Genomic DNA, 119,308 nt, shown 5'->3' with positions numbered 1-119,308 from the left:
TAGGCGAACTATTAAAATATTTGACCACAAGAAGTGAATCATAATTCAGTGTTATTTCAATAGATATATCAATACATGATACAGATAACCTGGTAATCTCGTTCAATGTTAAAAAACACAGACACAGACACGAGCACGGCGAAAGAGAGACTAGTCCATACGAAATCAACACTCACAAACACGAGAGCTGACGAGACACCACATAAAAAATGACCATTTTCCTGAACAAGTACAACAGCAACCACGGATGCAATGCTACAAATATGGATAGCTATCGAAGAGGCAACTGTCAACGTATTTCAAAATACTATGTTCATTTGACAAAAGACAATAACGACGTCAGTTTCACGATCGGCGTAAACACTAAAACAATTAACTATACGGTAAAGTCATCAATTAAAAAATGTGCAACACTGATCAGACGTTCAAAAGCACTTTACATGAATCACGTTTACAGGGATAAATCTTTACTGTTACATACGTATACCGGAGTGAGGTAACAACATTCGTCAGGTGTGATTGAACCAGGAACTCCTTGGACACTAGATCTGGCTTAATGTCTGTTAATTTCATCTTTATTTTAGCTCGTGCTCAACTAAAAGACACATATATGATACTATACTAACGACTGTTTATGTTTTGGTTATGTTCAAAAAGGGTAGAAATGCTCAAAGGTCATGCAAGACTGAATACTACACTACACAGACGGAAGCCATGAATAATAGACTGAAAATATTTCCCCTACCATACCTTACTGAAGCAAAGACGGACCATCTGATAACTCGGACCTTAAGGACCTCCGTACGTACTACCAATCCTTGAGAACCATATAACCACCAAAAGGATACGTTAATCCATTGGACATTTTCAACCCTACATGGACACGCTTCATACCTTTTGAAGTATCAAAGTTCTCACTACTAACACCGTGTAAAAATCCATACAGATATGATACATCAGGTACATTTGATTTAAGTTTGATGTACGAGGACATGGGACAAATAGAATGCTATAAGCACGTAACACAATAGCTCTACACAATCTCCATAAATCAAACAGCTGATGGTCTAGCAATTAATATTTTCTCTTCCTGACAATGGTTTCCAATTTGGTACAAGTTTTGCATTACAGTTGTTTCCCTCTGGGATGGATTTGTTAAAACCAGTGCGATATTTCTCTCTCCTGTTATCAAACTCAGTGATATCATCAAAGAAGGTCCGTTTATTTTCCAATAAGGCGCATTTGTTCAAACATTAATCAAATCCAAATTCAGATATTATTTAAGAAAACCAGTTGCCGCCCTAGGTTTTAAAGCCTATTCAATTATCATACGGCGTTATGGCTCGTTTCTATCTACTTAGCATCAAACTCGTGTTATATTCAATCCTTGACTTAGACATTGATTAGCATGTCACACACAAGCTTAACGGTCCAATAGTTTTAAGGATAAATGTGACGTAAGTCTCACGTAAATTGATTTACCTTTCTATCTACCTCCCATGCTTTTGACGTTTTCATATCACAGTTGGTATCAACCGCATGATCATGTTACACCATTCTCCAATGATGATAGTTGTTTGACAAACTGTAGCCATAATATTTGTTTTTGTTTTCATAGAATGTGAAACGTGAAATTTGCTCAATGTATTCATATTTTAATGAATATGTTTATGGTAATTTCTGGTGGGTATCTATTTATAGGTTAATGGTGATACCCTGATGGATATTTATTTATAGGTTAATGGTGAAATCCTGATGGGTATCTATTTATAGGTTAATGGTGATATCCTGATGGGTATCTATTTATAGGTTAATGGTGATATCCTGATGGGTATCTATTTATAGGTTAATGGTGATATCCTGATGGATATCTATTTATAGGTTAATGGTGATATCCTGATGGATATTTATTTATAGGTTAATGGTGATATCCTGATGGATATCTATTTTAAGGACAGTGGTATCTTTGCAACAGTGATACTTTGAGGAATCTATTAATAGAAAAGTGGTGACTTCTTGAAATTATCTATGGTAAGTTGATGAAGAAATCTATTTGATGGCAAAGTGGTAGTTTCTTGAAAGTATCGATATATAAAATATTTATGAATTTGCAAGGACACTTTTAGTTGATCCTTTTCACGTACAAATCCAAAACGGGAAAACTGAAAGCAATATATTTACATTAATTCAAAACCCTGTTAAGATGTTTCTGCCTAAAGTTTATGTGTCCGCTTGCTTCTTTATCTACTGACAAAACGCTACTTACAGAAAATTTCATAATGAAAGTGTTAAAATATTTTCTTATCTCACAAATTTTTATTTTGACAAAATTGCACATTCATCTTATTAAGTCTTAAAATAAGACTTGATTTTGAAGCTTAATATACCTCTATAAATTAACTAAAATTAACATATCTCGATCAATTTAATAAAAATTAGCATAACTCTGAAAACTATGCAAGAATGATTTCCCCGGTACATGTGTATCTAGCATACGTCAGTTATTTATATAAATCGATTAATATACAGGTTAAAAACAACTGGCAAAGTAGCATGTTTTGGAAAATCATTTCAGTCCAGTAGACTTTGATATTTCTCTTCATTAACCTTTCTGGTCAGCTTTATAAGTTTATTTAAGTTTTTGCTAGATATAATGTGCCTAGGCTTGACTTTTTAACGAGGAAAGAGGAAATAAAACTGAAGGGAAAATTTGATTTAAATATATTAATATAATAATGTATCTTCGTATTATTGGGAATGTTTTTCCAATAGTAAAGCGTTATTTTCATGATTATAAGAAGGGATAGACAAATTACTTACCTTTAGCTCACTCTCTACTGTGTCTCACTCTCTACTGTGTCTCACTCTCTACAGTATCTCACTCTCTACAATATCTCACTCTCTACTGTATCTCACTCTCTACTGTATCTCACTTTCTACTGTATCTGACTCTATACTGTATCTCACTCTCTGCTGTGTCTCCCTCTCTACTTTATCTCACTCTGACCTGTATCTCACTCTGAACTGTATCTCACTCTGAATTGTATATCACTCTCTGCTTGTAATGAAAGGTGCCTCTAAAGAGAGAGAGAGAGAGTAGACATTGAGATACAGTAGAGAGTGAGATACAGTAGAGAGTGAGATAATGTAGAGAGTGAGACACTTGAGAGTGAGATACAGTAGAGAGTGAGATACAGTAGAGAATGAGATACAGTAGAGAGTGAGACACAGCAGAGAGTGAGATACAGTAGAGAGTGAGACACAGTAGAGAGTGAGATACAGTAGAGAGTGAGATACAGTAGAGAGTTAGACAAAGCAAACAGTGAGATATACAGTAGAGAGTGAGATACAGTAGAGAGTGAGAAACAGTAGAGAGTTAGACAAAGCAAAGACTGAGAAATAGTAGAGAGAGACACACACAGCAGAGAGTGAGATAAAGTATAGAGTGAGATACAATAGAGAGTAAAAAACAGCAAAGAGTGAGAAACAGTAGAGAGTGAGAAACACTCTCTACTGTATCACACTCTCTACTTGTACTCAGTATTTGCTTCGTCTCACTCTCTACGGTATCCCACTCTCGACTGTATCTCTCTTTACTTTATCTTATTCTCGACTGTATCCCACTCTCTGCTGTGTCTAACTCTCTACTGTATCCCATTCTCTACTGTATCTCACTCTCTACTGTATCTCACTCTCTGCTGTGTCTAACTCTCTACTGTATCTCACTCTCTACTGTGTCTCATTCTCTACTGTATCTCACTCTCTACTGTATCTCACTCTCTACTGTGTCTCATTCTCTACTGTGTCTCATTCTCTACTGTATCTCACTCTCTACTGTATCTCACTCTCTACTGTGTCTCACTCTCTACTGTATCTCACTCTCTACTGTATCTCACTCTCTACTGTTTCTCACTCTCTACTGTATCTCACTCTGACCTGTATCTCACTCTCTACTGTGTCTCACTTTCTACTGTATCTCACTCTCTACTTTATCTGACTCCCTAGAATATCTCACTCTCTACTGTATCTCACTCTCTACTGTATCTAACTCTCTACTGTATCTCACTCTCTACTGTATCTCACTCTCTACTGTATCTCACTCTCTACTGTGTCTCACTCTCTACTGTATCTCACTCTCTACTGTTTCTCACTGTTTGCTGTGTCTCACTCTACTGTATCTCACTCTCTACTGTTTCTCACTGTTTGCTGTGTCTCACTCTACTGTATCTCACTCTCTACTGTATCCCACTCTCTACAGTATCTCACTCTCTACTATATCTCACTCTGACCTGTATCTCTCTCTGAACTGTATCTCACTCTCTACTGTATCTCACTCTCTACTGTTTCTCACTCTCTACTGTGTCTCCCTCTCTACTGTATCTCACTCTCTACTGTATCTCACTCTGACCTGTATCTCACTCTGAACTGTACCTCACTTTCTACTGTATCTCACTCTCTACTGTGTCTCCCTCTCTACTTTATCTCACTCTGACCTGTATCTCACTCTGACCTGTATCTCACTCTGAACTGTATCTCACTCTCTGCTTGTAATGAAAGGTGCCTATAGTTTGTGTTTCTTTTGTACAATCTATCATAGTTGTGAACTATGCGTAGCACATTTCGTTCATATACTGAATATGAAATTGGGAGAGTTAAATCTGATCGACAACACCTTTGTTGAGCTTGGTGATCAGACCTTTTAACAGACTATTGGCATACCCATGGTAACATACAGTACCCTGCTGTTGGCTGACTTTTTTTTTATTTTCCATTACTTATTGTCCATGCAATGCTGATTATATTAAAGGACTAATCAGAAAAGGTAACAGAGACCTTCAATTTCACTTATATTATCATCTTTCAATAACAAAACTGTATGCCGATAGGATATACCTTGTAGAACTTAAAATCGGGGACAGAACAAACTCAAAATCAGCCGCTTACCTCGATCTTTATTTACAACACTACTGGCAGGGAAGTTAACAACTAAGCTGTATTATCTGATAATGCCAATTCCAAAAAGTGAATTTTGTGTTTCTTGATAGTAACATCCCTGCTTTCAATACCTACTATGCCCTCGTTGATTCCATACGTGCTCATTATCAGGATTTCCGTGACATACATCGACCACTGACGCAAGAATTAACAACTGAAGGTTTCGAGAGAAACATGTTGATGAAGACCACAAGGAAGGTTTATGATCTCATCTGAAAATATTATATTTCCTTATGAGATATAAAGTCAAACATGTTCGATGCTTATTGATATACCTAATAGCTGCAATCACTTAAGCTCTCTTAAGATTGGTATGATGGGTGTCATCAATGCAGAAGAGGACGCTTAGCCTTCCGGAACATATAGTTAAACTCCTGGTTCTTCATGCAAATCTATATTTTTTTCCGTTTTCATTTTGTCGTTTTATTAAAGTACGGTTTCGTGATAATGCCGGTATTCTCTTTTTTTATATTCAAATTGAAGTTAACCTTTTCGTTCATATTTGTTTGTCCTCTCTGGTTTTATCGATTTAAAGTTAGTATCAAGTATTCCCTTGTTATGGTCGCAAACTTGATCAGATTTCGTTATAAATCCGCATTATGACTCATTGAAAAAGCAGGTAGATACGTTGTAAAACCAACCACTTAATTTACCAGAATCAACTATTTTAGTAAATACTTCGTACAATTTGACCTCGCACGTTGCTATTTTTTTCACAATTTTGTGGGAATTTGTTTATTTTTGAACTGTTAAATTAGGATGAAAATAACACTACTGTGACGATAATTACAACATAAAATTAATAGCATTGTAAACGTCAATCAAGGTCATCGGAAAAGAATGTCAGGACCACATAAATCACTAAGTCAACAAACTGTGAGTAATTTGTTGAAAGGCGTGTGTAGTTTTACCAGTCGGGATAGCCTCTTCACTGCAGTCTCGTCACGGAGAAAAGCGTTAGAATCGGCCATAAAATCAGAAACATTAAATGATATCAAAAGATTGACTTTACTCCAAACTAGAATTATCCCGGAGTAATTGCCAAAGCTTTATGCCTATTGTGATAGAGTTTATGTTATGTTCTTCCAAAATAATGTCTTTATGTCGCTTCGAATTAGAGGGAGGGCGTTGGATTGATTGCACCGCCTGTAAATGTACTTGAATTAGAAGGGAGGTAACTAGATTGATTGCACAGTCCAAAGTATACCGGGATTTGAAGGTAATTAAGCGGTAAATAAGAAAGTTGAAAGAGATGGCTCTGCGATGCGTAGCAATTCTGAATCGTGCATAAGAATACTGTATAGTATGTGCTTCTGTTAAGTGTCAAAGGGTCGCCATTTTTATCCGCGAAATGCCAATGATATAAAAGACTGTATCTATACCTCATATATTGTACAAACGCTTTGATTTCTTTAAGGAGGCTTAATCTACGCGGAATCAGAACCGTCTGGCGAGATCAAACGTGCATCATTGAACAGCATCGTCTGCTTCAGGCAGGGCGGACATTTTTTCTGTATTTACGTCTGTGCTAATCTGTAGATTAATACTCCGTTATAAGTTTTTTTTTCTGTATAAAATTGAAAAAATGTAAAACAAAAATAGCAAAAAAATATCGAAATTGGAATGGAAATACTAAAATCGAAATGTCTCCACTAGAAATGACTCATTTTGTAATGACAAACTAAAATAGAAAAAACAGTCTGAAGTTATTAATGATTTCTCGTCAATCGATGAAAATCAAACCACTATGATAATATGGAAAGTACAAGATTTTTGTGGTGATACGATGTTTATGTACATAAATTTATGTATCAATTATGATTTATATAATGTGTCATATCATTAGGGAAAAGTCGCGCCTAGACACATTATGTTTTTTCAGTAATTGTCAGACAGGTACGTATTACATCAACAAATATAATTGATCGAAACTTTGAATGAAAAAAGAAAGATATATTATCAAAAAATATTATCAGCGGTGATTTGTTAACAAAATATCCTTGACGATCCCGGATAAGTACCAACGTCAAGCTCAAGGAACGTTTATTATTATTGAACTGTAATATAAAAATGATGACAAATCACCTATCGAAATATTTATATTCGCATGTGAAATTGATAAATCGCCGAGCAGACGACAACTGATTTGGGCGGTAAAAATATCTGTGGTTAATTAATAATGCTACCGATTATAGTAGATCACGTCCCGAGAAATCGAACGTTGTCACGTGTTTAGACCACTGCACAGTGTCTAGGTGGTGAAATCCGTCATACTTATCATAAACGGCGATTCGAGGACACCATTCACCATAGCCAAGAGACAAACAGTTGATCTTTTTATTGGCAGACATATTAATTTACTGCAGTATAACGGCGTGATAATGTTAAGGTATTTCTCCCGGCGTTTGTATATATGTACATTTATATGTACGTTGCCACGTGTCTGTATCACCAGCTAGAGGGTCATATATACCTTACCGATCTCTAATCACACTTACACGCTATAAACATGTCTACTTGTTTGTTTTTTCTTACAAGATTTAAGATTTTTATTTCCACTCATTCAACACGTATGCGCCTGTAACAAGAGGCCGAGTGTTATTACAAGTACAAAGTACTTGTCTTTGAATCTTCTGAATTCTACCACTTCATTTTCCTGATAATAAAATCAAGTTCATATTAATGAAAACTACAGTAACAGCATACACAGATAAACATTAAAATACAAATATATACCACTAGGAAGCGAGTTCTCATACGGTAAAAATCGTAGATAAAACGACGTACTCTTGTGCAATTATGAAAGAGATACGTTTTTAAAGAAATGATAATACCGTGCGTTGTGAAACAGTTAAACATCATATATGATTTACATTTTACAAATTGGAAACATTCCTTTTGTTTACAGGTATAACTTAATATAAATACACAGTGATCTTAAATCAACAGTTGATCACCATTTTAAAATAAATAATGATAATCATTATTCACAAAGACAATCATTATATTCATGTCGGAATCAGTAATACATTTCAAATATATCTCTAAAGAAGTGGCATCATAGAATATGTACTGACAAACATTCTCCATATTACGTGAACGATAAACATACATACTGTAAACCTTTCTCCGTAGTGCTATTACCATGGTTATGTATCACAACAGCGATCACTGGAATGGTTAACACGAGGACGCTTTCCCCTGGGAACACCTGGTCCTATTCTCGTTTGTCTGTGGTCTATGTGTATATATTTTGTTCGAGTTTTACACTCTTCTTACTGATTCTGAATACGAATTATAAAATAATTTCGTTTGAATGTCAGCATATTTTTGTATTCGAGAAATGTCGGATCGCGGAGACTGATTTTTAAGATGCTATATGGTTCATCATTATGGTTTCATTGGATAAGATATGAATATCTACATATCTGTGACGCTTCCTATTGTGTTCTGTAGTTCGAGTTTCCGGGTTTTTTTCGTTTGCTTTTGTTTGTTTGTTTGTTTGTTTTTCTCTTAACTTATCAACGTCATCCGCCGTACGACCCATTTACAAAGATTTCGATAACAATAATATATACTACAGCATGTTCATTCGTTTGAATGTGAATAACAATGTTCCGAATTTATTTTAATTCGCGTGTGATTAGCAAATGCCACGAAAAAACGGCCTCAAAAACAGACACAAGAATTACAACAGAAATGTATAAGGAACAATAACAGCTATTAGCTTCATTGTCGTAAGTAGGTCGAGAGAGACATCCACTAGGTCTGTATATCATCAATAACTGGTATGTATATCAGACCGCTTCATTCAACCTTGACACCAATTAGCATTAATGTGACATATTAATTAGCTTACCTGAGAGGTAAGTCAGCCGTAATGTCACATGTCGTCAGACCCTTTCTGACACGGACAAGTAGGCAGGCTAAGAAAAGCAATACTTATAATTACGATTTGATTTATGTCCGCATCAAATTTGATCTTTTTATCGCCATCGCAAACGTTTTCCAAATTTCAATAAGTCAAGCACAATGGTAACCCTCTATTGACTTTAAACCGATATAAATACCTACATATATCACGAATCTAGTGATGTCTGCTGTCAAACTTGAAACTCGTTTAACCAATTATGTGGCTCATTTTCATTTCTGAAATCTGAAAATGCTTCTGGAAGTCAAAAATAAAATCATTCTAATTTAATCAAACTCACATGTGATGACCTTTCATAGGGCAATATTTATCAGGTTGCCCCCAGATATCGACCGCTATTTAGAATCTGTGTTAGATATTTTCAATTTGTCAAAGACAATAAAGAGTTTGAAGGATTATTAACCGGTAATATATCGCTATGAGTAGTATCAATTATCTAAATAATTCATATCCTACAGATAAGTTAAGTAATACGTGTATTGTTAACTATCAACACTTTATTTGTAATTCCTTCATTTGAAAATCATTTAAAAGAACCATGTTGCACTACACATCATAACTATCTTTATCTGTGATTGGATAAAGAGTTATCTCCCTTCATCTATTGTTCGTTAACACTATCTTATAATTCAGAATAACACGATTGTCATCTAGCAGGCATTATTTTATCGTTGATGAAAAAAAAACCCATATATTTTGACCATTCTTGATACATCTTACAGGTTAGCAAGTGAGAAACTCTTTCGTGAAGAATATACAGACACTATAAAATAACATAAAAAAAATCGTACGGGTGACGTAATCCAGATTGGGAGAGTCAAGGTTTTCACTGGTTATATTCTCGCTGCCCTAAATTTTTGTTGCGTTTACAGGAAAAAGTATACAGAATTTTATCAATAAATTAGCTTCTGACATGCTTGTTTAAAAGGATGTCGGACTACGAATTTAAAATAACTTAGACACTTTAACTCTCATTCACGGGGCGTAGAGGTATAACTGTGTGTATTCATAGGAAAATGAGAAGCTAGTTTTGACATTTAACAGATGAAATTTAGATGTTAAAATTTAATGAGGTATATCGGGGATGTTATCAACCGAAGCCCGTCGTGGTACGAGATCTGATCTCTTCGTTAAGTGTTACTGGCCTTTTACACTCGTTCTTGCCAAAAAAAAGCTATGATGCATTCAAAATTATCAGAGCAAGGTGGAGAGTGAAAAATTCATTGATAATTTAGACCGAGGTATGTTGTTAGTATCAGAATATATATACATACATCAGTCAGGGTTATACAACTTCATTTCAACACACTGTCACGCCTTGTGTCTCTAGTATATGCATTCACCGTTACAAACAATGAGATTAGATTTTGCGGGGGAAAATACGCTACATTACGTTTTAAATTACCACTCATACACAGCCTCCTCCATTGTAAATGGTGCACATCCAATATTGTAAATTTTGGAATTTATTGAATTGTGGTCTATTGACCATCCCGTCCAGATTTTGGCATTTCTTTTGACATGTTTTACGGTGTTGATCGCCTCCCTTAATATCACCGACGAGTCCAAGAAGGACAAAACAAATGTACGGTATAGTTTGATTTATTTTGGCCCATTTGTGTCTAACTCTCAATTTTTAAGAAAGTTGCTAATACCTAATGTGTCTTTGTGCAATCCTTCAAGAAGATTACATGGCTCGCTGTTATAATGACTGTGATTGTTATCAGTTCATTTGATGACAATATGCAATTGTACAAACAGCACATATAACTAACACCATATCATCATGTTAATATGCATCCTACACCTGTTTCGTCCTTCTTCGACTCTAAGAAGACATTACATACATACATACAGGCAGGCAGACAGGCAGGCAGGCAGGCAGGCAATTTATAACAATAATTCAAAAGATGTCACTGATAATTTTGTTGATAACAATATGTTAGAAGATGTCCCCGGCAATTGTATTTGTAACAATACTTATGAGAGATTGCCCAGCATTTGTGCTTCTAACAATACTTATGAGATGTGCCCGGCAATTGTGTTTGTATCAATACTTTAGAAGATGTGCCGGGCAATTGTGTTTCTAACAATACTTAGATGTGCCCATTAATTGTGTTTGTAACAATAATTTAGAAGATACTCTTGTAATTGTGCCCGGTTTTATTGGGTATATGCCTAAAAAACCATCGCAAGTATACGATCCTAACTAAAGTATATTAAAACAATAGACATGGTTCAGTGATTGACATCTAGGCTAATACAAAAGATGAAGGAAACAAATAGAGATTCTAACTACTGCTACACACAAATTAAACGAATAAAAAATAGTGCAAATACAAATGTTTTACATTTCTGAAACCATCATTGATGGATGAGAAGACGGATCATTTGTTTTTAAATATGTGTCTGATCTCATTTCAATAAATGTATTTGCAAATGAACTATGTTAAAATCAAACCATAATCATGCTGGGATTTAATCTGTTAACTAATGCTAGATTAATACTCACGTTGTAGGAAGGGAGGAAACTCGAAGTGTAATTCTACACTATGGTAGCATTTAAACGTAAGGGAGATAACTATCGTCAGAAAAGCTGGACTCATTACCTCATTAGATCCTTTACAAAATTTATACTACAATGTATATGGCATTCAAAAAAATATAAATCAGATCCTTTACGAAATTTACGACATTGATATATAAAGCAAATCACATTAAGCGTTAATATAAAGACAAAAATCTTAATATTGTACATGTTGTATTATGAAAAGTTGCACAAGTTAATTATATTCAAAGGAAAATATGTACTGGATAACTACTAATAACTCGTCAGTTTTTTGATAAACTTGCGACATTGTCCGTTTCTCTAAAACGATTTTATGAGTACGAATCCAAAAGAATCACGCTGTTGTTAACTGCGCAGATATACAGTTTTACTGAACAGCACCAGCACTATATCACAATCTATTTATGAATAAGATTGAAGTATTACAGTATTCGAAATCTAGGTTAAAAGATCATGCCGTTTTCAGAGAATTATGAAAATGAAGTTTCCTTCGGACGTTTATGTTTGGAAAACAATAAGATTTAGACAGCTTTACAGCTTAAAGAGTTTTGTAAATGCCTCTATTTTTATACCTTTATGGAAAATTGTATGGCTGGGCAAAAAAAAAAGTATTGAAAAAAATAGGTTAATCTTTTTACAGAAGTTTACAGAAGTATCCTAAATCATGAGCAACACAAGAATTACATGTATTTGTGTGTGTACATAGAATCAACATGTATATGTCCACACCCAGGAGGTGTGATATCATGATTGCGAAATAATTATTGGAAATACAAATTAATCAAGTCGCAACCGGTATGTTACCATGCATGGAAATGTTAACATTACTCATTAAAGAAATGACGATAAAGTGTCATCAATAAGTTTAAACCAAGCTCTCAACGACACCAAGACTGTGATTCTGTGATGAGGATTTTAGTCATTCCTCTTTGAACGTAACTTTTACAGTAGGGGCAAATTGATTCGATTGTAAAGACACAGCAACATTAAAAATCGACACAACTAAAAGATTAAAGTAAAGTAGGTGCAAGCAAATATCAAATAGATATATGATTGAGTATAATACTAAAAGAATATTTTTATTGAAGTAAGAAAATTAAGATATTTCAAAAAAACTAAAATATATATCGAAGGTATATCAAATAAACTAACATCGGTACCTTATATTATTATGAATGATAAGACCTAAATATCTACTATTTTTTTGTGTAACATAAGATTGGGATGGGAATGTACTAAATAATCAAATCGAGATACGTGTACAAATAAACAGATTCCGTGCCATAAAAAGCAAGCTCTATTGAGGGGACATAACTGCAACATAAGAAAAAATTCATGATACATTGTTGAATCGAGATCATCAACGCAGAAAGCTACAACACAAAAAAAATGACGAATAATAAAAGAATTGACGAACAACACTAAAAAATGAGGAATAACACAAAGGAATTGACAAATATCACAAAGGATATGACAAATATCACAAAGGAATTGACGAATATCACAAAGGAAATGACGAATAACACAAAAGAATTGACGAATAACACAAAAGAAATGACGAATATCACAAAGGAAATGACAAATAACACAAACGAAATGACAAATAACACAGAAGAAAAAAATAGCACCCAGCAGAAATGTGGGCTGTCATCGTTGATAGTCTGTTGTGTTAATTAAATCAAATCCATCAAAATTCTGTATCGTAATACTTAACATTCAGTCTATGTTTTAGTCCGTATATCTTTAATTTATAAAACTGGTAGACTATACACTGAAAAGGATGTGATTATGTCAATAAGTCTTCTCCATTCAATGATTTAATTTAAGATTGGAAATATGGAGAAAAACGACAAAGAATATGGACATAATAACGAAAGCACAATTTAAACTAAAGATCAACTAAACGGAGGCAAAATATGAACAAAAATTTAGATTTACATGGATACTCATAAAAAAGTATAAGGATAATAAGACTTGGTGTTCTGGAAGGGTAAACGTCTTCTGCTTCATTGACGACACACGCCATAGTCCAGGTCAAATCCGAGTTGTCATTATCTCAAACAGTTAAGGTTGTGACAATGGAACCGCCAGGCATATCAACAAGTCTCGAACACGTATGACGTCATATCGCATAAGGAAACAGAATATTTCCAGATGAGATCATTTTATTGACCATAACATTTTCCCCATGATCTTCATCAACCTGTATCTCTCGAAACTTTGTGTTGTTAATTTCTCCGTCAGTAGTCGACATCTGAATTTCTAACCGAAAAGCTCAAAATACCTCATTCTGGATATAAATCTAGCTTTCCAATTTGAAACATCATGTGCATTACTCTTTCTAAATGAGTTAGATAAAGCCTTGTTCTGGAATGTTGAGTTTTTCTATGGTGTTCAGAAGTAGCTATAATTCAGATGTAAAAAAGGGAATGTTCTTTACCGAGAAATTATTACTATAAGCTTTCGGCCCTATGGAATACAAATAGCTACTTCTGGAAACCAGTCAATGGTAAAGAACATTCGTTTTTTACATCTGAATTATTAGAATAGCAATAAAACATTTAAGGAATAAACAAAATAACACAAATATTGATACATGGCAAAAATTATCTGTTTTACTTATCAGTGTAAGGTCAATACACAATAGTTCATTGTACCTATGATCTGTTTTACTTATCAATGTAAGGACAATGCAAAACTGTCTAGTTCACTGTACTTATAATTATGTTGTGTGTTTTGTTTTCAATTAAAGGTAAACACGTCGCTTTTAAATCTTGCTTGATGTAAGTAGCTCCATTTTTGTAGTTACATGGACCTCCACACTAGTGATTAATCTATTTCAATCTATTGCACATTCTGAACTCAATAATCAATAATTTAAAAACGTATATGTGAAAGATTATTTCTATAACCCATAATTATTGCATCATTACCGTCGAATGACATTTTGAAAGTGCTATCCGTATACCGGCATGTTTACACATTATGTGCATTGTATTTAATCAAGGAATACATGTCTTGACATTTTTGTGAAGAGTTTGTTTATTCAATCCCACATGATCAAGGTGTTAGCAAAATGAAATATTTGAAAAACTACGTATGAAAAAATAGATAAATAAATAAACAAATAAAATAAAAGTATCAACTCACATACTTAAATCTCTTTTTCATTCTCTGTTATTCATGTAACCCTTGTAAATACTAACCGAAATATACCTCTCGGCTAGACAGAACTTGAGTATAAAACTAGTATTCAAGAGGTGCCGGATTTGATACCAACTTTGCCCGTCCTATCTTTCTAATGTCTTATTTATGTAATGGTAGATCTGGTCAAAATACTTACTACATAACAGTAATGGTTCACAGTTAAGAAATACTAAAACAAACAGGACACAATAAAAAAAATAATCGAATGGTGTAACATACGGCAGTTATGGAGAGAGCCGAATACCTTACGACAAGTTGTATACCTTCCATGCTTATTTTGTGATAATATGTACTTAACTTAAAATACACATTAAACAAAATTACCATTAAACACTATTAGGTTACTAACAAGCTGAAAAATAGACTTGTCACAGCATATCCATAACTATCTAGTGTGTTGTACTGATATGTTCCTATTGAGGTGCAATTAGCCGTGTATTTATCTTAGCAGAAACACCGCTTCCACATTTTCTAGGTTTGCAGAGTAATCAATATAAGGCCATTGTTTTCTTCGAACGTGTGTATTTGATCACGCATGATACCACTATTAATAAAAAATTAAAATCTGGTAAAACTCTAATGACTGTAATTGCTTTATATCAATTGAAGTCGACGACTCCTTGAACGTAAAATGAATAGTCTTCTGAACAAATGCCAAAAAATCACAAATATGTGTTTGACGAAACATAGTCTAGTTAGAAATAAAAACCCCACATAGATACTAAGGAATTATTGGACAATTGGCATAAAAGGATGATATGAAGCAAGACATATAGAGGGTATTTAACATTGTCTTCAGTAATACCAAATATATTTTACGAGTGGGGTTAATATTTTGATATTTTTCGAATGAAAAATATCAAAATATTAGCCCCACTCTGGGAATGTATTTGGTATAACTGTAGACACTGTTAGATATTCTGTTTAATACATTTTATAGCAAAATATACCGGGCCTTCTTTTAATTTCCCCATTGTCGTTTGTAAGCAATGTTTTGATTGGTCAAATCAGAATAAAAGTGATGTTTTTTACTAATGAAAAATATAAAACAGGGATATTTTTCACTCGTGAAAAATATTTAAAAAAGTGATATTTTTCACTTGTGAAAATATCACTTTTATAGAATGAACACATTTCGATATTTCACCCATAGAAATGTAATAAAGAACGGTATTGTGCAGCTTACGTGAATATGCTCATAAACAACTAATATCAATTTTCATGTGTATTGTGATATGTTTATGATTCTGTTCATTAATACCTCCTGAAATTATCGGGTCTTTATTATATATATATATACTTTTATTCCAAGTTATATTGATAAATATTTTCATTGATTTACATATTATTAATCTTTCATTTTTTTAACTTCCAATTGTTAATTGTTTGAATTTTAGATTGTGTTCATTGTTTATTGTTTTTCATTTAATAAAATTGTTGATTGTTAAAGAATGTTTCGAATAATCAAGAAGTTACATTTAGTAGCAATCATTAATTACTTTGAATCAAAATGTGATATTATTAACTCTGTTATATGTAGTTAGATAGTTTGTGTCCAGTAAGAGATAGTTAAATACCTAATGTTAGGTTATTAATAGTCTTTCTTTAAATAGATATAGTGACATCTCTTGTTAGAAATAGTTAAAAAGTTAATTGCTTAACCTATAGATTTTTTAAAAATTGATGAATAGCTTGTCTCTGGTTAGAAATAGTTAAATAGCTTGTCTCTGGTTAGAAATAGTTAAATAGCTTGTCTCTGGTTAGAAATAGTTAAATAGCTTGTCTCTGGTTAGAAATAGTTAAATAGCTTGTCTCTGGTTAGAAATAGTTAAATAGCTTGTCTCTGGTTAGAAATAGTTAAATAGCTTGTCTCTGGTTAGAAATATTTATATAGCTTGCCTCTGGTTAGAAATAGTTAAATAGCTTGTCTCTGGTTAGAAATAGTTCATTAATTCATCGCTAGTTAAAAATTATTGAATGGTTCATCCGTAGGTAGAAAAGGATAAACAGTTTGACTGTGGTAAAAAAAACGTTTTTACCTCTTGTTATAGATAGTTTATATCTGTTAGAAATAATTTGATTGTTTATCTGTAGGTAGAAATAGATAAATATCTTGTCTCTTGTTAGAAATAATTAAAGAGTTTAAATCTAGTTGTAAATAATCAAGTAGTTTATCTCTTGTTAGAAATAGTTTATCTTTTGTTAGAAATAGTTTATCTCTTGTTAGAAATAGTTTATCTCTAGTTAACACATTGTTAATTATTTCACCTTTAATTACCTATTGTTCATTAGTCATCATAATGATTAACTCTAGTTTTAACATATAACTTATTATTCCCGTGACGACAATCAGCAGATTATTACCTTATATGGTTATGCGTCATAATTTCCCAATTGGTTTTGTGAATCATAATCAGTGTGGTATGCATTACAAACCTTTAGAGGGTCTACCTATTAATCCATGCTAATCTCGCGTTGTAACTCGCTCTTATAACACCAGGCGTAATAAACAAAGCGTATGAAGTGGGAGTATTACATACCAATCATATCATTATTCTAAATTTACATTAGGGAAGTAAGCAGTTTAAACAGATATGCATTTAGGTATGATTGATGCAGTATTTGATAATGCTTCTAAATTATTTCTGAGTAATTACAAAAGCGATGCATGTTGTTTCGAGTAAGTTTCATGTCTAAGGCCTATTTGACATGAAATTAATTTATCTTTCGAACAAAATTATTATCATTCATTATACGAGAAACAAGTACTGATATAAATAATATTAAAGCAACAATCATGAATAGCTCGTAGATGTCATCGAACTATCGTAAAACTGTGATATCAAATATTTATCACAAACTGTGTCTGATCCTGCCAAGCACTGGTAAAAGGCGAGAACGCCGGGATGATATTTGAGAAGGAGGAAACCTAGGAGGCATTAATGGCTAAATCTGCATGCCTTCAAACCTAAAATAGCACGGAATTATGTTCGTACAAACAAAATTGGCAGAATTCTTTGATGCATGTCCATCATCTGGTGTCTCAAATGGAAATCTGAGGCGGAAATGTTAAGGGAAAACTCTAAGCAGTTTACGCTTGAGTGAGCACCACTGGCGTGTCTCCGACGTGCTATAAAAGAGGCGGGTGTGAAGTTATGATGAAACTGTAACACCATTCTCTTATTGGCCTGTAAAAACATCTATCTCGAGACATGTCCAGAGCATGAAAACAGGGCAGGTTCTTTATAGAAGTATGGGATATCGCGGAGAAGGCCAAGGCAGTCTCGTTCTGGCTCACCCACAGGTAAGCTATCATTGATACTGTTTAGCATCTTTATCTCGTAAGTGTGAACATGCTTTGATTACATAATTAGATTTATATAAACTACTGGAAACGTTTTTTTTGCTTAATGTAACCAATCAGTTGTATACCTTTCACTTGTAAATTATCTAAAAGATATTTAAGTATGTTCCAAGTTATTCGATTATCGCACAAAAATAAAATACAGAAAGTATATCGTTATCGATTAATTTCTTTGAAAACAACTAATTTATATGAAAAGTGAAATGATATTTTTTTCATTTTGTATGCATGTGTCAATGCTATCTATTGAAACATTATCCAAACCTATATAGACTGTTATATAACATCGTATTTTATGAAGAGATGTCAATCACAGTCCTTCGCACTGAAGAGTTTAAGCTGAATTTTAATTTTTAAAGCAGGATTGAGATGATAGTATTAACCCATTGAAATGATAGGAGCATTACACATTAAAGAAGCCATGATAATCATACATAAAGCAAAATGGTGTAATTCAGAATACCCATACGTGATAAGAAGACAAAATAACACAGTGAAGTGGTAAATTGGAGATAAGATTCCAACTGAGGGTACAGCTAATTTTCGGTCAATACTTACATACACACGAATTATATCAGATATAACAGATACCTGTAGATATAAATTCAGACATACTTGATATCTATTATCATATATGAAATGAAATATGATATGAAATCAGACAGGCTCGTTTACTTCATGTTGACATGAATTCAGACATACTTGATATCTGTTGATATGAAATCAGACAGGCTCGTTTACTTCATGTTGATAAGAATTCAGACATACTTGATATATGTTGATATGAAATCAGACATACTTGATATCTGTTGATATAAAATCAGACATACTTGATATCTGTTGATATAAAATCAGACATACTTGATATCTGTTGATATAAAATCAGACATACTTGATATCTGTTGATATAAAACCAGACATACTTGATATCTGTTGATATGAAATCAGACATGCTCGTTTACTTCATGTTGACATGAATTCAGACATGCTCGATACCTGTAGATATGAATTCAAATATGCTCGATATCTGTAGATATGAATTCAGACACGCTCGATACCTGTAGATATGAATTCATATATGCTCGATATCTGTAGATATGAATTCAGACATGCTCGATACCTGTAGATATGAATTCAGACATGCTCGATAACTTGATATGAATTCAGACATGTTCGATAACTGATGACATGAATTAAGACATGCTCGACAACTGTAGATATGAATTAAGACATGCTCGATACCTGTTGATATGAATTCAGACATGCTCGATACCTGTAAATATGAATTCAAATATGCTCGATACCTGTTGATATGAATTCATATATGCTCGATACCTGATGATATGAATTCAGACATGTTCGATATCTGTAGATATGAATTCAGACATGCTCGATAACTTGATATGAATTCAAATATGTTCGATACCTGATGATATGAATTCAGACATGTTCGATACCTGATGATATGAATTCAGACATGTTCGATACCTGATGATATGAATTCAGACATGTTCGATACCTGATGATATGAATTCAGACATGTTCGATACCTGATGATATGAATTCAGACATGTTCGATACCTGATGATATGAATTCAGACATGCTCGATACCTGTTGATATGAATTCAGACATGTTCGATACCTGATGATATGAATTCAGACATGTTCGATACCTGATGATATGAATTCAGACATGTTCGATACCTAGATATGAATTCAGACATGTTCGACACCTAGATATGAATTCAGACATGTTCGATAATTGATGACATGAATTCAGACATGCTCGATAATTGATGAATATTGCTAGTGGTTTCGTTGCCGACACCCTAGTTCTCATTCTGAGGATATGACCTAGTCCCATTGTATATATGTAATGCTGGATGCCGTCGATGAAGCAGAAGACGTTTCCCCTTCCGGAACGTCTAGTCGTAATCTCCCCTTCCTTTCGTTTTTTCATGTTGGTAGCAAATGTTGTTATTTTTGAAAGTTGTCAATATCCCAATTTAACATCCTTATCAAATTTGCAGGTCATTGTAGACCCCTCCTTTATTCTTAACAACTATTTCTTTTAAATTTTGACTATTGCATCCGTTACAAGTCCGAGAAGGACGAAACAGGTGTATAATGCAGTTGTATATCACCATTCAGGTTTACAATATCTTAATCAATAGTTTAAAGTTTGTTTAACTCCTTTTCACAACTCTAGCCTAACAAGGGCAAAAAGTAAGTACAGCTGAATGATATCTCGACCTTTTCAACGATGGAGAGGGAAAACAAAATAACAAAAACAAAAGTTAATATTTTAAGATAACGGATACCAAGACGTATGTATCTCTTATGTCATCCGATCAGACTGTCCATAAATGTTTTATAAAGTTATTACTGGGCCGATATTCACTTTTTCACAATCCCTTAGACTATTCATCGTCCATTGTAGGAATCAATCGCCTCGAATAATCATGTAGTGGGAGTAGCATGTTATCCCTTACGAAAAGATGTTTTACCTTTAAATATGAAGCAAATATGAGTAACTAAACTCAGCAAAATGTCAAATAATGAGCATGTACTTTTTTACAGACACGTTGTAATACCAGTAAATAAAATGAAAAAAAAAATGAAAAAAATGTCTGGTTTCCCTATAGTACTGGCTGTTGCGAGGACGTAAAAATCCAACGTTTTATTGCCTGCTCGAATAGTTGTTCAACTAAACCTTTATATTAACTTCTTACTATCATTCTTAATACACTGTTCACTCCAGAAGCGGAATTAATTGATTGTAGATTTTGAAAAACGTCAAAGATCTTTTGACTAATCCTGAACGGCAATTCAGAAAGAATTTTCCTACGATCAAAAACGTTTGATATTTTCTACTTTTCACAACACCTTTCCCCTTTCCAAACTGAAAGATCGCCTTAGTTCTCATGTAACGAAAGCCTTGTTTTACAAGAAATGCGCATGGCGTAACCCTTTAATGAAATACTGTGCGCAACCGGAAAAGTCAGTCGCGAAGTATTGAAAAAACGATAAATGCATCTCAATAAGCTTTCAACGATGCCAATTCAGCGATACGGCGATTCAGTTACAAAGTACATTACAAAGGAACACCTTTCATAGGGCTTGTAGAAAACACCACCGTGGACAAAATCGTGAGAATGATTGTCGATCGACAACATCTGTTGAGTTTGGTGACCATATCTTGTAGCCTACTGCTGGCATACTCATGGGAACAAACTGTGTCCCTCTAGCGGCGGACTTGTTTTTGTTTACATACGAAACGGATTATATTAAGGGGTTTATCAGAACAGGTAACAAAGACCTTGCAAAGTCGACGATGTATTATCTTAAAAAAAAAAGTATTGACCATTTCGATCGGGTATACCCTGTAGAACTTGAAATCAATGGCCATGAAAATATTTCAACATCAGACGCTTATCTCCATTTTTACTTACAACATAACCAACAGGGTCAGCTTACAATGAGGCTGTATGGTAAACGTACCTGCATTGTTTACATGTCGCAGGTGTTCGATATTCATGGGGTTGTTCTCCTTATTTCCGTTAGAGGTGTCCACTACTAACAACACCTGGTTTCGAGCGATGTATGTTGCTGGAGACCATGAGACAGTTCAATAGTCGACATTATAAACTCATTTGGAAAGTTTTTTTCCTGATTTGATACGTGTTTGGTATTTTTTTTCAAATATGGGTTAGATCATGGGGCTTTGAAATATGACGTTTATTCTGGCCATTTTGATTGTCGTGACTTCCCCTCTGGATTTCTACGCTTCACCTCCTTGCGTCACGGACGAGTCCTAGAATGACTTTACTGTTGTATGACAACATTTCCATTGTTAATTCAGTATTTACGATCTTTTACCAAACTCATATTTGATGGTGTCATGATAGTCATCCACTGGTGTGGCTTTGACGATCTTTTGAGCAAATTGTGTTTGTTTTTCGGAGTTTGGTGTACTCGCAACATCCAGGGGTCATACTCGGTGGAACAAAAACACATTTGTCTATTATGCTTTCTTTATTCTAGTATTGCAAATGTATTATTTTAAATGGTCTTATCCGTGATGTGTAGAATAAAATGGGAATGGCATATGCTCTCAAGGTCTTAAATTGAGATCCATAGTATTAAACTTCGACAATACGTACATAAAACAGTTAACTAAAAGTGTCAAAAACGTAATTCTTAAATCCGTTCATCTGCGCATGATCTAACAATTGAATGCGGGTGATACAGAGATGTACACATTTACTCAAAGCTCAAAATTTGAAAAAAACCCTTAACACTTTAGGAAAGTATTTAACATAAGCAACTAAACGTACAAAGGACGTGTTATCACACCTTCATTAGAAAACAGTATATATATACAAATATATATGGTAACAATTTATTTTTCTTCTTTGCCTAGTTAATTGTATCAAATGCAAGGGAGCAAGTGTTTGTATCGAAGGGTGTTTAAATTTGAGTATTATTACATTGTATTGTGGTCATTATAACGTGTTAATTGCTATCAATATGTAAGTTTATGTCTCCTTTTGTTATGTATACCAGAAATCTATTCTAAAAAAATACTTATACAGGTGTAGTAAAACCTCGCTATATCGCCACCTTCTGTTCTTCGCTATTTTGGTGATATAACGAGTTTGGCGGTATATCGGGTTTGCGCTCAAACCCAACTATGCTGTCAAAACACTATATGTGTATACATTCTATAATCATCAAATTGAATTTAATCCATATCCGATTCAGTCATGTTTTGCACTGTACATGTTCTGCTTCTTACAGGTTTTTGATATACCGTATACACCGATTTGGTAAAATAAGTTAAAAACGTGTAAATATATATGACACCTGTTCATAAATAGTTTCCATTCGATATTTGAAGATCGAATTCTTTGAGAACAATTTCTCTTTAATTCAAATGAGGTTTTATAAACCGTGAATATTTTTTACAACAATAGTATTAGAAGTGAATTGACAAAATATATTGTCTGAATATACATATCTATACAGTAGACATGAAACCCACGACAATCCTTGATATATGGTCACCAGTTGGAGAGAATGATATCCGAAGCGGAAACGCTAGCCGGAAATGTGTATAGGGAGAGATAGAGCCTAGGAACAGTTGCTATAGGTATTTTATTCGTAGTAACAATGCCATATATTGATGCAAGCTGATCACATTAGTACATCTAGCCCAAGTGACGGTGATAGAGTTTATGCTGATTTTCGTAGATAAATACAGTACATTTTACAATAGATATCAACTTAAGGACATATCCGGCACTTGTGACGATTGAACTCATCACATCATATCCGGATGCATCTGCCCCTGTGGTGATTGGAGAGCTCTCAGCACACATATCCGGAGTAAGTTGTATAACTTTTGTCCAATCTATTTGCTTTTATCTGCAATGAAATTCATTCAAACTAATGAGCGACCATGATAAAAGAATGACTCAAATGGATAGTCTGCATTCCGGATCCACCGCCATTTCGGATCGTGTACATTAAAAGTGGCTGCCTGATTCGTCTTTGAAGAAGGCATGATATATATGGGGAACCACGACGACTGACTGGACGTCGCTGAAGGGCTCAAAGACATTCACCCAGAATGTATAAATATTTGTGATGATATTTGACCAGATACAAGAACTATAGAAACAGCCCTTTGTGATATGATGAGATACCTTCCCTATCGAGGGGAAGGAAATGCAAGCCTCGTTCTCGCAAGCATAAAGGTATGTGTATCAAATTATAAAAAGAAAATATGCAAGTGTGTGATTTAGATTTAAAAAGTTGTAGTTTTGGAGGAGTGTTTTCAGTAAGTACGGATATGTTATCATGAAAGTAACAGGATACGTAAAGCGATATAGAGGACGGGATATGGTGAAACGGAACATGGCATTATAAGTGACAGGATATTAGGAGTCCATTCCTCCCCGGAATAAAATCTGCGCATTCCATTGGATAATTGACGTCACGTATATATATTTACATTCCACGGGATATGTAGCTAGCTACTGGTATTCGTAGCCGCAATGAAAATTTAAAAAATCTATTCAATCCATATATGTTGACCTTGGTATTGACGGCAATATGGTCGCCAACGTTATCATTGTGGCCTAAGGCCATTCGCTTCGACACTTTGAACGTCTGAAAAAGACGTGCTTCGCTGCAATTATGCTATTATTGACATGTGTAACATTTGTTGGATATTTACCATGCGTTTAATTAACGACAGTGTTTTTTTTTTATGTTACCCATCATCAAACATGATGAATAGTTTCCCTCGGGTTTGTTTGTTTGCTGTAAGGCCGGGAATTCCTTGTTGAACTCATTTTGAGAATATGACTTCATCCAGATTTTGACGTAGAATTTTATGGCGGGTGTCGTCGATGACACAGAAGACACTTACTCTTCCGGAATACCTGGTCTTATTCCCCTTGTCCTTTTTATTTTTAGATGTCTCCATACATACCTTTATTTTTGTTCCCCTCGTTTTATCGATATTTTTGAGTGAAAGTTACGGTGTCGTTATTATGTCGGTATTCTCTGTTGTTTTCGTCCATTGTGGAGTGTCGTTTTAATATATATCCATTCCCATTTATTGGTGTCAATCACCTGTGATATTACCTTACAGTGTCTGAATTGGTGATGTCACTTATTGAATATTTGATATCATTAACAGAACAAGAAAAACAGTAAACCGTCGCCTCGTAGTTTTTACATCAACAGAAGTATGGCGTACTTCATGATTTCGTTACATGTGATTATCAGAGAAAACCGTAAATCTATGCCGCGTTGAATACTTGGATAACCGGTTTGAACTTTCAAGAGGGTAAATAAAAAAATAAAAAAACTCATCTATGGGATCAAAGGTCAACGCATACAAAGGGGTTATCCGAACCCATACAGGGGATATATCGTGGCCATGACCCGAAACACCAAAAGACGTTCCGAAAGTAACCTGGTACTTTCTTTTTTATTGCCCATCCATTAATTATCTCTCTCTCCCTCTCCCCCTATCTCTTCCCCTCACTCTCTCTCTCTCTCTCCATCTTTCTATAAAAATATATATCTATTATTCAATACTAAATATGTATTTTATAGCATTTTGTAATTATTTATATGTCATTGTGTTAGGAGAGGGCGTTTATAAATTGTAATAACTTGTGCCCAATCCTGTTGTAAATTTGTTACAGTACAATAAAATACGTTTAAACTCAAAAGAAACACAACAAGGATAAGAATGCGCGGTTTTAACGTGAATAGAGAAATAAACACCGTATAACATGAAACGGCACTGGTATCTGTTGTCGACAAATTAGCAGCATAAAGGGTTTGCTTTAGATACACATCAGATTTGAAAAGTTAAAAACCTGTCAATTATTAAGGAAAAATAATAAGTTTTCAAGTGAATACCTATTCTAGGTAAATTTTCCCTTTTTCTTCGGAGGAAAATTTTTTTATAGCCTTAAAAATGGAAAAAAAATTCGGCTCGCGCCTATGGCGCTCGCATTATCATTAAATTACTGCATGGACCCCCCCCCCCCCCCCCCCCCCCCCTCTTTCGAAAATCCTGGATCCGCGCCTGGTGATTCATGTTTTACTTTAAATAATATATCTTAATTTGCGTAAGCTAACTTTGCGGAGATGGCATACGATTTGTATAGTGCGTAAAATTTAAGGTTAAAAAAAATATTGCATTGTTTGTTTCATGTCGTCTTTTGTCCGTCATCGTCCGTCGTGCGTCCGTAAACAATTTACATTTTCGACTTCTCTGAGTAGAAACCCAAATTTAAAGCTTCTATGGCGAAATGTCAACTAAAATTGTGAATTATATGGTCCCCGTCCACCTGAGGTCTGAGGGGCAGGGCAAATATGGGTCCAATTGACTAATTGACTACCTTCTCAATACCCAGATATGGTAGAATCAAATACTCATATACTGTAGATAGAAGAATGGAAAGGTGCCTCATCGAAACTAAGAATTCCATGGCCTTCGGATACCATATGTTTCCCCGGGGAGGGGTAAAATTGACTTAATTTTATATAGGGAAATCATAATTTTAACAGTATGTCTTTAATTGTCATTGGGAATAATTCACACTTGATTAGAACAGAGACGTCTCTGATTAGAATTATGTAAGTCTGATGTAGTTCATGTATGTAGTTTGATGGTATGCACATATTGGCCTTCTGACAGACAACCAGGGGTTGATTGGAGGGCCCAAAATGTGCACACACATTTGATTTATGAGGGAATATTAAAAAAACAACAACAATTGTAATCTTAATTTAATTTCTCATATACATTTCCATATGCATCTGTTGAAAGCCGATCATCATCTCATTCACTACAACTAGACAATTGTTGGAATGAATAATTTGAAAGTTTGAAGTTAAAAGTAGGGGTCAGAGATATTTCATTAATAAAAACAGTAGCACGCTTTATTTCCACATGTTACACGCTTACTAAATATAACTTTAAATGAGTACGTTGGGACCTTCCCAGTTTGCGTTTTCCTTCCGCTCTGAAAATTTCGCGGGTTCCCCCATCGACACCCTCTCTCATACTCACTATTTCCACACACTGACCTCATATTCGAACTCTTCAACAGGGAGGTAAATAAATCAGTATTACATCAAACCATGGCCTCGGAAGAAGAAAATGTTTTGTATCGAGGAGAGGGCATTAGGAACCTTGTTCTGTCAAATATCAAGGTATACAGTAACATTTTACATCTACAAACAGGGGGCAGTCGATCTGATATACAAATACTGTTGATCATTGATTATGTGTATGAGGAGTATCATTTTACCACCCACACAGTGACACTCGATTTGGTGTCAAAACACGTGTGTATATTGTTAGTGGTAGTTGTGTATGTAATATATTAGGTATATACACATATATTAGGCCTACTTCCTAGATATGTAGCTATGACTATAGCCTATTTAGAAAGCGTTAGGAATCTGTTGATTGTACATGCTACATATATATACTATTGTAGCGGAAAAGTACAAAAATGTCATGGTAGTAGTATAGCAGTATTGTAGCCTAATATGTCACTTTGTCATTACAGATCGGTCTTTCACATAGTTGCTATATAGCTAGTGACCACGAAAGAACATATGATATTGATCAAATTAAAAGTAAATGTCACAGATTCTTATCCTCACAGTAACAGTGCTTGTAGTGTGGTGTCAGGATTTGAGCGACTCTTGGGTTTGAAGAGACATATACATTTCAAACCTGTAGATTTCTCGAATTGATTTGGCTTTAGAAATTGTTTTAATTTGAAGACAAAAAAGCCTCGTCTCATGTGATATTTTTGTCTGTAGTTATATGTGTTCACTAATTTATGATTTCAAAATCAAAATATTTATCCATAATGCTATAAATAATTACACTAACATGTACACTGATGATTAAAAATCAGTTACAATTACAAGTAGAAATTTAACTTCTTGGAAAAATCATTTCAACAAAATATGAAATAACAAAATGTTGCAAAAACTAATGATAAATCACTTATTTTTGCAATAAGTAATTCTTTCAATGTTGATGGGATTGTAATATAACTTATAAATTGATTTCTGATTGTTTGAACACCAAGCTAATAGTTATTGCTTTCAAAATGACCCAAACCATTTGTTTCCTGTTCCCCTTGTGGTGTTATTGACTAACCTGGCCAAGATTTTGTGCCTACCCTAAATTGTGTCAGTTTCATTCCAAGGAAGTAATTAAGTGTAGAAATGATATACAACAATGGTGTTACTTATTCATATCTTTTCGTTTGTCTAATTTATATGTTTGACCTATAGCTAGCTAGGTAATTACCTTATTGAATGCCAAATCAATTAGTTCAACTAGCTCTTTCTTATGAATTACAGAATGATTTAGTTTTAATGTGTCTTTGAGCTGTTTTAAAGCCTGCATATATGGGATTTATTGAAAAGGTGCACATATCTACTGTGGGTATAAAGAAAATGTATATAGCGTGAACATTCTCTTAAAAAATTAGTCCCACAGAAGAGATGTACCGCATCTCGTATGGCAGATTTCATATCCAATAAAAATAATGCTGTTTACTATTTAGTATCATGATGATTTATTTTTCAGGATAAACAAGTGTACAGATTGCAGAAAATTGTCCAGAGGTACAAAACTGATGAAATCCTTGATGGGAACCAAAGTGAAACAGAAGAGGTGATATGATTATTTACATTATACTTTTACTTAAAATTAATTCTGTTATTTACAATCTAGGATTTGAATTTTAAAATATTATCATCGCTAGCAAGGTGGAGTAGAAATTCCATCTTTAAAGACATATTTAAACAATTCGTGACGTCTGAATATAGAGAGGGCTCCTAAGATTTGTACAGTGATTGTATTTACGATCCTGAACCATCCCTTAACGCTACTGGATAGGACATACACATAGTATTTCATAATTTGGACTATAGGTTTGCACTCTTCCAAGAGCATATATACACCTAAGATATATCCCTATTCTTGGACTTGCCATTGTTGCTTATCAAATCTTGCTCAATAGATACAGAGTTATGGCCCCTTACTTTTATATATCATTTTTTTTGGACTAGGGAATTGGTTGCAGAGTGTTCTCCATCCATAACTTACAAGTAAATTGTAATAACTTGTATGATTTTTAATATACACATATTTACTGCTGTAAAAATCTTAACACCTCAATGACATTCAATTAAACTAAGATTTGAATTTTCCTGAAATAGAAAACTCAATTAATTATGTGGGAAAAACCTGCATTACACATTGAACTGTTACATAAACATGCAGATCCGACGTAACCTTTTTCTGCTGTCCCCAACTCCACCCCCAAAGTTAATGCCCAGTTTCCTTCTCCCAGGCTAACCAGTTTGTGTATATATATGTCTGATATATTTTTCATAGCTCATTTACATATAGAAAGGAGCACTGCTTTAGAGATTCCCTTAGTGGGTAGTTTCCCCGTTTTAGTTGCAATTATGAATAACAATGGCATTGATTCTTACCTTGTATCATCAGTAGGGTATATATTTTACCAGTTAACATATTTCTGCAATTTTGTCGTAATCTATATGTTAGGAAAACTGAGAGGCTTTAAACAACCCCTACCCTCATTTCCTGCCCCCACACTTTAACACCTCGTCTCTTGCCCCCACTCTTCAACACCCTTTCCCGTTCTGTCCCACTTAAAGCCTCTCCCTTTAATATGTCCCAACACTTTGACAACCTTCACTTCTTGCTCCCACTCTTTAACACCTCATCCCCTGCTGCCCCTACACACACATCAACACCCCCCCCCCCCCCCCCGCTGCCTCTACAGATCAACACCCCCCTGCCCCCCCCCCCCCCCCCCCCCTCTTCACTTCAACACCTAATTCCCTGCTGTCCCCAAAATTGAACACATCCCACTCCTGCCACATACTATATTACCCTATCCCTTCCTGCCCCCGCAGTTGAACACCCCATCCCCTGCTGCCTCTACACATCAACACCCCTTTGCTGCCCCCCCCCCCCCCCCCCCACACACCAACACCTCATTCCCTGCTGTCCCCAAATTTTAACACCCCATCCCACTCCTGTCCCAATAATAATATTACTCCTTCCCTTCCTGTCCCCACATGTTAACACCCATCATCTCTTGACCCATACTTTATCACCCCTTAATTTCCTGTCCCCACAATTTAACATCCCCTTCCCTTCCTGCCCCAGCACGTTAACACCCTCCTTTTCCATACTTTATCACCCCTTCCCTTCCTGCTCCCACACATTAAAACCCCATTCCCTCCTGTCTCTATATGCTTGAACACCCCACCCCATCCAGTTCCATCAATTTAGAACACCCCCATCCCATACACTTGTTTTAATCAACACCCTATCAAATCCTGCCCCACAAAAAAAGTTACAAACATTATTTGAATGAATATACGTTATATCACCAATTTATCAGTGAATGATAAAATTACACTTTAAATAGAAATGCTATTTGATATTTTTCCTGAAGCGTAACTGTAACAAACCTAAGTATGTGAGATATCTTTTGTACAGGTAAGACAATGCATCAGAGCTAGTAAATAGAATTAAATGTTTTTTTAAAAATGTCAGTGAATATTCCAGGAAAGGGGTGATACATTTCATGTATTTAAACTTGGAGGTTTAAAGGTTATTCCTAGCATTGGCAGTGTCTGGAATTAATGTGAGGGAAAAAAATCAGTGAAAAATTATTAGTTGTGCAGCTAAATGTATGACATTTGTATAGAAAAAAATAGTACAGATAATTCTTTTGTTGTCCTTTTTTTTCTCTATGTGAACATCATCCACCTCCCGTTGTTGTAGAATACTGTTTATATGCTGTTTATGGTTACGTGGACAAATCCTTTGTTGTTGAACAAATCCATTGTTGTTGAACAAATCCATTGTTGTTGCTGGACAAATCCATTGTTGTTGAACAAATCCATTGTTGTTGCTGGACAAATCCATTGTTGTTCATTTGTTGTATCTTTTCCTGGTATATCGACTGTCATGGTATTAGGTTGTTAGTTTTTGTCAAGTACATTGAAAATGATCTAGGATGATTAATTAATGGCTGTTCCATTTCCCATGAGCTGCTGTTCTTGTTGTATATAATATATGTATACTGTATACCATGATACCTACAGCTGTTCCCGTTATTGTCTCATTGAACTAAAATCTAGGTCACAGGGTAGAGTAGATTAGTAACAGTAATATGGAAACCAATGTTTTAAATCTCCAGAATTTCCATGAAAAGCCAGTTTTAGAATTCATGTATCCTTTTCGTTTAAATTAGAACACAATCTAATGGTTGACTGTACTGTCAACTTAATGTTTAAAAAATGTTTTAAAATATGATCTTATAAATAACATTCACCAATATATCTTGTACAAAATATATTTGGTATGTATTTTGGATTTACAAGAATCTGTCACATTGAACACAACACTTAAACATTCTCTCCCCTATACTGCTCTTACACTTATACATTCTGTCCCCCTCTGCCCACACACTGTCACATCCCATCTCCTGCTGCCCCAATACTTTAACATCCCATCCCTCTGCCCACACACTGTCACATCCCATCTCCTGATGCCCACACACTGTCACATCCCATCTCCTGCTGCCCCCACACTGTCACATCCCATTTCCTGCTGCCCACACACTGTCACATCCCATCCCCTGCTGCCCCAATACTATAATATCCCATCCCCTGCTGCCCCAATACTTTAATATCCCATCCCTGGCTGCCCCCATATCCCCCTGCTACCCCCATGCATACTTCAATATCCCGTCCCCTGCTGCCCCCACACTTTAATATCCCACCTCTTCTGCCCCCACACTTTAATATCCCACCCCTTCTGCCACCACACTTTAATATCCCACCCCTTCTGCCCCCACACTTTAATATCCTATCCTTTCTGCCCCCACACTTTAATATCCCACCCCTTCTGCCACCACACTTTAATATCCCACCCCTTTATGCCCCCACACTTTAATATCCTATCCTTTCTGCCATCACACTGTAACTCCCTATCTCTTTTTGTCTTCACACTTACACACTCATCCTTGCTGCCACACACGTAAACACCCCACCCCTGCTGTCCCCACACTTTCATACCCCACCCCTGCTGCCCCCACTCTTTAATACCCCACCCCTGTTGTCCCCACTCTTTCATACCCCACCCCTGCTGCCCCGACTCTTTCATACCCCACCCCTGCTGCCCCCACACTTTAATATACCACAACTGCTGCCCCCACTCTTTCATACCCCACCCCTGCTGCCCCCACTCTTTCATACCCCACCCCTGCTGCCCCAACTCTTTAATACCCCACCCCTGCTGCCCCCATCCTTTCATACCCCACCCCTGCTGCCCCCACTTTTTAATACCCCACCCCTGCTGCCCCCACCCTTTAATACCCCACCCCTGCTGCCCCCACTCTTTCATACCCCACCCCTGCTGCCCCCACACTTTAATATACCACCACTGCTGCCCCCACTCTTTCATACCCCACCCCTGCTGCCCCCACTCTTTAATACCCCACCCCTGCTGCCCCCACCCTTTAATACCCCACCCCTGCTGCCCCCACTCTTTAATATACCACCACTGCTGCCCCCACTCTTTAATACCCCACCCCTGCTGCCCCCACCCTTCAATACCCCACCCCTGCTGCCCCCACCCTTTAATACCCCACCCCTGCTGCCCCCACTCTTTAATATACCACCACTGCTGCCCCCACTCTTTCATACCCCACCCCTGCTGCCCCCACTCTTTCATACCCCACCCCTGCTGCCCCCACTCTTTGATATACCACCACTACTGCCCCCACTCTTTCATACCCCACCCCTGCTGCCCCCACTCTTTCATACCCCACCCCTGCTGCCCCTACCCTTTAACATTATTTGAGTAAAAATGCATTTTATCAATAAAACACATATTACATTTAACTAAGACAATTTCTCAGCTGCAAAAATAACCAAGAAGCCCAGGGACCAGTCACCTATTGGGCCTGTAGCTGGCAGTGGTGAAGGGCTACTAAATTGCCTGTACAGTCAGACGAATGACTTACAAGGTTACAGGGGTCAAATATGCAAATATCTTTAAACGACCTCATGTTAGGAACAAAGAGGCCCAGAGACCTGATATATGGTCTGTTGCATGATGTTATGAAGAAAAATTAGTTCTAATGAATGACTTCGACTGGCTTTCAAAGTCACAGGGGTCAAATGTGTTAAAATTGTTAAACAACTATTAAAACCAAGCTTAAGAAAGCCAGAGACCTATCAAGTAATATTGGAGCAGTATTTATACATATATAAGGCTACCGAATTTATCTAGAAGAATAAACCTAATCTACTATATTTGAATAAAGTGATAATTAGCTTACCATCTGCTAAATGACCTATATCAACTTCAAAGTTGAATTAGAAGAAAGTGAGTGATGCTGGCCCATTGGGCCTCTTGTTATTAATCTGTATAAATAAGGGGGTGCTTAAATTTATTCTGTGTGTTTTTCAGGAGCGGTCATTACATATCCACCAGAACCTCCAGGGAGTTGTTAACTACATCCATAATGTCATGCAACCCCTACTGTCCTCCGACTTTGTCTATGTACCGGTAAGTTTCTTATTGTTTTACCTAGTAATGAACACAAGTCCGACTTTGTCTATGTACCGGTAAGTTTCTTATTGTTTTACCTAGTAATGAACACAATGTATGGCTAGTTGAACATACTCAAGGCTTCCTCTAACAAATCAGGAAGCCTAATGTCAAATTTTGTACCCAGTCTGCAGTGGTTTAATTAATTAAAGCTTACAAATTTGATAAAGGTTTGTTTTATTTACTTTTTACATAAGTTCAGAGAAATTGTTCACGGTAGATTATGAAGGTCATCGATACCAGTCTCGTCAGCAATTTGTTTATTTCTAAGCATCTGGAGTTGTTGTTGTTAATGCTCTGTCTCTTCTGTTACAGAGGCTGACACAGATACCAAAAGGATTTGTGGAAAAAGTGGAATCAGAGATAGAGCATTTAAGACCAGGTTAGTTGGTAGACCGATAATCTTATCATATGAATTTAAGTAAGAGAAAGAGAATCTTATACTTAATATGCAAAGCAGTCAAATTTGGTGTATATAAGTTTCTATATTGGCATTAGTGTAAAACATACAACTTTGGTGGAGAAACAATGTTAAAACATAGCTCTTATGATAAACTTCAGGGGGCTGCGGTGGTTGAGTGGTTAAGGTGTCCTGACACTTTATCACTATAGCCCTCCACCTCTTGGTTGCGAGTTCCAAACCCAAGTAGGGCAGTTGCTTAGTACTGACCATAGGTCCGTGGTTTTTCTCCAGGTTCTTCGACTTTCCTCCACCTCCAAAACCAGGCACGTCCTTAATTGACCTCGGCTGTTAATAAGATGTTAAACAATATAAACCAAATGATAAACTCTAGATTAACTTCAAATTGTACCTGAACTTACAAAACATTTTTTTGGCTCATGAAATCTGATTTCCTTTCTGAATTTGCATTTGTTTTGGGATTTTGTCACTTTAGGGTAGTCTGTAGGACGAGGCATGTAATTCTGTGGAAGTTTTGTTGATTTGTTTTTTCAATCATTCAGTTTATAGAAAAATCCATGATGAAGACTTCAAGACGATAGACCCTGCCACCTGTTCGGCCCTTGTTTTACCAGATCTATGTTTTGTTGGAGATTCTACATCATCAGCCCATCCAAAACAGCATTATACTCCCACCATAAGTGTTGAAATCAAGGTATGTTATAAATTCAGAATATGATCTTCACAAACGCATTATTTTCAGTTATATATCGACTTTCAACTATCAGAAGGTACTGTGAAAGTGTGGTGATTTTTGTAGTACATCGTATAGAATATCTAACCTATGTTGAAATTTAATTGTAACATATAAGGATTTGAATATAAAACCTGATCTTGATATTATGTCTGCTATATATTGAGGATCTCTACTGAATACTGTAACATGTCCCATCCAAGTACATCATACGTTTTTTCGTACCACTGTTTGAGAGGCGTTGGTTTGCCGTGTTACCTTATTTCTCAATATTTATGTAAGGCAGTATACAATGACACGACTATTCATTACAGCCCAAGAAGGGCTTCATGCCAGCCCCAGAATGCCTGGTAAAAGAAGACTCCATCAAGGGAAAGGTCTGCAAGTTCTGTATGCATAAGAAGTTAAAGGTAAGTTTTCTGGCAAAACAGAAGAAGAAAAAAACCAACAAAACAAAAGCTTTGAAGCATGATCAGGTCTCAAAAATCTTGCTTTGAAGCACAATTAGGTCTCAGAAATTTTACTTGCTTGATTTCTTGACATAGCTTCATAATTATTTTCCTGCCAACTTTGCATTTATTGAGCCAATTTGAAAAAAATGTTTGGCTCGTTGATCTTCATGGAGAGATATAATATTTGGTTGGCAATAATTTCAAGGCAATGTACCGGTGATTAAATAAAGAAAAATGTTTTAGTAATTATAAATGGACCACAGAATAATGAAAATTAAAACACATATTTCAACACAAGAAATGTTTAACTTTTAACAATTCACTAGGCTTAGGAGTAAAATCTATGTTGTAGATAATTTTATGATCAAGCAAAAATTTATTTCAGGTGAAGGAAGGTCGCTGGAACAATAGCAGTCATTACTGTCCTCTAGACCTATTTTCAGGGTGAGTGCAGTGGTGGTCCAATTCTGGAGGCGATGAAAAATTTAATTCTACATTAAATTGTCTTCTGGTGTAAATCAAATCGTAGTTGTGTGATGAAGAACACAATTTTAGACAAGAATTATGGTGTTGTTCATAATTTCCTTGACAATCGCATCTTTTTCTACAAGATGTTGGCATCTTAATTGTACATACATGTGTAGCTGTGTGTAATCCTATTTAAAACTTGTTGATGGCCTACCTGAAATTTGAGGTAGCATTATCACATTTTCTGTAGCAGTGTAGGTACTATTTTATCTTATTGTACATATAAGGGAGGTTACTCAGAATAAATAGTATACGTATCTGATGGACAAATACTATTTTACCTTTACTTTGCATTAGATTTTGTTAAAGATAACTTGAAGACATAAACATTTTCCATTATACAATGTTATATTTTTAGTTAAAGATTTAGAGTTGAAGGATTCATAGTCAAAGGTGTTGGCCTGAAACGTACATTAATTTCAAGAGTAAGAAACTGGTTATATTTTTGTAGAATATTTTTTATTTGTATGTGTTACAGAGATAGACAGCGAATGAAGCACGCTTTACTGTCACTGTACGGTATACCACAAAATAACTTCAAAGTATTTCAAGTAAGTATACAACATATCTCTTATTGTCAAATAATGATAAGACATTAGTTACAAGTCCATTAGGGGCAGTGATAGCTCAATCGCATTGAGTGCTGGCCATATAACCTTAGGTGAAGGTCTGAGGTGTGTGGTTCGACACTCCCAACCTGTGGTAGTTTGTGTTTCTTGGGAAGCTGAGAAACGGACCGGTCTGTGCTGTCATGCTGGTGTCCTTGGGCAAGACATTTTACCCTAATTGCTCTGGATGGCATGTTGTTCAGCGAGGTATTCATCAACTACTACAAGGAGACCCAGCCACAAACATACAAATCATTTATCAATTATCAAGTATGATTAGAGAAATTGTGTTGATTGATAATTACATTTGAATAGTTATAAATACTGTTTCTCTTATCAATATATGTATACTTCGTTGATATTTTAATGTCTATGCTGATTGTTTGATTTTGATAATTCCAGGACGGAAGAGAAGTGTTCAGCGATACAGTTAAGGAAGATTTAACAGGAATTTTACATTCATTCTTCGGAGATTCTGTAAACGGCCTGAAAAATGGACTTCAGAAACAGCAGTAAGTACTAACCTCACTTACAGTCACCAACAGATAGTCGACTCTCACCTATTGTCATACTTTTGAATATTGTTTCATTCCCAATTAGGTGTGCGTACGTGTAGAGTCAAACCTTGTTATCTTAAACTCTGATTACTTAAAGACCCTGTTTAACTCAAAGTAAACATTCAGTCCCGTAAAAATTCTGTGTAAAATATACTTTGTTACCTCGTGGATATCTCGAAGGTTTTCATGGCCCAATGTCTTTGACAGAAGGTTTGACTGTATGTGATATCCTTGCAATTCTTATTTTGTTCAGTGTATTTTACATTTTAAGTGTAAATCCTTTAATTACTCAATTAGTTAAGTACAAGTAACATCTTATCTTTTAATATCATCTTAAATTTTCTGTGTACTTTGAATTTGTTTCCAGTGAGTTGCACGCGTTCCTAGATCTGATAGTTGATGCCCTGTTGTCCGCCCCGGAGGGGAAAAAACCTCCACTAATCTGCCACACTGAATCAAACCAAGTCATCCCCAGTAGCTGTGTTCAAACTAATGGAGGGTCAGAGGGTAAAGGTCATGACAGTAGTGAGGTCAAAATCATTAATGGGACCAAGCTGTGCTCTTCAAACTTCTGTTCAAAGAGCAGTTATCCAAATATTGAAAATTCTCAAAATGATGGTAAGTCATAAGTAAAAATTTCATTCTTAAACAAATTCAATTTTTTTAATCATTAAACAACATATAAATATGATATTTCATTTTATTTTTAGAATTAAAGAGACATGTGATAATGTTGTAAAATTCTCTTGAATTGCACATGTTACGTATGAACAGTATTTCTCCTATGCTGTCTTTCTATATTACAATTTCATTTTTCCTAGCGTCTGTGATGTTGTCTGCCCCAGATTCTGTACTGGGACGGATTCTATGTACCCAAAAGTTGGATGACATGTCCGACATTGATGGGGTATTCCCTCTCTATCAGCGAGTCAAAGACCACCTTAAAGCCCACCCTGAGGACAGGTGAGATAACGAGTTACACCTGTATGCTATGTTATCATTTGTAGAACAATATTGGCTGTTTAATGTGTGGAATTTCGAACCATAGATTCAGACATAAAGTTGTAAAAATTGATTATTGTTCTTCATTTAAAAATATGAAAATTCTATTAACATTGTTGTAAGGTTAGTTTGTCTGAAGGAGATCTACAGTCATACTTTTCTTAGGCTAGAAGGAGATCTACAGACATACTTTTCTTACGCTAGAAAATCTCAGGAAGTTAGCAAATGTACATGAATACGCAAAGAAAATGTTTTGTCAGATTTACCTGAATTTTGATGTTATTTACCATATACCACCAGATTTACCTGTTATGAGAGATTTACCTGTGTGTATATGGCAACTTTTGTTATCTTTACCAGAAGTATGATTTTTACCTGTGACATTACCAGGAGTCTGAGTTTTACCTATGACACGTTTTACATATTCAAACTTGACATTTGTCAGCTTGATCTGAAGTATGATTTTTACCCATGACAGGTGTAAATTTGGAGTTTATGGTCCATTCACCAAAGAGTTATGGTTGGAGCCTTGTATACAAAGTTTAGATACGGAGGATAAAGACAGTCTAGAGTATGCTGTATACAAGGTAACATATCTCACTGCATTTTGGCAGGTTTAAGAAAAAGTCCAGGGTCACCCAATTGAAGAAGGATTAGGAGATAAGCCTATGTACTTTGTTATACATGTCTTGAGCTCAATATTTTAAAAACAACTTACCAATGATAGTCTTGTCTTAGTCAATTAAATAATGACAAATTTTTTTCAAGGGAGTTAACTCTTCAAGAGGTAGTGTAGCATGTACATAAAATTACACCTAGTGGCCTGTGTATAATAGACATGGTTTTGATGTATGATATTCAGTAAGCATATTAAAAAAATCAGTACTGACTTTGATTTTAATTAACAACACATATATAGTGTTTTAATTGAATGCTAATAAATGGAATAAACATATTATAAGTAATTAATGAAATTATCGAATCTTGAATGTAGGAGTTACAATATTTATTATCAGGTAAAGAGGTTCATTGTTTCAAAAACCATGCAAGACTGTTCAATCATGGTGGCCATGCAGAGATGTCCATCTTGTTCACAGTAAGTTTGATAATTCACAAATTTTTTCTCAAACGCTGGAAAAAAAATGCTGCTTTCTGTAAGTCTTCTTGGAAAATTCATTGTCCTTATATCAAGTGTAATTTTCCTTTGTCACCAAACTATGCAAATAACATGATGCATGATACCTCAAGCCAGCTTACAAATCAAGGTTGTTAAATTAATCACTATAGGTCACCACTTCTATTTATAGAATCAATCAGTGCAGAATTCCGAAGTAATTAATTTCCTTTGAAAATCTCAAAAAAAAAAAAAAAAATTAAATAAAAAAAAAAATGCCATGAATCCTTGAATATGGCTTGTTTGAAATGTTTTTACATGTGTCATGTTTTGTAAAAACCAATGGTAATGCTCTGAATAGTGAATACTATTAAATGTACCCCCATTGATTTTAAGCACTTTTAATTCATGGGATTTTGATATGCTTTCCATGGGAATGTAACGGGGAAGAGTTTTCTATTGGAGCTTAATGATATCTTCTTCAACAGTGAAAGATGGAAACTCCTTGCCTAATTCAGAGTGCAATTCTCAACCATTACGTTGTGGCTTAACATATGATTGTGAAAAAAATACACAGCAAACCCTTTGATGCAGTGTAGCAGCTGGGGGTATTTAAGTTACCTAGAAAGTTAGAATCAATAAAGCATTCATTAATTATAGGACAGGATTTGGCTTTGCAGACTGTCAAAAATGTTTTCTTTTTTTTGCTAACAATATATCATTCTTTATCTATAAAAAGATACTGTATAATCAAAGGATTTTTCTAAATTTGGATTTTTGCTGATTACTAGGAGCAAGTCTGCTGGTGTTCCTCCCTTTCTCACCGACAACCATGGACGCAGGTTCCACTGCTCAGTCAGCATAATCGACCTTGATCCTAAGCCGTTCGACAAGTTAACCAAATACAACCAACTGGAGAAAAATATTCTACAAGCGTACACAGAATTGACAGCATGATGAAGGCTTGTAAGGCAACTGGTGTGTGGTCACTTTCACATGTGTTCGTGTGGCTATCTGTCATACCAAGTTCAAGTGATGTCAAGGTCACAAAATGAGATCAAGGTTACTTTGCTGAAATCTGTTTTATAATTTTTTAATTGTGATAGTGAGCTATCTATTTCATGGTTTACTGATGAGATTATACTTCTTGCTGTAGTGAGCTGTATTTCTTTATTACAAAGAGCTACCTGTTAATAGTGTACTTGTGAGATTTCACTACTTGCTATAGTGAGCTGTATTTCTTTATTATAACGAGCTACCTGTTAAGAGTGTACTTGTGAGATTTCACTACTTGCTGTAGTGAGCTGTATTTCTTTACTGTAATAAGCTTCCTTTTTCACAGTGTACTTGTGAGATTTCACTACTTGCTATAGTGAGCTGTATTTCTTTATTGTAAAGAACTACCTGTTTAACAGAGTACTTGTGAGATTTCACTACTTGCTGTAGTGTGCTGTATTTCTTTACTGTAATAAGCTTCCTTTTTCACAGTGTACTTGTGAGATTTCACTACTTGCTATAGTGAGCTGTATTTTTACTGTAATAAGCTACCTGTTCCACAATGTACTTGCAAAATTTCACTACTTGCTGTAGTGAGCTGGTTTACAGTGTAAAGGTGGATTTCACTACTTGTTGTAGGGAGCTTTTCACTAGTATTCCAGTTCACTAGTGAACTACCAGTGTTGAGAAATAAAACTCATTATTTGCTGTAGTGAATTCAGTAATAGTGATATTTCTCTACTTTCTGTTTCATGGTGTACTAGTGAAAATTCCCCTGCTGTAGTGAGCTGTATGTTTCATAGCTTACTAATGATATTACACCTATAATGTGATGGGTAATAGTTCACAGTACACTCATAAAGCAGTATTACTCGCCTCCAATAGTAATACATTATTTATGTATTCATAGTTGCCTAGCAGAATTGGTGCTACAAATGTTCTTTTCTCTCTATATATGTTTTATGTACATGTATACACAATACTTATAGTATTATTCACCGGATTGGCTTGGCCAACTTGTCAAATAGGTCTAAATTCTAATTGAATAAAAAATAGTGTTATACTTTTCTGTCGTACAGGGTAGTGCTACAGTATGGTTGTCTAAGACAACTTTTATATTTCTTATTTAATTATCAAGAACAGTATATTTCTCTTTGCAGGGTAGTGCGAAAGTTATCTACACAGTACATGTATTGCATTTCTGCAAGTTCGATGTGATGAACTTCTTTTGATACTGTCATGCATTCTGAAAACAGCAAAAATATCTGTGATGTTGTTTTAAGTTGATGTCTGGTGTTAATTTGGTGTACAAAGTACACATCTTTTTTTGTGAATTTTGTTCAGGATTTTCTATGATTTTTTTTTTTTAATAATCATTATTGTTGAACTAATATTTCTGCTTGTAGGAAACAGCAATGACTATTTATTCCCCATTCTTCATGTCTATACTACATGTAAAATCCAAACTGTTCAGTTTTATTGGTATGTATTAATTATGTTAATGCAACAATTCAGTTAAACTGCATCAGGGGGATAGACGAATGTTAATCAATAGCAGTATGGTATTTTAAGGGGAGCTAACTCTGACGGACTAATGTTAATCAATAGCAGTATGGTATTTTAAGGGGAGCTAACTCTGACAGACTAATGTTAATCAATAGCAGTATGGTATTTTAAGGGGAGCTAACTCTGACAGACTAATGTTAATCAATAGCTGTATGGTATTTTAAGGGGAGCTAACTTTGACAGACTAATGTTAATCAATAGCTGTATGGTATTTTAAGGGGAGCTATCTCTGACAGACTAATGTAAATCAATAGCGGTATAGTATTTTAAGGGGAGCTAACTCTGACAGACTAATGTTAATCAATAGCTGTATGGTATTTTAAGGGGAGCTAACTCTGAAGACTGCAACAATAATTACAGGGGTCAGGATATAGGATAATAGGAAATAGTGTTATGAGAGAAAATGTCACCATATATACCAGTAAATAAGTGTTATATACTAAAGGGTCTCGGGGGACTATATTATTAAACTGTCTGATAGATTCAGGGGAAATTCTGAAACTCTGACCTTTGACCCCTTCTTCAAGCCAGTTGGTTTTAATGTCTGAATTCTTGCATTTACATTATAATTACCCCAACACCACAAATTTTTCAAAAGTAATAAAGATATAATCACAAAACTAGTGTAGCAATCATCAAGCTAATGCTGCCAGACCCTTGTGGTTAAATGTATTTTGTATTTATTATATATATATATATATATACATGTATGTCTCTACTAAATGTAAACAAATTTGCATGTCTCATTTATTTTGTCACTGCATGTTGACTAATACATTTGTATATTGAAATTGTATGTTTTGTTATACTTTATTGTATATTGTTTTTGTTCTTCAGTTTAATTTTATAAGTTTCAAATAAATATGAACTTGTAAATTTTGGATGTTACTGTACATCTTTTTAATACAAATCTGACTTAATTGTATTGTATATTATAAATATGAATATACGTTTAAATTATTTTTCTCTGAATATAGTTACTAAAATGTGAAACTCGAGAGTCTCAATTCCTATAAATTATGAAGTTTTCAAGTCGATATGCACAATGACATTATGCATTTATTTTGTTTTTGGAGAAAGAGTAGTATTGCTGAATCAGTAGATTTATTGATTGTCTGTAAACTTGTGATGTCATACTCAGGGGGAATAACTCCGCTTTACCAAGTAATAATAGGAGGTGCTGTACCACCACATACAAGGGACGAGTTAAATCATCAGCTATTTACTATAGTCAGGATATTCCACCTTATTTGATTACATATATGAATAAATGACCAATCACTAACATGCTTCTAAGGAAGACATACGTCAACGTCTAGTTTCTGTGGTCGAAACCAAATTTAAGTTGGAGGTTGAACTTAAGTCAAATAGACATATGCATCCTAACTTTTTGTTTCTTTAAACATGTGAATTACATGTCACCAAAGTGTGTTTGCTCCAACTTTAGACACTAGCTAATGATTATTTGATCTATTTCATTCTCGACATGTGAATTATATAAATGTTTGAAATGATTTTAATTAGATGTTTTGTGAGTTATTCGCTGTTGAAGTAAGTTCATGGGAGTATATTTTAATTGGTAAAAAAGATTGAGACATTGGAGATGAAATCCATTATTTGTGTATTTTAATTGATGCATGATTGTTGTAAAGTGTTTGTGATATAGTACATATGTCTGTGCATGCTTTCTTATATATAAAACATTAAGAGCCCGTTGATAATGGATGTTTATACAGTTATGTATATTTGTATATTGTAAGTATATTGACAACCAAATTATCTCTAAGTCATATGTTGAACAGATATCAGAAGCCCTCAGGAAATTAAAGGACTTAAGAAGTTATTTTTATAGAATTGTAGAGAATCTAACAAAATTTTCTTAAACATTAGGGTTTTTTTTTTTTTTAGAAAAAAGTATTACAACATACATTGTAAATTGAACAAAGAATGTGTAGACATACAGGAATATTTTCGCTGTAATGTTATTTCCCAGATATTCATGTGAAAGTAATTTCCACATGAGAGCTAACATATCTAGTCAAGTAATACAACCGGATTGTGTTATAAACTCAATCATTTTATATTGTAAAGTTGTTTTACTGCGTAAAATCAAATCAGTCTTGTCGATGAATTATTGAATTTGTGAATGACATCCTCTTCCTTCCAGAATACCATCCCAGTATTGTTTGTATTTTAATGACAAAACAAATTCTGACTGGCTCTATTTGAAATGGATTTATTCTTTCTGGTTAAATTTATACAAAATTTAGTCTGATGTATAGTAAGATATATCGTCTGTGTCATACTTTAAGTGACATTTTGTCTGTTGGTATATATATTAGCACAAAGAGAAATTAAGAAAATTAGTCTAATTGTGTGTAATGTTGAGAAACCTGTAATTGTATTATAACCCGACAATAACAAGGGTAACTATCTCCATCATCATCCGGTAAAATTTGCGAGGATGTGGCCGTCACAAAACACTGATTTGATTGATTGATATTTTTCGTGTCACAATATCATAGACTAGCCAGGTATGGCTTTACCAACAAAGTTGCACAAAATGGCCGCTCTATACCAAATGGTTTTTTTTTATCTCAAAACAATGCATCTTTACTTTTAGAAGTGATGTACTTGTATATACGTTATGAAGTTAATTGTCTCAAAATACATTCTTGATGAAGGAGAAAATGACATATCTGTAAAATTTTGACATATGAGATTACAGACATATCAATAAAAATACACTAGCCAATCGAAGCTCTCACTGAGGGTGTTAGTGGGGGAATTTATTAAGCTCTCACTGAGGCTGTTAGTGGGGGGATTTATTTAGCTCTCACTGAGGCTGTTAGTGGGGGGGATTTATTTAGCTCTCACTGAGGCTGTTAGTGGGTGAATTTATTTAGCTCTCACTGAGGCTGTTAGTGGGGGATTTATTAAGCTCTCACTGAGGCTGTTAGTGGGGGAATTTATCAAGCTCTCACTGAGGCTGTAAGTGGGGGAGTTTATTAAGCTCTCACTAAGGCTGTTAGTGGGGGAATTTATCAAGCTCTCACTGAGGCTGTTAGTGGGGGAATTTATTTAGCTCTCACTAAGGCTTTTAGTGAGGGGATTTATTTTAAAACAAAAGTGACAAAACCTTGATACTATGTCACTTTGCTTATTGTCAATATATTTCCATGATCATTTTTTTTCAATTTCTGTATACATCTAATTGAATGTATTGTAAAATCCCTGCATAATATATATTTTTGGCTGTAATCATGGGGGCATTGTAACAGGATTGGCCTGGACATCGATGACAAGTGCATGTAACAGATAATACTGAGATTAAATTCTAATAAGGCTTTTTAATCGGGGTTGAAATTGATTTTCCATATCTTTTAACCGTCTGAAAATCCCTAATATGACCCTTATTAACATTTTTTCAGTACTGGGTGCCAGGGGCCGCAGTGGCCGAGTGGTTAAGGTGTCCTGACACTTTATCACTAGCCCTCCACCTCTGGGTTGCGAATTCTAAACCTATGTGGGGCAGTTGCCTGGTACTGACCGTAGACCGGTGGTTTATCTCCGGGTACTCCGGCTTTCCTCCACGTCCTTAAATGACCCTGGCTGTTAATAGGACGTTAAACAAACCAAACCAAAGTATTGGCTGTCATGTGCTGTTAGATATGTTCAGCCAGATCTAGACTTTAACTATATTATATATGATTAATTATATAATAGTCGGTTACTTCATTAATAAGAAACCACTGAAAAGATTTAGAATCAAAGTGTTTTAACAAACTACAGTTGCAGAGAACAATCCTCACTTTTTAAACTTTAACAGCAGTTGCATTTATATCAGAAATACACAGTAATTTTATTTGAATAATGAATAGAAATATAGATTGTTATATATATGTATAAATATACCTATATAAATATACTATTAATATCCTAATATCTTAATAATCTTTAGTTATGATGCATGCTTATATATTTGGTAAATTAATGTTTACAATTTATAATGTTCTAGTTTTAATTAATTCTTTACTTTAAGTATGACATATGGCTTTATGATGCATTATTTGATAAATCAAGTTTTTTAATTATTTTTTCTCTCTCAAAGATTCTTGTTTCGTTAAACAATTGCTCCAATACATAGTCAGTATTGAAGCTGGTAGTCTGTGTATCAGTATACATATAGTATTGGTAATGCAAGGTTAAAGATAAATTTGTTGTTCATGCTCTGATGAATACCCTCTGTATGCTTTGTATACTGTATTGTTGGTAATATTTGTGGGGGATTTAATTTCGCTATATCCACAATCATTTAATATAGTGTGAAAATAAACACCCAGCAAATATTTGCATAAGTATTGACTGCATAAGGTTTACAAGGCTTAGTTGCGCAAAATTTAATACATTGTACCTGCAAACTAGGAATGACTGAAACATCTGTGAAATATTAGCCCTTTGAAATTTAACGACTGTACATTACTTAAACAAAGCTGTAAAAATAACAGAGAAAAGTGTTTACCATTCTCATAACCATTCAAGCTTACTTTACACAAATATCAGTAACAAGTTTTAACAATTATGTTGACCAAAGCAAAATAATCATAATCAAAATAAAGAGACATATAGGTAACCATAGTTTTAAATGACCTTAAGTTGTTCCCATAGTAACATATATCCTAGTTACCATAATGTCAAATGGTCTTGTTACCATGGTGACAAATGGCCTTGTTACTTTGGAGAAAAATGACCTTGTGACCATGGTCACATATGACACTTACCATGATGACAAATGACCTTGTTACCAGTGTAGCTCATTGTTACTATGGTGACAATTGACCTTGTTGCCATGGTGTGAAATGATGTCATGTTACCATGGTTTCATATGACATCAAATCTTCAAATTTCAGTTGGTCAGTCAGTACAATCAAGTAGATTTAGTACCGTGGTACAGAATGTTGGAGTGTGTTATAGCATGATGTATGAAACGAAGAATGTTACATGTATAATGGTGTAAACAATGGGTATGTAAGCAAATATGATGAAATATCATTTTCAACCATCTTGGAAACACTAGGACAAATTCCACACACAACACCTATATGTATGACTGTGTGTTTATTGTATAGTACAGTACACATATGGACCCTCAGGTTGGAGTTAATGTCTTAAACAATCCTAAACAATTACAACATTCATAATGCATAGTTTAAATGATTCATGGTTTTATGTTTTTATGTTCAGGTTATATGGCATAACATTAGAATGTTTAAATCTCCATTCAGTTATGGAGATATTCATATGGCTATATTGATTTTGTACTAGAAGCTCACCAGTCTTTATAAATTGCATTTAAAGGTTCTGAATTGTTTAAAAGTTTTTATATATATATATATATTTTTTTTTAATTAGTCAAATTATCCGGGTAATCATGAATTGCATTAACAAACTATTATGATGATTTTTACATCCTGTGTAATGTTACTGTAAAATTATTTTTTCCATTGTAACTTAAAAGTTTACCGGAAGGGGATATACCGGTCTGTATAATAATTTCTGGTTAAAATATGCATCCTGTTTGCCCTAAATTTTACATAAACTTCGAAAATTTAAATGTTTGAAAGCTAAAAAAAAAAATGTATGTTTCATTCAGTATGGAGCTGAAAAGCATGTTTTTCCTGTAGCTTCATCTCACACCAGTTATACAATATCCACTGTACAATTTTGTATCTAATTTCATTCTGTTGGCGTTTATAGATGCTGTTCAAATATTAATTTATTACATATCAATATTATGTATTCAATAATCCACATTGTGGACCAAGGATGAGGCTGAATTGAGAAGGTAGTCAGAATGTGTGTCCATGTTTACCCTGGTAGAACATGAAAAAGACATAAGAATTAAATATAAATTGTCTCCTGTATTTGTCCACTGTTGACTGCAACTGTGGTGATGGTATCGATGAAGTAGGTGTCGCATAAGTCAGGGGTTTGTTGTAAGATTTTGAAAATATTCCTGTAAAATCTATATGCTATGGGAGGACCCAAAAAAAAGGAAATTTCATGCACGGTGGTTGCTTTAGAGATCACAGCTTATCATATGGTACTGATAGAATTAGATCACTTTTTTCTGTTCATGTTTGACAAATGTACCTGCTGTCTAGGAGGTCCTCTAGGTAGATATTTACAATAGCTATCAGTTAACCACAATGTAGGAGGGTCAATGCACACGGCAGGCCTTTGGCTAGAACAAAATAATTAAGAATAGTTGCTATTTGCTTTTGATGACTCTAAATTGTACCAATTATTTGTCATGGTAAAGCTTTATCCCAAGCCTGAACTACTTAAACTTTTTTTTTTACTTTTTCAGTTGCCAAGTATTATCAAATGTCAATCAATTAATTTAGGTCTTGCCTCACTATATTAGCATACACTTCTTCAGAATATTAATCTTTGTTTTTCTATGTTTCAAAATATGCTGTGAATTATTATTCCAGGAATGTTAATATTTTTACTTATTACGTCATGCCAGTATGGGTAATAATCCCATCTAGTTAATAACCTGTTAGAAAATTAATGTTTTTATTTATAATCAACTTAACCGTTAAATGTTTCTATATATAGCAAAGCAGGGTCACTAGAATGTTTGAATGTCACACACAGGTGTGTCATACATAAGAACGAATATGCACACTCTGCCTACACCGCACTTTCTGGGGGGGACGTATGACCATCGGTCAGAAATTGTCCGTCCGTTTTCAAGAGCTACATTATCGCAGCTTAATTATAAATGAGTAACACCAGGGTTTTGGCATTAAGGACACAGAGATACTAGTTCAGGGTGATATAAAGAAGCCAAATGATCAGGATAGTTTTGAGTTTGACACACCTGTTCTAGGATGTGATAATCTAGATTAAGTCTCATGTATTGTCCATTCACAAATACAATGTATACCGTATTGTGTTGCTATATTGTATTATACTTCTGAGTTCAAATGTTGGAATTTTCTCTCTTTTGTTGCATATATATAAGATTTTTTGTTAAGCTTCATCATTTCTTGTTTACTATTGTTATATAAGAAAATAAAGGTGACAACTTAATGACCTTGAACCATTGTTATCTTGTCTGTTGATAGTTTAATGACCTTGAACCATTGTTATCTTGTCTGTAGATAGTTATAGATTGACGAGTTCAGTTTCCTTTTAATACACAAGAATCTTCAAGTGGAGATTCTTCATGTTATAGGAACCAATGCATTAGTCATTATTAGAAAGAGCAATTCCTCTTTTGAAACAACGAAGGACGAACTGTTGATCAGCTGACTTCGTCTGTAATTTGATAATTTTTGTTGGCACCTGAGCCGAACACTCATGGTGGCCTATATTGATAGTCCGTTGTCAACTGTCATTTTTCATGCGTTTACTTTTTCTTGTGAACAGGATAACTTGAATAAATATGAATAGATTTTGATGAAACAGCCTTATATCAGTAAGATATGGGGCGAGTTTAAAATGGAACCAATTCTTGAACTTTAACTAGAGTTATTGCCCTTTGCACCATTACTATTTACCTTTAGACCATGTGAACACAATAGCTTAAGTAAATATTAATAGATTTTGATGAAACTTGGTATGCTGCCTGATATCAATAACATCTCGGATGAGTTCAACAGTTGGACAATGGGACCGATTTAACTGTAACAAGAGTTATTGCCCTTCGCACTATTATTATTTACCTTTAGACCTTGCGAACACGACAACTTGTCCAAGTATGAATGGATTTTGATGAAACTGGGTATCATAATATTTTGGATGATATTGACAATCAGACTGATTCAATTCTTCTTATTACTTTTCATTATTAAATTAATTTTGATGACAGAATCAATGTCACTTTGGCACCTGAGGAGCATATATTGTTCTGCTCTGTATTACTCTTGTTGTTTGATGTACCTGTGTAGGTATTGTGTGTAATTTTTGATTTCAAGAATTCAAGGTTCAAAGACTATGTAACTGCAGTAGAAAAAATATTAAGGATAAAGATTGATCAAACTTCAACAAAACAATTTCCAAAATGCAAGGTAATCTTTTGTGACAGAAAATTTCAAGAATTTTGTTTAATAAATACCGAGATGCTGTGTATATGAAGATGAATGAAAGCTGTTGTATTACTAGTGTATAACCCAATTTTTTGTAAGAATGAAGACTTCATTAAAATACGAAATTTTAAACAACTTTATTTTTATAAAAAAGTATAAAAACTAAACTCTCGGTTTCAATAACAAAATAAATACACATATCAATTTACAACATTTTAACGATGATGGAATGTGTGGCAGATCAAACATACTTAAATATACTGACTAGAAATATCTGACAAAATCTGGCAAATTCTACAAAAGATATTGGACGTAATTTGACTGGAATGCAAATGTAAGTGCATTATTAAGGTATTAAACTGACATGGATCATTCAAAGTAAATACTTAGCAACCAAGTCAAGACATACTGATGCAAACCCTATACCTGGAAACAGTGGACATCATAGACAATTAACAAGGACAAACTCAGCAGTTAACTGTACATATAGAACCAGTAACATTGTGTAGTAGAGAATAATGATGGGGAAATTCAAAATCGATCATCGGTTATAATCAAAAAGGTCTTCCGATGTAGATATTTAGTTACATAATGGAATGACAGGTTTCAATTTATACATGAAATATATGTTTCATCTAGAACACAGGAAAATATCAATCTACTGATAATCTGATTATGAAAATTTAATCGATCATCGGACCAATTGATGTTAAACAATAAGTTGATTGATGATATGGTCCCCTCACAACTACAGAAGTATATAGAACACCTGGTGGTCATTATTACGACCTTGAATGTAATAGGTAAACTCCACAAAACACGAGGAAAACACTGGACGTTAAATTGACAAACTCTATAAAAATGGACAAAAAATAGTCTTAAAGTCTTTAGGCACAGTGTATAATTAATTAATCAGAGAAGTCATAGAAATACACAGGAGCATAACACTATACAGATCAATTGTATAACAAATATGTAAAATAAACACTTTTAACAGCAATGAACATGGAAAATCTATCTACTACATACACTTGGCACAGGTAACTTGATCAGTTACTTTAAAGGAGGTTGATGTGAATTAAGCTGTATTCATTACAGTTGTGTCTCCGTATTATTACTGAAGTATGTATATCACAGCTGTATTCCTACGCCATCAATTTACTTCTTACCTATACTTGGTCTCTGTAAGGATTCAGTCCCTTGCATTCCTTCACCAATAATTGTACAAGTATCTCGGTACGTTTTGTATACTTACTGATTGTGATATTTGACATGAAATCTCGATAATTAAAATGGTATATGTACTTGTTGACCTTGACCTTTGACATGGGAGTTGTATGCATTTTTCACTATAACCTTTGATATGAGAGTTGTATGTATCTCTCACTATTACCCTTGTATTCTATGACCTTGACCATTGATATGAGAGTTGTATGCATCTCTCACTTGATGACCTTGACCTGTGATATGAAAAGTTTCTAATGTACAAAATAATGTACAAACCTTTGATGAAATTGTCATTGTATGAATGACATTAGCTTTTGATATGAAAAGTTGCATGCATCTTTTATCACGTTGGTACTAATGACCTTGACCTTTGATATGAACAAGTTTATGCATCTTTCACTCAACACTTTGGTACTAAAGATCTTGACATTTGATGTGAAAAGTTTCGCACATCTTTCACTCATCACCTTGGTTCTAATGACCTTACATATAACATTTGATATGACACTGTGATTACAAAAGAACCATCAAGCTAAACTATATAACTTAATAGAAATTCTAATAAAAATTAGGCCTGACTAATACCCTATAAAGACTTTTGACTTATCTTAAATGATTACTTAATAGTGCCTGACCATTACCCTATAAAAACGTTTAAATTATGTTATATGATTACTTAATGGTTGTAGAAAAGTATCTTCTTATGCTTGGTAAGTTTAACCTTACTGTGACTTAATCTAAAAAGAAATCTAAAATACATTCATACATATGTATTATATTAGCATCATATTATTTAAAACGAACTTACAATTCAAGCATTGAAAATAAACGGGAATGTTTTTCTTCTATTTTGACTATTCTGCATTCAGAGCTATAGGAGCATACCCTTAAGAAAACTAAAATGTCTTCTCAGACCAAAGTCTGATGAATGTACAATACACTTTAGGTTAGGTGAGGGACAACACCATAGATTAAGAAGATTCTGTGCAATATCTATTTTTGCTTTAAATATGCTTCAATTCAAATATTGATGACCTTTTACAAATAATGATAACCACACACATTACACACCATTTCTGAATTAAACATCCTTGCTAATAAGTTTGTAAATGTTCACAAACAAAAATTGTGAACAAAACGTACAAAAAGGCTCCATGACTTATCATTAGAATGGTTGAAAAACTTGAATTTGCAAACTACTGGAGATTTTGTTTAAAACACACATACCTTGTGGAAAACAAAAACACAAAATACTATAATTGAAATCTTTTGATATATCATTAGAAGAGTATACACACAATTTGATATCAAAACATTTATACATTGCATGATATGTATTGTTCTAGTTCAATAGAAGGTTGAGCATTCAATAATGTAGAAGTGGTAAATAAACATAGTATTAACATTTTTTTTCTCCATAAATCTTGATATTTGGCAGTGCATCAGACTACCAATAACATTTAAATATAAGAAACAGATATCATTACCTTCTTCATCTTAAGAATATGTACCCATCTTAAGAATATGTACCCAGTGTATTTCAATCGGAGGCAGCTTGTTTTTAAACTCCACTTCATTTAAATCTACAAAAACCATCATGAGCACTTTACAATTTTCTGTTTTCTACAACATTTCTGACAATTATTTTTACATCACTGATTCACAAACTGTTTGTAAATAAAGCCAGCTACCATTGTTGGTAGGGTGCACACCGGCCGTGGAATATTCGGAAGGAACCATCACTATCACCTGTAAGCTCTGCCCAGAAAAATGCCTTCACACCCATAAATCCCTCTGTTCGGATCCTGTTTGCGAGTATTTCATATCCTTGAAAAGAAACAAGTAGGGTTTGTAGTGATAGATTAAATTCATCTTCTATGGTTTCAGTTACCCTGTATACATACAGTAGGACACCCATACATGTATCTGAACTGATCTATGGACTTGTGATATTTTTAGTTTTGCAAATGTGATACATAATATCATAACCATGGATAAACTAAAGGTCTATGGGTGGTCACAACCATTTAGGCTATTTGGTGACCAATGGTGTGGCCTAGCTTTTACTCAAAATTTGTATTTTTTGAAATTTGACGTTGAATTTTTTTTATCTTTTGACTTTTCAAAATGTACATATATTGTGTATTTTCCTTATATGGATCTAGAACGTAGTACATTGAAATTTTTCAGTTTAGGTTATGAGATAATGCAAGGGAACCAACCTGAATCAAGAATATGTTTACTGTCTTAAAAATATGCAGTGATATACATGTACATGCATCATAATGACAATAAAATTCAGCATTATACTTATACAAGTTGACATGATCAAAGTCCATATCTAGCTTGGTTGAAACTAAACCACTTTTGAGTAAATATTGTACAAACACTTATTAACTAAACCAAAATGAAGTAGCGCCTCTTAACTTACATCATACACATGGACACATCATAACAACTAGTAATAACAGATATACTTGACATCATGCATGTGTTGATGTTGAACCAGGTAATGAACAAATAAACTTTTAAAAGGTACAAGTATTAAAGACACAGAGAGAAGTATTTGTTTTAATTGGCTCAATAAAGATTTTAGTGGTCATCACCAGGGGCGTAGCTTCCTATACGCGGGACGCAAGTGCGTACACATAATTTTCAAAAAAAAATATACCTTATATATATACATATAGATATACCAGAAAATTGGCACGAGAAAGAATATGTTAAAGTGCTCGAAAGGCCTATAAAAAATCAGTTGGTACCTTCGGCACCACATCTGCGTACACATTGAAACAGGTCTAGCTACGCAACTGATCACCAAGGTTAAACAGATTTGTGAATGTATATTTTATTGATGCACCACACCATTTTAACATTTTCTATATACACAATCAACAAAGAAGAAAACCATATTTAAATGCTTTTAATCATCTGAACTTGGTCTTTGCCTCCCACATTCAAGCTTACCTTTATGAAATTACCGTTTTGAAATTTTATGTTCAACAAAATAAAAATAATTCTAAATCTAACAGAAGAACATGTCCCCATGTGTTTTAGATGTGACTGGAGATTTACTGTATCAAGAAATTGCAATTCATTTACATAATTATGTGAGTAGCTATTTAAGCAAAAAGGTTTCAGCTAAATCTGCAATAAACAGCAACACCAAATTTGAAGTACAAGAAGCCCATCGGGCCTGTCTCGCTCACCTGATTCTGCAGCAAGTTTGAAGTTGCTCTAGGTCATTTCTGCAGGTACTATCCTGATTACCACTTTATTCAAATATCAGAGTAGGGTATATGTAGGTTTATTCATGTCAATAAATTTTCTAGTCCTTCATTCCAACATACTATTGGCCTTAATTATATCAGGTCTCAGAGTCTCTTGGCTATCAAAAAATCATTGTTTAAAGATTTACGCTTATTTGACCCCTATGACCTTGATGTAGGTCAAGGTTATTCATTTGAGCAAACTTGGTAGCCCTTTATCCTAGCATGCTACAGGCCCAATATCAAATCCCTGGGTATCTTGCTTATTGAGAAGTCGATTAAGGATTTTAGCCTATTTGACTCCTGTGACCTTGAATGTAGGTCAAGGTCTTTCATTTGAACAAACTTGGTAGCCCTTAGTCCAAGTATGCTACAGGCCCTGATCCTCTTGGTCATAGAGAAGAAGTTGTTTAAAGATTCTAGCCTATTTTACCCCTGTGACCTTGAAAGTAAGTCATGGTCTTTCATTTGAACAAACAACAGGCACCACAACTTGGCATAAGCTCACTTTACCTTTGGGCAGGTGAACTTTCAAGTATAATGCTAATGATTATTATATACCTTTCTCTTTAGTGTAGACAAAGCCTTCCACAGTTCTGTCAGCGTTATACACCATCATTTCCCCACAGGGCAGGTTACCTGGAACAGATGTGGCAAAAAGAAATATGATGGTTTTCTTTCTTTCTTAACTGATAAATCAACATATTTTGATTCCTTAATTGCCAGATTCGAAGTAGTTTGATAATCCTTCCTGAAAACAATTGTCCTTTCAAAAAAAATTGCTCTAAGGGTCACTTATTAATTGCAAAGTCTGAGACTAGAGCATTGAGGTCAGCAAAGCTTCCTACAGTTCTTAGAAGCACTCAATAGCATGGTATTCATACATTTCTTTAGGGCTAATCCAATAAAATTCATATCCAACAGGACTCAAGAAAAAAAAACGAAAATCTTTGCATGGTTGGTGCTGGAGAAAATATAGCTTAATATCACTAAGTGTTCGAAGAAAAATGTAGTGAAAAACAGTTTTGGCACCCTTTCCAGAACTGTGTAACCTACCAATTGGAACCTGTACTTTGACAACAAATCTTTTATTTCTGAGGAATTCCATTTTTTGGGGAGCTTCACTGGCATTGCGCATGAAGACCTTGACATTGGGTTTCGTAGAACCCATGACTCTGTAGAAGGAAGTCTGGATGCCTTGTCCTTTCCGTTCATTGGCATGAAAGGGTCTTGCCACGACAAAGCCTGTCAGGAAAATACACATACAATGAAACTAATCTATAGTAAGATCTTTAAAACATCCATTTCCATTTAATTTGAGAATTATGAAATGACCCTATAAATTTGTCTTGTGATGTAAAATGAAAAGTTTCTTAAATGTCATATGGAATAGTTCGTTTTTTTGTTTGTTTTTTAAAAGGTGTTTTAATGTCCTTACAACAGCCAGGGTCATATGAGGACAAGTGACCAGGAGACACTAACAGCCAGGGTCATATGAGGACAGGTGACAAGGAGACACCAACAGCCAGGGTCATATGAGGACAGGTGACAAGGAGACACCCACAGCCAGGGTCATATGAGGACAGGTGACAAGGAGACACCAACAGCCAGGGTCATATGAGGACAGGTGACAAGGAGACACCAACAGCCAGGGTCATATGAGGACAGGTGACAAGGAGACACTAACAGACAGGGTCATATGAGGACAGGTGACAAGGAGACACCCACAGACTGGGTCATATGAGGACAGGTGACAAGGAGACACCCACAGCCAGGGTCATATGAGGACAGGTGACAAGGAGTCACCAACAGAAGAAAACAAAAGACAGAAATTAAAACAGAGCACTGAGGAAAGAGAGGGAAGATTTAAGATCCCAAGTGTTACAATAGGGAGTAGAAGATCTATTTTGGTCTCTTCAATGTCATCTAAGTAGAAGCCACAGAGGAAAATCCCCAATTCTTCAGGGGCCCACTTTTAGTCACCTTCTAAAATTAACATACAGGGGGGTATACAGCTGGCTTAATTCTAGCTATCTAGGCCTCTCCATTAATTGTCCTCTGATTAGAAGGCAATGGAGAAACCACCCCAACACAGCACAGGGGCCCCACAGTTAGTCAACTCTTACGACATGCGGTTGGATACAACAGATAAGTTCTTTCCCTGCTCCTTCACATTTTCATATGAAATAAAAACTAATGTAGAATTCTGTTAAACACACTTGAAAGAAATACAGATATAATTCATAACTCACCCCTAGAAATCAATCTAGACAAAGAAATACAGATGTAATTCATAACTCACCCCTAGAAATCAATCTAGACAAAGAAATACAGATATAATTCATAACTCACCCCTAGAAATCAATCTAGACAAAGAAATACAGATATAATTCATAACTCACCCCTAGAAATCAATCTAGACAAAGAAATACAGATATAATTCATAACTCACCCCTAGAAATCAATCTAGACAAAGAAATACAGATATAATTCATAACTCACCCCTAGAAATCAATCTAGACAAAGAAATACAGATATAATTCATAACTCACCCCTAGAAATCAATCTAGACAAAGAAATACAGATATAATTCATAACTCACCCCTAGAAATCAATCTAGACAAAGACTAACTTTTTGGCCCATCACTCACCTGAACAAGCAATTCGATGCCCTCCTTCTTTCCAGTGCAAAACCTGACATTCTCGCTGACAGTACATGGTCACATGACATCGACCACACCTCTTCAGCCCCGCCTTCGGGATCTGTTTACACCAGGCACAAATTGCATCTGACAATGGAAAATTCATCAAGAGTAGTCTAAAATATGTATTAAAACTGCAACTATATTCATCCAACAATACGCCCATGCCTGGTAATAATCCCTTGAAGCTGCTTCCATTTCTATTGAAGTTCACTGAAAATTCCATCAATTTTTTAATTGTCCTGCATCATGCAAGCTCATTCCCTATTTTAAGGAAAAGTTGAAGTGTTGACTGCTGGGCTTATTCTAGGACAAATCAGGGAAGCGACAGCTGGGTAGTAAAACTTTGAGTTTAGCAGAGTAATATAAACTGAAACTTGTCAGTGTCAGCTGAAGTTAGCTTACTTAGTGGTGTTAACGAATCTGTAAACTCGGAGCTCACTCCGCCAGTGAATGGGCACCTGTTAGATCAGCTCAATAACATAAATACAGAGCACAGCTGTGAGTGCAACTATTGAGAACTGAACAATATCAGATATCAGCATTGTAAACAATGAGTTCAGTTAGTATATAAACACTTATATATGCAAAATGTATGTATAATCTCAGATCACAGTCTGCAGCGTAAACTTAACATCATCTCAGGGCTCAGAAGTGCTGCATAAATAACTCACAGTCTGCAGCGTAAACTTAACATCAACTCAGAACTCAGAAGTGCTACATAATACTGTCGTACAAACCTACTGTGTCTCTCTTGGCATCAAAGACAATAATGGCATCGTGAAGGATTGCCTTGGTCTCATCGTCCTTGGCCAGTTCAAATGGGGTGGTCCCATCTTCATCTTCTATACGGGGATCCCCATTCCATTCAAGTAACAGCTTCAAACAATCTACCGAACATACAATTCATATTACTGGTAACTGTCCAAAAATGTCTGAATCTATCTAAAATTATGACTAATGAAAAGATTTTTTTGTGTTTTTGAAATTTATATATAAATGTACATGTATGAAAAATCAACATTATTATATTGCCAGTACATATGGTTAAGATTTTTTGATATCAACTTAAATTTGTATGGATGTTTTAGTTCCATTTTAGTAAAGAGTGCAGTAGACCTCTTTTTCAAACAAATGCTTGGACATATATTATAAGATGAATGTAAATATGTACATTGTATTCTGTACTGAAAACATGAAGTTTGAGAAAGATTATCTCAATATGGAAATATGGAAGTGGACTTTGCTGAATTTAGGTTTCAATTTTCAATTTCAATTAAGCATCTGAAAAATAAAATTATAACTATATACTGTAATGGCATATAAAATGGATTAGAAACACAGTAATATGATTATTTTAATGAAATAATAAAAAGTACTTATAATTACTTTTCATGAAATTATATGAACAGAATGTATAAAAAGCATTCTTTGAAAATATTTTCCTTTAAATTGAATGTTTTATAATTTCAGAAATTATCACAGGACTAATAGAGTCTGACAATGAACTAATCCATACTATTACCTATATTCCCCTGTAGAGACGCCCCGTGTAGTGGTGTGGCCCCGCTGTGAGTTTTCACATTAACATCAGATTTTCCTTCTGTCAGCAGGTACTTGGCCACCTCTACATTTGGGTAACGACCTTCAAAATATTTCTTTTAGATATTGATATTCAATTTAACATACTTCCAGCAATACATGTATGCAGTTCTTGTCTAATTTTCAGCAGCACTATTTCTGTGCACAGACTTTGAAAGTATGATTAATGGCACAAAAGCTAAAATATTGAGGCAAAATATAACAGCAATCAAAATATCTGCACTAACCAGCTCACTTGCTGCACTTTAATGCTGCACACAAATAGTGTGCCACAATAAAGTCATTGTACAGAAGCTCTATGACTACACATTAAGGTTTTCTATAAGGATGCCAAGTACAGTACTATATACATATCCTTTGTCACCAAGTATTTTCCAATATACTTGATACCAAAACAAAAGCTTACAAACTAAGTCACAATACTTAATACACTTTTGAATATATTCATTTGATAGTATTTCTTATTTTTTCAAAATATTTGAGAATTTCTGTAAAGGAATGGAAACAGCAGACCCTATTAATCATTGCATTTGATGTACAAGGCACAGAATCTATATCCTTTCCACTAGAATCTAGATCCTTTCCACTCTGAGCTAATTGCTTATAATATTACTAACCAGTTGCTAGGAAGAGTGGAGTAAAGCCAAGAACATCTTGTGCACCCACATCTGCTCCGTATCGTATCAACATGCTAACTGCATGCAGCTGTAAAAAACAAATACTATCATAATACAGGTTTTTATGAAATATATAGTGATATTCTACAATTTAAATAAATCAATGTAGATTATATATAATAGTGCTTGAAGATGTATTGGTAATTTGTCAAATCTTAAGATTTGGATTGGCTAAGTATTCAAAAAATTTATAAATCAAATCTTCTTATAAATTGATGCGTAAAAAACTTCCATTCAGTTCTATTTAAAAACTTTGAATTTACAATATTGCAATTGCATGTTTAACATTTAATTGATTAATCACGTCAATTAAAAGAATGCAGAACAAAGAAACATTTTAATTAGATCCATATATAAAATGGTTACACACATTTTGGCAAGAAACAGCAAAATGTAGAGCCGTCATTCCTGCTTTGTCAGTTTCATTGATCTTTTCGGGATCTGTGTCCGACAGTATCTAAAATAAACAGAAGATGTCTCACTGGGTTACAACTAAGTTAAAAGTGAAAAACCACAATCACATGACAGAAAATTGAATTAAATGTTTTTTTAACTTATAAATAATCATACATGAAAATTGAACTTCATAATGTGGTCTTTGATTTGATATTTAGTTAACAAGAGGCCAATGTGCCTAAAGGTCACCCGAGTCCTGATATATTTCAGTCACTCTGACCCATTCTGGCATTGCCCATCAGCCCCTTGGGGATAAGTCAGAACTAATATCTTATGTGGTAATATAATCAAGTTTGAAATATTTCCAAAGGTAATCCAACAAAATATGCTGATAAAAAGTGATTTTACCATATAACATATAACAAATTTTATCCCCTCCCAAGGCCGAGAAACGTGAAACACCAGGGACATGAAATTCAAAATTTTGATAAAGCAAAACTTCTACTTTCATTTTTTTTTTTAATTCTATCATATCTGGATCTTGAGATATAGTTGGTGAGATGAAACCTAAATGTAGCTAGCAGTGGGTGGAGACATATAGGTGGAAAACCAGTAACAACTAAAGGGTCTTAAGAAGAATATTTTTTTCAACAATTTTGGTTGATTCATTAGTTTGGCCATGAAAGATTTCTGCAAAATGTCATGAAATTGGTTTAGCAGGGGCTTCTGAGGAGTCGCAAATGTATATTGCTTACGAACGGACAACAGACAGCAAAGGCGATATTGTAATCAGACATTGGATGTAATTTGTATTGGAGTCCATCCTTTTTCCTACCTGTAGGTAATCCCTCAGAGCTGTAAAATCTCCAGACTCTGAAGCATGACAAACAAGGGCAGACAACTCTGTTTCTGGTCCATGGCGATACATTTCTAACTCAGACTTGCTCATGTCGGAGATATTTCTGTTTCCAGTATTGCTTGATTTGTTATCCATTCTGGTTTCTCACTAAGGATACAATGATAAATACCAAAATACAATGATGCATACCTAGAAAACAAGGCATTTAGTAAACAATACAAATCTCCCACCCATGCATACCACCTGAAATAACCTGCAAATTAACTCACTTGATGTATTCTCATACCTGACCAATCTTTGAAGTTTAATCAAAATATTAACTTTGACCTAACCGTTGATTTCGGCACCCTAAAATGCAAAAACGTTCCAGGTATTCTCATACTTGACCATTATAAGAAGTTTAATCAAAATATGTTTAAAAATGAAGTCACTGAGTCATATGGTTGTCTCATGGATGAAATTCAAGGCATCATCACTGCTATACTCTCACTCTCATTGTTGGTGGAGAAGTTCAAGGTAACAAAGGCCACACTAGTGATGACACTGCAAGATTTAAAGAACAAGAAGATAAGCCACGCAGGATTATCCAGACTAGGACAGGAAGGAAATGGTCATCAAGCCAGTCTGTTGAGCAGGCTGAGGGAGCTCTCAAGCACCGGGTCATCGTCGTAGCCACCAGCTCAGGATGGCAAGGTTTTGGGTCAACCCATTTCCAGACGTGGGAAGGTACAGATGATAAGGAAAAACTTTTTGGTACAGGGGGAAATCAAAAGAGAAGAAGAAGGGACCAGGAAAGCAAAGGCAACAGTGATGGGCTCTCAAGGAACATGGACAAAATGGTATCTGCCAGAACAGAAACTTCCATGGACAGACTTGTAGTGATATGAACCACTGAGGATCAAGTTCCTGCTGTGGTCGGTATATCACTTTACCATTGTCAGCAAACCTGCATCTGTTGGGACTACCAGGGTGCACAAGTGCTGACTGGGCCAAGAGCAATGGACCATGGGTCGTATCCTTTCAGCATGCAAGACAGCGTTGACATAGGGATGATACCCGTGGAGGCACCACTAGGTGCTTCAGGAATAGGCAGATGTCTTTGAGGTGGAAAAGAAGAAAAAGAGACCACCTCGGAAGCACAATCCATATCCTCTATCTGGTTCATAAAAAGTATTATTATATAATGTGTATTTATCCATATTCTCATTGGCTAAATCGCTAACATGTGACTTTTGATAAATAGCGATATTAACTAGTTTCCAAAGCAAAACCAGTTAATATCAAAAAACCAGTTAATAACACCGGCGCTAAAAATAGATTATGAAAAACCAGTTAATAACACCTCCGCTAAAAATAGATTCTGGAAATACCCTACCGGAAGTTACATAATACCATAGCAACGCATAGGAAATGGCTGCCTCTGCTTTTTCGCCGGATTCAAGTCCTAAAATAATGCGGTTTGCGTCTCTAAACGATGAGAACATTAACAAGTTAATGACAGAAAAGGATTCCATAAACACAAGAAGAGCGACAGACTCGGCTGTAAAAAAATTAAGGAATATTTAAAAGAAAAGAACGTGGCAGAGGACGTTGAGACTTTGGACTTTGAGTTGAGTACGTTTATCATTTCATCATATATACTTTGATTATATAATAAAACAGTTATGGACTTTTTACTTGGTTAATATGCTCGGATATTAACCAGAATGTAACCATATTGACCCCGGCTTCGCCTCGGTCAATATTAGTTCCATTCTGGTTAATATCAGAGCATATTAACCAAGTAAAAAGTCCATAATTGTATATTATCGAGCAACACAGGCATTCTGGAAGGGGTAGAGACATTGGAGATAGGAGTAGACTTGGGAGAAAAGTTGGTGTTTTCTCCGATGTCGTACAGACAATGCTTCGTCCGGATGTAGTGATATCTGCCTAATCCAGGCAGATTTTAGTCATCAAATTGACAGTGCCCTGGGAGAAAAGGCAAACTTGGCTGTTTTCCGTGGAAATCAGAGGAAGAGGATTCCAAACACGCTCAGTCTGGAAGACATTGTAGGCTGTGGGTGTGGTCAGAAAGGCATGCAGGACAAGGGTTGAAACGTCTAGAGATTGATGGACCCAACTGATGATATCAATATGGATTTGCAGTAATCCTACAACTGTATAGGTACATAATTATATAATGATTCTTGAAATAAAGATAAGTTACACAGGTCTATAATACCAGTCAATGCCTTTTAAATCAACATTTTTTAATCACTCTTGAAAGAAAAATTTCAGGAGATCTTAATGTTGGAGGGAACTAGAATAGCCAGAGAAAATTTTGAAGCCCAACATACCACAAGTACCTAGAAAAATGTATACTTTAAAACTTATTTGGAAACAGAAGAGTTTAAATACAATGTACCACAAAAGGTGGAAAAATATTCTGCCAAAAACAAGACCTGTAAACATTGCTGTGATTAAGGATCAGTATATTCCATATTAACGCCAAACAGATTGTGGTATCTTCCATCACCAAAACCTTACTGATGCAGTAAAACTAACGTTACATTTATTTTTAAATTAAGTGGAATTTTATGTAATTATGCTCCTTTAATTTTCCGGCATTGCTGTATAATAATTTCTTTTGGCTCCGAATATGACGTGAGAGGTGGCATTACTGGTTAAGATGAAGTATGTGTTTGGTCAAAATATGTATTGGTGTAGCGGTAAATGGAAAATGCAGATATGCAGTTAAAAATAAAACAAAGTTAAGATTGAATGCAAGCTGAATAAGTGGATGTATCTTTTGAAATGACACATTAATAAGATTATATTCCTGATTCAAATGCAGTCTTTTATCACCAAAAGTGATTAAAACTGATATAAATGTGTTATCCATGCTGAAACGCGTTAGTTCGTTAATTTATTTCACCAACAGTTTTACATTATAACCACCAGCATTAAAACTATACCGTTAATCTTTTTTTAAGACATTTCTTGTCTCTTCTTCGATTCATTTATTTTGTGGGTTATATTTATCGTTCTTTCCATTAAACATTTCAACCTAAAATTTAATTAAAAAAAAACAAGAGTTCTGAATTAATTTGTTCTAGCCAAAGTCAGAGATGAGAGCTACTGGTGGCTGTTCCACAGCACTTAAAAACCTTCTACTTAACCAGTAAATGACCTACTACAAGAGAGTGAAGTTCATGTCATATGTAGGTGTATAGCACTATTCAAGACTGGAAGGGAAAGGATTAATGTTGATGAGCAGAGATAGCTGATCTGAAGGAAATTAAGTGGAGAGAGAGTCAGAGGAAATTGTTTCGGAATGGATGTTATTCCAATCTTTGATTGTTCGAGGAAGGAAGTATTTTTTCACATCCTGCATGAGATAATTTGATGACAGCTTAGTTTGTATGGAAATAAGGTGTTTAGTGGTAATGGACACTTTTTTATGACAGATTTTAGGTAACATGGTCAGCCTCGCATCTTTTCTGCCATATTCAAAGCTATGCCATTTCATATGTTTGTTTGTAAATATATCCCTTTTGAGTATAGATTGATGCTGGAGTAACCTGAGGGCCGACATAGAAATGGCAACGTATAGGCCATTTGTTTGATGGTAAAAGATGAAACTTTGAGATTGCACCTCGGAAAGCCAAGGATTTATAATATTATATTCATATGGGTAATAATAAGCCAGAGCTAATTGTGAACCTCAGATAGCTGGCCTCTCTGTCATATCACTCTAACTGATGGCCATGCAATATGTAGGGATGAAAGATAGCACATCTAGGAATCTATTCTTAGTGACAGAGAAAACTTCTTCAGATGGAAAACTCTTCTTCCATTTCAGCACCAAAAGGGCTAGCTGATCAAGAATTTTCTCTGTGATGTACATGATGGTATCATCTAGGATCTGTAAAGAGTCTGATAGAAGAGGGAATGCACTATCTTGTCTTAGAAAAAACAAGCATACAGATTATGAGATAATTGTGGATAAGTCTAGTACATTTGTAGTTGTGAATTAATTAATTCCTTAACTTTGAAATATAATGCCTACACCAAGAGGTATCCTTTATCAAACACTTTTAAAATCATTTGGCCAAAACTCTAGTCTGCATGTGGCAGAAATATCATATTTAGAGTAATATTATAGCGAATAAACCTACACATTACACACCTTTACATTTCAGAGACTAAGAGGGGTACTTAGCGTACAGTACTGTTCCTATATTTTAAGAAGACAGAGTTGGCACTGGCACCCTACGTCGTTGGTTTGTCGGAACTTTACTCCTTGGCATACTGACATGGTCTGATGAAATCTTTGAGATACGATCAAGAGCTCGAACAAACACTTATCCGAACACTTACGCTAAGTTACAGACTGCGAATATCATATGGACGGCAAAACTAGGAAAGCTAGACAAATTTTAAGTTATCGATGTGCATGTAATAGTAGGCCTATAGTAAACTAATTCAGGCTTTTCGTGATCGTCGATAAATGAAGGTCATCACAGCGATTTTAAAGGAAATAGATAGTCGTTTACATTACCGTTTTCCGTGAAATAGTATCGAAAAAGCAGCCAAGTCTGGATGTTCTAGAAGTTCTTCTGTTCTATCAAGTCCCTTGTGCTCCTGAACGTAGAAGGTCGCTTCAATCATTGAGCAAAACAAAATTAAATTTTAGAATATTCTTTTATAAGAATTGAATTTAAACATACATGATGCTAAATACACAGGAGAATAAACAGAAAAATGTATGTTAAAGCAACAGCACGAAACAAATGGAATATTAAGTGTTTGTCTTAAGGAATCTTAGCTCTTCTGTTTGCCTCCCTTACGAACAGAAGTTGGAGGGCGCGAAGTTTACGCATGTAATTTTGTTAAAAACAGCATGTGTATTTGTCACGTACAGAACATCGCTATTTTCTTTCTTTTTTTTTCGAGAAAGAATGCACAATGTTTTTCTTTATTTTTTTCCGAGCTAACATTTTATTGACATCTTGACAATTAGCCTATATGCTTTTGATAAAACCCATATTCGGTAAGATTAACATTTTTTTTCTTCAATAGATATTTTCAAATGACAATGAATACAATTATAGTTTTTGTTGAATACATATTTTTCAAACTTCAACTTTGAAAAATGGTGTATAAAATACAATAAAAGCCTTTTTGCATTCATAATCAATTTGTCAAGACTACATACAAGACTACATTTTTACAGGTGTATATTAAGGGAAAACCTGCAGAATGGTCAAATTAGGAAAATCAAATTATTCTTAAAATTAATTGAATGATGTCTAGTCGTCGAAAATTACATACGGTGGACATTGGACAACAAGTTTCCGATATACTTTGTCCAGACTGGGTTTGGCCAATATCAGCCAAGACGAGTACGGAATGGAGACCGAAAAGACCGGATAAAAATAAAGTTAGTTTATTTTAGAACCAATTGGGAACACGTTTTAATTTTACCTCTAATTCCTCGTGCGTTGAGTCTGTTTATGTGGAAGGAAAGGTGGGTACCCAGAGAAATACCCATGTAGATGGACAGATGTCCCCCATACCCTTTCGGGGAATCGAACCCCCATCGTCTGGGTGAAAGGCAAGCTCATTACTACTGCGCCACCCATCTAGAGAGCAAGGAATTCAGCTGGAACATTCCGCAGTATCCGTGTGGATGACAAGAAAAGGTTGCTGAAGATTTTCTGGGGGGTGAACTGATTCCAGCGGGACACTTCAACAGTAAGTTACATGGATTATATTAGTACGAATAATTTTACCTGCCCGGCCTTCGTTCCGACCGACGGGGCTAAGCTTATTCGACCCAAGGAACCATGTTTTAGTGATAAATCCTAACGATACCTGATCATTTTCTAAACTGAATGACGAACCGTGGGTATCTTTTTATGGTCAACATCATGATTGCATTTGGGAATACAATGTACTTTATTTCCTTAATTGTGCGTCGGGACGCTAGATGTGTGTAATGCTTTCTTGATCTGGTCTAGTCTGGTCTAGTCTGGTCTCATTGGTCTGGTCTCAATGGTCTGGTCTAGTCTGGTCTAGTTTGGTCTAGTCTGGTCTGGTCTAGTCTGGTCTAGTCTGGTCTAGTCTGGTCTCATTGTTCTGGTCTAGTCTGGTCTCATTGGTCTGGTCTAGTCTGGTCTCATTGGTCTGGTCTAGTCTGGTCTAGTCTGGTCTGGTCTCATTGTTCTGGTCTAGTCTGGTCTAGTCTGGTCTCATTGGTCTGGTCTAGTCTGGTCTAGTCTGGTCTCATTGGTCAGGTCTAGTCTGGCCTAGTCTGGTCTCATTGGTCTGGTCCAAACGTTTGGTTTGGTTTAGCCTCTAGCATGGTTTCATTAGTCTTTCCCCAAAGTTTGGTCTGGTCTGGCCTGGTGTCATTGGTCTGGCCCCAAAGCTTGGTCTGGCCTGGTGTCATTGGTCTGGACTCATTGATCTGGTCTCAAAGTTTGGTCTGGTTTAATCTGGTGTCATTGGTCTCGTCCCAAGTTTGGTTTGGTCTAGCCTGGACTCATTGGTCTGGTCTCAAAGTTTGGTCTGGTTTAGTCTGGTGTCATTGGTCTCGTCCCAAGTTTGGTTTGGTCTAGCCTGGACTCATTGGTCTGGTCTCAAAGTTTGGTTTGGTCTCTCTACTATGTAACATGATTAATACCATGATTGGCACACCAGTTTGCCGTACAATCCTTAATTCTGTAGACAGAGACCTTCAATGGGCAGGTTGAGCAAACATTGCTTTTATTTAGAAATGATATTTTATATAGACTATAAACTTAGCGATGGGAAGGTAAATATGGCTTAGCATCTAGGAGATATGTCATTGTCCTCAAAAAGGTGAATAAGTTTCTACATATGTTATTGTTTAGGAAGTAAATGTGTCGGGATTAGTTGGTATTGATGTGAGAGTTACAGGCAAAACACACAAATGTGAGTGTCATGGAGTCTAATCAGTCAACGTACAGAAATGAGGATTCAGGCTATGGCTTTATTGATTTTGATTAAGCTAAAAATCATATATTTAAGGACTTTCCTTTAACTCTGCTTTCTTATGAGAAATTCTAAGTTAAAGAAATACCTTAGTTAAGGGCTATTGATGAAACTGAGTGCGGTATCAACACAACGTCGCAGAAATAAAATACCACAAGGATAAAGAAGTGACTTTTTGGCACAAAACGGAAAAGTAATGAATTACTTGTTTTGATTTTGGAAAATACATGATTGGTCAGTGTAAATTATTGTATATGATATTGTAATTTCAAGGATTGAGGAACTTTGTGTGCCACAAGGGTAGAAAGACTGACTCTGTTACATTGTAAAAAATAATAAATATTATGTCATGAAACACTGCATAATATGTATACAATTTTGGAAAATAAGAATGTGTTCAATACATACAGGACACTCGAGATATTAGCACCTTTCGATACAAATTGGGACTTAGAATGTACTGTATTGTACTGTTTTACGACAAATCGACAATTTTAGTCATTTAGTAATTTAGGGCCAAAGAATGCCCCATGCCTTTTGTGTTTTAATTTAAACTGCGTTTTATTTGTCAATTTCCTTTTAACAATATATATACAACATATACATGATACAAAATGGAATCAGACAAGTGCCAAGACACTTATATAAATCTGACATCTATGTATAGATTAACGTCACATAACAGCATAAACATGATAAAACACAACATCGTATTATAATGACAATAGAGTCTATTGTGAAAACGTCAGTTGGAATTTTATCAAATAATTAGATATTTTGTTATTACAATAAGAAAGGGGGGAAACGTGAAAGTGGTATTTGCTGCTTCCATCTGGCTGTAGATATATATTTTAATGTAGTATAAATCTAAAATAATAGACGTACAAACATGCACATGCTACATTAGCAGGGAAAATCTGTTTTAATCTACCAGGGAATTTAGCACAGCAAGGAATATCCTGGTGTTTTCGCCGATGGAAAGAGAAGCATCTCCAGACAGTATTAAACTTACAGTTATAATGTTATAATGAGAAGTATCCTTAGTTAGACCACCGGTACACAAAGGTGGGGTTGTCCATACAGTAAAAAACAAAACAAGAAACAAACAAACAAACAAACAAGCAAAAAAACCAAAAAAAACAACAACAAAAAACAACACTATTCATCTGTTTTAGATTTCTAGAATTCATCAGTGATGCTACGGACCTAAAGCGTTGATAACAAGGAGGCTGGTTAGGATCTGCCTAGAAATAAAAATCAAGTTTAAATAGATTGATCTCATTTTTTTTTTTTTTTACATAAGTTCCCATTTGGCAGAGTGTCATGATTTTATTTCTACTGTCGTTTAGCACACATGTGATCGGTGTGGTGTTAGGACCCCCACGGCTATATACCTGTAACAGTTTGATGGATGTGGGACTTGCCTAGCTGTACGGAATACTTCCCTACAACCCGGAACACCCATTCACCGATAAACCGTCCCACAGGTACCCGGACAGGTGGGCCAACAAGGTGGGTTTATATATTGTTAACTTGATAAGTTGATTATTGATAGATTATTACAGTAATTGTGTGATTAATATTTAAGGCTACTATCATGTACTGTATATAACTATTCATAGCATTGACGAAAGCTAAGATAGTCTATAATTATTAGTCTGAATATTAATACATATATAACGAATGCAATGCAAATTAATTTGTGATGATTTATTCAAGATAAATATTTTTTTCGGTCGATGATATGAATATAAACATTTTTTTTAAAGTAAACAACGTAACTTACTTGTGTGAACTGCTAGTTATAACACGTATCTGAATGTGTATTCCTATATAAGTCCTCTTTTACTGCTCGAGGTTATCACATGAACTATGGGCTCCATATGTCACGTAACTGTGTTAAGATCGTTCATAACGTTTGGTTAAAACCTGTATTAATCTGTTAAAACAAAAAAGTTACATATGGCTACATAAGCGACTGTAGATTTTCCCTAATATATTGTTAGCATTTTATAAGTTTCTGTATCGTCAGTGCTTACGCAATTGTGCGGGTTTTCTTGGCACGAGCACGGGCGATAACGCCGGTCCGGAGGTTAGGGATATATTACGATTAGGAACTACTTATATGGGAATTTCAGACAGATGCCGACATCGAAAAATATACAAATCAAATGGAATTCAAAAGACATCTTCTTTTCATCCTAGCCTTGATACGATACGGCGAGTGACACCATATCAATCTCAATAGGATACTACGAGGGCATGGAACCGTTTATCTAAATCTACTCCATAACCTTAATCTAGGACAGGCGGCTCCAAAACAGAGGGCTACTCCCTAAAGCCGACAGAACTCTGACTATAGTTTAGCAATAGCGGTAGTTGTGAAGACAGTAAATAAAAAATAAATATATATATTATTAATTTTGTCAATATCGGCCCATAGCCTATATCTACATCAGGAGACGGATTAATATAAGTACCAAGTACTTGTTTCTGTATCCTTATATTTGTATTATTTGTATGCACCATTGCTATAACCAAATAAATACAGTTTAAACCAAGACAGTAAATAATTAATTAAGTAATTATATAATTAAGACAGACTTGTGCTATGCGAGCTAGGTTTAGTAGTGCCCAAATGAGACTTATACAATTGGATATATAACACTGATGAACTGAGCCCATGTCGGCTTTGTGAATGGCGATTGCGATATCCACTACGCCACCCGACCGCACTGACGGATTCTTCAATAGGACAGTCTTTATCCTAAACACAAAAATGTAAAAGGGGGTCATGATGATACAGTACCAAGCCCATCAATATTCATTCACTTAAGGTATTTTCTTTACTTCAATTTGTACACAGGGAAGCATTACAGAATTTAATTAAGGAAAGGTCCATAGTTGAGTGCTTTCCATTGAATTCTGTAATGATTTACCTTTGGAAATTTCAAGTTAAGGATTTGTCCTAAGTTGAAGAACGTTGATGAAACTGGTGCCTGTTTCTTTCACAAATTATTTATAAACAGAACATTGTTTGCATGCTTTAGTAACACCTCGGCATTTAAGGCGTTTATAATATAATTTGACACAACGTATTGAGACACTGATGGTGAATCCTGTGTTTTAATCAAATCAAATAATCATCATGTCGTGTATCTTTATCTATTTCTGTTTTTAGATCTAACTATGGTGGTTTTACGGAGTCAGACTACAACCTTACGTTACCAGACAGGCAGTGATGTCATGGAAGAAAAGGATGCCCTAGGGCTGGACGAGGCGGAGACATTCGTCGGTAGAGACTACAAAACAAATGGCTACCCGTGGCCCTATAGAATGAAAGGAATTGTTCTATTTTCATTACTTCATATAGGTGGCATTATAGGACTATTCTATCTTCACAAAATTAAGCTTATGACGTGGATATTTGGTAAGTATCTTTATTTGTCTAAATTTGATTTCGATGAAACAGAAGACGGTTACTCTTTTGGAATGTACGGTCATATTCCTGACTAACAAAGATAATCCATCGTCAGGATAACCATGATTGATTTCACTTTGCAATCAACCGTGGTTATCCGACGATGAGCAAATCCAGATAAAAAAAAACAACTGACACGTAACCGTTAAAATCCTTGGTTTTTGATATAGATTATTTATTTATAAAGAAAAAAAAAGCAGTGCACATTGTTGAGGATAAATAACACTTATAACTTAAAACTTCGAGTAACACTAGTGTTAATACGATTTTAAGTGATTTGTCAAACACACCAGTTACTTTGTGGTATCAAATCTAACTGACAATACATCAGTGCAAAATCTTACATTATGAATCAGCAATGTATCATTGAGTTTGGCCCCTCGATTAGAAATACTGTATACCATTTAATGAAACTAAAAAAATGAGGTCAGTACGAAAACTTGAAACAATAGTTTTTCCATCATTCATTATAATCCATGTAAGCAATTCAGGCCCTCTGAGCCTCTTTTCTAATATATAAAATAATAAATAAATACCTAGGTATCTTGAAATGAGTTAAGATATATAACGCGTTTTGTAATGAACATGCTGAAAGCCATGTGAGGGTTTATATAAGGTAAGTCTGTTGCTCAATCCTCTTAATTATTTAAGCGATATATTTGAAATAATGAAAATCATCTATCAATTACTTATATTTTTGTTGATGTTTTTGTTAATGCCGACAGATCGGCTTTTTACTATTTAGTTGAAGTGCTATTGATTACCTGATGTCTGTTTCAGGATTGGTTCTACATATATTGTGTCAGATCTGTATCACGGCCGGAAACCATCGCCTGTGGGCACATCGAACGTATAAAGCTAAGCTTCCGCTTCGCATTTTTCTTATGATTGGCCAGACGACAACCATACAGGTAACACATCATTAGCTATCTCGAACTCGGTAACTAAACATTGTTATCTCGAACTCGGTTAATAAACATTAGCTATCTCGAACTCGGTGAATTAACATTAGCTATCTCGAACTCAGTAAATTAACATTAGCTATCTCGAACTAGGTAAATTAAAATTTAGCTTTCTCGAACTCGGTAAATAAACACTGTTATCTCGAACTCAGTAAATTAACATTAGCTATCTCGAACTAGGTAAATTAACATTAACTATCTCGAACTCGGTAAATAAACACTGTTATCTCGAACTCAGTAAATTAACATTAGCTATCTCGAACGCGGTAACTAAACATTGTTATCTAGAACTAGGTAATTCAACATTAGCTATCTCGAACTCGGAACGATTTATACTGTAGCATCAGTTACATTGTATTTCGAACTCATTTAACATTGGTTATCTTGAACTCAGTAAGGTTACATTTGTTATTAAGAACTCACTAACCTTGGCTATCTCGAATTCGAGATAGAAAAATACTACACCAAATTGGTAAAAATACAATCAAAAAGATTTTTTTTAATAAAAAATAAATTAATAAAATAGAAAAAAATAAAAAAAAAAAAAAGGAAATAGACAAACTCAAAATAGAAAAATTACAAACAATAAAACTGAAAAAAAGCAAATTTTAAAATAGTAAAATACATAGGACCATGATTTTTCTTGCATGATGTATTACGCACAATTAAATATATTTCTCTGTCTATTTTACAGAATGATATTTTTAAGTGGGCCGTTGACCATCGCGTCCACCACAAATATACAGACACGGATGCAGACCCTCACAACGCCAAACGTGGTTTCTTCTTCTCACATATCGGCTGGCTTCTCCTCAACAAGCTTCCAGAGTTCAACGAGAAATTTAAAAACATCGACATATCTGACTTGTTAGCTGACCCAGTAGTCGTATTCCAGAAAAGGTAAGTTCCTGCGCTGTCTGTCCGCCGGTCGTTTTGTCAACAAATTCGTTCATTTTTTAGCGCAACTAACACTATTTTGTCCTTAGAGATTTGGAGTACGATAAGAGTTGCATATGGTGTTTTTTTTTTACAGATTTGCAAGATTTTAGAATTAAACACTATTATTTTAATCTGGTCTGGTATTGAGCGACGAAAAATGATTTTGTTGTAATCAATTTCGAATTGTGCGTATGTTAGATGTTGGTAGATAGTTGTTCTGGATACGAAATGACGGCTTTGCTTGTTTGTCAATTGATTATTTTTTTTTCTTGATGGCTATTGTTTCAGATATTACAGTATACTTTGCACAATATTTGGATTTGTGATGCCCGCCTTGGTTCCGTGGGGATTATGGGGAGAGGACTTCATAACAGCATTTTTCACCGCTGGGATTCTTCGCTGTATCATAGGGCACCACACAACATTTCTTGTGAACAGCGCAGCTCATACCTGGGGATACAAACCGTATGATATCCGAATTGATCCCGGCGAAAACATAGCGGTCAGTATTCTGACCACAGGGGAGGGATTCCATAACTTTCATCACGTGTTTCCACAGGACTATCGCACGAGCGAGCACGGATGGAGATTTAACTTAAGTACAGCGTTTATTGATACTATGGCAGCCATCGGTCAGGTCACAGATAGGCGTTTCGTTTCTGATGACGTCATCAGGAAGAGGCAAAAACGAACTGGGACAACTGGACTTAAGTGATGTTTGTTTTAATGTGTGTTGACGGTGCTTGGAAATATTAAATGCGATAATACCATCTGAAGTATATTTTGGTACAAGTGGTGCAAATTACAAGTGCTAATCTTATACGAAACTTTTGCATTGGTAATAGTGTCGTTACACGCAATATTGGTGATATATGTTGGTGTTACCTGTTTTCTGCCTTAGGTTGTATTGTACATCTATATTGAGCACTGATGATTGTGTTAATACCAAGAGGTGTCTCTGTCGATAAAAAGACTAAATATTTTAAATCCCTGTTTTTATCCCCCTTCTTACGAGTCGGCAAGGGGATATAGCGATTCGCTCGTAGTACGTGCGTACGTAGCCAAATTACGTTCTTGCCCTACCTATTTCATTAGTTAACCGATTATACTGAAACTTCATAAAATGTACTTTTTTTACGTTTCAATTTCTTGGAGCCTCTCTTAAGGTCACTGTTACTATAAAACAAATTTTCGACGTCCTCACTACACCAACTTCATTATCATTTGGCTTCACACAGTTATTTACAACTATCTAGCATATGTCTTGTGCAATTTTGCATTTCAACCTCACGGGACAAAATTGTATAGGGTTTGGGATTGCCCTAAAACTGTTACTTACACCAATGCATGTTCTTTATGATTATGTGTGACTTGGTGTTCCCGTAGACTCGCCTTTTCCACTCTGGGTTTTCTCTTTAGCAGTACGTTGTAGTTTCGGATACGTTATGTTCTGTAGACATACTGTTCTCCCATTAGTTTCCTCTGAGAATAAGAATATGCAATAAGCAAGATTAGACTACATGTTGATAACAGACAGTTTATTACCAAATCTTCCATCGTCAACAATTGAATCATGCTATCACTCAGATCATCTTTTTCTATTAATCATTTAACTTTCCTTGACTTAAACGAGGAAATGGTCTCGGGGAATTCATTAACTCGCTTGCATTAGATTCTGAATATTAAATCATAAATAAACAGCGAATATAATAAAACTACAGTATTCCATGTATAACATTAATAATCTAAATAATTTGAATTCAGTCGTTTCATGATCAATAATTCTTAGGAACGCTTATAGTAATTAGAGGAAATCTGTTTCATACTTGACTATATGTAAGACGAGTTTTTAAGCTCAACCTGCTATCAAGTAAATAAAGACTAGTATTATCTAACAAAATCTAACGGATGTTGGTTGGTACAATCGTAGACAATGTTTAACGGGAAGTCCCTTAATTGGTACAATATCTGTGGACTTATTTTGCTGGTTTGGGTCAGGAACGAGTGTCAGAGTATTATTTTGCTGTACTAGAGCTGGAACCGCTGTTGGTGTCTTCATTGGTGAAACACGTGTTGTAACAAGTTGCTGTACTGTAGTAATTGACTGATGTTGGATACCCTCTTGGCATGTATTGGTATCCTAGAATTAACAGCATGATTGTCAAGCTGCAAAAATAACACGTCCTGTTAAAAGAGAAAGAATACTGTGCCTGTAACTAGAGAATCTACACCATTATCATCTAAATAAATCGCACATGAAGCGTTTTTGCTAACCTGCCAAGCATGATCGGTCAATGTAACAGACTGTAGTATCTAAAATGAACAACAATCTCAATGATTGCCAATGGTTGGAATAAAAGGGGAAAATTATTGATAAAATCTCATATGAAATTCGTTTAAGATCCCATAGTTAATAAACACAATGACTAATGCTGATAGTAAAGTACTTACTGCACCAAATATTAAGTGGTGTTTTTGGTGTAAAAATGTATACTTGAAATTAAGGATGGTCATTAAGATACAAGTCTGCTACCCTGACAGACTACAGATTGAAATGTGAAAATGTCACGATCTTTTTAATAACAGACACATATTTGTGTTAATGGTTTGTAGAACTTTTCACATGTATTCTTCTGTCTCTGAGTCTAGTTATCGTGTCACCAGCTCAGTCTTGAAGTTTTGTCATGATGGTGAAATGACGTATGATGTTTTCTGAAAAATTACACAATTCTTTAATTGAACCAGTACTGTTATATTAATGTAATATGGATGACAATTGAGCACAAAACTAGCAAGTAATAAATGCATGTACAAAATACCTGTTTGGATGTTTCGAAAGGACGCTCAATTAACCACAGGCGCTTGCATAGAAAATGAGAATTAAAAAAATGATATCAGTGGTATGTGTACTGTGTAATATGGAAGGCCGGAAACTCCGCCACGAGCGAAACGGCATCCCATCTCACTTCAATCGACTAAAAACACATTTATTCGAAATGACACGGTGCACACTATGTGCGACCGTCATCAGGAAACATTCATCTTTAACCTACCGTGTCACTCAATAAGAATTGTTACATCCAAAACACAATAATCCGTGAAAACATCATTTATCAAACTGCTCCCTCAGCCTGTCCAGATTCTTCATTTACATACGGGGTTGAAAAGGTCATGCGATTATATAATCGTCTGTCGTCAGGTGCACTTTTTGGGGTCATCTCCGCATACATTTTGTCCGGAAAACGCTTCGGCTCGTTGAAGAGTTTCGTCTCATTTACGATTATTTGAAGAGTTTCGTCGATGAACGATGATTTATAATCATAAATTATTTATTATTTTGAACGTGAGAGTACCATACACCGTATATGACAGTACACAGGAAAAGCAAACGAAGTCAAGAATGCCTATTCTGCAATCACACTCGCGTAGTAGGCCTAGTCATTTTATACTTGAAAATTAAAAAAAAGATAAAATGGAAATGGATACGCATACTTTTGTCACAAAGGTAGAATAAAATGCTTATTTATTGATTAACTTTTGTCAGTTTACTGAAATCTGGACGAACAAAAAGAAAAGTGAATCACGAATAAGACTGTCATCAGGTTACTGGAACGTATGCATTTGCACCAACATTACTTACTTCAGACCTGTTCATTCATTTATTTCTACACATTTTACAAATATCATGTCGTCGTCAAATACGAAGATTATTCTTCAGACCTGCCAAACGATTTGTACGTTGTGATCGATGATCCATCATCAATTTATTTTCATTTCCCACAATGTTAGATTTAATGTTTCCCAGAAATTCTTCGAGTTCAATCAAAATTTTATGAGTACATACAAGACTCGGGACTTGCCTATAGATCTATCACTGTATGATTATCGAAATATTGAGGAGGAGTTTCATTTGATTTTAAACCCCTTATTATTCAAATTTTCGAAACAGTATTACTTGCTTACTTGATTTCAATTTTAATATCTTGATATCTTAATATCTATATTTTGATATCATTTTGCCGCTTAGTGTGTCAACAATCAGGGGCGGACACAGGATTTTCAATTAGGGGGCGTGCGAAATTATAGGGAGTCCGGGGTCCGGGGGTACTCCACATGAAAAAAATTTAGCAGGTAAATGCAAAATCCTGCATTCTAGTGTATTTCACGATATATTCATACCTGGTGTGTTTTATAAAAACAAGTATATGAGAGATGTTTTTTAATGAATTTTATACTATTATTTCGCCGATTGATACGGGAATTCGTTTTTTAAGATACCCTTACTTTGACAATTTTAGGGGGGTGGGGGCTTTAAATCCGCCAGTGACAATGTCAAAGAGTTTAACGCATTGTAAAGTATTCTTCGTAATACTGATTATCTATGTAATTCCACTTTACATCGCATATATAATATTTAATATTTAAGTTATTGATGAATTACCTGATTAATTGAGTGTGTAAGCATTCAACGCTACTCTAATAATAATCAAGCTGGCTGAAGGGCTTACAGAATAAAGAAACTGAATTGAAATGTGAAAGAAAAGAGAATACTTGAGGGGTAGTAGTTATTTTGTGTCAACGCCAGAATTTTAAAGTATTTAGGGATAACGCCAGAAAAACTTCTTATTCTTACCGGTATTGTGTGTGGTCTATATATTTTAACTAGTCATGTAGTGGTCCATTTTTTTAAATTGAAGATAGGCATAACCCTAAATAGATGGCAAGTTCTAATTTAAAAACAAATATCAAACAACTATCAGCTATTACCCCATCCAAATCTTACGAAAATTTTAACTGATACTGCTCGTTCATGGTATACGTATAATGCCCCGGCCCTGTCTTGAACAAGTTATTGAACACCGTTACATGCAATCTTTCGATTTCAAAACGAAGTTCAACAACTACTGAAATGATGCAGTTGAAGAAAGGAAAGGACGATCTCATCACTGGCATTAATACATGCTATCTTATTAGTCCGTGATCTCGCAAACGACGTCCTGTACATGCACCTGTAAAATAAAGTATGCCGAGATGACCCCAAAATGTGCACCTGGTGACAGTCGATTATATAATCGCATGACCTTTCAACCCCGTATGTAAATGAAGAATCTGGACAGGCTGAGGGAGCAGTTTGAAAAATGGTGTTTTGTTGGAGGAATCGGCGATGTTTTCATGGATTATTGTGTTTTGGATGTAACAATTCGTATTGAGTGACACGGTAGGTTAAAGATGAATGTTTCCTGATGACGGTCGCATATAGTGTGCACCGTGTCAGTTTGAATAAATGTGTTTTTTAGTCAATTGAAGTGAGATGGGATGCCGTTTCGCTCGTGGCGGAGTTGCCAACCTTGTACTTTACAGAGTACACATACCACTGTCATATAAAAAAATGATTTTTTTTCTATGCAAGCGCCTGTGCAATTGACATACAATGAATAGGTCAAATGGAGTATATTTCCTGTGATATAAACTCAACAGTCTGTCAGACTTTTTATCAAAATGATAGATACTAACAACATCGTTATAAAATGGAATTTAGTTGCATGGAATCACTTCTTGTTATTAAACAACGGCTTATCTTATACATTTGTATATCAATTGAATTAGTAATGTGGTTCTTTTGTCACACTCGTAATTGAAACCGACATTTGAGACCTATTCGATCGCGTTTGTAAAGGACGATGGACGTTTGTAAAGGACGATGGACGTTTGTAAAGGACGATGGACGTTTGTAAAGGATGATGGACGTTTGTAAAGGATGATGGACGTTTGTAAAGGAGGATGAACGTTTATTGCCGACTTAATCTGATCAGACCGGAGTGTTATATACATTTTTGTATAACAATCTAACCGAACAATAGTAAGCAAGATTAGGCTCCTAAAATTTCAACGGTTCCAGTCTATACAAAGCCTATTTAGTATCGTCCAATTGAGGTGCACATTTTTTTCATAATTAACTCTCAAAACAATGTAATATGTCATCAATGATCTGATATTATCAAGATTATGATCTGCTTCAAATTATGAACTCACGTAATTTAGCTTAATATTGCATAATAAAAAAGAAGCACAATCTTCGACAACAATTGAAATGGGTCGCGGTAAAGGACCTCCTTCATTGGCCCTTTCGGTATATCATATTGTGCTTACATCTCATTATATTAATTTTTTTTATTCAAATTTTTCCCACATAATCACATACATCTATACATCGCATATGTAATTGGATATATTATTATTCACATTACAACTTAATATTCAACGACAATTCTAAATAGATTATTTAAATATTCCTTATATTCCTAATCTGAATGTACAGTATATTACACATGTAAAAATGAAAGGACATGTATCTTTGTTACCTCATGAAACATGGTAAAATTTTAAAACAGAAACTGTGTATTTTACAAACCCATTGGTTTAGCAATAGATAAAAATTGAGTAATTTATCAGCCAGCTAATTTGTTATCTTTATATTTTACCTTTTCCCTTTTACTGGCCTTATCTTTATAATCCTAATATACATGTACAAGTACAACATATGTAAAATATGGACATGTACCTGTTGTTACCTCATGAAACATGGTTAAATTATAAACAGAAGCTGTGTAGTTTACAAACCCATTGGTTTGACAATAGACAAGTATTTGCGTAATTTTCCAACCAGCTAATTATTTGTTAAACTTTAAAGTTGATTTATAAAAATCCATTTATATTTTACCTTTTTTCCTTTACTGAACTTATCTTTGCATTCATAATATGAATGTACAGTTTATTACACATGTAAAATATGAACATGTATCTGCTAATTGTTACCTCACGAAAACATGGTAAAACTGTAAACAGAAACTGTGTAGTTAACAAACTCCTTGGTTTGCCAAAAGTACAAAAATTGTGTAATTTACCATCCAGTTAACTTAAAAGTTGATTAATAAAAATCCATTTATATTTTACCTTTTCTTGTTTTTTATGATGATATGTATATAATCCCATATCTTCTATTTTATTGTAATGGTTGATGTATTTTTTGCTTTCAGAAAGTATTGGAGTTGTGTTTTTCAATTTACACAAATATATATAGTATCTCATAAGCAGCAATAGAAAGTTTATCTCATAATTATGTTCTATATCTGTCACACCAAAAAGAAAGGTCATTGGGTGTCTAGGTAAAGTTATTTGGAATTTGTTTTCCAACATTTCCATAAACAAAAGCCAGAAGGTTTTAACAATATTACAATCCCAAAATAAATGAAGAATAGTTTCTCTTCCAATTGTGCAGAAGGTACATCTTTCAGTTTCTGAAAGTTTACATTTCATCAACTTAGTGTTGGTATACAATATCCTGTGTACTAGTTTGTAATGAGAGTTAATAAGTTTAGTATCATCAGTTACCTCCCTTGGTAGAAGATGAAGTACGAATTGAATTCATATTAAATCAAATTAATATAATGATTACTTCATCATTATATTAATTTGATTTAATATGAATTCAATTCGTATTCTCATTTCAGTACCACTCCCTTCAAATGTCAAATGATTTTTTTTTCTTTACTGGTGTCATTGTGTTGTGTACAGCCTACAGTGTATTTGCACACATTGCTTCTGAAAGGGGCATTACTTCGTTCGAACGCCAGATAGTAGTGATGTATCATATTATTAAATAAAAGAAGCTTGAATTTATATTTGTAACTAACTCTGATTGAATTAATATCATATTTATACAGAAAATCCAAGATTTCCATTTACTTTTATTTTTTGCTTCCTACAATATAATGACATTTATTTTCATGCGCTTAAACATGTTTCGTATCAGTATGATGAGACGAAGTCGGGCACATTGAAGTAAGTAAAAGTTTAATTGGTGATTATCATGAGAGCATTATATGTATCAGGATTGGAAAAGCTCACAGAACGCAGGATAAAGGGTTTTAAGGGGAAACTTAGCCGTAAAATTAATTGTCTTTGTTTGGGCGTCAAATGGAACAGGATCTGGAAATCGAGAATTGTGTACAAATTAAAATCTTCCAAGCTACCACACGCCGCTTTCAATGAACAAATCCCATTTTCGATGTATTTTCATACAATTTAGTTGTAAGGGATATAAAAAAGTTAACAATTCATAGTTCTTTGATAACACGGTATGTTGACATCATATGAACTTATCATTCATATCCTTGCTGACGTCGCCGATATCAATATCAACCATGCTGATTTTCAGCCTTTTTACTTGCATTAGTATGTAAGGCAATAGAAAACCAGTTTTACTATAATAACCTAGTAGAGATTACGTCATTGTTAGAATCGAATGTCATTTGAGTGCAGAACACACACCGGACGCACATATTATTTCCAACCGCTGGCTCGGTGTATAAAGATATTTAAGAGCGAACGAAATGAGGATTTATCATATGAAATTGGCTTTATTACTGCACGTGATTTGAATACATATGTTATGCATCGTAAATGGAATAGATACAGGGTGTTCAGATATGACTATTTCTACCACAGTAGGTGGTGTTATTCAAATTCAAAGGCAGCACTTGATCCACACAACTGACGCATGGTCTTAATGTACATCAGCTACCCGGCAATGCCTAATACAGACACACTGTCAAATCCGCCCAGTACTAGGTCAGTAAATCCATGTGTAACTGAATAGTAGTGTTCAATATTTTAATTTAGATTTGCTGGAAACGGATTTCCCTACCATATAAAATCCCATATATACCGCCATACCCCTCATATCGCCATCTGACAAACCTTTTTAACGCTTCCGTAAAACAGTAGTTGTTCACAGTCCTCAAAATAAAGTTCATTCTTGTGATTTACTTTATTTATACTATCAAAACAGAAACGTAACACCCTATATCACGGCGCCAGGGTGGCAGCATTAGCTCACGGTTACTCGTAACCGGTGAGCTAAAAATATTAGATAATAATAAGGCTTTGTATGTTCATTTCAACATTGTATTATTGTGAGACAATTGGATTTAACATCAGGCTTATGCCTACATCAAAGTTCTTTCCACAACATAATACATTTATTGTAAATAATGAGTATCTGGTTATAAGTCAAGAACGAAAAAGTATAGAATATATATATAGAGTTTATTTATAAACATTTGTAATTAATATATAACGATGATCTTATATGCTTTTTTTGTGAAATCACGTTTGGCTATTTTACGATTTATCTTTTAAATAAATACTAGTGCTCAGTTACTATGCAGATGAGAGACGAGTGTTTTCGCAAAATCAGAGTGTCCGACTGTAATGTCCATTTGATAAATATCAGTAGCCTTTCACTATGGATTGATCAAACACTCATTTCCCTACCTCGTATAAATTGGTGCACTATAGGGATTCACAATAAATAGTAACAATTTTCCAAATGTTAGTTAATATTAGTTGAAATTATCCATTAAGATTGTTCTTAGCAAAGTGATCAATCAATGTTATACATACTGGTAAGTCACTATATCTCATTCAGTGTACAGCCCTACAAAGCATGTAGGTAATACAAGAGGACCAGAGCGCCTGTGTCATTCACCTCGATACTGCAGTGGTTATATATTTCTACAGGCAAACACGGATTTCAAAGAACTTTCTATATTTCTCCTATTGGGGTGCAACTTCTAAGGCCCGTGAGGACCAGACCGACCATTTATACAAAATTTCTTTCCCTTCATAGACCAAATCCTTTCATTCCTGCAAACGAAGAAGGATTTTAAAAATTTGCTATATTTCCTTTTTTGGAACTACCTTTCAGACCCTTTGGGGGCAGGCACACAGTACATACAAAACTGATTCATCCAAGGGTGCCTCAGACCAAATATAATCATTTCATTCTTATAAAAGATGATTTTAAAATAATTTGCAAAATTTGCCTTATTGGCCCCTCCCCTCAAGCTTCTGGGGGACAGACTCTACAAAACTGGTTCCTCTTCACCTAAGGATGCTTGAGACCAAACATGGACTATAAATCCAGTACATGAATGCCATTATGACAAATAGTGATTTAAAGAATTTATTTCTATTTCCACTATTGGGCTCCGGCCCCTTGAGGTCAAGAGTCACCATTGATCCAAAATTTGTTCCCCGTCCCAAAATGCTTCTAAACAAATATGGTCCAAATTCATTCTTGGTCATAACTAACAACGATTCAAATGACTCACCTCTGTTGGGACCCATCCCCTTTTGAATTCTATTTTTTTTTCAACTTCTTCCTTTTTTTCAATTTCATATTGTGTCATAAAATATTAACCTGTAATGATAATTCTTTTGAAGATGTTCTGGCGCAAATTTGAGTTGACATAGGAATATTGCAACAGCCAAATTCTTTATATAAAAACCATTTTCTCTCAATCAGTAACAGTTTACACACAACATGCAAAAACATGCATATATTGTAACCGAAGCATTTCTCTGATTATCCAATGTAAATCTGTTATAATAATCAGTGAAAAGTCAATTTTTCACAAAATAAGGCAAAATTTTGTCATAAGTCTAGTTGTAATATGATAAGTAGTCAAGCGCGTGCTGCCTGAAAGCAAATGTCATCAGAGAAAAAGTGAGGTAAGAATATATAAAGTCGGCGCCAGATAAGATTCGGCGTTAAATAATATAAAACCAAACAGAACACGTTTAGAACAATTGAATAGAATATTGCCTGAAATATTTAACAAATTATATACGCTATCTAATTTACAAAAATACAAAAACTGTCTCTAAAATAATGATACGTGTAAATCATATGCTAAACGTAACTCGTTCTAAATAAATACATATAGGCATTCACAATAAATTAATCAAAACCCTCTTTAGGAAACTTTTACATAACATTATATTTTTCAAAACCTACTTACGAAGCAAAATACCGTATCAAGGAACGTGCGTCTCACCTTCTCTTATATTCCATGCTTGAATCATAACTTAAATAGATAAGCCATTTTTCTGTTTCATCGGTATGAATCCTACATTGGTAGGGTTAAATCATATAATTATGTCAATGAATGGCTTCATGCTATAGCCATCTTGTCGGGTGTACAATGCCTGCATGCGACTTCACTTGACAGATGTTCGCTCATTCATGCAGAATTTCACTATACAGTTACACTTTCTCGGCGGAAGTTCACTTGACAGAAGTTCATTCATTCATACGAAAGTTCACTATAGTTATACATTCACTCGACCGAAGTTCACTTGACAGAAGTTCATTCATACGAAAGTTCACTATAGTTATACACTCACTCGACGGAAGTTCACTAGACAGAAGTTCATTCATTCATACGAAAGTTGTCTATAGTTATACACTCACTCGACAGAAAATTACTCTGCAGCTGTTCATTTCACATATGACGGTTCCAAAGCCAGCTGTTTATTTACCAAATGCAAATCGCTGTACATATTCTCCTTCACATCAATTTATTTCATTGGCTTCATTACGGGATCTCGAAATGATTCATTTTAGGAATGTCTTAATTTGATGATAATGATCAAATCTGATGAGTATTGGTGTGTTGTCCTTAGGCTTTACACATCAAACACAGAGATAAATGAAAATAATGTTATCTTATCCGAAGTATTTGAGGTGACACCATTGTCGTACCATTATTCAAACTACATTAGTGCTTCAGGTACAAATTACTAGTAAGGAGAGAGAAACTCGCCGGGGAAGTTATCATTGAGGGTATATCGAGAACAGGGTATCAGTTCGCTGGGTGTTAGACAGTACATTTTGGAAACATCACTATTAAGATAAGCGGCCATGAGTCCAAACCCACTCTTTGTCAATATTAAAACATCACATTTCGTGAGAACAAAAAAATCCACAACAACTCTTCTGTAACCACTAGCTAGGCCTTCCCCTTTAGTTTTCCAGTCTATATGAAGGATTCGTCCTTTTGCTTCCAGTAGATGATTGAATAATATTTTCGCTTGTTCCCGTACAAATTGTGCATCTGTCGCAACAAAGATACTATAATTTCTATTTTCCAATGTCTTTAGCAAATTCCAAACATATTTCAGCTGTGATTTGTCCGTGTGTTTGTCATCTCCAGGTATCGTTTCACTTCCACCCATACGAATATGAGCACATGCTAGTTTTCGTGTATTTTGCACAACACTGTTTACTTCCTCTTTGATACTGTTCTTAGGTTTGAAAAGAGTGTGAAAAAATTTAGAATAAATATCAGCGAAATGTAATTCTAACACCCATGGAATAACATTTTGTATACGTCGAAACTTTCTAAAATGCAGAGTGTAGTCCCAGTTGAACCGCACAAAATTAACATCCTTTGAGAATAAGTTTTGAAGACCTGCTAAATCCCTCTTCTTGAGAGCATCTGGAGTTTTGATAAAAAAATCCTGATAGCCCCATGTTCTCCCTGCAAGAATGGACGAGTTATATCTCCAGTCAAAAGTAGTCGGACTCAAAAAATCCGTCAAATTGCCTGATTTTGTGTACCTGATGAGAAAATGTTTATGTAAAATAATGGAAATGACGTAAGCACTGTACATGCCTGACATGCGATCTGACCATCCCTCCACAATCTCCCGGATGTTGTTTGTCACAATCATACACAATGTACCCGTTCAGTGTTTGCGCCTGCTGCAATGATGAATTGTCCATCTCGTCTGTTATATGTATGATATCCTCTATATCTATGTCTGTGAAAGCAGCTGGGGAAATGGCTGGTGTAAAATCATTCCCACTGTATCTATATACAATCACCAGAAAAATGATTGCAAAACAGACACTGCAAATACACACCGTTGTCCTTTTCTGTAAAGAGAAAAACAAAGTATTTGAAAAATGTTTGTACATGTAGTGTATAATATCATAATTGACAGTGTATAATGTAATTGTGTAAAATTTATAATATAATATTCAATGTGTAATGTCATAATATATAAGATCATAGTGTATATTGTATGATATAGTATATAGTGTATAATGTCATAGTATATAGTGTATACTGTCATAGTATATAGTATATACTGTCATAGTATATAGTGTATACTGTCATAGTATATAGTGTATACTGTCATAGTATATAGTGTATAATGTCATAGTATATAGTGTATAATGTCATAGTATATAATGTCGTAGTGTATAGCGTATAATGTCATAGTATATAGTATATAATGTCAGTATATAGTATATAATGTCATAGTATATAGTATATAATGTCATATTATAAAGTATATACTGTCATAGTATATAGTGTATACTGTCATAGTATATAGTGTATAATGTCATAGTATATAGTATATAATGTCATAGTATATAGTATATAATGTCATAGTATATAGTGTATAATGGCATAGTATATAGTGTATAATGTCATAGTATATAGTTATAATGTCATAGTATATAGTGTATAATGGCATAGTATATAGTGTATAATGTCATAGTATATAATGTCATATTATAAAGTATATACTGTCATAGTATATAGTGTATAATGGCATAGTATATAGTGTATACTGTCATAGTATATAGTGTATAATGTCATAGTAATAGTATATAATGTCATAGTATATAGTGTATAATGGCATAGTATATAGTTATAATGTCATAGTATATAGTGTATAATGTCGTAGTATATAGTGTATAATGTCAAAGTATATAGTGTATAATGTCATAGTATATAGTTATAATGTCATAGTATATAGTGTATACTGTCATAGTATATAGTATATACTGTCATAGTATATAGTATATAATGTCATAGTATATAGTGTATACTGTCATAGTATATAGTTATAATGTCATAGTATATAGTGTATACTGTCATAGTATATAATGTCATAGTATATAGTATATAATGTCATAGTATATAGTGTATAATGGCATAGTATATAGTGTATAATGTCATAGTATATAGTTATAATGTCATAGTATATAGTGTATAATGGCATAGTATATAGTGTATAATGTCATAGTATATAATGTCATATTATAAAGTATATACTGTCATAGTATATAGTGTATAATGGCATAGTATATAGTGTATACTGTCATAGTATATAGTGTATAATGTCATAGTAATAGTATATAATGTCATAGTATATAGTGTATAATGGCATAGTATATAGTTATAATGTCATAGTATATAGTGTATAATGTCGTAGTATATAGTGTATAATGTCAAAGTATATAGTGTATAATGTCATAGTATATAGTTATAATGTCATAGTATATAGTGTATACTGTCATAGTATATAGTATATACTGTCATAGTATATAGTATATAATGTCATAGTATATAGTGTATACTGTCATAGTATATAGTTATAATGTCATAGTATATAGTGTATACTGTCATAGTATATAATGTCATAGTATATAGTGTATACTGTCATAGTATATAGTTATAATGTCATAGTATATAGTGTATACTGTCATAGTATATAGTATATACTGTCATAGTATATAGTATATAATGTCATAGTATATAGTGTATAATGGCATAGTATATAGTGTATAATGTCATAGTATATAGTGTATAATGTCATAGTATATAGTGTATACTGTCATAGTATATAATGTCATAGTATATAGTATATAATGTCATAGTATATAGTGTATACTGTCATAGTTTACAATGTATAATGTCTTAATATATAATGTCATATTGTAATACAAGGGATGGCGGTAGGGACGATCCGAAGGGATATGACAAATGCATTGTCCAATCAGAATGAACGAAGAAAAAAGCGAAAATATGAATGCGCTCATTCCGGGTAAATAGCACTTTTGATAATTAACCTGCTAAATTGCATTTTTGGAGGGTGTTTGGTTCAAATAGCATTTCTATTGTCTACTTCAGCTTTTATATAGTGTGAAATAAGGAAAGGTATAATAATGAATAATATCACAGTGAAAATTGTACAAGGAATATATATATACATGCTGTATATCATAGTGCATAATAATTTCATAGTATATAGTGTATATAATGTCGTAATGTATAATGTCATAGATTAATCTTGTATTTATTCCTATAAATTTACCTGCAATACAAACCAATCTTACAGGTATCTATTTCCTATTCTATAATGATCTAAAACTGCTTTCAATCTATTGGTAATGATACCGGGTCCAATTTCATTGTTCAGGCTTATCCCCTTCCAGAGTTGTTTCCAAAAAAATAACTTTTAGAAAATCCAATATGAATCCGTCCGACTATTGGCTTTTGATAAGTTTAAGCTTTGTTCTAAACAATATACTTCAGTTCATTTAAATATTTCTAACTTTTGTGTTGAGTTTTAGTTAACCATCTGAAATTTCGTTATTGAAGGAGCATGCTAGCTGTGAATTCCTTTATCATGTAAAGATATAGATGATCTCTTTAAGATAAGATATAATGTTGAAATCTGTTGCTCAGAGGATGTGTATATGTTAAACTGTTACAGGACTTTGGCCATGGCTTCACCTTTTATCGTTGTAGTGACATCCATGTCCTCAAACAACAGCATTTGTTTATAAACGGCGAATGTCTTAATTAAAAATCATCCCTGTTTTCAATTAGTACTTTCATACTAGATTGCTCAGTGTAAAATATTTTCTTTTATTATCTAGCGTTGATCGAGACACGTGGACCAGGAACAATATATAGGTTTTGCCGGCAGGAATTAACGTGTACGACATAGAATCCTTGAACCCTACCCGCTTGTATTCACCACCTAATTTATTCTAGTCCTCACCAATATGAATGGGACATATTTTACTTGTTTGTAAAGAGATTCTCAACTTCATGTCATGTCTTGTGTAAAATTATACTCTATTGAAACTTTACCGTTGCGCAGTAGTAACATAATACCCTAACCACCTCCGCTATTGTATCTGCCCAACCACGCGGGTAAACGCCAGCAGAATAATGACAAAATGTCGGTGAGGCAACATTTAGTAAAACGCAGGGACGTATAGGCTGTACACCTATAACTAACTAACTAACCACGTGGTTTTCTCAAGGTATTACCATTTTCTCTTACAGTAAAACTACCTGCGGAGGCAGTGATTTAAATTAAATAAATCCTGTGCTCTATTACACAAGCTTCCATAGGGGCCCACAAGAGTGACTTAACATAAAAAACTATAACAATTATATATATATCTTACCAAATTGTTCCAAAGGGACATCTTATACAAATAAACAAAGACGTCTAAAAAATTCCTAATTTTTTGCTTTCCAGCTTTATACAAGGAAACATCTAGACTATTTTCACGTCTCAAGTCATCATCTTGGCTGTTCCAATCAGGAGTGACTTAGCATAATTAATCATAACCATTAATTATAAATTAATTATCTATAGGCAAGGTGGTGATTTGAGAAGTGAAAATGGTCCGTTTTTATGAAATATTCGGGGGATACAAATATGATAGCCATCATAAAAGATAATTATTATATTCATACTTCATAATCTCCCCCCGATACCGGTGTACCTGAAATGGTGTCAGGGCCAGATGAAACTCGGGCTACTCAACACAGTGCTGCATTGGGCAAACACAATGGTACAAAATGGTGTTACATGTGCAATAATAGGATTCTGGTCAAAGTTATCGATATAAATACAGTGTGTACATACCATTTCAGTTGAGTAGATATTGCCTTGGTAAATAACAACACTATCACAAAGTATAAAAGACTCCGAAAACACCGTGTTTTTAAATATAATGTTAGGTATAATTAGTTATCCGCTCGCTACCCGTAAACTATTGTTTACCTGTGTTACACGGTAAAACCACGTGATAATGTATACGATATACGAACCAATCACAGTGCGTGTTATTAAATGTCTTAGGCAAACAACCTCGAATGCTATATCGGCTGAAAACGTTTGCCTGTCATGTTTTACGTTTTTGCTGAACAATGTACAGGTATCTCTTCTTTTGTAGTCCGTAAATTCTGTGCGTGGACAAATAACTACCCTGTAGTAATGAGTAGTTTGTTATGATACCTTCGGGTGAAATGTGTTCTAAATATATTGATTTAAACTGTTCCATTTAACTGTATTTCTACAACATATATAAATGATACAAGGTTCCAAGGTTTTATTTATAGCACTCTGACACACTAAAGTGTGTAACAAGAGGTCACACACATATATATATATAATAACAATGATACATGTCGTACAGTTATACAATCTTACAATATTCTATACAATATATATTTGTGATAATTACTAAGAACATTAAAAAATGGTGGAGCACTGCTTAGTAAAAAAATCACTTTAGAATCAATTTACTTAGTTTTTCTTTAAATCTACACATTCTTATATACACTTAACGATTAATTAAAGTGAACATCCCTTGCATTTTTTCTCGACTCGGATAAGTAAAGTAGTATTTTTGAATATATTTCTTCCTCAAACATATTACAGATTCATGTTCACATTTAAATGTATAATGAAATTCATCACCAATATCTGTTATACACAAATTACATATTCTCTCGGGAGTATATACAAGCCATCGTCCAGATTCTATTGGTAGTTTAATATTAGAGGATCGAAATTTACACGTATTTTTTTCTATCTTTTTCATTTAGCTGTAAAAAAGTACTTTTCTATGCCAAATTGTGTCTTAAATATAGAATATGTTTGTCCTCTTGAAGAATTATCAACATCATGAAACCATTTCTGTATAAACTGGTCCTGCAATCTACTTTTAAACAGACTCTTTATTTCATCTCTTGAAAAAGAACATGTTGATTGGTAGATCCAGATATAGTTTAAGCCAAATTTAATGTATGACAGCCATTTAAACGACATGGATCCAGTTTCCTGTAAAGTGTACAACAATCTATAAATATTACTTGACAGTTTATTTGAGGTTATCAAGCTATGCCAAAACGTTATCATGATACATTTGATTTCAATATCAAGAGGATATCTTCCTAGTTCGTCATAAACCATAAAATTAGCTGTACACTTTCTTAATTTAAGTATGTTTTTACAAAATTGCAAATTAATTTTTTCTATAATATTTATATTTTCAAATCCCCATATTTCAGATGAGTACAATAAAACCGGCATTACAAGTGAATCAAATATTTCCAATTGGAGATCTACAGGAAGTGATATGTTCCTAAGTTTCTTGTAAATAGCAAAAACTGACTTCTGATCTTGCTCAGCAACTTTTTTCTTTGCTTTAAAAAAAACTACCATAAAAATTAAAGAATATACCTGGATATTAAAGCATATATTGCTTGTTATTATTAATTTATACTTATAAATTATTGACATATTTTCTGACTTATGGTCAAACCACTGGACACATTCCCTTGACCAGAATTAAATAAATTAACGTCTAATTGACCAGAGTAGACCCTGGGGTTACTCATTCCATTCCGGGTCATAGGAACTTGTCAAACTCGTGTGGCTCATACACGCCAGCATACAAGATACAATATTTTTATTGGAGAGTCAAGGTCTGCTAGGGGCATGGATATATATATGATATGATTACAATAGTACCATTTATATGTTTTTTTTTAAGTTTCATAAAATTTTATTCAATATTTACAGATAAAAGCGTCATTCAATATGTGACTCTCTTCGATTTTATGTCTGAATGTTGATGCGATGGCGACATAAAGTCCAGTTAGAAGTTATATAGTCCGACCAGAATTACCTGTCGTGTTGAACTTTGATTAGCATATTGATTACAGACGAGTCTATAGTCATTTAGGGGAAATAAGTGCTTTGTATATATAATGTAACAAACCTTATCATCAGCTGCATCATTTGTATTTATACTGGTCTAGATTTAGTGACAAACAAGTGAACCATTGATCACATAGTTACTTGAATATGTGTAAACCATACATCAAAATTAAATGATGCAATCCCCGTGTTGTCAATATGAAATTGTAACAAAAACAAATGGTCCAAAACAGCACCCTGCTGGACACAGTAGTATTCCTAATCAATATGTTGTGTTAACACACCTGTGCACAAATGGAACTATCCACTTTAAATATTCCACGAAAACGTTAACGCGATAGGTCATTCTGGTTTGACTATACCTTCAAACATTACGCACTGGTAACAATAATACCCTGTGGACATGATGTATGCTATTTATAGAATAACAAGTCAATCAATGATCCTTGTCTTGTTTTTTCCCCGTTCTGCCGGCTAAGTACACAGTAATCCCAGTAGCGAGTTCGGGCTTTAAACATTTGTTGAGGTGAAATGTCAAATTACGTCAGCAGAGTAGACGCTCCAGCCGTCCGCTTTAAATTTCCCTAACTCCATTTAAAAGTAGAGTATCAAGTTAGTGAACTCACCGTGAGTGGCTGCGTGTGTATTAACCGAGGATATCTATTGAAAAGGTATGTATTTATATAGATAATTTTGATAAGAACCCTATTTTTACACCTGCAAAACTGATGTGTTTGTATTAACCGAGGAAACGTATTGAAAAGGTATGAATCCTATTGTTAAACCTACAAAACTATTGTTGTGTACCAAACGTAGCACCGTGTTCGAGTTCCTGGAGTAATGGTTGATTTTGTATTGTGTATTAAGGATATGTTTAATTCTCTGCAACCATCCAAATGTATGTATGTACATTGTATATATGTGCTATGTGTGTATGTCCGTGTGTGCGTGTGTTGTATTTTATATATAGAACGTAATGTCCAAAACTATAACCATGTCCTTTCGACTATCATTTTTGCACCTGTACTATATGTTTATAGTAACCTTTGTTGCCCTATGTGGACCGAAATTCGTCAATAAATAAAAAATTTTTTTGGCATAGCCGTATAATTTTCTTTTGGCCCCGGATATGACGCGACAGGTGGCGTTACTGGTCAAGATGAAGTATGTAATTGGTTAATGTAGCGGTCAATACAAAATGCAGACATGCAGTTAAAAACGAAACAAAGATAAGATCGAATGCAAGGAAAATAAGTAGATTATCTTTTTAAATGGCACATTAATAAAATCATATTCCTGATTCAAATGCAGTCTTATTATTACCAAAAATGATTCAAACTGATATAATTTTGTTATTCGTGCTAAAACGCTTAAGTTCCTTAATTTATTTCACCATCAGGTTTACAAATAATCACCAGCATTAAAACTATGCCGTTTATCTTTTTTAAAGATATTTCTTGTTTTGTCATAATTGAGGAGTCAATATCATTATTGAGGAGCCTTCAACATTTTTTTTTCTTTTCAAACAGAACAGGAAAGGTCCCACATATTTATCAGTAAGAACATTGTTTTTAACATGATTGGACATGAAATGCAATTAAAACACATTTTCTAGATAAAATGGGACCCACTGCAATACAGAGGACTAGAATAGAAATCAGATTAAGTATAGTGATTACAAACAGAAGGGCTAAGTGGTGACTACTAACGGTAGGGCTAAGTGGTGACTACTAACGGTAGGGTTACGGGAGATTTCGACAATGTCTATATACACGTTTAATACAACACGAGGTACGATCGTTAATTCCCTCGGTAAACACTACCAGGCAGACCGATCATGTATTGTATTCTGGTTCAGGTCTGTCTCAACAACGACGGACAAAAGAAAATCATTCAAATGCTAAAAATAGCACATTGAACGTACATGTATTATGAACCTTACTCATTAAAATTAAATCTGGTTTAAAGTAGGCATTCATAAAAGTAACCTTGATACTTACCAGGTAGACTGGTGTACAATTATATATAATTAAAAGAGTCTTATTTCATGTGATCAAAGTATTTTAATCACACATTCAATGATTTGATATACCAACTTCACTACATTATATAAGGAGAGGGGGCTACACATGTACATGTATGACCTATAGCATTGGAACATGTACGGATCCTCTGGCCCACAGGTGCCTGTAGCAATTGACTGTCCTGTACTTTGCTGCTATATCAAACATAATGCTTTAATTACTATTATATACAGATAATTGTTATGCGGACAGGCTTCCAAGGAAATAACAGGAGACGTTTGAAGTCTAAATAAAATGTTGTGGAGAACCGGTCGGACGATTTAATTGTAGTACGGAGTGCTAATTACACGTCACAGAAGTTAGGTTAGTTAAAGAATTATAGAAACACACCTTCAATAAAGCTACTTTTTGCGCAAACATACATCGAGTTCAAATAGTACTAATTTACGGTGTTAGCCAGAACAGGTTACAGCTTCACAGTGTAAACACACTACCTGGCTGTCAGCACGTGAATAAGTCAATATTACCATAACAGATCGAAGAGTGTTTGCTGACCATTTGTTTGACAGCAACGTTAAGCGTTCCGTACAGATATATAGTAGGACAATTTTAACACGACATTTTGGTGCAATATAGTTTTGTGAGCAGGTATTGCTGTTTTGTATGTTTTGTAACGTTTGTGAAATTCTTTTATAGGAAATCTTAATTAATCAACGAATTCACAGGAAACTGGTCCGGCCGTCGATCATGAGACCACGCACAGTAAGTAGCCAGGACAGTTCTTGCAGTTATTCCGCAACCACCATTTGCTATATACAATTACTACAGTGATATTTACAGCACCACAGAATAAAACCAACTTCCACACTATAATCGTTATACCCCAAACCATAAATAGCATTGTATAAAGAAGTATACCAGTAAATGGCTTCTGTAAAGTATTTGAAAGTATACAACCAACTTGCACTTTAGTTTAAGTTTGATATATTTTTTTAAGTTTGATAACAGAACAAACTTTCAACGAATTATCAGCCAATAGCTCCAACTTTCTTTGCATAAAAGTTACAATCACACATATAAACTAGCACACTTTTCCATTCACAATGGTGTACATAGATTAGCATATACTGTTTCAATATAAAATACACACTCATAATCACTCGCACACATTGCCAAACTAAATACATACTCGCATAATACATATATTTTACAATCTGAATACATAAATTCATACTTACAGTCAATAATACAACCTAAATAAAAAAGATACTGTAAAATATATACTTCTACTAAGGGACACAACTCTCAAACAACGGTACATAACTCGCAAAATCCATTCTCGTTACATTTCAAAGATAAAACTTTTTTTTTTTAAATAATCCGTTTTCCGTAGATAAAGAATCAGGTTACTGATGACGTTTTATTGTATGTATGGTCATTTTTATTATGTTTCTCACCCTGAAATAAACACTTAGTCATAAGACGATTTTTTTTCTGAAATAAATATACGAATACGTGTACATGTATGTGCAAATTCTTTTAGTAAGACTAATTTTCTTTAGTTTTAACGTAACTAGTAGTGACAAATTGCATCTAAGCTGTCCAATAAGTATGATGATTTTAATTTCCCTATCAAGAATTTCTAAATAGTAACATCCCTGCGTCTCCTATCTACGGTGCTTACATGTCCTGATTGATTCGATGATGATTTTTTTTCTTGTTTGTATACCTGTATGTATGACCGTACATGTATGTATGACCATATCTGTATGTATGACCGTACCTGTTTTATGACCTTACCTGTATGTATGACCGTACCTGTATGTATGACCTTACCTGTATGTATGACCGTACCTGTATGTATAACCGTAACTGTTATATGACCTTACCTGTATGTATGACCATACATGTACCTGTATGTATGACCATACATGTACCTGTATGTATGACCGTACCTGCATGTATGACCGTACCTGTTATATGACCGTACCTGTATACCTGTATGTATGACCGTACCTGTTAAATAATCTTACTTGTATGTATGACCGTACCTGTATGAGTTTAACTGTATCTATGAGCGTACTTAAATTATCAGTTTGTCTTATATAATCCTATCTGGTATATATTGGCGTCAGTCAATACACCCTATATGTTACATATTGGTGTCTGTCAATACACACTATATGTTATTTATCCTGCAACTGCCACCGCAGTGACGGAAAACAGCTGTATTTTGGAATCTTAGCACGTGCGTCTGTTCGACTGACCTACTTCAAAGTGAAACTACGTTTAAAAGGCGAACATATTTCTGTCATTTTTGACACCGTTTCACTTCAAAATTATTATTTTTGATGATTATTTTTATGACTGTTGCAGGATAAATAGAATACATGGTCAGTGTGTTAAAATATAAGCTGTATTTTTTGGCTCGGGACAGAAAGACAAAAGACAAAAAGGCTCGCCACTTTTGTCTTTCTTTACCCTCGCCAAAATACAGCTTATATTTTAACACACTGACCATGTATTCTCTATATATTGGTGTCTGTCAATACACCCTATATGTTATATATTGGTGTCTGTCAATACACACTATATGTTATATATTGGTGTCTGTCAATACACACTTTATGTTATATATTGGCGTCTGTCAATACACACTCTATGTTATATATAGGCGTCAGTCAATACACTTTATATATTGGCGTCTGTCAATACACACTTTATATTATATATTGTCGTCTGTCAATACACACTTTATATTATATATTGACGTCTGTCAATACACACTATATATTATATATTGGTGTCTGTCAATACACACTATATGTTATATATTGGTGTCTGTCAATACACACTTTATATTATATATTGTCGTCTGTCAATACACACTCTATATTATATATTGTCGTCTGTCAATACACACTATATATTATATATTGGTGTCTGTCAATACACACTATATGTTATATATTGGTGTCTGTCAATACACACTTTATATTATATATTGTCGTCTGTCAATACACACTCTATATTAAATATTGGTGTCTGTCAATACACACTATATGTTATATATTGGTGTCTGTCAATACACACTATATGTTATATATTGGCGTCTGTCAATACACACTTTATATTATATATTGTCGTCTGTCAATACACACTTTATATTATATATTGGCGTCTGTCAATACACACTATATATTATATATTGGTGTCTGTCAATACACACTATATATTATATATTGGTGTCTGTCAATACACACTATATATTATATATTGGCGTCTGTCAATACACCCTACATGTTATATATTGGTGTCTGTCAATACACACTATATATTATATATTGGCGTCTGTCAATACACCCTACATGTTATATATTGGCGTCTGTCAATACACACTATATATTATATATTGGTGTCTGTCAATACACACTATATATTATATATTGGTGTCTGTCAATACACCCTATATGTTATATATTGGTGTCTGTCAATACACCCTATATGTTATATATTGGCGTCTGTCAATACACACTCTATATTATATATTGGTGTCTGTCAATACACACTCTATATTATATATTGGTGTCTGTCAATACACACTATATATTATATATTGGTGTCTGTCAATACACACTATATATTATATATTGGCGTCTGTCAATACACACTATATATTATATATTGGTGTCTGTCAATACACACTATATATTATATATTGGTGTCTGTCAATACACACTCTATATTATATATTGGTGTCTGTCAATACACACTATATATTATATATTGGTGTCTGTCAATACACACTATATATTATATATTGGTGTCTGTCAATACACACTACATGTTATATATTGTCGTCTGTCAATACACACTATATATTATATATTGGTGTCTGTCAATACACACTATATATTATATATTGGTGTCTGTCAATACACACTATATATTATATATTGGTGTCTGTCAATACACCCTATATGTTATATATTGGTGTCTGTCAATACACCCTATATGTTATATATTGGCGTCTGTCAATACACACTCTATATTATATATTGGTGTCTGTCAATACACACTCTATATTATATATTGGTGTCTGTCAATACACACTATATATTATATATTGGTGTCTGTCAATACACACTATATATTATATATTGGCGTCTGTCAATACACACTATATATTATATATTGGTGTCTGTCAATACACACTATATATTATATATTGGTGTCTGTCAATACACACTCTATATTATATATTGGTGTCTGTCAATACACACTCTATATTATATATTGGTGTCTGTCAATACACCCTATATGTTATATATTGGTGTCTGTCAATACACCCTATATGTTATATATTGGCGTCTGTCAATACACACTACATGTTATTTAATCATTGAACTGTTACCAAATGGTAGTATACAGACGATATGAATACAATTTTGGTGACAGATAAATAGATGTTAGGGCGACATGAACTATTTATCTGTCACCCAAATTGTATTCATATCGACTGTATACTACCATTTGGTAACAGTTCAATGGTTATATTTAGGTAGCAGTGTACAGTAAAAATGCCAAATTCTGAAAAATATGGCACATGCTTTAGATATGTAAACATTGCCAGTTAACCTTACATATAACCTCTAATAAAGTATATATATTTGAAATCTGTACAACATTTGCAATTTTAATAGAGCTCTGAAGGATAAGTAAACTGATATTTTCTGTGATTTTTAGAGCTGTGAATACCATGGTAACAGCTTAAAAAATTCTCAAAAATTGCAAAATATTATGATATTTGACCCAAAATGGCACAATTCTCTACACAATTTTTTTTCTGAAACCTATTTAAAATTAAATATCTCTATCCCAAAGACAGAATTAATCTTGTTTGGACATATGTTGTAAATTAAGTTTTTCCGCTATCTTACCTTTTCTGTGGGCTTCCATTTTGCGCTGTAGGCCAAACTAAATTTCCTGTGTAAACACACGTTCGGAAAATCCGGATATTTAAAATCCGGAACCAATTTATTGATTTTTGTTTTAATAAATGTGAAGCCTGTATGTACTACTTCATACTGGATATACCAATTATAGTGTACATTTATTTTTTCATTTTTTATACATATCATAATACAGGAGTTATTTGCTTAACAAAAAAATTGCCCATGGCCAGGCTGTCTTACTGTGGTGTGCTACCTTACATTCGTTAAGATTTTTTTATTTACTGCAGATTATGACGCGTTTAAATTTGCCGCTTATCCTATCACTGACGTCATCTAGTTCAAATACCGGAACAGCCGAAATTTCCAGAAGGAATAATATAGTCCTTCGTGTCGTTATTAATAGCAAACACATACAATGGTTTTGCACAAATTTGGCTTTATTTTCTATTTCATATACGTTTGTAGATATCGTCAAATTATTCACAATTGCATAATTTCCGATTGTTTAAAATCCAAGCCGTTTTTCGGCGCAATGCTATACGGTTAACATTCAGAAGTGATGCGGTTTTGAACGGGTATTGCACAGGACAGACTCGATTCCTCGGAAATACTTAAGATTCTATCGACTGGATTTACGTTATTTTCAGAAGAATATCAGTTCTTAAATTCTAAATGAATGTCGTATTGACAGTAGGCGAAAACGATTCCAAGGATATTTCGTTCGAAACAGATTTAAGTCTAACCAGTCACATCTTAGGCCTAAGTTAGCAGACGATTTCCAACTTCACAGGGGCTCGATTTTGTAAGGTAGGCCTTTGACATCAGTGAATAACCACAAAACTAAAATCCTGTATTCATACACAATCGGAAACTATGTCGATACTCCCGATTTTTTACAAGATTTTTAATTTCTATTTTTTTTAAATTTAATGTTGCCGTATCTTACATTTCTGAAGATTCGGAAACGAGCCCCTGTGAGTGTTACGATCTTAACATTTGGATAATTTCTAGATCAAGGACGGCGCTTATAGTTATTTTATGTTCACTGCATTTTGTTTTAATCATAAAATATTACTCTCATAACTTGTGAAGTGGCTTTATTTTTTGTTGTTGTGGATTATAAATGGTATATACCTCTCTGATGCTAGCATTCGAAAGTTCTCCAGGCCGAAAGTAACTGGCGGCCATTGTTTTGACCAGCAACACCTGGGGCTGTATCCCTACTCTGACCGAATCACTGTAAATTGTAGTATACAGTCTGATGAATACAATTTGGTTTACTAACGGCATATAGGCAAATGCAACACAGAATGTAAATATAAATTAGTGTCTGTCAATACACACTATATATTATATATTGGTGTCTGTCAATACACCCTAAATGTTATATATTGGCGTCTGTCAATACATACTATATATTATATATTGGCGTCTGTCAATACACCCTAAATGTTATATATTGGCGTCTGTCAATACACACTATATATTATATATTGCCGTCTGTCAATACACTCTATGTTATATATTGGTGTCTGTCAATACACACTATATATTATATATTGCCGTCTGTCAATACACTCTATGTTATATATTGGTGTCTGTCAATACACACTATATATTATATATTGGTGTCTGTCAATACACCCTAAATGTTATATATTGGCGTCTGTCAATACATACTATATATTATATATTGGCGTCTGTCAATACACCCTAAATGTTATATATTGGCGTCTGTCAATACACACTATATATTATATATTGCCGTCTGTCAATACACTCTATGTTATATATTGGTGTCTGTCAATACACACTATATATTATATATTGGTGTCTGTCAATACACACTATATATTATATATTGGTGTCTGTCAATACACACTCTATATTATATATTGGTGTCTGTCAATACACCCTATATGTTATATATTGGCGTCTGTCAATACACACTATATATTATATATTGGAGTCTGTCAATACACCCTATATGTTATATATTGGTGTCTGTCAATACACCCTATATGTTATATATTGGTGTCTGTCAATACACACTATATATTATATATTGGTGTCTGTCAATACATCCTACATGTTATATATTGGTGTCTGTCAATACACACTATATATTATATATTGGTGTCTGTCAATACACACTATATATTATATATTGGTGTCTGTCAATACACCCTATATGTTATATATTGGTGTCTGTCAATACACACTCTATATTATATATTGGTGTCTGTCAATACACCCTATATGTTATATATTGGCGTCTGTCAATACACACTCTATGTTATATATTGGCGTCTGTCAATACACACTCTATGTTATATATTGGCGTCTGTCAATACACCCTATATGTTATATATTGCCGTCTGTCAATACACACTCTATATTATATATTGGTGTCTGTCAATACACACTATATGTTATATATTGGTGTCTGTCAATACACACTATATATTATATATTGGTGTCTGTCAATACACACTATATATTATATATTGGTGTCTGTCAATACACACTATATATTATATATTGGTGTCTGTCAATACACACTATATATTATATATTGGCGTCTGTCAATACACCCTATATGTTATATATTGGTGTCTGTCAATACATACTCTATGTTATATATTGCCGTCTGTCAATACACCCTATATGTTATATATTGCCGTCTGTCAATACACCTATATGTTATATATTGAGTGTATTGACAGACGATTCGAGCGCCTTGTTTAATAAAGGTATTTCATTAGAAATGACCCAATAGAAAAACAGAACCTATAAATGTACACTTTTAATAAGATTGTTTAAAATTTTGATTTTCTTACTTATCAAGTTGGCACCACTACAATAAAAGAATTGACAAATGATACTTCCCATGTGGCAATAGGTTATATTCTTAAAACATAATAAGGGCACAATACATTTGTATAATCTGTTTTGTATGATAATGTTATATTTACAGGAAAAAGCATATTTACTGAAATGAAAGGAAAAAGCATGTTTAATGAAATGTTTGAAAATGGTCATGGAACGTGGAAAGAAATATACCTTCTTTCCAACTGAAAAACATACTAAATTGCAGTGTCTTCAGTATAAACCTATCCATCTTTACTATTAACAGTAGAAAACAAATATTTTAAGATTGGACTCGTTTATAGTTCATATTGTTACCATTGCAAAACTGAAATAGAGATAAAAAAAAAGTCCATTCATTTTGAGGATGTACAGACAGAAATATAAGACTTTCTACAAAATTTTGAATCTTTCATTTATACCTTACTTACTCCCTCTGCTTTTTAATTAGAAAACTTTCATTGATGGCTTTATTGGACAAATTTGGAAAGAAATATTAAGTTTCAAAAACATATTGTGTGCTCATACGGGTCAACAGGATTGAGTGATACATGCGCAAAATTTATATAAAATAGGTGATGTTAACTTTTTTCAGCTGTTTTTTCAGTCAAATTGTCAGAAAAAATAACAATACATAAATTATCAGTATCTAATAAGAAGTTTTTCATCTGATTGGGATAATATGGTGATCTCTCCTTCTTTTGATAATCATGTACAAAATGGGTCTCTAGAACTAAGGAAAGTGGTGCGCACTAAGCATAATATTTGTGTATACTTTTAATGAACTTTTGGGGGTAAAAATTCACAGAACAAATAAAGCAAAATGAAAAATGGATGAGTGAGTACGTAAACTGGTTATTTTTCATTTCATTTTTCACTTCCCTTTTCAGAAAACGAAGTGGCTTTACTGGGCCTGTTTAGCACTCATATTGCTGCTGGTTGTATATAGACTGAGACACAGTGGAAATGATATTTCTCAGACCGTCACCGTCACCGTCACCCCACACATAGATATAAAGGATCTCATCGACATAAAAGACACGATGGACAATTCATCATTGCAGCAGGGGGCCACGCTGAACGGGTACATTGTTTATGATTGTGACGAACAACATCCGGGAGATTGTGGAGGGTGGTCAGACCGCATGTCAGGCATGTACAGTGCCTACGTCATTTCCGTTGTTTTACATAAACATTTTCTCATCAGGTGCACAAAATCCGGCAATTTGACGGATTTTTTGAGTCCGGCTACTTTTGACTGGAGATATAACTCGTCCATTCTTGCAGGGAGAACATGGGGGATATCAGGATTTTGTTATCAAAGTTCCAGATGCTCTCAAGAAGAGGGATTTAGCAGGGCTTCATAACTTATTCACTAAGGATGTTAATTTTGTGCGGTTCAACTGGGACTACACTCTGCATTTTAGAAAGTTTCGACGTATACAAAATGTTCTTCCATGGCTGTTAGAATTACATTTCGCTGATATATATTTTAATTTTTTTCACACTCTTTTCAAACCTAAGAACAGTATCAAAGAGGAAGTAAACAGGGTTGTGCAAAATACACGAAAACTAGCATGTGCTCATATTCGTATGGGTGGAAGTGAAACGATACCTGGAGATGACAAACACACGGACAAATCACAGCTGAAATATATTTGGAATTTGCTGAAGACAATGGAAAATAGAAATTATAGCATCTTTGTTGCGACAGATGCACAATTTGTACGGGAACAAGCGAACGCATTATTCGATAATCTACTGGAAGCAGAAGGACGGATCCTTCATATAGACTGGAAACCTAAAGGGGAAGGCCTAGCTAGTGGTTACAGAAGAGTTGTTGTGGATTTTTTTGTTCTCACTAAATGTGATGTTTTAATATTGACAAAGAGTGGGTTCGGAGTTATGGCCGCTTATCTCAATACTAATATTTCCAAAATGTACTGTCTAACACCCAGCGAACTGATACCCTGTTCTCGCTATAACCTCAATGATTACTACGCCGGCGAGTTTCTCTCTCCTTACTAGTAATTTGTACCTGAAGCACTCCTGTAGTTTGAATAATGGTACGACAATGGTGTCACCTCAAATACTTCGGATAAGATAACATTCTTTTTATTTATCTTTGTGTTTGATGTGTAAAGTCTGAGGGCAACGCACCATTACTCGTCAAATTTGATCATTATTATCAAATTTAGACATTCCTAAAATGAATCATTTCGAGATCCCGTAATGAAGCCAATGAAATAAACTGATGTGAAGGAGAATATGTACAGCGATTTGCATTTGGTAAATGTGGTTAATGCAATTCTGTCACCTCAAATACTTCAGATAAGATACCATTTTGATTTATCTTAGTGTTTCGTGTGTAAAGCCTAAGATATTTGTCAGATTTGATCATCATTATCAAATTAAGACATTCCTGAAACAAACCCATTATCCCGCAATAGAGTTAATAAATGGAATTGGTGTTATCTGAATGAGAATGTGTCAAGGGATTTGTATTTGGTAAATAAACAGCTGGCTTGGGAACTTTCGTCTGAAAATTGAAGAGCTGACAAGTAAATTTCAGTCTTATGAATATATACATTGTATCTGTTAGATAAACTTCCGTGTAGTAAGTGTACAATCATCTAGTGAACTTTCCTATGAATGAATGAACGTCTGTCAAGTGAACGTTTGTCTAGTGGATATAAATGAATGAACATCTGTCAAGTGAACGTTTGTCTAGTGGGTATATAACTTATAATATTTATATTTCCACTCAATTCAGACTCAATGAACCTACCACAGTTAACTCGAGTCATTTTTCAATGAACTATATCAAGTCCGGCGCAGGAATACATTTGTCGAGCTTGGACTATATTTTTTTAATTCCTCTTCAAAAGTGATCATATTTATATGAAATAAATTCCTTTAAAACTAATATTTGTTTTAAATCGCTATTAAGTTTGTTCACGAAAAAGAAATCCTGAAAGTATTAACCATATGTAGACGAAGAGTGATGACGTACATTTCGGTAAGTTCTGTGGTAGATTTGCACAAGTCCCTATTTGTCAAAGACAAAATATCGTACAAAATATCAAAAAAAAAATATAAATATAAGGATTGAATAAAGTTATGTTGAGGTGTATGGGGGTATAAACCTCAATAGGTCTTGAGACAAATTTATTATGAACTGCTTCGCAGTTCATAAAATTTGTCTCAAGACCTATTTACAACTGCTTCGCAGTTCATAAAATTTGTCTCAAGACCTATTGAGGTTTATACCCCCATACACCTCAACATAACATTATTCAATTCTTAAGTGAACTTTCCTATGATTGAATGAACGTCTGTCAAGTGGATAGATATCTGAAACTGAAATTTCGTATAAAAGTGTAGTGTAGGATGAAATAATGAAAGAAATGGACGATAGTATAGCTAAAATGAATACCGTCGTAAGTGAATATGATATCACTAATGATATCAATATAATATAAGGAATATATAATTATGATGCACGAAAGTAGAATGAATGTAGAGAAAGATGAATATCGAGAGAAAACCCTCCTGCGAGAGGACAATGTTTGCAATGTATAAACTATGTTTTGTCTAAATAATCACGTGCTCTTGGAAAAAAAAACATTAAAAAATAATATGATTAACATGCAATAAAAACAGCTGGAAATTATTGTCAGGAGTTGGGTGTTGTTTCTAACAATTTATCCCATATTTTCCATCTATTCTGAAATGTTTCAATATTTGCAATATCTTTACCAATATAACATATTTTTGAGTATAGCAAGTATCTCTTATAAGTTTCAATGCTTGCACTGATAGAGTTGTTGTATAGATGTATTGCTTTATAATGAGTAATATAAGCTTATATCTACTTATTTACTTTCGTATGGTTGAATGGAAATCTGCCAAGTAGATATCCGTCAAGTAGATATACATGTACATGTATAACTTACAGTGAACTTTTCTATCAATGAAAGAACATCTGTCAAGTGAGTTTCCGCCTGGTGAATACATGGACATCTGTCTAGTGAACATCCGTCAAGTAGATATATAGCTTACAGTGAACTTTTGGGAGAATTCATGAATGTCCAACCCTCGGCAAGCCCCTGGTCAGATGAATTCCTCCTTGGCTTTAGATTTATTTGTCACATCCCCAAGGCAGGAAGAGATTCTAATAATCTACATATGTGGGTTTATGCCGATGAAAAGAAACTAACTTTTGTTAACTTATTGTATAAACAGTGAAAGTGAAATGCACGTTCCTTATTATTTTGCTATGCATTTAAGAATATGTTTTGATTAACATTTTTGCGTTATATTTGTGCAATATTCTATTCAATTGATGTCAACGTGTTTGGTTTGGTTGTATATTATTTAACGTCATATCAACAGCTTTGGTCATGAAAGATGCAATGTGTATAGTGAGGGTGTGTATTGGGAGGCTGCAATATGTTCCTGTTTGTCCCTTGATGATAGCGGGAAACCGATGCCAACTTTAAAGTGCTAAGGAAACTATACGGATAGCATGGTGTGCACCAATGTTGAAGCTGGTGTTGTGTTTGTCTCTATATCTACAAAAGTCATGAAAGGTTAATATCGATTTTCATTTTTTATATAAATTAGCTCGACAATTCCTTGTTAAGGGAGTTGCTTGATTACATGTATGTAACATGCTATCAATATCTTATGTCGTAATTAAATATGTTGATTACACATTCTTGAACCACATAGGATAACTACAGATAACACCAGGGCCTTATAATCGGTTCTAATTAGTTGAAATTATTGATATGGGCTTTTAATCATTGTCCAAGACGTACAAAAAAGTATTGTTCTTGTTATTTTATCATTCAACTATATTACATAGCTCACTGCTTGATAGCTGGGTTGAACAATGACCTGATATGCACAAACGTGTATGGATCTCCTCTTAACCGACAAATCTATAAATCTTCTCTTTACAATCAAGTGCATATATCTTTTCTTTACAAACAATAGTATTGATCTTCTCTTTATACAAACAAGTATATCGATCTCCTCCTTATAAACAAGTATATAGATATCCTTCTTATAAACAAGTATATATATCTCCTCCTTATAAACAAGTGTATAGATATCCTCTTTACAAACAAGTGCACGACCTATGACGGATGGAAATCTACCCAAGACACGGACATACGTTTCTACCTAAATATGCATGATTTATTGTAGTTTATTGAGTAACATCATATATTAAACATGTTACAATCTAAAAAAGTGGGGGTCACATGTAGTAAGGGTACTATTGTGGAAGGAGCTGGGGGTATATGGAGTGAGGAAGAGTAGGTATTAAAGTCGCATTCCCCACAAATAACCTAAAATCCTAATTGCACCTATGTGTTAATGACAATCCAAGGTGCTCATTACCATTGGACTGGACACTTGACCGGGGAAAACCTAGCGACGTCAGTGTATAAAAATAACTCGCTGTTTTGTCACGGAGCCGAGAGCGAGGCTTCAACAACGTACACTACACATATGGCCGTTTGCTTGCCTTTATAATGCTTTCATTTGAACATATTAACAAAATATTCTCGTAATGATTGAATCAATATAAAGAAACATACAACTAAATACTTGATTTTAAGATATGGCAGTATGCTTACAACAAAACATTGAACAAAATTCCGATCGGTGAAGTTGACAATGTTCGAGGAATAAGCAAAAAGCTAACAGCAATCCAATAGACGTCCGGCAAAATCGGAATTCGAGCCTATTCCTTTTTCTTTTCATGCTAAGTTCCATTGAATCAATTCTTTTCCAAAGGCTATTCTTTTGGCAGAATCTCAGAGACCCACACTTTCGGCGTTCCGCCATTTGTGTTGACTAATAACCCGCCATTGCATTGTGGGACTCATTTGCATATAAACTTGGCCCGTCGGACCCAGTTATTATTTTTGGGAATTTCACGTATACAATGTACTTTCATAAATACACATTTTTCTCTAGTTTTTGATTCGCGATTATTTGTTAGGTATATCTTAAGTCTGAAAACTGTAAAGAGGTCAAAATGTTAACATTTATGCATATTTCTTTGGGATTATGGGACTTTAATTTATCCTGCAACTGACACTGCCTTTGTCAGAATGCACCTTTCATATATATTTTTGCTGTACTTGGCATTGATGATAAACATATGTATTTTAGCACGTGCATGAATTCGACGGTTTGACATTTGATCTCCTTATAACGTAAATAAACCCACTTGACACACATGTCGTAAAAAATATCATTACTGTTGAAATTTATTATATTGATTGTCATTTCCGTCAAGATTATCTTAACAAAACGAAGAAATCATAGCTTTAGCTTAAAAAGTTTTCCCGTGGATGCTTCTAGGTGTTCGTCAACTGACCAAGCTTCGCTTCAATAGCTAATAACAAATTTCATTCCACCAGGAGCGATAGAAAGGAAATAATGGTTAGGGCAAACATGTCAGGGATATTATTGAAATCTGACATGAAAGTGTTTATTTTCGATTGATTTTGAAGTATAAATAGAATACATGGTCAGTGTCTTATTGAAGGTTCATAATGATATGGATTGTGTAATGGATGATATAGCTTTTGCCGAATAATTATTGAACTGCAACACAAACCTGTTTCATTCTTCTAGGATCCTTCAGTTTTGCTATAATGTAAGAGCGAAACATGGAAGGAACGTTAGCGTGTCTTAATCCAAAGATACACATCATGTCAGAACTTTTCAAAAACAACAAAGATTATAGACATAATAACGAAATCATATTTCAAACTCAAACCGATTAAAGAGGGGCAAAATATCAACAAAAGAATAAACATCTACATGGAGACTCCTGAAAAAGTACAAGGGCTAGAATCAGGTGTCCCGGAAGAGTAAGCGTCTTCTGCTTCATTGACGACTCCCGCCATACAAATCTAGGTCAAACCGGGAATAGTCACTTTCTAAACTGAGAGTATGGGTGGTGAGAACGGAATCACAAGTTTATTGAAACACATCTAACTTCATATCGCATATAGAAATAGAATATTTCCAAATGGAATCATGATGTCGACAATAAAACAATCCCATAGTCTCATCAACCTTCCTCTCACCTGGTGAGTCAGTAGTCAGTAGTCGACATCTGTCAAGGATATCGTGATAATGGGAACAAGCCCATGAATATTGAACCTACTGGGACATGTCAAAACACCTTAGGTAGGGGATGCAGGGTATGTTGCCATCTAGAAATGGAAAATTAACAATAGGGAATTTGAAATAATCACTCTTATTATAGGAGGTTTGTTGTAAGTTGTCATTGTTGGCTACGTTGAAGAGATGTTGAGGAGTCTATAGTGTCCTTGAGTTCATGCTCTATAGGGTACATGTTTGTATATTGGATCGACATCGTTAATAAAGGTTTTGTTATCTAAATATATCGTCAATATACCAATACATCTGCAAGGTCTCGAGTACTTATTCCGATAAACTCTTCAATATAATCAGCTTCGTATGAAAACAACAAGTCAGCCGACATACGGACAATGGTTGTTACCATAGCCACCTTCGGTGTATTTTTATGAGTCCTTGTCATATGTTTTACAAAATATGCTCTTGTATAGTTCACAACAATGTACTTGTATCGCCGTTCACCTTTCTTGGAAAAGAAAGCTCTTCAGTAATTGCGACTTAGATACAATACAGCGAAAATGAATGCAACTGCATCATACAGCTGCTTCGTCCTTCTAGAACTGTTCAGTAGTGGTAGATACACCATACAGCTGTTTGGTCCTTCTAGAACATTTTCAGTGGTGGTAGGGACATCATACAGCTGTTTGGTCCTTCTAGAACATTTCCAGTGATGGTAGGGACATCATACAGCTGTTTGGTTCTTCTAGAACAATTTCAGTGGTGGTAGGGACATCATACAGCTGTTTGGTCTTTCTAGGACTCGTCAGTGGTGATAGGGACATCATACAGCTGTTTGGTCTTTCTAGGACTCGTCAGTGGTGATAGGGACATCATACTGCTGTTTTGTTCTTCTAGAACAATTTCAGTGGTGGTAGGGACATCATACAGCTGTTTGGTCTTTCTAGGACTCGTCAATGGTGGTAGGAACATCATGCTTTATTTGCCATGAAGTTTTCCTGACTACAGCCGACCGGAATATCGCGGGTCCACTCTACAGCCAATTTAATTAAAATAAAATCTTGATCTCGTTCCGCAAACTACATTCCACTACTTCAAGCTGAACAATGGCGAAAATCAAGATTTTATTTCAATGTGTTTGATTAACGACAATGGCACGTACGTCTACCTACATAATATTATCAAGAGGAATAATACAGGCAAGCTCGTTAAATTAGATGTGTGAGGTATGACTGTATGTAATGTAGATATACGACTTTTTGTACTATTTTGGACGCTTTGGGCAACCATATAAATTCAATATCAAATAGTTTTGAAGTGATTATATCTAATTTCATATCCCTGGTTCTGACTTTAAAAGTATCGTAAACGGTTAAGGAATGTTAAACCAGATTCCTTTGTTTAGATACAATGTAATGCATCTGTCCGCTGCTTTTTAAGCTTTGTGTGTGTTTATTTCACAGGTAATTATTCATTGATATTGTAAAGATTATCCCGTCAATCTGACTGCATCGCCTACAGTATTATAATTAAATGTATTGTTTTGGAAAGCGAGGGGACACCAACAGCGCGTATCTAGTATCGAATGCAGATGTTATCTATTCCTTTTTTCACGTTTTATTTTGGTCATGCTGCTTACATCAGAACCTATTTCCACACAGCATAACGAGACTCAGAAACTTTATGGAAGCCTCGTCTATTTTCAGCCTGACAAGTTCGGCTGGAAAAGATTTTTACAGTTATTGTGTAATTACATATATTTTCGGAACCCAGCGGAATGTAGAATTGGGCAAGGAATATGGGCATCCTAAATTTGTACTACTTTTGTATTATCAATGTTATCATATATTAATATACAAACGTCTTTCATACTCCTCTATACCCCGAATCATCATAGTATCATATTGGTATATTGGTCACTTTTCTATAATTTTGCATTACATCACCTGATTCAGATTAGCTAACGTTCTCCATTTTTTCAGGCATTTAACATAAATGATCGAAGGGTCCAAGCAAAATAAAACAGGTAAGCGATGCAGTTCATCAATAATTCGGCGAAACCTATGCTATCTACAAAGTTCCTATCTGTATGTATAACTTACCTGTGTACACCATTTGTTAAATCGTCTTTTTTTTTAACCAAGAACGTATTATAAATACTAATATCTTAAGAAAGGAAACCATTGCAAATATAATTAAGTCATGCATTTCTCTACACGAGTTGTCGTTCCTTGTACTCACCTGATTGCCCACCCCACCTAAAATAGTAACGAAGATTGATATATGATTAACCCACCTCACTCCATAAGACCCTCATTGTTTTAAATGTAACGAATATTTATATTTGATTACCCCACCTCACTCCATAAGACCCTCATTGTTTTAGATTGTAACTTATAATTATATATGACGCGCCTAACTAGACCCGCACTATTTCAAATAGGATTGTATGTTTAATATATGATGATCCTTACAATCCATTAAACCATGTCACACTTAAAAAGGAACGTACATCCGGCCCTGGGTAGATATTGTCATCTGTCATAGGTCGTCCACCTGTGTGTAAGGAGTACATCCTTACATTTGTTTGTAAAGAGGAGATATACACACTTGCTTGTAGAGATCTTTACACTTGTTTGTAAAGATATATTTCCACTTGCTTGTAAAGAGTCGATCTTTACACTTGTTTGTGGATATCATGTAATTCATGCTTTGTGGTTCGCACCCGTCAGTCCAGCAGAGAGCTAATAATACAGCAGAATATCAAAAACAATGACAGATTCAATAGTATATAAAAGTTTAATTAAATTACATAAATTATTACTTACATGTTACAATACATGTAATAAACATAATGAATATAATTCTAATACGAAATAATCGGATTGGTATAAAAAGTGAAAATTAATATTAATCGTTCATGATATTTGCAGGTAAGAAACAAACCCAACGCCAGCCCCCACATTGAGTGCTCACGTGGTGTCTAGTTTCCATAGTAGCACTTCTGATGTCGACATCAGTTCCGCACTATCACAAGCAGACAAACAAAAAGATATTACAATATGTCTCCAAAAACACATTCACGCACTACACATGTAGCATCTTTTACATGTGCGAGGTCGTCCTTACCATGAATTAACATCGCTGTTGGTTGGACTTTAAGCCATATACATAAAACTGAACCATAGTGTGGTACAATGATGCAGCCCCAGCCCAAAAGGTTCCCTTACTAAAGCCATAGTTGGACAAGTCATCTGTTGAAAAATTAGGTAACCCGATCAGGATAAATTGTAATTTAAATAATTATATATTGGATTTTGGATCTGTTGTGAAAAGGTACTTAATTTGAACCTAAAATATACTACATTCTGACATGGCGGGATAGACACATTACATGACCTTGTCATTAGTAAATTGACTCTGTTTGAAGGATAATTTGATTATTATCTAACTCTGAACACCCTTAATAATTACAGTTGTTGTCAACAATAACCATGCTTCTATATATTCATATTGATAAATAATAAAGTATTTAGTAATAGATTAATTGATTTTCTGGAAAATGACATTTCATTTTTCCATCTATTTCCAGTGCCAAAATACGGCTGTCATTTAAATCTTTGATAGTATTGTTTGTTGAAACAACTTACGTTTTGAAGCGGAAAGTGCATGATTTCCGTTGGGAGCTTTGAACAAGATGTAGTGGGCTAATACTTTATCGCAAATATTCCTAATTTTACACTAATGAATTGATAAAAAACAGTCCACTAATGAGTTGACCTTGATCGTGCCATTGTTCTGATGCAAATGGCCTTTCATTTAACAGTTAATATCCCTGTTTGTTTTATAGTCCTATCGGTGTCTTTTGTTTTATATACCCGGAGAGGATATTTACACACTGCTCACTAATGATAAACAAGCAATAAAATAACACAACAAAAACTTGTGTATGTACAGTACATGTACTTCGTAATCCTCGTAAAGGAGAAGGAAATGATCGGGAGTGGTCTCTCTGATGTCATCTGTTAGGAAGACATTAAAGAACCCAAGAATAAGGCCCCCGGTATCACACTGTATCCATTGTACTGTAAATGGATCTTTGTCTTGGCTTTCTTCTTGTCTCCATTCTTCACTTTCTTTCTCTCTTTGTTTATTACTGTTGTCACCTGTCCTCATAAGACTCCGGCTATTGGTGTCTCCTTGACATCCGTCCTCATATGATCTCAGCTGTTGGTGTCTCCTTGATATCCGTCCTCATATGTTCTCGGCTGTTGGTGTCTCCTTGACATCCGTCCTCATATGATCTCGGCTATTGGCGTCTACATGACATCCGTCCTCATATGTTCTCGGCTGTTGGTGTCTCCTTGACATCCGTCCTTATAAGAGCTCGGCTGTTGGTGTCTCCTTGACCCCATTCTCATATGATTCTGGCTGTTGTCTCCCTGACACCCATTCTCATATGATCCTATCCGTTGTTGTCTCCTTGACATCCGTCCTCATGACTCTGGCTATTGGTGTGTCCTTGACATCCGTCCTCATGTGACCCGGACTGTTTAGTCCTTCTAATTGATCACAGGAGTAGAAATCCTTTCGTACTGAATTGCCATTACACAATTCAATTTGGGCCCTGATTGTTTACTTTTAAATAAAGTCATTACAGATAAGTTTCTGCCCAATGTGTCTATACAAATCATACAAGGGGCCAGAGAAAAATGTTTTTTTTTTTATAGGTAGGTGACCCTTATGAACAGGTTAATTAACAATGAATCGTGTTGCATTGCGAAGCAGAAAAAATGTCTTTATTATAGACACATGATATAGACCATTTTAATTTCAGATTATCGGAAAATGGAACATTGACCTGGGGTACAAACTCATTCTGTAATTCATTATGACAAAAATCGCATACTAAGTTACAAATTAATGTGGCAAACAATAAGGGAAAAACTCCGAAAAACTTTAATGTATCTGACGCCGCGCCGCCGCCGTCGAAATATGATGACGGTTTAGGGGGTAATATCGCAAATATTTACAACATATGCCGACCGTACATGTATTTGTTAATTGACAGTGTTATTATTTTTCTAAAAAAAAGGGGGAAAAAAGTGCAAAAATGATGAGAAAATCGTTTTCTTTCTTTCTTGCAAAGATTTGGGACATTCTAAATAGCATATAATTTTCTGCTTCCATTATGGTCTTTATAAAGCTACAATGAAAGTTTATATACACAATTATAAAAGTCTATTGTGAAATCATTTCTCTTATTGGAATTCCATTTGGACACAGTCCCACACTATCATTGTTCATTTATCAAAAATATGACATTGATAATTTTATATTTTAAATGATTTGGTGAATGGAATCCCCGAACAAGGAACAGGTATGCACAGATCTTAACATTTCAAATACATTAGGATATTTCAAAAGAAAATATGAAACAAAATTGCAGTCACAATAACATTGTATAGTAAAGTCAATATTTCAATCATCCTCTCTTCTGCAATAGAGTTGCTAGGTCCATTGCCACTATGCTTCCAATGACTACACAAAGGACTGTGATACCTAAAGCACCTATTCCCGCCGACGATGGCCTTTCATCCCAGACACTGGTGAGAGTACGATGGTAATTTGAGGTGGTCTTCCTAGGAACTGTAAGAGTACCCTTGAGTTTGTTAATAATCTCCAACACCTCAGCAGATGGGAGACCAGAATTTGAAAATGATATCGTTCTACAACAGGAACAGTTTAGTGTAGGTAAATCTAATTCCCTTTGACTGGAGGTGATGACACTGGTGACGGAGGCATTGGTACTAGTACTCAAAGGTGTAGATTCAGGGTCTTTCCGTCGAAATAGATGTTTCTGAAATTTCACAAAAAAAAACAACAAAAAAACCATTAAATTTTTACTCCCCATTAGTCCATGGCATCACATGATTAGTACGATATCACTGTATACAAGCGTTCTTGAAAACCATTGTGATAGTTGCGACCGGGGAGTCACATTCGAATAGATAGTTTAAATATTGAAACGTTTTTTTGTTTTGTTTTTCTAAAAAGAAATTAATGTTCCACTGCAGTTTAAAGATGACAGTGTAAGTTAAAAAGCTTCCAAATGAGATTAAAAATATATATTCAAAGTTTCAGTTTTCAGAAATCGTTAATGAGATATTGATCATAGTTAAGAAAGTGTGGACATTTTAGCTTGTACTCTGTTTGCGAGTCCGGACCTATATGAAGGAGTTCTCAAACCAATATTACTCGTTCAATATATGGGCAAAGGGACACTTAACGTCCCTTAGAACGATTTTTGAATACTGAAACTTTGTTTATCGTTTTACAATCTCAACTGAAAGCTTTTGAACTTGCACTACATGTGTATTTTATCATTTCAGAGGACACATGAGTAAAAACGCGGAGAAAATAAAAGAATGTACATATTAATAATATAATTTACATAATAGTAGTTTGTCTTTGAAATACACCAAACATGCGTAAAATTATATGTGTAATTTACAAAATTACTATAGGAGTTTGTATGTTGACTCGTTGAGAAGAGAAAATAAACATTACCATAAACACTCTGTGTTGATGAACTATCAGTAATGGCTGTGGGCGAGTATAACTGGAAAAGGAAGGAAAACAGTGACATGGTATGCTACTGTAAATAACATCTCAACATACAATACACATATCCAGTGTTATTTAATAGTATATTAATTTTATATAGAGATACACCTTGATAAATGGGACGAGAATTTTTGTTTCTGCGCCGACATCCTTTATGAAATAGGACGTAACATATTCTCTATAGAGGCACGGCCTGATGAACAGAACGCCAAACATTTCCTACGCCAAGATACCCCAAGGGGCATATCTAGAACTATATTAAAAAATAGACAGAATTATTTATATTTTAAGACTTTTTTTTTTATTAAATATAAGACTATCCATAGGTATTTATTTATTCATCTATTCTCGTATATAAGACTAGATATGCCCCTGTTGGCAGTACTCCTAGTAAACAGAACGCTACACATTTGCTATGTCGAGATATTCTCTGCTAAACATGGCGTTCTTCCGCCAAAATATCCCCTCGTAAAAAGGCGTGGCACATTTTTACGTCCACCACTGGTAAACATCACGTGAAACATTTCTCACGCCGAGATATCCCCTGCTAAGCAGGAAGGGACACGTTTCCAACATGAAGAAATACGATATTTTCTGCTTAATTGGAGGCGAAACATGTCAACGCCGATATTTCTCCTAATAAACATGACACAACTCCCACGACAGGACATACCCTAGTAAACATGCCATGGAATCTTTTCCAAGATACCACTTGGTGAAAGGGACTTGACACATTCCCTACGCCTATATATCCCCTGGTTAACAAGACGTGACGGTTAATTTCACACGAGGCATTCCCTATATAGAGACATCCTCGGTCGTCACTAATTAACATTTTATCAACAGCTGCAAGCGCTTAAATGAATATATGGAGATAGTATAAATTTTGTACATTCAATGTTTGTGCTATGTTGCAAATGAATATTTATATTTTGATCTTGATATATACATCACGTATGTACTTCAATGACGAAAACATTATTTTTGGTAGGATTCCTGTAAAATGGTGGAATACACAATTTATTTCAACTACCACCATTGTGAAATACATGTATAAGCAATATTTATCTCTACATTTGAAGTACTGTGAAATACAATATCCGCACTCAAACGATTAGGCCGGCGGAGACACGACGTCAACAATCCAAAAATGCTCTAAATTAAAATTGGCATATGTTTTAAGCTCTTCATCTCAGTAAAAGTGTAATAATACTTTGTCAAATAAAATTCGATGTTCTCTCCCGTTTAACTAAATATAACCGATATCGTCATGACTCCATGAATAATGGAGATATGATGATTTCCCAACATCGTGTTGACAATGAACAAAAATGCATAAGTGGCAGTTAAGGCATTAGCTAAATACTAATCAAATATAATTTGTATATACATAGCTCATAATGTGTAATAGTTTTACCTGTGGTCCGTTTAAAGTTACATTTCCTAACCCGATTGTTAACGCAATCATAGCAAAATCCCGCTCACATACCACGTGACCTCCGAATGGTGACGTATGAGTTATTTCAAGAACACCAGATTTCATATTCTTTAACCATGCTGTCGAGTAAACCGAGTGTTCTATTTCGTTCCAGTCGGTAAATGAGTCCGTAAATCGGGTTAAATCAAATGTACTGGTGTGAATTGTCTCCATAACGACAGCAACGGCACATTCTCTGAATCCTGGAGGAATGTAAACGAAATATTCACTGGCGTAATGATGAATGGGTGTAGGAAAAAACATCGCTGGATCACCGTGGTAAATGCCAACAGGAAAATGAGCAACAAGTACTGGTTCATCTGATATGATATGAACTCGTTCACACGTCATACGATAAAAGAATATTTGAAATCCTGGAATACTGCGGTTCAGAACAGGTCCACATCCAAATATTGAAATGTTAGCGCCACTTCCGGCTGCAACAAATCTGACTTCATCACGTAGATAATCCGTTAAATTTCGACGAACCAGAATGAACTGGTTTCCCCATGCTTCTACCGGAGGAACCATATCCGCTAGGTGTTCCCTTGTTGTGCTAGTTTGTACCCCAGTGAAAGCACTACCAGATAAAACGGAAAACTGATTTCCATTTGTGGACAAAATGTTTACTCCACTAAGATCAAACGTTGACTGGATTTGGAAAGTCTGCGACTCGCGTAATGTAATATCCATGACGTCACCAGGGCCGTACTCTGTTCCATCAAACAGAACAGAACCAGACAAATATTCAGGAAAGAGCATTTCAATACTTGTGTTGTCTTCTCCAGCAATGATCGCGAACTGGCAAATATCATCCTCCTCACAATGTGTTAGAGTAACATATTCACTGCCATGCTGTGTTGCATTTCTAGCATAGAACATTGCAGCACTTTTATCGGCTGACGAAAGTCCTATAATAATAATCTCGCTTATATTTGACTGGATGAGAATGCCTTTGTCAGTTTTCCCCGTTTCAGTCATTTCGAACTCCATATTGTTTAATTCGATGACAGTGACGTTTTTCGGTTCCACCAGTTCAAACCTCGTTGCAAATGTCCCCACGCCTGGAGCAGATATATTCACAGATGCACAAGTGTCTAATGGATTCAAGACGTTTACATACAGCGTCACATATCTAACGTCGTTCTTTGAGAAAGCTATTGTTGTTTTGCCCGTTGAAACAACTGCAGAATAAAAAATATAAAATTGCATCAAATTGCTATATAATATATAGAGGATATCTAACAGTGTCTACAGTAATACCAAACAGCAGCAGCACGAGTGAAAAATATCAAAATATTAGCCACACGAGTGAAATATATTTGGTATTACTGAAGACACTGTTATATATTCTGTTTAATACATTTTTTATCACCAAAAACTTACCCCGTATGCTAACTAGGCCTACAGCGGAAGTTTGCATACAAAAAAAGTAGTTCCCCCTGTCCAGGTGCTGACATATATGTCGGGCTTTCTAATTGTTCAATTATTTTGGTATTTTCTAATCATTAATTTGATTGGTCAAAACAGCAAAAGTGATATTTTCACTAGTGAAAAATATAGAAAAATATCACTTTTATAGAATGAATAATTTTTTGATATTTCACTGGTTAAAATGTTATAAAATATATAATATGGTTTTGAATATCCAGTAGGTACTATGATTATCTGGATTTGTATCTGCGTTTTATTTATTTTAAACTCTAATGATACATCTCGATCATCACTAAACGAGCTATAGACGTACTGTCGCTATTTTTAACATCCACAAGTTTAAAGGCATTTTCTACCAATGCACAATTTTCAAAGATGTTTAAATATTTATGCTGAAGGGTAAACTAGTGCAGTGTCCAACTGACGATGGAACAATCGTAAACAGTAGCATATTATATCAAATGTAATATTGCCCCTAAACCAGAAGAAAGTATTCCTGTACTCACCGTAAGTCATACAACCACACAAGAAAATCACTGCACCGAGCGTTACTCCCATGGCAGCTTTAGTCTCTGTTTAATAAAATCAACAAAACAATTAAACATACAAAAGGTCAAACATATACAAACATATACAAAATTAAACATAACATACAAATCTATACAAAAAAATGGAACATTTACATACACATGTATATACAAAATTAAACATAAATAAATAAATACAAAAAGACATACAGATATTCACAAAACAATCAAGCATAAACAAACATAATATACAAAATATTTTCAATTTCAGACGCTAACCTCGATTTTTACTTACATTACAACGTAACCAGCTGTGACAACATACAACTTAGTTTTATTACAAATGTACTTATTTCATCCCTGCCTCCCTACCTACAGTGTTTACATATCCAAGTTGATTCGATAGTCAATGACTGGTTCCCATTATCACGATGTCCGTAACCTACTACTGGCGAAATATAAGGAAGAATAAGCTAGGTGTTCCGGGAGAGTAAGCGTCTTCTGCTTCACCGGTAACAGTCACCATTCAAATCATTGTTAAATACGAATTACTAAGTAACTCACATTCTCAAAATGAGGACTAGTGTCGTTATAACGGAAAGAAATAGGGATATCAATATCGAGACTTTGTGTTGTTAATTTCTCGGTAAGTAATTGACATAATTATGTCACGGAAATCTAATTAATAGGAACAAGTCAATCATGAAATTGTATATCAACACACAATGAATGATAACATCATTCAATAAAGGTGGAGTTTCCTGCAATGTTTATTTCCCATTGGGTCGCCGTAAAGATTGTTTACACTTAGAGACCACATAGCTTTGTGTCATCAAAGTTATTTCCCTTGGCTATACATAACCAAAATTAACCAATTATGCACTTGCCTAATTAACTAATTATATAACTAATTGAACCAATGACGCAAATTGTCACAAAACAGATAAAAAAGTTGTTCATTATAATTGGAAATTTTGAACCGTAAACTAGATTCCAAAATATTAAAACAGTAAGTATACCGCTGATAAATTTACTTGTTAAGCATTTTGTGAAAAAAAGGTATTTTTTGTGAACAAATGACATGTTG

At 34.5% G+C, this 119,308-nt stretch overlaps 5 protein-coding genes and 1 long non-coding RNA gene across 7 annotated transcripts; 3 read left to right on the top strand and 3 right to left on the bottom strand.

Moving 5' to 3' along the window:
• The first annotated feature begins 26,720 nt into the window (after nucleotides 1-26,720).
• LOC117330602 (inositol-pentakisphosphate 2-kinase-like) lies at nucleotides 26,721-44,610 on the top strand. Its single transcript, XM_033889018.1, has 14 exons — nucleotides 26,721-26,812; nucleotides 28,215-28,301; nucleotides 33,153-33,251; nucleotides 33,609-33,675; nucleotides 34,257-34,408; nucleotides 34,762-34,857; nucleotides 35,285-35,343; nucleotides 35,906-35,978; nucleotides 36,438-36,547; nucleotides 36,960-37,210; nucleotides 37,414-37,555; nucleotides 38,073-38,181; nucleotides 38,611-38,690; nucleotides 39,500-44,610. The coding sequence occupies exons 1-14, from the start codon at nucleotides 26,741-26,743 to the stop codon at nucleotides 39,663-39,665; spliced, it is 1,563 nt and encodes a 520-aa protein (XP_033744909.1). The 5' UTR covers nucleotides 26,721-26,740; the 3' UTR covers nucleotides 39,666-44,610.
• Nucleotides 44,611-49,542: 4,932 nt separating this feature from the next.
• On the bottom strand, nucleotides 49,543-64,728 carry LOC117330601. The gene is made up of 10 exons (XM_033889017.1): nucleotides 64,645-64,728; nucleotides 60,078-60,248; nucleotides 59,217-59,303; nucleotides 58,787-58,874; nucleotides 58,093-58,212; nucleotides 57,308-57,457; nucleotides 56,517-56,654; nucleotides 54,922-55,110; nucleotides 54,427-54,504; nucleotides 49,543-52,423 (listed from the first exon to the last, which is right to left on the bottom strand). The coding sequence occupies exons 2-10, from the start codon at nucleotides 60,234-60,236 to the stop codon at nucleotides 52,284-52,286; spliced, it is 1,149 nt and encodes a 382-aa protein (XP_033744908.1). The 5' UTR covers nucleotides 60,237-60,248; nucleotides 64,645-64,728; the 3' UTR covers nucleotides 49,543-52,283.
• A 3,794-nt stretch (nucleotides 64,729-68,522) lies between these two features.
• On the top strand, nucleotides 68,523-74,369 carry LOC117330599 (acyl-CoA desaturase-like). Its single transcript, XM_033889016.1, has 5 exons — nucleotides 68,523-68,615; nucleotides 70,285-70,533; nucleotides 71,365-71,495; nucleotides 72,241-72,446; nucleotides 72,774-74,369. The coding sequence occupies exons 2-5, from the start codon at nucleotides 70,293-70,295 to the stop codon at nucleotides 73,198-73,200; spliced, it is 1,005 nt and encodes a 334-aa protein (XP_033744907.1). The 5' UTR covers nucleotides 68,523-68,615; nucleotides 70,285-70,292; the 3' UTR covers nucleotides 73,201-74,369.
• A 6,520-nt stretch (nucleotides 74,370-80,889) lies between these two features.
• On the bottom strand, nucleotides 80,890-89,205 carry LOC117330598. The gene is made up of 2 exons (XM_033889015.1): nucleotides 89,079-89,205; nucleotides 80,890-85,269 (listed from the first exon to the last, which is right to left on the bottom strand). Exon 2 carries the CDS (start codon nucleotides 85,062-85,064, stop codon nucleotides 84,132-84,134), a length of 933 nt encoding a protein of 310 aa, XP_033744906.1. The 5' UTR covers nucleotides 85,065-85,269; nucleotides 89,079-89,205; the 3' UTR covers nucleotides 80,890-84,131.
• Nucleotides 89,206-91,538: 2,333 nt separating this feature from the next.
• On the top strand, nucleotides 91,539-103,487 carry LOC117330597. Of its 2 annotated transcripts, XR_004533370.1 has the most exons (4): nucleotides 91,539-91,831; nucleotides 93,418-93,547; nucleotides 93,881-93,946; nucleotides 101,898-103,487. It is a non-coding gene; the product is annotated as an uncharacterized LOC117330597 (long non-coding RNA). The 2 variants fall into 2 exon arrangements; XR_004533371.1 differs by lacking the exon at nucleotides 93,418-93,547 and having other exon boundaries at nucleotides 91,552-91,831.
• A 9,804-nt stretch (nucleotides 103,488-113,291) lies between these two features.
• LOC117331071 (IgGFc-binding protein-like) lies at nucleotides 113,292-118,256 on the bottom strand. Its single transcript, XM_033889667.1, has 4 exons — nucleotides 118,201-118,256; nucleotides 116,201-117,444; nucleotides 114,727-114,778; nucleotides 113,292-114,016 (listed from the first exon to the last, which is right to left on the bottom strand). The coding sequence occupies exons 1-4, from the start codon at nucleotides 118,250-118,252 to the stop codon at nucleotides 113,988-113,990; spliced, it is 1,377 nt and encodes a 458-aa protein (XP_033745558.1). The 5' UTR covers nucleotides 118,253-118,256; the 3' UTR covers nucleotides 113,292-113,987.
• Nucleotides 118,257-119,308: the final 1,052 nt, after the last annotated feature.

The sequence above is a fragment of the Pecten maximus genome, chromosome 7 (assembly GCF_902652985.1).
Source record: "Pecten maximus chromosome 7, xPecMax1.1, whole genome shotgun sequence".
NCBI lineage: Eukaryota > Metazoa > Mollusca > Bivalvia > Pectinida > Pectinidae > Pecten > Pecten maximus.
The sequence above is the reverse complement of the archived record's forward strand: the minus strand, read 5'-3'. Positions and strand labels throughout refer to the sequence as shown.

Bases quoted from the DNA above. Each gene is read 5' to 3' on its own strand.
- LOC117330599 (XM_033889016.1), top strand. From the start codon at position 70,293: ATGGTGGTTTTACGGAGTCAGACTACAACCTTACGTTACCAGACAGGC. The intron at 71,496-72,240 runs GTAACACATCAT...TCTATTTTACAG, and splicing joins GCCAGACGACAACCATACAG to AATGATATTTTTAAGTGGGC. The intron at 72,447-72,773 runs GTAAGTTCCTGC...CTATTGTTTCAG, and splicing joins GTAGTCGTATTCCAGAAAAG to ATATTACAGTATACTTTGCA.
- LOC117330602 (XM_033889018.1), top strand. From the start codon at position 26,741: ATGGCCTCGGAAGAAGAAAATGTTTTGTATCGAGGAGAGGGCATTAGG. The intron at 34,409-34,761 runs GTATGTTATAAA...TATTCATTACAG, and splicing joins CCATAAGTGTTGAAATCAAG to CCCAAGAAGGGCTTCATGCC. The intron at 35,344-35,905 runs GTGAGTGCAGTG...TATGTGTTACAG, and splicing joins CCTCTAGACCTATTTTCAGG to AGATAGACAGCGAATGAAGC.
- LOC117331071 (XM_033889667.1), bottom strand. From the start codon at position 118,252: ATGGGAGTAACGCTCGGTGCAGTGATTTTCTTGTGTGGTTGTATGACT. The intron at 114,779-116,200 runs GTAAAACTATTA...TTCCTTTTCCAG, and splicing joins TAACTTTAAACGGACCACAG to TTATACTCGCCCACAGCCAT. The intron at 114,017-114,726 runs GTAATGTTTATT...GTGAAATTTCAG, and splicing joins ATCAACACAGAGTGTTTATG to AAACATCTATTTCGACGGAA.
- LOC117330601 (XM_033889017.1), bottom strand. From the start codon at position 60,236: ATGGATAACAAATCAAGCAATACTGGAAACAGAAATATCTCCGACATG. The intron at 59,304-60,077 runs GTAGGAAAAAGG...TGTTTATTTTAG, and splicing joins CTCTGAGGGATTACCTACAG to ATACTGTCGGACACAGATCC. The intron at 55,111-56,516 runs GTGAGTGATGGG...TTTTCCTGACAG, and splicing joins GCATCGAATTGCTTGTTCAG to GCTTTGTCGTGGCAAGACCC.
- LOC117330598 (XM_033889015.1), bottom strand. From the start codon at position 85,064: ATGATTGTGACAAACAACATCCGGGAGATTGTGGAGGGATGGTCAGAT.